The sequence below is a fragment of the Diadema antillarum genome, unplaced genomic scaffold (genome assembly GCF_040938485.1).
Source record: "Diadema antillarum isolate AM-2024a unplaced genomic scaffold, OU_Dant_1.0 seq00000131_RagTag, whole genome shotgun sequence".
Classification (NCBI taxonomy): Eukaryota; Metazoa; Echinodermata; class Echinoidea; order Diadematoida; family Diadematidae; genus Diadema; species Diadema antillarum.
The window spans coordinates 1182113-1326291 of record NW_027271209.1 but is presented as its reverse complement, the minus strand read 5'-3'; the positions used below and the strand labels follow the sequence as shown (position 1 = coordinate 1326291).

At 39.1% G+C, this 144179-nt stretch overlaps 6 protein-coding genes across 6 annotated transcripts in view; 2 read left to right on the top strand and 4 right to left on the bottom strand.

Annotated features, from left to right (window-relative positions):
- LOC139727468 (glutamine-dependent NAD(+) synthetase-like) overlaps positions 1-19392 on the top strand; it is a 22234-nt gene extending 2842 nt beyond the window's left edge. The window contains exons 2-19 of the mRNA XM_071638441.1: positions 2585-2645; positions 3183-3299; positions 6451-6504; positions 8882-9023; positions 9450-9538; positions 10275-10392; positions 11057-11188; positions 11574-11648; positions 12058-12231; positions 12787-12889; positions 13717-13885; positions 14203-14338; positions 14826-14932; positions 15846-15977; positions 16697-16766; positions 17430-17558; positions 18122-18298; positions 18946-19392. Of these exons, the coding sequence (XP_071494542.1) occupies positions 2585-2645; positions 3183-3299; positions 6451-6504; positions 8882-9023; positions 9450-9538; positions 10275-10392; positions 11057-11188; positions 11574-11648; positions 12058-12231; positions 12787-12889; positions 13717-13885; positions 14203-14338; positions 14826-14932; positions 15846-15977; positions 16697-16766; positions 17430-17558; positions 18122-18298; positions 18946-19392 (2432 nt within the window). The remainder of the gene's footprint in view (positions 1-2584; positions 2646-3182; positions 3300-6450; positions 6505-8881; positions 9024-9449; positions 9539-10274; positions 10393-11056; positions 11189-11573; positions 11649-12057; positions 12232-12786; positions 12890-13716; positions 13886-14202; positions 14339-14825; positions 14933-15845; positions 15978-16696; positions 16767-17429; positions 17559-18121; positions 18299-18945) is intronic.
- Positions 19393-25333: 5941 nt separating this feature from the next.
- On the bottom strand, positions 25334-47445 carry LOC139727467 (periodic tryptophan protein 1 homolog). The gene is made up of 12 exons (XM_071638439.1): positions 47377-47445; positions 46162-46429; positions 45553-45641; positions 43544-43643; positions 41999-42106; positions 41369-41487; positions 40259-40420; positions 34533-34594; positions 29095-29203; positions 27442-27612; positions 26253-26400; positions 25334-25578 (listed from the first exon to the last, which is right to left on the bottom strand). The coding sequence occupies exons 1-12, from the start codon at positions 47443-47445 to the stop codon at positions 25334-25336; spliced, it is 1650 nt and encodes a 549-aa protein (XP_071494540.1).
- Positions 47446-56294: 8849 nt separating this feature from the next.
- LOC139727466 (uncharacterized) lies at positions 56295-64588 on the top strand. Its single transcript, XM_071638438.1, has 3 exons — positions 56295-56548; positions 61984-62395; positions 63008-64588. Exons 1-3 carry the CDS (start codon positions 56295-56297, stop codon positions 64481-64483), a joined length of 2142 nt encoding a protein of 713 aa, XP_071494539.1. The 3' UTR covers positions 64484-64588.
- Positions 64589-69178: 4590 nt separating this feature from the next.
- LOC139727465 (uncharacterized) lies at positions 69179-86084 on the bottom strand. The gene is made up of 7 exons (XM_071638437.1): positions 85942-86084; positions 79611-79745; positions 74258-74674; positions 73828-73986; positions 72245-72388; positions 70448-70597; positions 69179-69306 (listed from the first exon to the last, which is right to left on the bottom strand). Exons 2-7 carry the CDS (start codon positions 79729-79731, stop codon positions 69179-69181), a joined length of 1119 nt encoding a protein of 372 aa, XP_071494538.1. The 5' UTR covers positions 79732-79745; positions 85942-86084.
- A 6947-nt stretch (positions 86085-93031) lies between these two features.
- LOC139727447 (galactosylceramide sulfotransferase-like) lies at positions 93032-115814 on the bottom strand. Its single transcript, XM_071638402.1, has 4 exons — positions 115570-115814; positions 100739-100951; positions 99959-100332; positions 93032-95641 (listed from the first exon to the last, which is right to left on the bottom strand). Exons 2-4 carry the CDS (start codon positions 100906-100908, stop codon positions 94854-94856), a joined length of 1332 nt encoding a protein of 443 aa, XP_071494503.1. The 5' UTR covers positions 100909-100951; positions 115570-115814; the 3' UTR covers positions 93032-94853.
- Positions 115815-130223: 14409 nt separating this feature from the next.
- Positions 130224-131282, bottom strand: LOC139727446 (uncharacterized). Its single transcript, XM_071638401.1, has one exon. The coding sequence runs from the start codon at positions 131280-131282 to the stop codon at positions 130224-130226; it is 1059 nt and encodes a 352-aa protein (XP_071494502.1).
- Positions 131283-144179: the final 12897 nt, after the last annotated feature.

Genomic DNA, 144179 nt, shown 5'->3' with positions numbered 1-144179 from the left:
CAGTGAATGTTGAGCAAGGACCTGGCAAGCAAATGTTTTGTGAATGTATGCATAGAATATAAAGTTGATGAAATAGCCTACATGTATATGTCAACATAACAGTTGTGGCACAATTACAATGTGCATTGTTAGATGCATGGTGACATGCATGGTGTTGTGTAGATTTTGAGTGAAAAGGTACTGTAAATCAAGAAATATAATATGCAGCATTCGTATGAGGTTTTGCGAATTGCAACTGGCATCCGGTGCATTGTAGTTTAGACACGAACTTTCACGAGCATTTCAATATCACAAATCTTGGCTCTTGCGAAATTCGCAAAATCAAAATGCACACAAAAACTTCTGGTTTTACAGTATTACCTGGGCTCCCCTCTAATGGTGCGCAACTGACTCACCACATGTACAGTAAGAGTTACCTGATTACCTGCATGGCAAGTACTGTACAAGTGGATATTTTCGCGCGAGTAATTTTTCGCGCTTGGTTGGGTAAGATGAATTGCACATGTTTTTAATCCCGCGAATGGCATGCAAAAATATCCGCATGCTTTTATTTTCGCACTAGCTTCTTTGCGTGGACGTCCACTTTTGCAGGACAGCCTTTTTCGGGGCAAGTAAATGGAGGAAATGGCAATTACAACTGGACCTGGCCTGGATTGAGCTAGTAAATTGTTGTGGAATCAGCTGTTAAAGGAGGGCCTCTCTTCATTTAAATGAAGAGATTCAATGAAGAGATTTAAAAGCCTTCATGAATTAGCTGCCTGATCATTGCCATTGCCATCCATTGTAAAAATCATTGGTAAGAGCATTCACTATGTACATAGAAATTTAAAAAATGACTGTGGAGGAATGTGTCCATGTCAGATACTGTACTTACATTTTGGTAGATTTTGGTGCACCCTGTATGCTCAGTAATACGTTCTATTGTGATTCTAGGCAGTCTTTCAAGAGGTGTGCATTGTCTTTGTAGAGGCAGTGAACAGCTGCATTCCTAATAATAATATTATTTAAGTGAGTCTGTATCAAAGCCATACACAAAACTTTTAAGTGAAATGTATTCAGATGGTAAATATTAGACAATTAAACCACTACAGACTACACAAGATTTCGGAAATGGTGCTTGGCTTGACGACCTTGTGCACATCACCCAGGGGCCTGGGTAGGACAGCCATACAAGCAAGCCATACAAATCACTTACTATTTAATACATAACTCCATGTGTGCCGATTGGCCAATGGTCAAATCGCCAGGGTTTCACATTATATCTCTTCTTTGTTGAACATTGCATGCATGTCATTTAATACATTGTAGTTTTTCACATATGCACATGTACAATGTAGATTACTGCCAACTAGCAATTTTTTCCTCTCAATTTTTTTCTTCTTCAAACAATGCAGTATGTGTGCAGTTACATGTTCGAGTGTATGCAATGCATCGAAACAAACAAGTGAAGGCAGGTGGGGTAAGAAAAAAAAAGACAAAAGAAAGGGTGAAGGGCTAATTTTCACTTCCTTATGACACAATGCATTCTCCCATGCACACCGACATTCGGTAATTAGTCTTTTGAGCCTTCAAGGAAGTAGTGACCCACGAGGAAAACAAAGAACACCAAAATCACTCATTCTCAGCAACTTTGCCATGTATAAACAGTTTGCACAGTTGTACACCATTTTTTACCCCACATGAGTAGGTGCTCATGGAAATAGTGATGTGTGTGCCGTACCTGTACACGATATGCATTGAGCAAAGTTCTGCTGGACATGTAGTGTGCATTGTTTCTGTCTTATCCCTGATGGAGGGCATAACGTCAAAATTTATATTGTCATCAAGCAGAAAGCTCAATCCTGCTGAAAACAGCAAAGATTAAATATCATAGTGCAGTTACATGCCACAATGTATTTTCTGATACTGTAGTGTTCCAATTCCATTAATTTTTTTTTTTTACATTAAGCATAAAAAGTGATGCTCCATTCTGTAGCACGATTATACAACCTGTAAACATAAAAAAGTTAGAATCACTCTCTGAGATGTCGACGAATTATGAAATGTGTCAATTGAGCATTAAAAAACAACAACAGTAGTCCTGTTTGGTGATCATGTGACTCTGGTCTCATTTGAAGCAATCCATTTAATCCTTAACAATAAGATTCATCCCATTGACCTTTTTTTTTTTTTTTTTTTGATTTGTAGAAGTAACTCAATTACTTGTGGACAACTTTCTCTTGTAGAGACCCCAGCTCAAGTAGAATTTCCAGTGCAACATGTCAGTGAACAAGGAAAAAGTGATTGTTGGAGTATAATCTGAACCCATTCATATTGTAGCCTCTAACATCCCTTTTTATAAATTTTGTATAGGGCTGACCAGCATTCCTTTAGGCACTTACATGTACATGTAGTATAGAAACAGTGACAGCTATTTATTTGTTACACCTTGATGTCTGCAGCAAACCCAACAAATGGCGTATTAACAACAGGTCATAGGTACAGAGTTTACTGCACTATATCAATGTCTACACAGCAAGTATTTCTCGTTGCCGGGGTCATACATAAAAGCTCTAACACTCAACTTGTTTTGAAACTCTTTCAGGCATTGAGGTCGCCAAGCAGAAAGGTGCAAGATACAGGCTGGGGCCAGAACTGGAAATTCCGTAAGTCAATCTCGTCAATCTTCCTTTTCGGAATGGAGGGTAAAACTGTTTAATGTTGTTGATGAAGAATCATGTAGGTACACCTTCTCTTGATGCAACATGTTTCTATGATTGATTGATTGATTGATTGATTAAAAGGTCTTTATTCAAATAAAATCTGAGTCGGCGACTAAAAGTCGAATTACACAGATATACAGAGATTATACAGCAAAACAGATGAAATAATAATGATTTTCAGCACTTTTAGGCTGCCGGAGTTTTGTGGAGACAGTTCTGACAGCATTTCTTTTTGGATATAGTGATTTTGAAAGGGCATACCAATCTTTGAGTAACCTGTTCCTTTGTAATTATAGTATCACATCATCCACTTATACATGTAAATGTTAAAGTACTACTATGTAAAAAATGAGTTTGTTGAATGTACAAGTAAGAAATGCAAATACTTTTGTACACGTGTATGATGATGATAATTATCTATAATCAATTTGTTTATGGTATGATACATCAAACTGTAATGATTCTGTTTCACACCTGTAGGGGCTATGGCTGCAATGACCATTTCTTTGAGTCGGATACTTGTCTCCACTCCTGGCAAGTGTTGGCCCAGCTCCTAGAGGCCCCTGAGACCAAAGATATTATGTGTGATGTTGGAATGTAAGTTTGCAGACAACCACTCTGAGGATTAAACATGCATGGGACATGTTTTTATTGTGTTTGTTGCATTATTTCCTTATATCTTTAAAACAATCCTGGCTTAGTGAGTACCCTAGATACTTTGTATTCTTTTTTATTGAGAAATCCATACCAGATGTCTTTCATATGATTGATTGATAGCTTGTCTTGATTTTATATTTGTGATGTCAAATATACAGGGTTGGCAAGACATGCTGAAGAACTCACTGTGTCTGATATTAAAATGCAGCAATCTTTTATTGTACAGTATAGTAGGGCAGATTTGTAGCAAAAAATGGTCGAGATGCTCACATCCGGTGGAAAGTATGAAATTTTGCAGAAAGGGGTATTTTGGGGTGCTGATTTCAAAAATTACCGGATCCAAGAGATCTGACCACAGGGTCGGCTGCCATTTGGAATTCAAATATGGCTGCCATCACAAAACAAATTTAAAGATCCCTATCTTCAGTTCTGAATGACCTGCGGCATCAAAATTCGATACACAAGAGCGTTTTGACATATTGAATTTGATGACAGATTAATTTGAAGTGTCTGACAAACATCAAATGGCCACCATTTTGATTTCCAATATGGCCGCCTTGACGAAATGTTTAAAATCCCTATCTCGAGTTCTAAGTGATGAGTGATGCTGAAATTAGGTGCAAACAAGTATTTTAACATACTGAGTTAAAAAATGGACTAATGTGATGTGTCTGACAAACGCAATGCCCGCTATTTTGAATTCCAATATGGCTGCGAAGACAAACATCACAACAAACATTCACGGGCGTGCCGAAAAGTGCAGCAAAAAGGAAGCATAATGCACCTTTCACTGATGTCACAATGTAAATACAGCAACCGCACTCAATCAGTGACAAACGCACGCTCAATCAGGTACCCTAATTTACAAACCTGAGATAGATATCTTTAACACTCCAACATGGCAACTTTGTAGGAAAATTCAAATTGGCTGCCATGCAGTTTGTCAGACATATCAAATAAGTCTGTTATTGAAGTCATCATATCACCATGCTTTTATGTATCAAATTTTAATGGCTTATGTCATTCAGAACTGAAGATAGGGATCTTTGACGGCAGCCATATTGGAATTCAAAATAGCGGCCGACCCCGTGGCCAGATTTCTTGGATCCGGCAATTTTTGAAATCAGCGCCCCAAAATACCCCTACATGCAAAATTTCATGCTTTCTGCCGGATGTGAGCATCTTTTTCACATATCTGCCCCACTAGTAGTTCAGTTTATCAATTGCTCACAATGTGCTGAAATCCCAGACCGACCGATAAATGTTGTTAATGATGCTAAATGTGACAGTGCAAAGAAGCAGAGTCACCAGGATGTACCACCAGCCCACTTGCCAACTTGCTTTTGGCAACAAAAACTCACAATTGGGCTAGTAATATGAATGGTTACCTGCCTACAGTGTAAAATGTGGGGGCCTTGCCAGAATGCCAACTTCGGGCAAAGAGGTGAGATATCTGCTGTAATGCCTGGGAATTAGTTTTCAGTAGCGTTAACATTTTTGTCTTTGTGCAGAAAATACTGTGTGGCAGTCCGTGCCTGGCCTGTTAAGTCTGTGTGATCTTCTTACTCATTCTCAAAAGAAAAGAAAAGAAAAGAAAGAAAAAAAAAAGACCAGGAAGCTGGGATTAGTTGTCATATGTTTGTCACAGTTTGTGTGTGTGTGTGTGTGTGTGTGTGTGTGTTTGTGCACAATACAATGGAGGAAAACATGATCTTTGTTTGATGTTATTGTTCCAAAAGCTGTGCTTAATCAGGAAGGCTTTAATAAAGGTGTGTGTGTGTGGTTTAAAGAAAGGAGAGAGAGAGAGGGAAAAAAAATGGGGCCTTATACAACAAATAATTTGCCCCAGACAGTACTAACATATAAAAACAAACATAACTAGAAAAGCACTCTGAGTGCGCAGACCTCTGCCAAGCTTGCAGCTCATTTCCACTACTGATCTTGTTCTTCCATAGAGATATCAGTGATTTCCACCCATACGTACTTGTAGCATTGTGTGCTGAAAGTCGCCCCATTTCCCAATATAGAAGCCTTTGATACGTCATAAACCCTCAGCTGCACGGCGCGCCTCGCCCTAGCAGAAACTAGAGCGCACACGCACTTTATTGCGTGCATGCAAACCTCATATATGCGCAGCCTGAACTCCCAAGTTCATTGACCCTACCTGCCAAAATATCAAAAATCCTTCATGAATTCCCCCAAAATTATTGGATCACTACCAAAAGTTTATCGTTTTTTACTTGTGGCATTCTCAACCTTTCCTGCAAGTTTCATCCCAATCCGTTAATTACTTTTGGAGTTATTTTGCACACAGACAAACTAACTAACTAACTAACGAACAAACACACGAACCAACGGTAACGAAAACATAACCTCCTCCCTTGGCGGAGGTAATAAATCTTAAAGGTATTGAACAAGAATATTAGATATATATACCATATGATGTCTCCATGAGGGAGCTCCAAAATGGTTGACTCCAAGGGTTAGCTCCAAAATGCTACCAAACGTACAAAGTTCTTTTGAATTCACAATGTCGACATGAAGGGAAAATTGACTTGCTGTGATCTTTCAGTCAGTTCATGTACTTCATACGGCGTATGTTCTGTAGAGAGAAGAGGTTGTATTCATACAATTTTGGAGCTGAGTTGTCAGAAGGGGGGGGGAGGAGGGGAGGGAGAGCTGTAGGGATTGCAGTTGATGCAGTGTGTCCATATGTAGATAGTCGATAGTCAACTTGACACTTGCTAATTTCACATTCGTGAAAGTGCTATTCATGTTTGTGAAAACTTGCCTTCAGTGCCTTTAAAAAAAAATGGAGATACTGTAAAGGATATTTAAAATCAAAGATGTGCTTGTAAACCCACCTACCTTGTATTCCTGTACCTCTCCTATGTGTTGTTTCATTAAAATGCTTGTATGATTGTAAAAAATGGAGCATCCAAATGTTGTTAGACTTTTCCACCATTATTGCTGCCATCACTGAGTCTTGTGTTATTATTGTAAAAAGGCAGCTGCTGAATAGTTCTGCCATACTATTGCGCTTCTATTACGCTTCTTGTTTCCTTCCTTTCCCTTTGTTTTTTATTCTCAGGCCTGTAATGCACAAGAATGTACGGTATAACTGCAGAGTCATATTCCTGAACAAGTAAGCACTCCAGGATTGTATTCATTTCTGACTTTTTATGCCTCCGCCACGAAGTGGTGCCGGAGGCATTATGTTTTCGGGTTGTCCGTCCGCTTTCGTTTACGCGATAACTTGAGTAATATTTACTGGAAATTTACCAAACTTGGTCAAAGTATGAAGTATGATGGGGCAATGAGTTGATTAGATTTTGGGTGAAATCGGCTAAAGGTCAAAGGTCAAGGTCAAATCATGAAATTGTATCCGTTTACGCGATAACTCAAGACTGGATGGAGCAAATTTCACCAAACTTTCTTGGAGGATGATGTATGATGTGGCAATTACTTCATTAGTTTTTCAGTGAAATCGGACAGAGGTCAAAGGTCAAAGATCAAGGTCAAATCCTGAAATTTATCTGTTTACGTGATAACTCAAAACTGGATGAATCAGCTTTCACCAAACTTGGTCCAAGGATGATGTATGATGGGGCAATTAGTTGAGTAGATTTTAGTGACATTGGCAAGAGGTCAAAGGTCAAAAGGTCAAGGTCAAATGCTAAAAGTGTTGCTATTTCCCCCATATCTATGCAATGCCCGCAGTTATTTTCTTGAAACTTAGTGTAGACATGTACTACTGCGTAAAGATTATTCAGAGAGAGTTTCATGTCATAAGGTCAAAGGTTAGGTGAAAATATTGCGATATCACTTTTCTCGCAAATAGTTCAATGTATCTTCATGGAACTTGGTACATACACAATGTATGCATGTACTGACTGGCAGGAATTATTTAGGGAATTTAGGGGTCATGGGTCAATAGTCAGGGGTTCAAAGGTCAAGGTCAACTCCTCAAAATGTTACTATTTCCCTCATATACTAGTATACTGTATACGCTATAATTTTCGCGTACATAAATTTTCGCGAATTGCCGATGTCACACATTTTCGCGAGTGGTTAAATTCGCGATTGGGTGACCAGAGAAAATATGAAGCGGCAAAGAAAGTGTGAATTTTCAACTTACTAGCATATAAGAATGATACTAGTTATACACTGCATGAAAAAGACTTGCCAAACTCTGCGAACTAGTAAGTTAGAATTCAACATTTTTGAAGTGGTTAAGTCCATCGCGCTAGATTTCTGACGAGTGGTCCCCTTGCGATAGTGGATTGGCTCTCTACAGTACTAGTACAGTGTATTCGTAAGTAGACGTGGACGTGCGTAGACAAGCTTAGCCAGTATGGTCTGTTCGGTAAGCCGTGACATGGTATTCTAGTACTGAAATGTTCGTAAGGCAAGGGATTCATTTTGGAAGGTAATATTTTCGCGTGTTGTTGATTTCGCGAATAGCTCCCGACTCGCGAAATTTGCGAAAATAAAACCCCCGCGAAATATATAGCGTATACAGTACAGTGTATGCAATGATTGCATTATTAGTTTTAAAAGTTAATATATGTACATGTATTTATACTTAATGGAGATTCTCTTGGAAATTTCCAGCCAGAAGGTCAAAGGTTAAGGGTCAAAGGTCAGGTTTAAATGAAAAAAAAAAGACATATTTTGTACTGTAATTACACTCTTTCTTCATACCTTGAAAATTATACTCAATGCATAAACTTATAATAAGGTCGGTCAGAAGTCAAGTAAAAATTTTCAATTCCCCAAATATGTACCTGCACTCTTTAATAGACAATTATAGCAAACCCAGTTCGTGGAAAGTGAACATTCAAGATATTTCTGACAAACCTGGTAATTAGATATTTTGCCAGTTATGTGAAACTGTCATCACACATTGTGAAGACATTGTACTGTACACCTATTGGGAGAATCATGCATTATAGCGGAGGCATCAGTCGCCATCGCGACATTTCTAGTCTTAAACTGTTTTCAAAGAGCACTCTTGTCAAAGCCATTTTGAAAACAAGTCCTTGGGAAAATTTGCTGCAGAAATTACCATCTTGTCTTCAGTAAAATAGCATCTCTGGATTTCACTGTATTATTTTCACTGGAGAAAGATCAGGTTAGCCATAGGTTAATCATCGTAATCATATGTATGCAACCTGCATAACAAAGCATTTATGCTCTAAATCTTTTGAAGTTAATAGAACATTGTAGAGTTATGTGAAGTTTCAGTGGTTTATTTGTATACAAGCTACTTTGTATGTGATAACCTGTTTTAGAATACACACCAAGCATTATTCAAAGGAGATTTTGCTGTCCACGCCAATCATAATATATGTGATCATCTGCTTTCATATCTACCCTATAAAACATGTACTTCTGATTTCAGAACTTCCAGTAGTTTCCAAATTCAAACTACTGAGAAATACAAAGACAAAGTAGTTTCCAAATTCATTTGACCTACCTATTAACGAGTTTTCTGTTTGCGAATTGCACACCGTGTGCAGAAAGATCATCCTCATCAAACCCAAGACGGACATGGCTAACAGCGGCAACTACAGGGAGCTGCGTTGGTTCCAAGGCTGGGCCAAGCTCAGGACACTGGAGCAACACTTCCTTCCTCGAATGATTGCTGATATTACAGGACAGGTGGATATCCGGCGGTTTTGATTGATTTTGATTGATTTTGATTTATTCATCAGGGCTATGTTGGGTGGGAAAAATTTGAGGGTGGGAAAAATTTGAGAGTGGAAAAGAGTAGGAAAAAAAGTGTAAATTAAAATTGAGGAAGTGGTAAGTATTGTGGTATACAATATGTTACATACGGAATTTAGTTCGGAGAGAATCCTTTGAAGGCTTTTTTTTTTTCTGGATTTTTCTTCTACCCCTTTTTTTCTTGCCATTTGCAGTGAATACCATTTCACTGCAATGTGAACCAACATTCCAGACAGAATTAATGTCTGTTGAGAACAAAACCTATTGTGCAGTAACTCCTTGGTGATATTTGTTAAAATCTTCAGAGAGTGAACGTCATTCTTTTGCTTTTTCTTATCTTTGTTGTAATTGTTGTTGCAGACAACTGTGCCAATCGGTGATGCTGTCATAGCAACCAGGGACACATGTATAGGAGCTGAAGTGTGTGAAGGACTATGGACTGCTAACAGGTAATGATTAATGTCTTCCTTTTAAAAGGTAGAACTTGTTTGAATTTAAAGTTAGTCATGGTAGTTTTGACTCCCTCATATATTGATTAGGATCAGATTTCATTTGCCACTCAATCTTGTGTTTTACAATTTCAATTAAGGTCTAATGCCACAACTTTAACAGGTATCAGTGGAGTGTCTGAGAATGATCATGTTACTTCCATAATTCCATGTTTTAATACTGATATGAAGGACATTGTAGGAAAACATGCAAGTTATGCTTGGTCTAGGGAAGGTGCATTTCAGTGTCTTTTGTTAATTATATTAGTTCTTCAGCAATGATTGACAGATGATCCTGGGGCCTGTTTCATAAAACTTGTCATCAGTGACAACTGCCACATTTCTATGACAAATTTGCTCCCAGCCAATCAGATGCAAGGATTTCAGTAGCTTGTCACATCTATAACAACTTATCACTGATGACAAGTATTATGAAACGGGCCCCTGATGTCACTGGCAGAATCAGGGTTTGGAAGAATTTGTGGGTATATCCAAATAACCTGAAGAAAAATAGTCGAAAAAATATTGCAATATGTGGCATGTAGGGCCTCATAAAGTGATGCTGAGGGTATCATGAATCAACACACGTCAACATAAATTTGCGTTGTATAGTTCCTTGAAATGAGGATTCATGGTGTGATCTCTTGGCAAACAATGTCTGTGGACTGCATTTCTTTGAAACATTCCCTTCTCTCAGCCCTCATATTGCCATGAGTTTAGACGGCGTAGAGATTGTCACCAATGGGAGCGGTAGTCATCACCAGCTGAGAAAAGGTCACCACCTCGCGGATCTCATCAGAAATGCAACCTTAAAGGTGAGCTGCAAAAGAGAATCACTGGACATTTTGTTTTATCATACAATGTTAGGGACTATAGTGATGATTATGTGATGATTTCTACATATGACTATGCTTGATGGGCAGTAGTCATCACCAGGTGACAAAAGGCCAGCACCTAGCAGATCTCGTCAGAAATGCAAACTTAAAGGTAAACTACAAAAGTGAAACGACATACATTTTGTTCAGTCGTTCACCACTGAGCTACGATGTCTTGGAGTTTGGCGGTGATTTTTGTACATGGCAATCCTGATTGAATCATTTTACACTGCCAAGAGGGACATTGTGAGCAAAACATACAGATTGTATGTCCAAGGATGACCACAACAGACAGGACTTGAACCCAAGACATGGCGATTACAACTCCAAAACCTTTGTCTCCTGTTTGAGTGTTTATATGACCATGAACAAACAAACAGATATTTTTTTGGGGTAAAAATCACTTTTTGCTGGGCTTTGTCAGTGCTTCAAAGAGATGCCTGTAAAGTAGTAGACCACCAGTGTGGTGTAGCGCCCCCTGTTCGCCGGATTATTTCACGTTGTTGAGTCATCCAAACAGGTAGTCTATGGGTCTGTTAACTCTCAACACGGACTACACGAACTGTACAATGCTTTTTTCTTTTTTTTTTGTGTGTGTTGACAGTGTGGAGGGATCTACGTGTATTCCAACCTGCGAGGCTGTGATGGGGAGAGGGTCTACTACTATGGCAGCTCCATGATTGCTGTCAACGGGGACGTCATAGTGCGGGGAGAAGAGTTTGCTCTGTCAGAAGTGGTGAGTGTTAACAATAATCCTCTTCATGATTCTTTCTCACACTGCGTACAAGTTTGAGTGAATGAAAAAGAAAAAGGCATGGAAAGAGGAATGCCTTTTTTTTTCGCTCAGTGATAAGGAACAACATCCAAAAACTGTGAATCATCTCTGGTTATTATATTCTATGAGACTGCTTACATGTAGACTATTAAAGACACTCTTCTATCATACAATTGTAGATAAGACAGGAAAATGAGGCATGATGAATTCTTTCCCTGTGCATGCCTGTCAATTTCCACGTAATTTCTCCATTTTGGACCCACCCACACCAGAACATAGGCTCTGATCTTCATAAGAGTACACGTTGTAACACATGTTGATGACACAGTTTGTCTGTACTTGACAGGAAGTGACTACAGCAACCCTTGACCTGGAAGATGTGAGGTCATACAGGGCACAGGCTTCCAGTTCGTCAATGGCTGTAAGTATTAGTATCACCTTCTACATGACATTGCTTTCCTTTACTTGAGATGGTCCCAACCCACTGTGTGACTGAGGATGTGACCATTTTTTGATACTCTTTTTCTTCTTCTTTTTAGTGACAGCCTCATCAGAGGGCTATGATTTATAGTTTTGAAGAAAATAGCCTCATATTTGTATCTTGAAACTAAAGGTGAGATTTGCATTCATGCTTTGCATGTTTTTTGCTCCTTGGGATGGTCCAGAACATAAAAATTTTTCCATTATTCTTTCTATTCAAAAGTGTGGTCTTCTTGGCTCTGGTAATATTTAGTTATGTTTTCAGTCATTGCTAAAAATTAAAAATGAAAATATAAAATGAAATATGACTGTCTTTGACGGAGAATAGCTGTGCTATTGTGTCACTACAGGCCACCCGCTCAGAGGCATTCCCGCGAGTTCCAGTCGACTTTTCCATCTCCAATGACCATGACGCTGTTGTCAACGAGTCGGCACAGCAGCAGTACAGAAAGTACACTCCCGAGGAAGAGATAGCCTTCGCTCCAGCCTGCTGGCTCTGGGACTACCTTCGCAAGAGTGCTCAGGTGAGTTCAAGTGACAACCACTTGGTGCATACAATGATATGAATATCTGTTGAGGGTTTATGCACAACAGCATATTATAGAGGGTCAGTTCTTTTCTAAAAGACAACAACATGTGAATATGTCCTTTGTTCAAATGTCTTTTTGAGATGATTTCACAGACAAGGCGGCCTTGACATAGGCCATGAAGAAAATAAATTATCCAGCCAGCCTGTTGGGAAAGATGGATGATCATTGACAATGGTAGCAAGCGCATGAAGAACACTGTGCAGTAGCTGTCATTGCTTTGAAGTATCAAGAGTGTTGTACTTATGAGCCAAAAAAGTGTTGTGTGAGTTGATTTACCAACATTTAAATGCTGGCAACATTCTTTTCATGTTTTGATGCTGTCACATTTCCTCCCAAGAGCTCATGGAAGATTGGGTGGTGGAGATGCTTTGAGAAATGTTGGTGATGTTGCAGTGATAAGTCCGAGCCTGTTAACCCTTTCTGTGCCAGTGACTTTTATCTGTACCAGTCAACACTCAAAGCACTCAAAGGATTAATGTCTCTTTACAGGGAGGATTCTTTCTACCACTGAGTGGAGGTATAGACAGCTCATCCACAGCCTGTATTGTCCACTCCATGTGTAGACTTGTCTGCCAGGCAGTTGGCGAAGGAGGTAAATTTCTCTACATTATCGTTTTATTGTTTTATTAGATAATGTCCCCCTACACCAGCAATAGTGAAACTTTCCACTTACCAGGAAAGCATCGCACATCCAAGCTTTATCCTGAAATATAAAGATACTGTGAAATGCAAAATCATCTGAGATATCTGAGAATGAAATAGGTGATAATCAACATAAGGTGCTAGTATCAAAACTTTGAATATTGTGGGGGTTTTTTCTCTTTCTTCTGTGTTTTTCCTCACTGCCCGTCAAAAAAGTCAACCACAGATAGGATGCTGTTTGTTTTTTTTTGCTGAACAAACAAGAACATGACAAATGTAACGTTGTAGAAGAAATCCTAGTTTTCTATTCTGTTTTCTTCTACGTGTATGCGTACACTGAGTGTCAATGTATCAAGTCTGCAATGTATTTTCCCTCTTTTTTCCAGCATAGAAATCAGGAAGTTTTCTTTCCCAAAACATTGTAAGTAATTCATCCAATTTTTGTCGGCAATAGTGGCACCCATAGGCATTTCCAATGGGATGATCGTTTCTACATTGTATCTTTTCCCCGATAGCTGAATAATGGGATGAGATTTTTACAGGGGTGCAATTTATGCATTATCCATTACGTTATATTTTTCAGAATCAAAATAATCATTTGTGATATTCCAATTAGTATCAGAAGTGAAGAAATGTGTAGTCCCATATTGAAGAACTATTGGTGCAAAGTTGTCTAGGATACACTGCAGTGGGTCAGCCAATGGCCTGTCCGATACCTGTAGGGCCTGATGACTATCATGCTCATCTTTCTTTCTCTCTGTCTGGAATGTAATATAGAGGAGACAGTGTTAGCTGATGTGAGGAAACTTGTGCGTGATACCGAGTACATTCCAACTGAACCTCGCGAGCTGTGTAGCCGCCTGCTGGTGACATGTTACATGGGTACAGTCAACTCATCGGAGGACACGCTGAAAAGAGCTGAGGACCTCGCTGATCAGATTGGAAGGTGAGATGAGCAGCTTGTGTAGGCTTTTCTATCAATGTTTTGTAGGCCTGCATAGGCTTGTGTAGATCAACAATCTTTTGCCAACTAGTTTTCTGGCTGTGTGGCCCAGATAAGATGGTGAATTGAGTCCTGTAGAGGGAAATCAGAAACACTTGATCCTTGTTCAACTCTCAGATTGCCTGATCAGTCTTTACATAGTATTATGGTCATTTTGGAAAGGAATGCTTCCAAAAAGAACCAGTGATGAGATGGCAAAATACGCTTGACCTTTATATTCAATTGTATTAATCTTTGTCCTTGTTTTCACTCTTGTCCAGTCACCATCTGTCGGTCAAAGTGGACGAAGCAGTGAAGGCAGCGGTCAACATCTTTGAAGAGGCGACAGGCAAGCACCCACAGTTCAAGGTGAACGGTGGCTCGCAGAGAGAGAATCTCGCACTCCAGAATATCCAGGTGAGTCCAGCGGCATCCTGTCCTGTGGAATAGTTAATGAGGCAGAAACCAGACAAGTGAGATCATGGTGGACCAAGTCAACCATGTTTGAACTGAGTACTCCCATTATTGACTTTTGTTTTCAAATAAATGCCACATGTCTGTTGTTCATATAAGAGCATGCTCACTTTTGATATTTTGTCGTATGGTAGTATCCTCGAGGTGTTTAGGTGCTTCCTTTGTGGCCACATGAAGGTTAGTCGACACAAATATTCACATGTATTCAACTCAATCCAATTCAATCCAATCCAATCCAATCCAATCCAATCCAATCCAATCCTGTCCAATCCAATCCAATCCAATCCAATCCAATCCAATCCAATCCAATCCAATCCAATCCAATCCAATCCAACCCAACCCAGTCCAATCCAATCCAATCCAATCCAATCCAATCCAATCCAACAATCATATTGATATACATGGCACATTCATTTCCCTCTACATTCAGGCAAGAACAAGAATGGTGCTGTCGTACCTCTTTGCACAGCTTGGTCTGTGGAGCCAGGACAGGCCAGGAGGGCTGCTTGTTCTTGGAACAGCCAATGTGGATGAGAGGTGAATAAAGCTGCTATGAAGTCTTCCTGATTATGCCTGAGGCTCCTTGAAAACTTATGATATCTCTCTGTATGTTCTGACAGAAGAATGTAATAGCCTCCATAACTTGGGGATTGTTTTAGTCTACTAAGTATTGTGATGCATGAAACACACAAATGTCTCCATGATTGCTCTTTGGAATCTCTGTGATTTTGATGTGGGAATGTTTGCATCCCTTGATAAATACTAAAATAGTATAGCCATGTAATTCAGCAATGTAGTTTCATGGGTTGTATTGCTTCGGACAAAGGAATTTTGCTCTTTATTGTTAGATAAAGGCAATGAAACAAAGGGGGAAAAAATGATAAAATTTTTTTAGGAAAAGTGGATGAAGGTTCACAAAGTTATTGAATGTTGGTGAGTCATCAAACATAGTATGCTATTGGGCATGTTGAATTTCCTCTCTTGTCATGTGACTGTTTCACTACATGTGCCAAATTTCTTTTATGACAATGCATGGTGTCTAAACAAAAACTTCAAAAATTCATAGATTCTAAACAGATCACCAGGGCCCTGTTTCATAAAGCTGTTCGTAAAGTTACAAACAACTGCGACTGGTGATCAGTTCTGATGTGCTATACTTATCAGAATTTCCATAATTCAGCACAAGAACTGATCACCAGTCGCTCATAAGTCGTTCGTAACTTTACGAACAGCTTTGTGAAACACCCCCTCTGATTTTCCCCAATTGTCACTGGTGTGTGCTGCTGATGCATTGTGTTGTTCTGCAGTCACTTGACCCACATATAAATGCGGGGTAAATTCCCCTTTAACATGACGGAGTGGAATTACATGCAAGGTCACTTTCTTAGAGACACCCCTGCTCTATCTTCTTGCTATTTATCTATCTTGGACTTTTCTATGTGCACATCAGCCTCCGAGGATACTTCACCAAATACGACTGCTCCAGTGCTGACATCAACCCCATTGGAGGCATCTCAAAGACCGATCTGAGACGCTTCATAAACTACGCCATGGTGGAATTCAATTTGCCCGCCTTGCGAGGGTGAGAATGGTTATGTTCTTATTTTTGTTTTTCAACCATTCTTTTTATTTATTACCTCTGCCAAAGAAGGAGGTTAGGTACTGGGTTTGATTCCTGAGTCTCACAGAGCAATGTAAAGCATTCTGTCCCCTCTAGTGAGAGGCAAAAAAATTTTGTCCCTCGGATTAGACATTAAATGGAGGTCTCATGTGTGAGTTAGCCACGACTCACGCACATAAAAGATCCCACTTCATTCATGGCAAAGAGCAGGGTGCCAACTCGGTGAAGTGGTCCCCCCCCCCCCCCCCCCACCTACACAAGAAAACAGGTGAATGATGATCCTACCAGGAACTTACAGCAATCTTTGAAGGTCTGTTCTCTGTATTAAAAGAGATGCAATGTATTCAACCCTTAAGATCCTAGAGTTTTTGTTGTTTTCAGTATCAACCTATTAACTAACTTTAAGAAACTGTAAATATTACAAAATTTTGTATTAGTTTAGACAAATTGGTAGTGCATTTGTTGTGATTAATATGCAGAGCAGAGTGACACTGAGATAATAATTATTATGGAATGGGCAAAGAAATACACATTTTCACACACTGCACCAGACACATGTACACACACAAATACAGTACAACAGAAACACATACAAGCAACTCAAAACATGAAACTCACCCTTGAGCAGCTGTTGGTAGTCCAGGAATATAATAGTAAATAGATATCATTGTTCTGTTTAGAATCATGGATGCTCCTCCCACTGCTGAGTTGGAACCGCTGGAGTCTGGCAAGATCGCTCAGACTGACGAGGTGAGATTGGTCAAATCCTTGATGTACAATGTACCGTGATGAGCCTTCAATGCCCCTACTGGCTGTAGGTGATAACATTGATTTTCACCTGTCTTGATATATGTGAACCTTGCTTTCTTTTATGAAAAGGCCTGCAAATGTATTTGCATCTGAACAAAATTTGGACTTTAAGTTTCTAAACCCAATATTTGACTACTTTGAACATAGGAGTATTCAGATAACTATTTTTGTGAGATAGTTTTTATTCTTCTTCAGATACATCACATTACTGATGAAGTTCATTTTAGGAGATTTTGAAAGTTCTCCTGATTGATTTTGAATGAAGAACAATTCTTTAAAGTTGCAGTTTGCTTTTTTTTTTTTTTTTTGGATTGTGGAATTAGGCTGTTCAGAGTTGTCTATGTTTGTAGTGTATCATTGGTATTGTGGTGTAACCTTTTCTTTTCTGTGCAAAAGTGGATATTTCACCAAATTACACACTCAGATTCATCCACAATTGAATGTTTCTTCACTGTAATACCATCTGTTTCCTTGTGAGTTTCATTCTGTCATCTTTTCACACTGTATTGAGCTTGCCGCACATGCAAACTATCCAGAGCCAATGTCTGTATGCCTAGACTCTTGTATACGTATAATTATGATTTGTTATTCTGTTGAATGCAGGTTGACATGGGTATGAGTTATTCAGAGTTATCGACGTTTGGACGCCTGCGTAAGGTCAGCCTATGCGGGCCATACAGCATGTACATGAAGCTTGTGAATGAGTGGAAGGACAAGTGTTCCCCATTAGAGGTAAATCCATCCCCCCCCCCCCTAAAAAAAAAAGAAAAAAAATGATAGATAGATAGATAGATAGATATTGAACAGTTTCTATTTGATACAATATATTGCCAAAACTGACTTCTCCAGCATTGCTACAGCTGGTTTTCAGAACTTGGAAAAAAAAGCATAAAGGACAATGTTATATATGTTTCTTATATAAAAATGTAGCATTGCATGATAGAAATGTTTAAATTATTTAATCATTATCCTCCCTGATGTGTTCAGTCGTTAGACAACTTCATGTTTGCTGTGTATACAAACTGTTTTTGAAATGGAATTCTATTCTTCTCATGTAAGCTAGATACTCACAAGTTTTTTCAACTGTAATTTCTGAAAAAGTGCTGAGTTTGATCATACAATAGTCTTTAGTATGTAATTGAGAAAATTTTTATCTCAACCTTGTGGAAGTTAGCAGTTTAAACTGCTGAAAATGAACTGTGAAGTAAAAAAAAAAAAAATCCTCTTTCTATAGGCTACCTTCTTCTGATGTTCTGTGGCTGTCAGTGACGACTTTTCTTAATGAAATGTTGCAGGTTGCTGCCAAAGTAAAGCACTTTTTCCGATCGTACTCCATCAACCGACACAAGATGACGACTCTGACCCCGTCCTACCACGCGGAGTCATACAGCCCCGACGACAACCGATTCGACCTGAGACAATTCCTCTACAACCCCTCGTGGCCATGGCAGTTTCGCTGTATCGACCAAGAGGTAAGAAAGTGGACAATGAGACAAACTGCCTGCCCCATGTTTTGCATAATTTAAATATATCAAGACTTAATAAGCAAAAATCAAACAAGTATTTCATTTAATATACAGTATGTTCCCCCCCCCCCACCCAAAAAAAAAAATGCAATCAGATTTTTGCCTTGATAACACCCAATATGATTAAACTGTCTAAATGCTACTTCAAAATCTTAAAATATAATATCTTAGCTCTATTTTGCAGAAAACCCCATTCAATTTGGTTAAGCGGTCGCAGAGAAATGTGGATTGTTGTAAAGTATGTCATGAGTCTAATTCTTCTGAGTGTAGCACTCCGATGCTCTTGTGTGTGAATACAATAGACAGAACTTGGAGTGAAGAGATTTCTGACATCCTCTACAAAACTCCTCATTTCTCTTTTACCACTGAAGCAAATCGAATGGGGTTTTCTGTAAAATGTGGGCAATGAGTTATAGTTTCATACCCTGAATTTGTATTTAGATAGATTCACTATTTTAAAGATATCATTGCGGAGGGTCCTGTTGTAATTTTTTTTTTTTGGTGACATACGGTACAGCTACATGTGACAACATTTACTACACTGTAATGTCCTTGCTGTATTGAAACTGTTTTTCCCTTATCCACTCACACAGGCTGAGCGACTCCAGCAAAAGGTTGATGCCCAAAACAAGACCAAGGATGATGCGGTCAGCTCGTCCAGCCATGATCGACGACCTGCTCACCATGTGACCACCATCACGAGCATCGGCAGCCAGCGCACGGTGCAGGACACTACCAAAACTATCGATGTCGATGACCAGCACCTCGATGCCACTAATCTGAAGTCAGCAGGCGATGGTGGACCAGTCAACCTGATCGACGACGACGTGAGTGGGTCAGAAGCCGGCGAAGGGTCGGCGGTGGAACGCGGCACTCGGAAGAGGTCAAGCGGAGTCACATCGGATCCAGACGATACGGGACTGGACACGAGCAGCAGCAAAAGGGCACGGTCTCTCAACTCGAGTTCCAACAACAGCAACGACTTGGAGACGAGTGTCTTACAGAGCATAGGGTGCCTGGTTCAGGAGAGTGTGAAGTAACAGGTTGTGGAAGAAGCCTAACTTATGTATCATTTCTGTCCTACTAATGTTGTATGCATGTCTGCCAATTGCATGTTGCCTTCAGTGTTTGTGAAGTCTTCTATGATGTATGCATGCTGCGAAGTTTTTGATAGATGATGAATGGGACTTTTTTCCCTACTTCATTTGTGATGATCTAGATCATAATTTTGCTGAATCATTGCCATGAGCTGAGTGAGAAGATATTTCCCTTCTTAAAGTACTTAAAGAATCCTACAGTCAACCCTAAAGTCATTCTTGACAAAACTAAGAGAGATGCATGGACATTATTATCATATTTGCCTTCTGCAGAATTATAACACACGTAAGGCAATGAATGTTAATTTGAACTTATTTAATCTGCTTAGCCAAATATTTGACTTATGCGCTGTAGACTGAAGCAGAGTTGACTGTATGAGATATGCATAGTATTATTGTATTGTGCTGCAAGCATTTCAAATTTCTGATCCAAACATATGAAGCGTCACTGTAATTGCAGTCTCTGCTGAATGTACAAGTGTGCAATGTTTCTTCATAAAGTAGTGGGATGATGGGACTGGCACATTTGGAGAGAATATTGAGAGTTTCTCAGACTATGTGTTACAGTTGTGCCATGGTCATAACAAGTTACCTGTATTTCTAATATGAAAAGTGGGATACATACATCCATTATGTAGGAAACATTGCAGGTAACTTCTCACATTGATATTGAATATCATATTACAAGATACAGAACTTTTACATTAAGCTATTCTAATGTAAAACAATAGGTTGTTTTGTCAAAACAAAATAGCAAGCAATTCTTCGCATTTAGAGGGGAAACAAGGGAGTATTTTCTTAGAAACAGACCAGTACAAGCACACCAAGGACAGCAAAGCAAAATTTGGGTGAGAATTTTGTGTTGTGTGTCAGGCTTTCTGCAAGCTCTTGAATAATATTCACATTCACCTGTGCAATATTAGACTACCGGGTCACCTAACTTTTTACTAAGTTTCATAAATGTTGAATGATGTCTTGAATTAATTCATCTAACTCTCTTTCTAAATGAAACATTCAGTATTCACTTCTATATGGCAGTTGAAGATATTATTTTCTTTTAAACTTAAACAAACAATAAAGTAGATTTCTATGAGTTGGAAATGTTTATGTAAATATTTGCAATCATTTGGGATTTTAGATATGATACATTTAAAAGAAGAATACAATTTGCTCTGCGATTGTTGAATTTTCATACTTGCTGTACATACTGTACTAACATTTGTAGCCGTGTACTTACATTTTGTAGTAGAGTATTTGAAACCCATGCTTGTGGAGTGTTTCAAGTGGGAAGGATTTAAATTGAACGATATTCGAGGTTACCATGGAGACGCAATTTACACTGCCTCGCCCAGGGAGAGAAGTCGAGTAAGTACTCGTAAGAGGGATGACATCGCAAAGGGGGTGATTGGAGGCCGATCATCGTGACAATGAACTATAGCTCTGCCATTGATTTCTTCAGACTGCCATGTTTAACACTCCACCCTTACACCCTACACCTTGGTGTAGTGTGTAAAGGTGCTGGACTGGGGGACATGCCAAGTTTTGAATCCTTCCCATTGTGAAACATCGTGGCTTGGGCAAGATGGTTTAATATAAACCAAAGGCTCTTTTTGCCCATGTGTACAAGTGGATATTTAGCAATCATGCTGGGTTAATGATAATGGCAACACCCCCTGAAAGAACAGTGCAGACACTTAAAAAGGCTAATACAGTAAGATCATCACACTGTTTTTCTCTGTTGTTCCAAGGTCAGACTTGATGAAGAAATACCCAAATGCGCACACGTGACTACTTTGAAGAAGTACCAAGTTTGCATGCTGTGACTCCTGCATCTATGCTGAAATGTTCATGTTGTATGAGGTTATAGTGTAGCATAAAGAGTAAATGTGTGTGATAACCTGCTTGTAGGTTAACCAAAGACTTTGTGTTTGCAAAATGTGGTGCTATAGAAACTGTACAAGGTCATTAAGTAATGTAGTAGCAGTAGTTCAGGCAAAAAGTTGTCCCAAATGAAGTGAAAGTTTATATGGTATGAGCAGAAGACAAATTACCAGGTAGCAGAAAATGGACTTGATAAAGACCAAGGCCAGTACATTCCACACTTTTCAAATGAGAACTACCATCATGTTTGTGTCAGTTCATGCAGAACAACCCATCTCACAACTGTTGTGATGCAAGATGGCATATTCTTTGTATTCATCAGTGGAACCTCATTAAAAGAGCTTGGATTAACAATACCCTTTTATCACAAGGTGATTTTATAGGTTTCAACTCTTTCTATTTCTTTGTTTTTGTACATGTACCCTTATACATGTATAGTGAGAAATGAAGTAATTGGGATTGTTAAAAGGTCCTCATTATAAGTTTCCTGTTTCCACATTTTTGTTTTCAGCAACTCTTGCTGAAAAACAAAAATAAAACAAAAATTGTTAAGTATTCCCACTCAAAGTTCTTGTGCAGATTGCGCATGTGACTAGAAATAGAATTACAAACATGTTTTAGTAATCTCTTGATGTCATGTTAAATGTTATTCATTGTGATTGGCCCATTATGGACAAATGTGTTGTTGACAGAAATAGGTTCACAAAGCCCTACCTAAGGTTTTGTTTAAACTTGTGAACAATTTCCAACAAATATGTTTTTTATTTTTTCTTTGGCTTCCTCTTTTAATGTATGTGGAAATATCAGGATGTAAGCATTGTTAGAATTAAGATAAGAAAAAAATTGTAGCTTTATTATAAAAGCCTCTGCCAACAACTGTAAACACAAGTTGTTTGTTAGTTTGTTTGTTTGTTTGTTCAAATAATGGCCTTTTCTTTAAGAGGCTTGGCACAGCTTGGCTGGGAATGTTTTGTTTGTGAATTACTTATCAAATTTTGATCATGCGGAGCTGCTATACATGTGTTGCTATTTGTCTGTATCATACCAGCTATAGAAATCGTGTCTCGTCATCAAGTTGTCACACTGGGTTTGAAGAAAACAATTGATAAGCAATACTTACATTTTTAACCTGTGAGCCGTTATATGCTGTGTGTGCCTTTAAAATGGAATTTGTTTATGTATATATTGCAGTATGCAGCTTTAGAACTATAATAAATGTGTGAAAATATTTCTGCTGTTATTTTCTTGTGCATGAATGATAGATGCAAATAAATGTTGACTGCCTAACAGACAAATCATGTGTTTCATCCTTCATTAGATGCTTTCACATTACCATGGTAAAAATTGTACAGTGCACTCCTGTTATAACGAACACGGTTATAACGAAATATCGGTTACAACGAAATAGAAATTCAGGCCGCAACATTATTGGCTCTATGTTTTTTATCGTTTACTTGTTCGGTCATGACGAAATTTCGATATAACGAGAGGAAAACTGCCTCCCGAGGACTTTGTTAGAACGGGAGTCCACTGTATTAAATATCTGTTACAGTGGTAATTATTGGCACCATTCTCAAAGGCAAAATACCATGGTGATAGATACTGTGGTAACTCACTTGGTACTGTTCTCTTTCATTTAATACCATAGTTCTTCTGGTAAGCACTGCTCATGCACATATCTCCAATAAGGAAAAGACAGGAATTGTGTCAGGTCACGTGAAATATACACTGCTGCACAAGAGATTGATGGTACACATATATTATTTTGTGCCGAGATTCACACACGTGGCGTGTGTACTTTATTCAAAGTTTGAATTACAGCACTTACCTAAATACCAAGGTATTTCACTATGTATTTCGTGGTGTATTACACAGTGTATTTTTTAATTCATATCACAAATTACTGTGCTTTGTCATGACTTTGAATGATGAACAGGGCACATCACATGACGTTAATGGAATCAACCGTTCTCTCCTCCCCCATGGCCTCATCACACCTTCCCCAAAACAGAGACACAAGTTGACAGAATGAAATTTCTTTGAAATTCGCTAATATTTTGACCCCCTCATCTCTCAGAGAGAGATGGAGAGGAAAAAAAGAGGAAATTTACCTTGGCACATGCACAGTGCACTGTGTCAGATAAACCATATTTGTCTAAAGACATACAGGTACAATGTAATACAACTCGATTACATGTACATGTGTACATCTTTTTGCAACTTCACATTCAGAGTGAGAAAGCAATCATCATGCACCTAATTTAACAGCTTGTGGCAATGACATATTGCAGTCAGTCCAAAGGAGGTCGAGTCTGTAAAATTAAACGCACCACAAGAGTTCATCCCCCCCCCCCCCAACAAATGTCAAATTGACTCACAAAGAAGTAAACTTTGCACAAATTCTTATATTTTCCTCCGTCCGACAGTATTTATTACAAACAATGTTGATCAGACATTTTCAGAGGCAGTTCGAAAAGGTCATAATACACAGAGAAGACAAAAATCAAGTGTATGCAATCTGCACTCCTGGCATACATATGATGATGATGACGACGACCTCGACGACGACGATGACATATTTACCCAGGGTAGCCTCTTCAGTGTTGTCACTGCTCTACCAGGGGGCCCTGCCATTATTATAACCCTAGTGTTGCCAGAAACCCATTTATACACCTGGGTCGAGAGGGACATGGTGGATAAAAACGTCTTGTCCAAGGACATAAGCATTGGGCGGGATTCAAACTCTGGTCCTCCGATTGGGAATCAGGAGTCTTATCCACTATGCCACAGCGCTCCCACGAATTGAATTGAATTTATCACAATTGGTGGCTATGTTTCCCTAAGATAACAAATCATTACATAAGATATTGTAATAGCTGTATACTGTAACAAAATACTGCTCCTTAGTAAACCAGGGACTTTCCACAGACAAAAGATATAACTTGGCAACAGTCCGATTATGAGCATTTTTGTTTGCTTGATTGGTTTAAACCAACCACGTTTATATTTACTTCCCTATGAAAAGTTGAAATATATATGATCCAGTCAATAAAATCTAGATATCTTCATGACTGAATCAATCAATGAATCAATGAGTTCGCATATTTTCCTCAAACGTATGACTGCGCTCAAACCCATCAATAAATTGCAAATGCCACAGTACACATAACCATAACTTTTGTATAAAACTTTTAATTGCAGCAAAGCTGGCAAATCTTCTCTACAACTTAGCTGTACAGCATTTCTAGCGTAAAAACTTCTATAAAAAAGTTAGCGGTACATGGCCATGAAAGACAATGTTTTCCAAATGCGCTCGTATGTTGGGTCTCAGAATAATGTGGTACACGGGAGGTTTACACGGTGGCACAAAAAGAGCTAAAATACATATGCTGCATTTTTGTTGTGTATACAAGATTTTTTTAGACCCTGGTGGAGAAAATCTTGCTGAGTTTGCCTTTGACACACAATCATTTGATGCAAAATACAGTACAGATTGCCCTGGACTAGTTTGCAATTGTATATGACTAAGCACATGAGTTACTGGTAACCTCATACTACATTGAATAGTTGGGTCAGATGGATATTCCCCCGCAACAAAAAACCTGATCAAGTATTTACTATGGAAATGAAATGTTTGAGGAGGAAGAACCTGTTTCAAGAGGTAAAATGTTAATTTGAGAAGCTGATACATGTGTTTACCTGTTTCATTGACCAAGATGGGCAACTTCCGGTTACACAAAATATATGCTGGCCTGCAACCTGTGTGACACGGTCCAAACAGCCAAAACCTTGTTGATATTTGCAGCACTAAATGTGATGAACACAACTTGGCCAGTTTGATGAAATACTGCTGGCATCATTGCAGTACGTTACCAGCCTAGACCGGTGGACCACTGGGATGGCATCATTGTATTCTGACATCCTTTGACCATCCACAAAAATGACCTCATGTCCCTAGGACCAATTCACACCTCCTCAAGAGGTCTGTCCATTCAGCGTCCATTCACTCCAAACTGGACGGCTGCTGAGACGATTTCTTCTTCTTCTTCCTCTTCTTGTGTTTGGACTTCCTCGCTGCCGACGACGAAGACGCCGACGACGTCCCCGATGCCACTGATGGTGTGACGCTCTCCTCCACATCATCCTCTTCGTCTCCACCCTGTGAGCACGCCGCTGGCTGCGCATATGTGACTTCCGATGGGTGAGGAATGACAGGTTCTTTCCGGCGGTCCTCAAAACGTTTGGTGACTGCATTGAGGCAAAACAAATGCATACTGTTCAGCACCCTTGACATATGGACATACCAGTGGTAACGTGATCACATTTTAGGAACAAAATAGTTTGACACCATGGAAACTGGTTATACAATGGTCCTTGGTAGTGGGAAAGTGGGTCATTATATAGCGGTTTTCTCTCAGTATCCCCAAACTGGAAGATCTGTTCAGTTATATCATTTGGAAAAAAAAAAAGTGTCATATGGCATGAGATGTGTTTTGTCACATTAGATCTCTTTTAAAGGGATGGTAAAGTTTTGGTTACGATGGGGCTGCAGGTTTCCAACTTTTTTTGTAAGATAATGAGAAACCTCGAATGAAATATGAATGAGCATGCAATTCTCAAAGGGGTTCAAAATTTATTTGATGAAAATTGGTTTTGAAATGGCCGAGATATCCAAAACAAAAGGGGTCTAATAAAAGATGGGACTCACCTTTTATTAGGATTGCTTTGTTTTGACTTGTTTTTGGACATCTCAGCCATCTCAAAATTCCTCTTAGCATTGTATGATCTGTAACATCCATATTAAAGGAGTTTCTTAGTATCTCCCAAAAGTTAAACGCTCAGTCCTAATCTCACCCAATACTATACCATCCCTTTAATAAGCTTTTGCTGTACATGGATAAAGTTTCAATTGGTCCATTTACCTGGTGCATGCTGGGCGAGATCCATAAGCCTCAGGCTGTCTCTCTCACCCCCCATGGCAACCAGGAAGGGAGAGTCTGGACAGAAGACAGCATTGTTGATCACTCCCATCTTGGGATCTTTTGACACAATTAGTGCTGGCTTGTTGTCCTAGAAGGAAAGAACAGAAGACGTATTAACTGTATTAAAGCTTTAAAAAAAGAAGACAACTGGATTATACTTGTGTAACTCAATACTGTGAAACCATAAATTTTTGCATGCATGAAACTTTTGCAAATTTCTTGAGGAGCCAAGATTTGCGAAAGTAAATGCATTTGAAAGTAATTTTTTTTTTTTCATTTTATTTTTGCCTGATATCACAACCCACCTGCTAGAGTTTCACTGGTTGAAAAGCGCTGGTGTATATAAGGCATTGAATGCCCATGCGGTGCTGTACAACGTACAAGTGGTGTACTAGTACGCATACTACTACACGTGTAGTAGTACTACTACACGTTCAGTTTTGTTGTGTGTTTCATATCGACCAGCAGCGTGTGTTCTACAAATCCCTGAATCACTCGTGCATGTAGTGTACTCGTAATCTTTTTGTGGTTGACAATTCACGAAAGCTTCATGCTGCGAAAAAGGCAGTGAGCTGCAATTCACATAAATTTAATGGGACTGCACAGTACTGGTTGAGGTGAGGATTCAGGTTTATAACATTCCTAAGTAAGATAATGAGAAACCTCTTATGAATTGTGAAAGATCTTGTAATTTTAAGAAGGATTCAACATTTATTTGATGAAAATTGGTTTTCAAATGGCTGAGATATCCAATAAAGTGAAAATAATAAAAGGCGACAGGCCACGCTTTTCATTAGGATCTCTTTGTTTCACCTTGTTTTGGAATATCTCAGCCACTTCAAAACCGATTTTCATCAAATAAACTTTTGATTCCCCTAAGAATTGCATGCTCTTTGACATCTCATAGAGTGGTTTCTGAATATCTCGCAAAACGTTAAAAGCTAAATCCTCACCCCAACCAGAACTGTACAGTCCCTTTAAAGAAAGTTTCATATTGTGAATGTTGCTGGTTATACATATTCAGTGTTTCCCTGTTATTTTTTCTCCTACCTCCCTATCCATCGAGCTATCTATGGATGTTTACATAAAATACAAACAGAACACACAAGTTTGTGAATCACATACATACCTGGATGTCCCAGACTTTGTAAGAGGCATCGGCTGAGCAGGTCACCAAGAGGTCGGGGATGGTGGGTGAGAGGGAGACACCGGTGACTGCCTTCTCGTGGGCGTGGAGGCGGAAGAGAGGCTTGTCTGCTCTGATGTCAAAGTTGTACACGAAACCTTTCTCAGTGCTCGCCTGTAACAAAAAAGCAAAAGGGGAGAAAGATAATCAGCCAAGTGAAAAAGATAATTGACCATTTGCAGATGTAACAAAAACCCAGCATTAGTGCTTTAAAATAGTGCTGAAATATGAGTTAGGTATAGAAAACACCACTGTAAAAATTTGAATCAGTATGATCGATGTTAAGTTTTGTTAAATATACAAAAAGGGGAACAATATTTATGATAAAAATGTTTCCAGACTTAACCGTCTACATTTACTGTTTATTGAGAAAAATACAGATATCTCCTTATATTTTAGGCTTTATTGCAAAAATTTTATATGGTAGGCTGTTTTGTGGTACAACAGACCTACACATATGCATTAAATGTCATATCTTGAAAGTTTTTTTAAATCACTGTTCCCAAAGGTAAACAGGACCTTTAATTGAGAAATCCTTCCGTCTACTGTTCTAATACATGTCTTCAGGGGTTATAGCCAATGAACAATTTGCACCGTCAATTTCCATATAATTGACATTAACTTTGCTGTCTTTTAAAACTGCATGTTTAAGTCCCACCAAAAAACAAGAGACCCGGGGGTCTGAGGCTCACCTGAGTATCGCAAGTTCACCTTTCATGCATTCTTGCAGACTCTTACCTGAGAACATTGGAAACGTAATGGTGGAGGGTAGCTCTGAGAGCTAGCTTTGAGAGCTGGCATTACTACCTGTCAAGTTTGGTGTATACATATTCATCAAGGGGTTTCCAATGATTATGAACATGCACAATTTACATCACCATTTGGACCCGTCCCATCCCACTTCCTTGGGTCCTGGGGGTGGGGGGAGGACACCCCTGATTCTGCCATGAACAAACTTGGAATTGAGATTCTATCCCCCTAGGGATGCTACCTGCCAAGTTTGGTGAAATTCATCATGTAGTTCTCAAGAAAAAGATGAAAATTCACAATTTAGGTCCCAATTTAGGCCCCCTGGGGCCCCCAAGTGGGGCATGGTGCCCATTTGATGGGAATGAAATTCTTTCCCCTGAGGGATGCTACCTGCCAAGTTTGGTGAAAGTTCATCATGCCATTTTCAAGAAAAAGATGAAAATGTACAATTTGGGCCCCATTAGGACCCCTCCAAACTCCCCTCCCCTGGATCCCAAGGGGGGCACCCCCTGATTCTTCCATGAACAAACTTGAAACTACAGTCATCAATGTACTAATTCATAGTATTAACTTAGCTCTATCACTTCTGGTTCTAGAGAAGGAGATTTTTTAAGATTCCTTCATTTTGGAGAGTTTGGGCCCCTCTGGGGCCCCCAGATGGGGTTTGGTGCATGAGCCTTTGGCTCAGGTGAGCTAAAAAAAACCAAACCAACAACAAACATATAACACTAGCTGTGTGTGATCCTGGAGTATCATATGCTTCTCATCCATAAAATGAAAATGACTATGAAAATTCACATACTCTATATGACTTTGGGTGACAACCCCCCAGTCTGCAAAACTCACCAGGAAATTGAAGGGTTGATAGTGGTGCCACATGACCCTCTCAACCTCACCATCCACAGACCAGGTCCGGAAGCTGTCATCGGTCCTACAGTCACACACAGTCACTCTCCTGGGGGGAGATACCAATTTCACAGGCATGAATCAAGAAAATGTACAGACAGGCTTACACTCGTATCTAGTGTAATGAGGAAGGGAAACGCTGGGTTGTCTCTTTTCTATAGAATGTGAGTTTGCACTTAATGTGTTTTCATCTTTTGCATGGACCAACATGGTCTTAGAACGAAAATGTGACAGGTATGCATCTAGAAAATGTACAGACAGGCTTACACTGGTATCTAGTATAAGGAGGAATGGAAACACTGAGTTGCCTCGTTTCTATAAGTGTGAGTTTGCAGTTAATGTGTTTTCATCTTTGTTATATATGAAGAACAGTACAGGTCACGTGTCACGCACTGACACGTCTTCAGTGTATGCTGCGCCTGCGCAGTGCGAAATAAAGTCAGCTTCGGAAAGGTACTTCTTGGCGTGCACACTTGTTATTGAGTTCTCCAACTTTCCTCCTATTTCATACATAAGTATTAACGCGTACATAACAAAATTGGCGACGAGGATAAACTTCATCAGTTTGATTAGTTTGGTTATACTCTTGTCTACCAAAGATGGCAACTTTTGGTAGTATCGGCGAGTTTAACGACAAGGATGGCAGTTGGACTCAGTACGTGGAGCGCATGAGCCATTACTTTGCTGCGAACGACATCTCCGACGGGGGTAAGCAACGTTCGATACTTTTGAGTGTGTGCGGTGCGTCCATGTACAACCTCATATCAAGTCTCTGTGCACCATCAAAGCCAGGAGAATTATCGTACTCTGAGTTGGTTACCCTGGTAACTAATCATCGAGAACCGAAGCCCTCGGTGATAGTCCAGAGATTCAAATTCAACACCAGGGTGCAGAAAGAGAGGGAGTCTCTCGCAGAGTACTTGGCTGAACTGAAACGATTGGCCGATTATTGTGAGTTTGGCTCGATGCTAAAGGAGATGCTGCGAGATAGGATGGTGTGTGGTGTGCGAGATGAGCGGGTTCAAAGAAGGCTGTTGGCAGAGCCCGACCTGAATTACGACAAGGCAAAGAAACTCGCCCTCGCCATCGAAATCGCGGACAAAAACACGGCAGATTTACGTGGTTCTACCCAGTCTGGTGAGGGAACCGTAAACAAACTTGCAAACTCCCGTGGCCGATCGCAGAAACCCTTGGGTCAACGGACACCCCACCCTCTTACGCAACGCCCGAAATCCACACCTCGCTGTGGGTGGTGCGGTCAAGCCGCCCATAAACAACGCAGTGACTGCCCAGCGAAGGACGCAGAATGCTTCCAGTGTGGTAAGCGGGGACACTACTCGTCTGTGTGCCGAGCGCAGCCCAAATCGCACCAACCAGGGGGGACGCGAAACCGAAAGCCAAAAGCAAGGGGCTCTCGAAATTATCAGCTCGAGGACAGAGGAGAGGAAGCGTATGGAATTTTCAACAAATCTTCCAGTCCAACGAAGTCTCCTCCGATAACAACCGCAGTACTGGTCAACGGACAACAAGTCGGGATGCAAGTTGACACTGGTTCCTCTGTCAGCCTAATTAGCGAGGGAACTTGGAAAAAAACGTGGAACGCAAGTCAGAGACCAACCTTGCGCCCCACCCCCACGGTTCTCCGTACGTATACAGGGGAAGCTCTCCAGATAGCGGGGGAGTGCGACGTTCGAGTGGCTACATCACAAGACGCAGATGCTAAGTCAGCGAAGTTGCTTGTTGTCAGGGGCAACGGCCCAAGTCTGCTCGGTAGAGACTGGCTGAGCATAGTCAAACTTGATTGGCACACGGTCAACGCAGTTACGGCCGAGGGGAAGCTTGACCGCCTGCTTACGCAACACAAGCAGTTGTTCGCCCCAGAGTTAGGCAAACTGAAAGGTGTTCAAGTGGAGCTGAGTGTGGACACGAATGTACCCCCAAAGTTCGTCAAAGCACGCTCAGTCCCCTTCGCGCTGAGAGACCGGGTTGATGACGAAATCAACCGCCTCGTAGGAGAAGGAATACTGGAGCCGGTCAAGTACTCGAAGTGGGCGGCGCCCATAGTGCCTATCGTCAAAGGTGATGGATCTATCAGAATATGCGGTGACTACAAAACAACCATCAACACTGCTTTGCGATCAGATACCTACCCGATACCGCGAATCGAAGAGCTTTTCGCAAAGTTAGTCAAGGGACAGCACTTCACGAAATTAGACCTGTCGCATGCGTACCAGCAGCTAGTCTTGGATCCAGACTCTCGCGAATTTGTGACGATAAACACGCATCTGGGACTGTTTCATTACAACAGAATGCCGTTCGGTATTTCTACGGCACCGTCAGTCTTCCAGAGAGCAATGGAAAATTTGCTAGCGGACATTCCAGGGGTAGCTGTTTATCTGGATGACTTGCTGATCACAGGTGAATCAATCAGTGATCACCTCGCCAACCTCGAACGCGTTCTTCACACTCTCGAGGAAGCAGGACTCCGACTCAAGCACGAGAAATGTGTCTTCCTCGCAGATGAAGTCCAATATTTGGGACACACGATTACGTCCAAAGGACTCAGCCCGACCGCCAACAAGGTCAAAGCCATCACCGATGCACCCCCACCCAGCAACATCAAAGAGCTGAGAGCGTTTCTGGGAATGCTGAATTACTACGGCAAATTCCTGCCTCACCTTCCGACCACGCTAGAGCCTCTGCACCGTCTCCTTCGTAAGGACGAAAAATGGAACTGGGAACGCGAACATGTGGACGCGTTCACACGGGCAAAAGAATTGCTCAAATCGGCAAGTGTTCTCACTCATTTCGATCCGAGCTTAGAGTTGATTTTGTGCTGTGATGCAAGTCCATACGGCGTTGGGGCTGTACTAGCGCACAAAATGTCTGACGGATCGGAAAGGCCCATTGGATTCACATCACGTACCCTGAGCAAAGCGGAACGCGGTTATTCGCAGCTAGACAAGGAAGGACTGGCGATCGTGTTTGGCGTCAAAAGATTCCACCAATATCTCTACGGAAGGAAATTCGAAATTGTCACTGACCACAAGCCTCTCTTAGGTTTGTTTGGAGAAAACAAAGCGATACCCCACATGGTATCACCGCGAGTTGTACGTTGGGCAATCACTCTTTCAGCGTACGATTACCAGCTAACGCACAAAGCGGGGGCAGCGAATGCGAATGCTGACGCATTGAGCCGCCTTCCGCTGGCACCTACGATCGCAGCCGTACCCGTACCTGGTGACATTGCCCTCCTCATGGACGCGATGGAGAAGACGCCACTCACACCAGCGCGAATACGCGCCCTCACATCGAAAGATCGAGCATTGTCGCGAGTTCGGCATTTTGTGACACATGGATGGCCAGATACGCGGATGCTGACGAAAGATGATGAGCTGAAGCCATACGTCAACAGACGCGATGAATTGAGCGTACAAGATGGTGTGATATTGTGTGGATCTCGTGTTGTGATACCACAACAGGGTCGTGCACAAATCCTAGATGAAATCCATGCTGCGCACCCAGGAATTGTGGCTATGAAAGGGAGAGCTCGCAGTTACGTATGGTGGCCACAAATTGACAAGGAGTTGGAGGAGAGAGTGAAATCGTGTGCTCAGTGCCAGGTACACCAACGCGATCCAGCAAAAGCGCCACGGTGTCCCTGGGAACGACCATCACAACCTTGGTCACGCGTTCACGTCGACTACGCCGGTCCCATCGACGGCAAAATGCTCCTTGTCGTCATTGATTCCCACACAAAGTGGATGGAAGTCGCGATCACAAAGAAGTCTACCAGTGAAGCGACTATAGACAAGCTGAGAGAAGTCTTCGCCACTCACGGTCTGCCACACACGCTCGTCAGCGACAACGGACCGTGTTTTGCGAGCGAGGAGTTTGCGACATTCATGAGCAAGAATGCCGTAAAGCACATCCGAGGAGCGCCATATCATCCCGCCACAAACGGGCTAGCGGAGCACGCGGTCCAAACTGTGAAGGCGGCATTGAAAAAAATGAGCGGACCTCTTCACGTGAAATTGTCACGGTTCCTTCTCAGCTACAGAACAACTCCGCACTCAACGACGATGCAGACGCCAGCGGAGCTGCTCATGAAGCGACAACTGCGAACACGACTCTCGGCAGCGGTGCCTGATGTCGATTCCGTTGTCGAGGGAAAGCGAAATTCGCAAATGCAAGGTCGCCGTTCTCCACCACTTCGCGAATTCGAAGTTCATGCGCCGGTGTACGCGCGAAACTACGGGCAGGGAGACAAATACGTGCCTGGAGTTGTCATCGAGCGTGCAGGGCCTATGCTATACACGGTGGAGGTCGTCTTCAAGGGTCAGAATTTTCGCTGGAAACGACATATCGATCAGTTGAAAGCGAGAATGACGCACTCCGTGAAGGAAGACAACGACAAAGAAGTCGAGATGGACGCGAGTGTCGCGTCTCGCGATGACAAAGCAGAGAGCGACAATGCAGTCAACAATCGTGGTGAAAATGCAGTCGACGACCATGATGAAAACGCGGTAAACGATCATCCAGTTGACGGCGAGCACGATCACAACGACGATGTTGCTGTCGAGACGCGTAAAGGAACCGACAACGAAGTAGTAGTCGAAGCGACGCGCAAGACGTATCCCAAACGCGAAAGACGGAAGCCAGATTACTACGGATTTTAATGAACGGACTCGAACTGACCATGATTAAGGACTTTGATTTTCGGACTTGGTGCTTAGTGATTATCTTAAGTCATTTGGGTTATTAAAAAAAATATTAATGTATGAAAACAAAGATGAAGAAAATAAAAGAGTTACAATTATGCAAATATTTGGCGACATTACTTCAAATGAAAAAATAATAGTTTTGTGGTTTGAGAAGAAATATTTTGTTTTTTGGTTTATTTGGAAGTTTATCATAAATGAGTTTTCAGCTAAGGGGGGAGAGATGTTATATATGAAGAACAGTACAGGTCACGTGTCACGCACTGACACGTCTTCAGTGTATGCTGCGCCTGCGCAGTGCGAAATAAAGTCAGCTTCGGAAAGGTACTTCTTGGCGTGCACACTTGTTATTGAGTTCTCCAACTTTCCTCCTATTTCATACATAAGTATTAACGCGTACATAACAATCTTCTACATGGATAAAGATATTCCAAGAAACTAAAATGTGACAGGCAGTATTTAGCAAATGATAACAAGGCATTTTCAATGTACTGTCCATTCTATTTCATAAGCAGGTTATATAGAAAATAAACTGAACATGTGCTAACTTTTGTCAATTGAAAAAAAAAAATGAAATAACCAAGTCTGTCCTGACTGTCTAAATCCAAGGCAGACAATTTACTGAAAGCCTTAATTCAGCCATTACACCATACTTACTCATCAAAGCCACCACTCAGTAAAGACTGAAGTTCAAATGGATGCCACTCTATTGTTTGAACCTGTTTGACAAAAAAAAAGAGAGAAGAAAACACCTCCTACTACTATAGAATCACACTTGCACATGAGATCACCTTTTTTCAATTCATACATGTACTCACATTACAATTTGTTCCCTTACATTATACATTCCTAGACTAGACATACATTGCACATCTTGAAATCAACTCATTTGCTAAACTGTATCTAAACACTAAACAAAAAGTAAGTTCCCCCTAAAACAAACCTCTGTAATTTATGAATCAGGAACCTTTGAGGAAATCAGAATACAGGATCATGTAGCTGTATTTCTCGGCTACCTTTCATGTGAAATTCAGTGGAAATCATTTTGTCACACTCGAGTGAGCATGACTTAAAGTAAAAATGGTCACTTTTTGAAGTTCACCAGCCCAATTTTGCAACTTTGATTTGGTGATATCAGAACAAATTTAAATTTTCCAGGATAAAAAGGCATTCAACATATAATTATGTACTTTTTATTGTACCATGTGACTTGTGCACAAAATTTAACGGTTGAGTGACCACGAGGTGAAAATTGCCAAAATGGCCGATTTGACATGTTTCTCGTGATAATTTCTATCAGTTGACATTGAATCCATGTGTTGAACAGTTTTTACACACAATTCACATAATTTCACGGTTGAATGAGCACATTAAAACAAAGAAAAATAACAATTTAAATTGTGCAGTAAGAATTGCGATAATTTTGCGCACTGAAATCAACTGTATGATGCTCATTTATATTGTGCTAATACCCACACGCATATCAGCGACCACGTGACATTTCAGTCATGCTTCAATGAGCATGTGAGGCTGGAAAACCCTTTTTTTTTAACCCTACATATTAAAAAATTGGCAGTTTGGCCTTCATCCCCATGGTAAGTTCATGTGAAGAGGGGGAATTTACGTTCTCGAAAGCTGATAATGGCATTTGCATGCAATGTGGTTTATTTTGCCGTTGAATGAAAACATTATGAAACAATGATTTATCTTATTGAAATCATCCAGCTGGTGTTGCATTGATATTCTGCATTTAAAATCAACTGAAAAACGTTTGTTGCGTTTATTGCATGGGACCGAAAACCCCCCTTATAATCCATGGCTACCTTTGATCAAATATTGAAGTATTCATGGGAAATTGGTCTGCCTTTACTTTGATGAAATCCCCTTGTTGGGACAAACATGAGAAATTGTGCAAATTAAATCTCTGGGCCTTTTTTCTCGCTACTGGATACTAATTTTGGCATTAAGTTCTTGATGTCTTTGCGATGTCATGAAGCCATGCAGTAACTCAAGGGAAAATAAATGCAATTAATCATTGACATGGTACCAAATTTCACTTTTGTTAAACATCAATATCCTCCCGTGCTGAAAATATAAACTGAGAGTCTGGAGACAAAAGTTTAAACACCTGCCCTCTCATGAATGAGTGATCAAAGAATGCATGTCCAGAACTTGGACAATAAGATTACATACCACAGTCAACACACATGAAATGAACATGATCAGATCTGTGAAGAAAAAAATGTCTGATTTTTTTTTGTACACAAACATAAGAGAGTCAAGAACATAGGGAATAATGCACCTTTATGCCTAGGCTGTCTATACAGCACAGGGGAATCGCCAAAGGGCTTCTTCAAGCAGGAACTCCTGTGAAGGAGGTTGCTCGGAGGGTAAGGGTGTCACCCAATGTGATTAGGAAGCTGAGAGCCAAATATGAGCAAACTGGAGAAGTTGGCGATATGGCACAAACAGGAAGACCGAAAGTTACCACTCCAAGAGAAGACCGGGCCATTACAATGCATTGCGATGGAGGTCACTTACAGGTATAATCAAGATCTTTATTGATTTTAATGTTACAGATGCTTTCCAATATGGTTGTCGACATAATTGTGACCATTTTGATGACCATTTTGTTCGATTACTTCGAAGTCTCGCTAGGCTAGCTGACCTTGAATTTAAATGCATTCCATAAGTTATCGTTATTATCCCCATTTCAGCGCCACAGATTCAAAGGGAACTTCGTCCGCGTCATCAGCAGAGAGTAAGTGCTGGAACGATAAGGAACCAGCTACATCATGGCGGCCTTCGATCCCGCCGCAAAGTTAAGAAGACCGAACTCAAGGCACTCCACAGGCAAGCCAGACTAAGATGGGCCCGGGAACATGCCCGCTGGACACAGAGAGAATGGGGATCTGTCCTCTTCTCAGATGAGACTTGTCTGTGTCTGAGACACATTGATGGTAGGAACGTGTTTGGCGCCGGAGAGGTGAGAAGCACACAGAGTGCTGCATCCAGCCTGTTACAGCGTGTGGTGGTGGCAGCGCCATGGTGTGGGCTGGCATCAGTCTGGGAAACACAACACCTCTGATTCAGGTTAACGGGAACCTGAATGGACACAGGTACATGGAGGAGATCCTGCGTCCCCACGTCCTCCCTTATGCAGCAGCCCATGGCCATGGATTCGTCTTCATGGACGACAATGCCCGTCCACATCGTTGCCGAGAGGCGAACACTGTCTTGCGCAAAGAGGGGATCCGGAGGATGACATGGCCTGCCAATTCACCTGACCTGAACCCCATTGAACACTTATGGGACCAGCTGAAACGGGCTGTGTATAGGCGAGTGAACGAGGTTACCACTGTCGAGGACCTGACACAGATCTTGCAGGAGGAGTGGTTGGCCATCCCCCAGGAGAGAGTGGAAAAGCTCATCCGCAACATGAGGATGAGATGCAATGCTGTCATCAAGCAAAATGGTGGCTACACTCGCTATTGAAAGAGACTAGTAGAACTCTAACTTATTTACGCCGAACCGAAATTAGACATGTCGGGATAAAATTTCACTTAGATGTTTGTGCTGCTAATAATTGGTTTCCTTGATTATGAGGGAAGTGCTATGTTTCCCTGCACTTAAGTCCATATTTTTGTTTGTACATCTTGTATTATTCTCCTTTGAAAGTGTTTTCTAGTGTCAAGAATTTTAGTGCTTTATCCATCTTTATTCATTTTCTATTAAGCTTTTTGTTTTCATATTGTTTTTCATTATTTCCATGTGAAAAAATCATTGACAGACACAATCTGGAAAAACTATACTAAGAATAAAAGTTTGAATTTATCAGCGAACACAGATGAGTGAAAGTTGTGTTCATTTATTTGTCCATTCATATAATTATCTTCTTTATTTTCCTCATTGTCTCCTCCCTCTTCATTTATCTGACTTCCTACTCCATCTGCTCCTTGTCTTCTTTTTCTTCTTCTTCCTTTTTTTTTTCTCTCTCTTCCTCTTCTTTGTTCGTTGTCTCTACTTTTTATCTTTCACAAGGTTCCGCATTCAAAGTGAATCGTGTAGTCTAACAAACAAAAGGAGAGTTATTGCTACTTACTGTTGGTATTGAGCGTGATGAGATAGTGGCCTTGTTGTTCATGTGGTGTTAATAATTTTTATGGTGATGATAGTTGCTTAAAATGTTGGTTGACTATTATGTGATTGTTATGGCAACATAACACAGATTGGGTAGCATCTGCACTCACTTTTTAGGCTCTATCCGCTAACACCGCTGAACACGTCTTCATTAACAAAACAAATATAATCTTATGGGAATTTCAGCCAAGAAAAATGGTTTTGACCTGTATACTATGCTCATCTTATGTGCTCACTGAAGCATGTCGCAATGGCATTTTTATTGAAATGTTATTTGTTTTCATTGAAATCAGAGTAAATTCCAAACATTTCAACTAAAACATAAAAAACAATGACTATTGTTTATTATATAGGATAAAAAGGATTTTCCAGCCCCACATGCTCATTGAAGCATGACTGAAATGTCAGGTGATCACTGTACGCACATGGGTATTAAACACAATACAAAAAAATTAAACAGTTGATTTCAGTGCACAAAATCATCGCAATTCTTACTGCACAATCTAAATTGTTATTTTTCTTTGTTTTTAATGTGCTCATTCAACTGTAAAATTATGTGAATTGTGTGTAAGAGCTGTTCAACACACGCATTCAATCTCAACAGATAGAAATTACCACGAGAAACATGTCAAATCGGCCATTTTGGCGATTTTTACCTCGTGGTCACTCCACCGTGAAATTTTGTGCACAAGTCACATGGTACAATAAAAAGTACATAATTATATGTTGAATGCCTTTTTATCCTGGAAAATTTAAATTTGTTCTGATATCACCAAATCAAAGTTGCAAAATTGGGCTGGTGAACTTCTAAGAGTGACCATTTTGACTTTAAGTCATGCTCATTCAAGCGTGGCCAAATGATTTCCACTGAATTTCACATGAAAGGTAGCCAAGAAATACAGCTACATGATCCTGTATTCTGATTTCCTCAAAGGTCCCCGATTCATAAATTACAGAGGTTTGTTTTAGGGGGAACTTAACTTTTTGTTTAGTGTTTAGATTCTGTCAGAGCCTTTGTTATTGACATTCTGCAAAACTTGATATTTAAGGTACGGTAGTGAACTCAAACTCTATTAAATGATACCTGAACCTAGATACCGAGTACCCTGTCAAAATTTGTATTTTGGTATGTTTTATTCATTCCATACATGCATTAAAACTGATGCACTGTCAAAGAGATGGGGAAAGAGGAAGAATGAGAGAGGAAACTTGATTAAACTAGATATATCGCTACGGCTACTGATATGCCTCCGCCATAATGCATGGTTCTCCTAATAGGTCTATAGTACAATGTCTTGACAATGTGTGATGACAGTTTCACACAATTGGCAAAATATTAAAATGACAGGTTTGCCACAAATGTGCTGAATGTTCACTTTCCTAGAACTAGGTTCAATTGGATGAATGATTAAAATGTCAGAGTGCAGGTATTTGGGGAACTGATAATTTTTACTTGACTTTTGACCCTTTTATAAGTTTATGCATTGAGTAATTTTCAAGGTATTGAGAAAAAGTATAATTTCAGTATCAAATGGGAAAATAGCATTATCTAAACCTGGCCTTTGACCTTTGACCTCACAGTTCCAAAGAAAATCACTGTTAGGTTGAACATGCATAAATATGTAAGTTTCATGATGATACCTTGAGTTACTTTCGAGATATGGAGGAAAAAGTGCAATTTAGCACTTTCACTTGACCTTTTACCTTTTGACCTTTGACCTTTTGGCAAGAAACTTCCCCAAAAATATATATTGGGTAATACATGCCATACATCAAGTTAAAAAAAAAAAACCTTCAGGCATATTGCATTTTAAGGAAAGTAGTGCTATTTTGAGGAGTTGACCTTGACCTTTGACCCCCCTGACCTTTGACCCATGACCCCCAACTTCCCTAGATAATCACTGCCCATCGGTACAAGTATATATACTAAGTTCCATGAAGATACCTTGAACCATTTGCGAGATATGGAGAAAAACATGAAATTTCAATTTTTTTTTCTTCACAAAATAACCTGTGACCTTTGACCTTTGACCCTGTGACCCTAAAATCCACATAAAGTATTATCCCCCAAGGATATACCCTCATACCAAGTTTGATGTAAAACCACCACATGGTTCTTGAGATTTCGACAAAAACAAAACGGGACGGACGGACGTACGGACGGACGGACGGACGGACGGACGACCCGAAAACATAATGCCTCCGGCCACTTCGTTGCGGAGGCATAAAAAAAAAAGACTCACCTTGTCTGAGTGTCTGCGCAAGGCTGAAACTGCCTTGCCCTGTCCAAGATCCCACAGTAAGACTGTATGGTCAGCCGATGCACTTGCTAGGCCGTGCCCAAGCTGGTAATTCCAGGACAAATCCAGCACAGCGTCACTGTGGCCCAGCGATGCTACAGGGGTCTGATTACGTTTAAATTCAAAACAGGATGCTTCAGGCCTCTTCCCACTTCAAACTAGGGTATTCCACTCATTCTTATGCAACAACCTCAAACAGACACTTGCAATTATCATTTCATTTCATTTTTCATTTTATTGTTTCTGTATGGTACAATATAATCAATCATTTTCAGAGATAAACACATGATTCATAATAATTCATGCCTGATTTTGCACATGACAGGTAATCAAATCATTGTGACAAAGAACGAAGACATAATGATAATAAACAAAAAGTCAAGGTACCATACAGGAGGATCCCCAGTAAGCCGAGCTTGATATTGGGGCCTCGTACACAAATAAATATTTAAATAAACAGTTTCAACCAACTGTCGGTTTACTTAACTACAACAAGACAAACTAGTTTTACACAACAAAATTAGTTACACAACAAAACATACACGGACATGTACGCAGGTGATGCTAAGAAAGAAAAACAAAGAAGAAGGGGACAGCGATAATGAAAAAATGGTGAGAAAGAACAGAAGAGAGAGAAATAGAAAGACGCCTCGTTATCAGCATCAGACATTAACCATAATGGAAATTATCTCAGCCCTCACGGAAGTGATTGTGTAATTTTCCTCTGTATCAGGTGACTTGTTTCAATTTAACCTGCTGGAGTAAAAAAAAAAAAAAAAAAAAAGGGGGGAAAAAAATCCCCCAAATTCGTGTTGAAATTCCATAGGCTGCCAAAAAAAAAAAAGGATTGACACTTTGGACATTTATCAACAGGAATTTAAATATACTCATGTCAAGATAAAGTGAGAGTAAGATGTATTAAAGCTTTTAACAGAAAATTTTAAATCTTATCAGTGGTTGGAATATGAGTATCTCATTTCCTGTTCACAAGACCTCCTTCAAAAGTACACACATTCTCTCAGATTGTTCTCTGCTGTGAGGAGGCAGACATACCTTTCTAGATTTCTTTTTGACTTTCTTTCCCAGGGTATATGCTGGCTCCACTGAGTTGATAATGTCTAGATCCCAAACTTCGATCACCGGTGTCATGTTACCGATAGCAACCAGATTTCCTGCAAATCAGTGAGTGAGGATAACATATCAAGTACAAATATCAAGTCCTGAAATCTGTCAGACTGTTCAGCAGATGGAAACTTTAATTTGCAAATCAGGAATGGGTTAGGGAGGAGGGGAGGGAGAGGTGTAGCAATCCATAAAACGACACAAAGTCATTGAAATTGAAGCGATGAACAGTATGTTGACCACATTTGACAAGGTTCTTACCTGCTCATGTCAAGGCCATCAAATAATGTCTTTGAAAACAACAGAAATGAAATAAATTCAATGAACATTTTCCTTCTCACTGGACACATCCTCTGGCAGTATGCACTAATTGTGCTTTGGGCTACAAAATGCCATCTTTCAACAAACATGGGGCATTGCTGGGAGGGTGAATGATGCTGTTGCTGAAATTTGTGAAATTCTTGTGGAAGCATTGACTGTTTTGCACAGAGATTCTGAGCTAATAATCAATGTTGCTATGCTAACATCTTGATTGTTACCTAAAATCAAGAGGGTCAGTACCTGGTTGTGCTTCCATGGGGTCAAAGTTCAGCCATTCCAGAGCAAGGGGGAAGGACGACAGGAGAATATCATGGTGAACGTAAAGCACTCCTTCTGTCTCGTTGAACACTATGTGAATAAAGTAACAACATAAATCATTCAACACAAATAAAACTACTGACTTGTCATTCATGTTTACTTGAACAAAAGACTCAATGCACAAGGACATTCATGAGCAAAAAAAAAAAAAAAAAAAATCCTGGTTTCTGACCTGGACACAATGAACAAAGGTTTCTGTCATGATACCAACACACAATATTACAATCAGTAAATTTAACATCTAGGCATAAACATATCAAGAACATATTTTTCCTAACATGTCACCCAGGAGGAGAAGGAGAGAGGAACAGTTGAAGAGTTTGTTTGCAAAAAACAATAAGTCCATATTTGTCAAATGGAGATATTTGCCATTAAAGGTCAAGAAAAATAAAGAGAATAATTAGATTTTTTTTGCTTCTTTTGACCATAACTTCAAAAATGTACCTTTATATGTAGTGACCAATATATCATTTAAAAGGTATTATTTTGTACCTTATAACAGAGACCGTACTTCAAAATCTTTAAAAATGGACTTATCGGTTTTTGCAAACAAACTCTTCAGTTGGAGAGACAGACAAGCAACAGTTTTGCAATATCATTTCCTATATGACGGTTGATTAATGCACTTCAGCAGATACACAAATCACAACAAATTTGTGCACCATTTCATATGTAAGCAATCAACAAAACAACACACACAATAGTTGCAGCTGTAGATGTTTACAGGCAAGCAACAGCCAACCAACTTTCAGCATTTCAGAGATTATCACCAATGGTGACTGCAGTCAAGGCAACCCTGGGTTGCGAGGTGTTTTCATGATGTGGCATGATGTTAGAATTTCCCATCTTCGAGAAATCTTGGACTGTTAATTTACACGGTTACGCACGCTGCCTAATTATCTATAATCTGAATAGCAGCAATGAACTTTTAGTACACATTATAGAATGGGTAGCGAGAATCCTGTGATCTGATTGGTCGAGAGCTATGTGTTCATTTTTACTGGCTACACGCTGAGTCACAGTGGTAAACATGTTATCGCGCACTTAGCAAGAGTACGCGTACTTGTAACAAAGGTTCGCGCACTAAAGCAAGCGTTCGCGCACTCACTTGGCCATGCATCCAGTAAAAACGCCATGCATCCAGTAAAAACGGTAAGTACGGGTATGCATGCCCATTTACGGCAAGCCAAAAGGAAATGCATCCAGTAATTTTGTCATCGGGTAACACGATAGAAAAATGGGTTTTTGACAAGAAAATTACCCATTCTATAAATCAGATGACGCACATGTCTTTCGTGCGTCAGTCGGAATATAGTGTGCATGCGGTAACTATGGAATTTAGCCTAAACCCACTCGGCTTCGCCTCGTGGGTTAAGCATTCCATAGTTACCTTATGCACACAATTCCGACTGACGCACTCAGACCCGTGCGTCATTTGTATATTACTTCTAGCGACTGTTTTCTCACCATATACTTCTAAATTGCAGAAGTCCTCTTCGGCTTTCCCGATCACTATCATGTTGTCAGATGGCTTGATATTGATATCTTCTCTGTCGATATCATCTTCCTGCACAACAAAGGCATGAAATACTCCAGATCTGAAGGTGCTTTACATCAAATGCTTTCTACTACAGTGGACTCCCGTTACAACATAAGTCCTCAGGAGTCCATTTTCATCTGGCCTTTGACCCTAAAATTCATATGATAATCACTGTCAGGCAGAAGATGCATGAATATGTAGTACGTTTCAAGATAACTTGAGCCACTTCCGAGATATGGAGGAAAAACTTAGTTCAGCACTTCACTTGATCTTTGACCTTTTGACCTTTGAGGCATAAACAAAAGGAAAAAAAAAAACTATCCAGAGAATCTCTATTAGGTTAAACATGCATACACCTAGTGTAAAAAAAAAAAATAATAATCCTGCTGGCATTGCATAAACATGAGGGAAATATTTAGTAAAATTTTGAAGTGTTGCCCTTGACCTTTGACCCCTGACCTTTGACCCCATGAACCCTAAATTCTCTAGATAATCACTGCCAGTCAGTACATGTATATATGTGACCCGCTACAACAAAAAGGTCCTAAAGTCGCGCACGATCGAAGCCGTGAAAATCGAGTTTGAAGTCAGAGCATTAAAATTGGTCAAAACTTACGATTTTCTGATTTTGATATATTATTGAAGTCTAACATGTCTTCTATCATCTGTCGAAATTTTGAAGCAAAATGATCAAAGGAAAGACCAAAAAAAAAAACGTTTTTCTGAGCCATGTTTTTTGGCATTTCAACGAAGCAGAAACTGGTTCGAAAATGTGGATTGAGCGCCACAGATAGGTTCCGCCCCTAACAACGACCAGAGTGATCTCATTGGTCAGTTTGCTGCTTGCTGCTAACCGAAGCGTGAAGCTCGCACATTGCCCAGTCGACTGGTGCGTGCGGGCAAGGTGCGCTATGCTCAGCCGCTTCTCACATCCTGGTCACTGATTGGTTGGTGAGGAGACCACCGACGCTGATGTGCTTGAATGAACTCTTCGGGGGTTGCTAGGGCTTACCTTCTATTGTCCAGAGGTGAAAACTGACTTGCGTGTCCCTTGATCGCGATTGCGTCGAAAGGAAGACTTTTAGGGCGCTTTTCTGGAAACAGTGATTTTCCAGACGTCTCGACATGCTCTCTGTTAAACATCGATATCTCCGCAGCCGATTATTTTTTATGAAATGTGTTATATATCAATTTAAAGCAGAAAGATTAGGGGATTATATCATGCAGTTTTCAAATAATCGACCTCGCCTGACTTTAGGATCATTTTGTTGTAGCGGGTCACATATACTATGTTCCATGAAGAGACCTTGAACAATTTCCAAGGTACAGAGAAAAAAGGTCAAGTTTTAATATTTTTACTAGACCTTTTGACCTTTGACCTTTTGACCCAAACTTTCACCAGAGAATCTTAATTGAGTAATACATGTATACACTAAGTTTCAAGAAAATATCTTCAGGCATTGCATAGATATGATGGAAATAGTGAAATTTTATGTATTTGACCTTGACCTTTTGACCTTTGACCTTGAGCATGTGCCCCCAAGAGTTGATAGGCACAACTTCACCCCCTAATACACATACATGCCAAGTTTTATTAGGATACCTCAAAAGGTTTTGATAGTTACCTTGTCCACAAAATTCATTACGGACGGAAGGACGGATTGACGGACGGACAACCCGAAAACATAATGCCTCCGGCACCACTTCGTTGCGGAGGCATAAAAAATAATAAATGGAGGGGAGAAAGATAAACTAAAAGTGTTGTGTGGATGCTAACTTTATGGTATAGTGATCAATGGTTTAATGAAGAAGAAAACAGAACAGAAGAATTTCTGCCAGGGATCCATCAAGCAAATTGTCACTCACTGTCCAGGAAGATGTAATTTAAACATGACAACAACAGAAGGAATTGATTTGATTCCTACAAAGGACTTACCTCATCATCTTTTATACTTATGTAGGGATCATCATCATTGTCTGTGAAGGTGGCAAAGTTCCGAAACCCTGATCCAAGCACATCAGAAACTGGGGGAAAAAAACACCCACACAAACATAATAGAAAGTTTTTATGTCTAAAGTTTGATATATTATGCATTCAGTTTATGTAATGTCATAGCAGCAATGCAATTTTGGCCAAACCAGATGTCCATCCAAAAATATTCAATCCATGTGAAGGAGAGTGTATGTCACCGAGAGTTACTTTAGGCTACTGGCTCAGAACACAGGGCAAAGCTTTAAGAAGCAAAAAAAAAAAAGCAAACTATTATTACTCACTTATATGATGCCAGAGAGTCAGACAGGCAACTACATCACATGGGGCCAAAAGACAACTAAAGAACGAACAGTCCTAGGACTCTGCTCTTATTTAACACTACTCATAATTTCAGCATTGTGCATGAATGTCACAGATGTAACAAATCTCTAGACCACTCTCTTTTACCTGGAGGGCTAAAGATTTGAATCTGTCTTTCCACAGCTAATCCACATACATCTTTTTTTTTTCAAAGTGTTTCAGGTCATGAACGAGCTTTCACCACATTCTTACCTTCTGGCTCCTGGTCGTACTTGTCCAGGCCATATTCTGCCAGGTCCGCATCCCCATCGGCTCCAGCCTCTTCCATATCCTCCTGACTTTCTCCATCTGCTGAGCCAGCCGTCCTGGTGGCAGCATCCATTTCTCCATCGGGTTCCTGATCCCCCACCTCCTCCTCATCATCATTATCATCATCATCATCATCTCCCAGCATCAGGTTACTAAGGGACCTTTGGCTGTCCTCTACCAGAGCTTTCAGTTCATCCTTGGACAATTCCAGCTGCGGAAGATTGGATACTTACCACATTACTTCCAACAATATGAACTAGCTAGTAAATCTTTTCTTTCTTTTTTTTTCTTGACAAACTTCATATTGTGTTTGATGGATGCAGTGATTCTGTCATCGGTCAAATTATGGACGTACAATAAAACTTAATTAATGCAAATCACACATAATTTATATGAACATAATACATGATTACAACTAAGGAGAGCATTGTGAGTCTGTAATAAAATAGTACTATCAACTATCAATACATAGCAGAGTTTACAGTAACATATACTTTTGTAATTCAAAGTTTCTGTTATCAAATATTGCATTATAATCCTGTGACTTTAAAGGTACTGTTTATCATTGGGAGCAGTCATTTAAAAAAAAATGTTTGAGTTATCACATTTGATGGATATGTGTAGGTCAGGTGTATGGCAAAACATCCTACCATATAAAAATTTTGCAATAAAGCCTGAAATATAAGGAGATGTCTCTATTTTTCTCAATAAACCATAACTGTAGACGATTTAGTCTATAAAAAAAATTTTTAAACTATTGTTCACATTTTGTATATTTTACAATACTTCACATTGATTATACCGATTCATTTTTTTTTTTTACATTGGTTGTTTCTATCCCTAACTCACATTTTAGAACTATTTTGAAGCACTAAAGCTGGGTTTTTGTTTCATCTACAAATGATAAATACTGCCTTTAAAGCTTGGCACTTTCTGAAAGCATGGGATCCTCAAAGAATATAAAATCCTACACACCTGATGACCATTGATGGAGAAACTCTAGAAATCTATAACAATTTGTCTATCATTTCTTAAATAGTACTTCTCATTTCAAAATTGCAGATTGCAATCACACATAGTTGCCTTGCCTTTGGATGTGATAAGGTTAATGGAATCAATGTTCAGTGGTATTACCACCTTGCTGCGCCACACAATTACCTTGTCTGGAATATGCTTTGCAACGTTTCTCCTAACCCACGTCAGACTTGTTACAATAGCACTGGCCATGGTTTCTCAGTGTCTCAGCAGATTCATGGAATGAGCCTGTGACAAAAACATACAAGAAATACAATTGATGCAAGTATGCAAGTGAAGGGGAAAAGACAGAACGAAACAGTGCATGAGGCTACTTAAAGGACTTTAAGCCCCAAATTGTCAAAATCTGACTTAACTTCAGCTAACAAATCCTCCTAACTTTCCTAGGACCTTGTGCACTACTGCTAATGCCAATGGCCCCTAGTCTCTAGAGTTTGCAGTTGCACTTAAGTCAAAAGCTGCTGTATTTCATGAACTACATGTAGGCCTAAATCCAGTGACTTAAAGGGATGGTACAGTATTGGTAGAGATGAAAATTGGGCTCTAACTTTTTTTTTTTGCGAGATACCAAGAAAACACTTATGAAATAGTACAGAGCATACCATTTTAAGAGGAATTCAAAGTTCATTTTATAAAAATCAGATTTGGAATAGCTGAAACATCCAAAAACAAAGTACGTAAATCAAAACAATCGTAATACAATGTGGGTCCCCCACTTTAACAGGATTGATCTGTTTTGGATATCTTGGCCATTTCAAAAGCAATTTTCATCAAATAAACATTGAATCCCTCTTGGAATTAAATGCTCTTTCATATTTAATAAGAGATTTCTCACTATCTCACCAAAAAAATGATAAAAACTTGAAGTTACACAATTGCAAGTCTCAACCAAAACTATACAATCACGATCCCTTTAACTGTGTGTATCTTAATCCACAAAACATAACAGGTTAAAAGACTAATAAGCCCACACACATCACATCTGCTTTCTTCAGAACAAAACATAAATGCAAACTGCATAAGGATCCTATGTAAACAAACTTAGTCAAACAGATAGTCATGTGTAAAACTTACAGATGATTGCTAGTAATTGCATGTCTATTAGACTTGTATGACAGGCCTAACCGTTACATGATATTAAGGAGTCATGCTTTTCTCAAAAACAATCAGATTTTGCAGGCCAGTGCAGTAGCAGTTAATACAAGCATCTTTAAAAAAAAAAAAAAAAAAAATCCCATATCAAATACTTATTAAATCTAACCAGAATAATTTTACAAGCTATCAACTGATTAGATAGACTCGTCTACCAAATGGGCAATGACGCGACTATTTTTATTAGTAAAAGTGACACTGTAGAGGTGTGAAACTGCATCATCCATGGTACAACATCTACCGACCGGTTTAACAGAATACTCTAACTTGTGAGTTTCATGTTTTTGTTGGTACAATGGTAATAGCTAACCAGGTTCTACTTTTTTTTTTCTTTTTGCCACACGTATGCTATTGAGCATGTTGAGTACACAAGTGACACAACTACAGTTCATCTTTTGTTACACTGAAGAAAATTTTAGTAGGACATAGAGGGGAAGGGGAAAACAGGGCGAGCTAAACAGAAGAAGAGGGAGGGAGCAAAGCATGACTATTAAAATGTGATAGAACCAGGCCAGGGTCTACGCAAATTGCGCAAATGTGACTAGCCAGTTTTCTTAGACTGTGCTAACACCCATATACATGCATGGGACTAAACACACCACACCAGCATATCGAGGTTCGTGATTACCAACAAATCTTATTTGAGCAAGCATCAAATGAATGACGTACATAAACTATTAATCAGTAAATACGACTACTTTTTAAATGACTCCTCCAACGAAACTTGTTTTCTTATAATATTACCTCTGAAGCAGTATCACTCCTTGTTCGTGTACATGTGTTCCCACTCTAGATCACTGATTGCAACACATCGACACACACGTTACAGACGTACAAGTACACTACATACACAGTACATACATCGACAGTACAGGCGAGGCACACACGTGGACTCTTTGATTGGCTGTGTGTGTAATCGAGAGGGTGGTGACGAACACTGAGGGCAGCAAACAAGTTACTAGTACATGTACTACTGTATGTTTCGCTTCATGACCAAGGAGTATTACAATCATGTAGTTCTATTACTGAAATAGCAGTTATCTTTTTATGTACATAAAAGAAGAATAAAACTGACCATCTTCCAGTGTTTGAACTTGGCAACTCTATACTCTTTGCTTATGACTAGATGAAGACTAAAAGTGTTCTTTTTCTTCTTTTCTACTTTTTTTGGCTTCCTTCATCACTTCTTGGCATCCTTCTTCTTCTTCTTCTTCTTCTTCTTCTTCTTCTTTTTCTATTTTCATCCTTTAAATTTCTTCTTCATTTAACTTCTTGTTAATTTGACATGGTCAATTGCATTTCATTTAATTATTTACCATGCCTTGCTTTGCATGTCTCAAGAGACTGTCTCCCCGACTTATGGAAGCAGTGGGATAATACAATTAGGGCTGTGATCCCTGGAGTGTAAATATTCAACAAAATGATACCATGTTATTTGATAACATCTCTTCACTTTATGAACGAGCACTAGATAAAAAAAAACAACAACAACTCGTGGTAAAGATCCCTTTTCACAGTTACTTGTCTAATTTGCTACGGTACATTACTTATAATTCAGAATGTATGACTATGTGCTCATGTAATGTGTGTGCAATCTATCATAAATTAGGTCCATCTATCATCACTATTCATTGTTGTTAGGCAAAACATAATGAACGCATTTAGTCTCTCTGTACAGTTGGCAAAGATATCATTAATTTATTCCAATAGTTCACTACACGCCATTGTCTGTTGCAACTGTTTTAGTAGTAGCTATAATAAAAGAAATCATGGCTACTTCTATTTAAAAAAAGGAACCCACTGATCAATTCAGTGCTAATTTGCGTCGATGTGGGGCAATATTTGTCCATCAGTTGCAATGAAAACACCTCGACCGAAGAATTTCATGAATTTAATTAATTACGGCGCTGTATACCCGATGCATGCTACAAGGATTAGAACCAATTCACTTGCTGTCGGGCGGAAGCTCGGTGGTCTAGTGGAGATGACACCTGTCCGGAGATTCAGGAGGTCGTAGGTTCGAATCCTGTTCGAGTATGTGAGCCCAGGCATGATTTCTTTTATCATGGCTACTATAAAAAACTACTCAATTCAGTGCTTATTTGCGTCGATGTAGGACAAGGTTTTGTCAATCAGTTGCATTGAAAACATCTCGACGGAAGAATTTCATGAATTTGAACGCCATTGTCTACTTTATGAAAGGCATTAATTACGAAAGGAAGCATGCTACAAAACATCCCTTGCTTTCTATTGTCATATAAAGTGAGCTATTTTCATGTATATTTCTAAAAGAGTCAGTTGTATGCGATTCGCACCCCCAGCGGCTCATCATGTGTTTGTAGGCCAAATTGCTGCAGTACTACTGAAGGCGATTCAATAAAAAGACCTTCGTACATCGAACAGTTCGTGTTTGTTGCAAATGACCTTTGTTCTTGAGTGTTTGCTATTTCCTACCTGAGCTAAGTTTTTATCCCCTTTTTCTTTCTTTCTTTCCTTCTTTCTCTCTCTTCTTTCTTCCACACACGCACTCTTCACTTGCCCGTTACAGTCGACGATGTCCCATGGAGGGTAAACACGGCTTGGTTGTTATGTGAACTACTCTTGGGGGTAACATGTGTTTAGGGTGGTGAATTAGTGAATGGTGACACCCGAGTGCATCGAGTCAATAGCCAGATTGGGACCAGTCACAATCTGGGCTTTGCCGGTATTCACGTTTTCTCTGCCTCGCTGCTGGTGAGATACGGATTGAATGGACTGTAAATAGGAGATCAGTTGCCCCCCTGCAAGCTTTAAAAGTGATGGCACAATGTGAGCTAGTATTGTCACGTTGCTTTTGTATAATGCATGCATGCCGAGATTGGGTATCAACAGGAAAACAAGTGCTTGAAGAAACGCAATTTGATATGAGAGGGATAACGCCTTGTGTGTGACGTCAGAGATATCATTACTGCTTCAGCATGAATCAGGATTGATTTAATAAAACAAACATGCGAGGACATCTAATTCGTGGAATATCTACTACTAACTGCCGTCCACTGTGATCGAGTACCTTCGATTCAAGGCTGTGCCAAGAATGAACTTGCCAACGTATGCTCCAAACGGACATGTTTGGTGAGTACACCTGTAATTCGCTATCATCAGCTTCCCTACTTAACTCCTTGCTTTATCGTTGCCCATGTGTAGTCGAAGGGTGAGACACTCTTCCACGTTAAAATTAACTCAAACAGATGAAAAAGCACAGTTTCAACCAAGTTATGATAAGGCAAAAACAGTTTTGCAGTCATACCGAAGTTTCAGGTGTTTCGAAGACAGTCTTTTACCTACTTTAATTGCGATGCATAGTTACAATCAAAATATCATAAGATGAGTTGCAGTTGTCAAGGTCTGAAACGTCAATTTGACTTGCACAAAAAAATTTCGCCACATTCGATTCATTTTTTTAAATGGAAATGGCATGACAGCAAACAATGGAGTAATACTATTACAATGTATCAAAATAGATTGTATTCGCACTCAAACATAAGATAATGCAAACTGAACATGGAGTGATCATACCGTACTCTTTTAGATTTCAAACATTCCAAAAGGCATTAGGTTTTTGAAGTATAGTGACAACTATGTCATCGTTACACGCTCAGAATTAATACGGATGCATAAGAAATTTCTGCACGAAGACATTGAATTATTTTATCACATTCAATATGTATGTATATATATATATATATATATATATATATATATATATATATACATATTCCTACAATGTATAATGTTTTGGATGTGAGTTCACCAATAAAATTCTTGTAAATACAGAGGTACAAGAGTAGTAACGTGTCATCAATTCAGTAGTTTAAAAGGGCATGTTTAAAAGCATCTTACTTACATTTCATATGCACATTGCATATAGCAATGATAGCTATATAGCGCATTTCAGACTTGTTAAGACCTTCACTGGGCTTTACAGACTATTATTACCCCAGACACTGGATAAAGTATTTTCAGCCAGCACTGGCAGTGATCACTTTCGACTCCCTGATCAAGGAGTATTTTGTGAAATTTAGCGAAACTTGACATTTTCATAACTTATTGGGGGTTTTTTAACAGATTTTGAGAAAAATTTTACTGTGGTGTTTATGCATTTTGCTCTTTTTTATCAGACTGATTTTATTTTCTGATCTGGAACTCCCCTTTGATAACATTGATTTGCCGATAATTTAATCAACTCAACATGATATAAAGATCTTGATTCAAAAAGTGTCAAGTCCATGATACAATCGCATGAAAATGAAGTAACAAAAATGAAGTTATGAATGTTTACTTGTCAGTCTCAAGAAACAAACACTAGGAAATTTGAATTTTAGGAATGAAACACTTGATGCGATTTGACCATGCATTATAGGCTTACCTAAACACAAAAATAAAAAGGGTATGTGCAATGAATTTCATACATTACGATAGTAACTAACACAATCAAGTCCCCATCACATCATTCTAAATGAATCTTCTTCTTCGTCCTACAACGACGCAGTGCGAAAACATTTTTTTTTTCTTTTCACCTGCCATGCCAATACAGAATCAGTTTGTTTTATGTTAAACAGATGAGCCTTCATGTAAGTCTCTCAGGGCCATCATCTTGATATGTTTTTGACAATGTAAATACACGTGTTGTCGATGGGACCTGTAAGGATTTGAAAGGACTATGCAATGCAAAATAATGGATGTTGACTTGGAATGGTTGATGGTAACCTGATCATCACGTATGTAATGAAAAGGTATTGATATGTCCCACATATCTTATTTTTTATTCTGGTATTTTTCTTTAGATTGTATACCTGGATACGTCCACAAAACATCATTCAAAACAAAGATTCAGTCGATAAACGTCATCTGTCAATCACTGCATACTAATTTGATTAATAAAAACATTAGCATTCACCTTCCTCTGACCTGACTATACTTGCATGTTTCCATACAGTATCTTCTGTTGATCTTAGTAGTAGAGATACGGAAACATACTCAGTTCAGGGGAATGTGAAATCCAAATTTGAATATAATGCAGCAGTGATTGACAGATGATGTCATCTAAGGAATCTTGGCTTGGAAGATTTTTCTTTTTAATTCATTTTTGTCTTTTTTTTGTTTTGTTTTGTTTTGGGTGTCTACAATGTAAGTAATCTAAATAATAATAGCACATAATGTATCATAAAGTTTACATGGACATATTCATATCTTCTATTTGCCACGTATAAGTGATGATCATCGTATCATTATATCAACGCAAGTCAACATACATTTGTGATATATGCATAAGTCATTTATCACAAAATACAACGATGAGACTAATACTATCATGACCGCATACAGTCAATGAGAACAACGATTGCTGTCTTATATGACAGGGAAACTCTGTGGGATATTTTATTTCTGACATTATGGAACTTGAATATTCTCATTATTTTGATGTTGCAAGAGAATATCAAGTAGAGGGGTGAAGGCTGAGGTTTGAATTTTCTTCAGTTTGTCTCCCTCTAACAACTGAAATTTGTAAGATCGCAACTGCTGATCTGTAATTCATAAACAAAAATGTCGGAAAAAAGGAACCACGGGGCTCGAACCTCTCATCTACTGGTTTCAGAGCAGCGACACTACCACCAGGCTATCACAGGTTGCCGTCAGTGACACGATGAACTTGTAACAAATACTAGTACCCAAGCTCCGAAATTCCGACAATTTTATGTTAAGTATCCAAGGCGGACAAGGCATTTATAAATACATGTACAGAGAAAAGTGATGTCTTTGTGCCATACAACGATCACTTATTATTTGTAAAACAGTCAGTGATTGTTATCAATTTGTCGGCCTTGTGTCGGAAATAATTAGTGCAATACGCAAAAATGATTCATACGTAACCCCTTTTTACCGACACAAATTTTGATGCGACTCCGCGCGCCGTTCTTTCCTCAATAAACGACATTATAATAATTATGTCATGATTGCTTTGGTGTTGAAACGGCATTGTTATTATCGTCGCATTTGGCTCTCCAGTATCAAGCTACAGTGTATCCCGATGAGGATGACAAACTCATGTCATTCTTGGACAATGTTGTAGCGCAGTCGACAAGGGTCATTAATCCGGAGAGTCTTTGTGAACCAAACGGGAGATAATTACTATCGATTCATGCAATGGTGCCTCTTGCATTGACTGAGCTGTGAAATAACCTGTGAACGAGTTAGCAATATCCGTTTGCAATTTAATCATAACGATAGCTTGCCAGTTAATGAGAAAATTAATGGACTGGTCTAAAGCGAACAACACACCAATTCTATAGTCAAGTGTTTCAGTTCCGTGAAAACACACAATGTACTCTTTTTTTGTTACAATGTATGCATTATTTCTCTGCATTGAATCACTGAAATGACATATATTATCTCAAGTAAATATAATGTTAGAATGCCGACATTTTTCCCCCCAGGGCAGTCAACGCCGATGGCTAAACATTAAGTCTGCCATTCAAGCAAATGCACGAGACTTGTAATGCTCTTAGATGGTATAGGTGTCTTTACCAACTGATGGCGTCTATACACTCTTCTTATAATAAGAGTGGTTATAACTGACAAAGGGAATGTGCATCTCTTCTTCAATTCTTTATGAGAAGTCATCTTAGCTTGCAATGAAAGCAAGGCAGAACTTGTATACCTACCGGAAACAAAACTAGGAGGACAACATCTTGTCTATCGATTTCTTACTGCCTTATACTTGCAGATATTTTCTATCCACTTAAAACGATACACACCTGACTAACATGGAATCACAGAATTAAAGATACGAATGTGCAAGGGGTGACATGATACAGTGTATTATGCAAAATATTCAGAGATTCGGCAACCATGAATTTAATTTGAGCAGGTTGAGACATTCGAGCTTACCTTAAAGTATAGCGATTTCTGAGATTCTAGCTCAGAAGCATACATCGCTCACAAAATGACAATCTGTGAAGAAATTGGATGGTAACGGTGACGTTAACAAATGTAGATTATGAGCACGAAGGTGATTTGTTTTGCAGAGAGAGTGCAAGCTATAATCAATACAGTATAGTTCCTTCTTCCTCACTTAGTGCTCGTGATAACACAATTCGAGAGTACGATATAATTCATGGAGATTAATAGAAAAGAGGAAAGAAAAGAAAACCTCTGTAAGATTTGAATTCTGAGAAAATAAATTTGCATTAAGTTTTTTTTTTTCTAATCTATCTGTTTACGTAAGTTTTAATCATGTAACCTTTTGGAGGTAACTCCTTTATCATTCATTCATTTTATTTATTTCTACAACTTGCACAACTAGTAAAAAGAATGAACAATACAGGACAACATGTCAATCATTTATGCAATACAGAGTGTGGAAGAAAAAGCAAAGGCCATTGACCTGTCAAGGCTTCTCCCTTCCCTTCAATTGTACTGAGACACTGATTACCATGGACTTAGAAATTAAAACAACAAAGAATTGATGAACAAATTCAGGGAAAATGAAACGAAAGAAAGAAATGGTATCGCTTGTACCAGCTTAGTGCTCTGGGGGAGGGGGAGTGGGGGTATCAAAAGATGCATTTGATGGACAGAATTTGTGATGAAGAAAATTGTTACTAGAACAATGAAGCGACATCAGTGAATGATTTTGCAAAGGTTTACTTTTGCCAGTATACATGTATATTTACAGAGAAAAAAGACAGACAGGAAGACGCAAACTTTTAGTATTGCGCACACGCATAATACACATAAAAATGCATAATATATGGTCCTCTGTGTGGTGCATGATGCATACAATGTACTTCTTTCATTTCTCTTCTTTTAGGTACATTGAATAGTTTATAGTCCATGTGAACTGAGAGAAAATGTACGTGGCATCTCCGGGCAGAGGAGTAGTGAGCGTGGGTCCCTGTGGCCAGAAGCAGACGGGTACCAAACGGTCGAGCCCCATCAGGTCTTCGGGGCCTCGACCTCTGGGCACCCCAGCCAACGACATCTCCGTCCACCTGGACAGGCGGATGGTGTTTCTCGGGAGGCGAGGCGGTGGAGCGAGCACCCGTCATGGCAAGTCAAAGTCGGCAGACATGGAGCGAAGGCAACGCGTCACACACCACGCAAGGTACCCAAAGTCACCCTGTCTCATTTTCAGAGATTTTAAAATAAAATGGGTCACGTCGTTCATTACACGCGTGTTTAGATCTTGATGAAGCAAGAATATTGTACCTTCGCATTCACGGCGCATACTTTTGGGACCATCCAAGAAATATTTTATGTTCACGATTAACGTTATGTGACTTTAAAGAAAGGCAAATGAGTAATTGCGCCTATTCTTGGGAGCGTTTTTCTGGGAAGATTAAAGTGAAAAGATTTAAGTGGGGGCGCTGTGGTACAGTGGATTATGGACCTGACTTCAGAGGTCCCGAGTTCGAATCCGGCCAAGTGTTTGCGTCCTTCATTGTCCTTTACAAGATATTGTTACACACGAGTTCCCTCGCAACCAAGACGTAAAAAATGGGACTTTGCAAAAACGGGGTAAAAAATAATGGCAGGGCCCTTGAGGCGCAGTGCTAACACTGAAGAGACCATACCCTATGACGATCTGGAAGACCAGTATAAAGGATAACATAATTACGTACATTTCCATCATTGCAAACTACAAGTAACACATGTGAAATGTCATAGTAAGAAGCATAAAACTGAGGCAACTTCCCAGTCTTCAATGCACACCTTGCAATCTACATACTTCGTGACACAGCTGGTCTGCCAACGAGTATGATCATTGATGCTATATTTGGGTCCTAACGCTAGTATCACTGATTCCTTCCTATAGTTGCCTTGTGTTCCTTGTGAGCACATAATGCTAAGCAGACACCCAAGGCAGGAGCCTATAATTCTCGAGAACTACATTATGTACCATGCACTTTCTGCGTCATCTCTCAACTTTGCCTTAGGCAACTTGAGGGCGTTCTACCTGATTCTCCGAATAATCGACCTTGCAAGAAGACCGTCACGAAGGAAAGATTTTTTTTTTTAATGAAAAAAGCTTGGGTTAAGTCGATGAACATGAAACCAGCAACAGCTTCAAATGCTTTTGCTGAATGACATATCGGTTCTGTGGTTGCATGACATGTAGAAGTGCTAGTTCACTTGAGTGGTTTCCATTGAGCCTAAACCTCTGTGGTGAAAAGGAAGGCCATTGGCTTAGTAGCTGCCCGAGAAATGCTATAGGTTCCTTAACATCGGACAATGTCCTGGCATGTTTGGATATGGTTAGCTCTTTACCGCTGCGGTATAAGGAAGGTCATCGGCTTCATGGGACTCTGGTGTTCTATTGCATAGGTTCTTTAACTTCAGACAAAGTGGAAGGAAGATTGAGACTTGTATTGTTTACGGGATTTCGATCGCTGGTTTGATAAAGGATGTCTTGACTGACCGCTGCCGTCCGGTGGATTTAGGTCAAAACATGACACAACTTCTGCGGCGGTATAGCAAATATTGTATTGTAAAAATAAATGCAGATGTTATGAGCATATGATCAGGAACATTGGGCCTAAGTTAACCTAATTAAGAACATACATCATTTGCTTTAAGGCATTGTTTGCTTCATGCTTTTTGAAATATGTGTACTCTTTGGAGGGAAAAGAGAAATAGATAGAAAACTTTTTCCAGAAGACTATTTTTGAAAGTATTTTGAAAACTCCTATGTTAATATCAAAGAGGACAGATTATTAAAGTGAACAGAGAAGTATAAAATAGCCTGAACAACCTTAACTGTCATGCAGCAATGAGATCTAGCAACTTTTATAGAACAAATTATTCACTAAACATGCTAAACAATAGTTTAAGCATTCCATAAGTTAACACAATGAAGCTTTTAACAATTTCATAACCCAAAAATTTTAAGGAATGGGTAACTAAAATAGTTAATAGATCCGGAGATAATCATGAATTCATTTGAGTATCACAAACAATCAATTGGGTCTGAAATATTTAAATACTAATAGCGGGGACACAGTATATGTCTTCCCTCACGTAATAGAAGTTCCTGTATGTTATCATGTACTCACATATTAGCGAAATACAGTATGAGGTTGACTCACTGGAACGAAATGACCGTTAATATCACTCTCAGGCTTTTGTGCACAGAATACTGTTTACACGCAAAGTTAGAGTAATTCCATAGTGATACAGAAATGACCTTGACACTAGCATGACCTGGTCAACTAGTTTGATGCTCTTGCAAAGGAGATTGTGCTGTACTGCAACTCCTAATTGAATACAGACACCCGGTGTCCCCGACTCGTTTCACTTACAAAATAAGACCCCATCCATAGCTATCAGAGCGTATAGGGTGCAGATTTATTAGCATATTGCACGGACTAAGTGACAATAAAAATATTTGTTACAATTTAGGATCTTCTCCCAAAGTCTCGCTGATGGGAACGGAGGGGGTAAAAACAAAGGGTAAAGTTCTAATCTACGAGTGTGCTTCTTTACCCTTTCCGTTTTCTCAGAGGATCCCTATCATATACCCCAATGTCAGAGATCAATTGCTCTATGGATATCCGAACACGTTAATCGATCCAGGACCAAGGGGTCGGTCCTTTCAGCTGTATCATCCAACATCTTGGTCTTTTGTGTTCGCTGATGCGTCCTGCTTTTATCCCAGGTGACAACTCGTATAAATCAATACTAACATTTCTTCTCTCGATCTCGCTCTCTTTTTTCACTGAGTACAAAGGGAATGATGTTTGAATCCCTTTCAAGGCTGTATCTGTCACTTATCTGGCAATCTGAAGATTTTTTTCTTTTTTAAAGAGAGAAATGAAATTTAAACTCATGTCGAAGACAATTCCTTAATTTTGCATTTGACAAGCTAGTGCTGGTGTGCTCAAAAATTAATGCTGTCTGCTCCATCAATTTCGTTTTGTAAAAGTCAAAACCAACCAAAGATGAAAAGTTGCAGTTAATTAGCTTTTCTTCATGTTCATACACCTATATTTGCCAATGTCTCATCAAAACGAATCCCAAGCCATTGACTACTCCTTCCCCTCCTAGAAACAACATATTTCTGAAGATATTACAACATGGAAATTAAGCGCCTCTTGGATGATGCCACGCATGGTCTCTACTCCTTTATAATTAGATTCATCCACTTACTATTGCATTGTACATCCCAGGTAAACCTCTAGGGAAGAGGAAAAATCCTAACAAAAAGAAAAGAGAACAAGAAAAGTTGAATCAGTACAAGTCGGGCTGCCGAATCGCCCGTGGCTAGTCTTTTGTTTGTCCGTCGAAATGAGAGACTCACAAAGAAACTTCACAAGACGGCGGCCAGTCGATAAACATCGATTGTGACGACTTGCTTGCAGACATCAGTCAACGATTTTAAGATTGTTTACGCGTACATCCATGTCGGTACCTGTCGTGGTGGGAGAACGTGTTCCTGGTTGTCTACCGGTGTCATTACACCTGTTGTTCATCGCTACCAACACACACATACACACAACAGGACTTGGATGTTATCTGGAGTCATTACATGGACAAGAAACGAGAAGTGGCGGTTTCCCTTCTGACGTCATGGGATCAGGAAATTGAGGAGTTGGTATGAACTTGTTGTCATGGCATTTGGAAGCGGGTGCATTGACAATTGTCTCGTGAGGACTCACTTGCAGTAAATGGTGAGCGGTTGGCAACCACTTTCTCCCAGGCTCCAAGTGTCATGAGAAAGAAGAATTGCGCCAAAGGAGAGGGAATAAAGACACACTTCCAGTCATCCAAAGCTTATCATCTGATTCGTAATCAGAGCGGTATCATTACGTTTAGTTTTGATGTTGTAGTTGTATAGGTGTACATTGTCGGACCATTCATGAAGTTTTCCCACGTGAATATTCTGGGAACTTGCTCAAACTTTCTCGACGGTCAGGTCATATTTCTTCTGCTGTTGGTACTGTCTCAGGTGTGGCGAATGCAACATCATTGTGTCATACGACCAAAATGATATAACTCGATACACTAAACTAGCAGTCTACCATAAACGGATAACATGGAGACGGTATCCTGGTCAGTTCCCCATACGTCTTTTCATGGTAGAAAAGTTGTGGACGGCATTTGACATCACAGCGACACATGACGTTGAAAGATCCTTCCAACCGGCTGTGCATAGCCACATAAACTTCCATGGAAAAGAATTAAAAATCACGCTATCCTAAATGGATTGCGTTTGCATCGCTGGCTGAGGCAAAGACGCCATATTTCACCATGACTACGCAGTAAGTTCTGAGTTTCTTACGAGAACGAGAGAATAATAACTGTCTGCTACGCCGGGATATAGCCTCCTCGCAGTATTAGCACTGTTTTCTTGCCCTACCAGTTTTATTATCCAAACTTTGCTAGGTAGGCATTAATGCTCTGCCAAAAGTTAATGAGCATAAATTTCTCACACTACCTATGGACAAGAAATTGATGTGGTACGCACAATTTTGAGTTAGAAAAAGTGAGCAATGTATAATATCAACGGATGAGCGCGCAGAGCAGCAATCGAACCTCGTATCTCCAGTTGATAGTCCAAAACCTTGTTCACACGGCTATGGTAGGCCCTACCCACATACATATATTTATGACGGTGTGAATGTTACACAGATTTGCAGTAATTCGTGGAAATCTCTGTCCAAGGTGATACCTATCCACATGGATATACATATTCAGGAATGCCAGTGACTTTGTCAAACATCATGAATGTAAGATATGATTTTATGGGAAAATGAGAATTGAAGCGCATTTCCAGATAGATGATTGCAGTTCCATAAACCTCTATAGCTAATTTTTCATTCACTGTGCATCTGGCGTTCTTGCATTCCGTTCTGTGATAAATACACTCGATATTGATTTATTACATGCGATTTCAGAGGGTAAAAGTTCCCTAACCTATTGCAGGTATAGAGGTAGCCCGGGAATAAAGTTTCATATCTATATTGTTCGTTTTTCCCACAATATTTTCACATGATTGTGTTAGAACGTATTATCACTTGTAACTTTATGTTGCATCGAGTCTGACCAAAAAAGTTGGACAAAAACGTTTACTACTTTACGACAATATAAAACCCTGACCAAACACACACAAACACACACAAATCAATTTCGAATTTACATTGTTATAATTGATAGACAATGGCATGTTTGCAAAACGGATCACCCAAAACGTAATACCCGCGTCTACCCATCAAGATGGAGAATGAAAAATATAAGATTTGAAGTGTATGATACTGTTCTAAGAAATAACTGCAGATTGCTTCCATAAGTGGCTATATTATGATACTTGACATCACCCTTTAGATAATGGGTTAAAGGGTCCCCCACTCACCTCGAGATAAAAATGTGTAATAAATAGTTTGTGAGGTACAATCTATATGTTCACCAGGAAAGGTATCGGAATTCATGCTATTATTTTCTATACCTTAGAGACCCTACGACAAATTGCAAATATAATATCAAGAAAACTGCATGTTTTTTTTTTTCAACGAACACCACATATTTTCCCTTTGTTTCCGCCAGAAACTGGTCGCAGATTGGTGCTAACGCAGAGGACCAGGCCTTTGTTGCTCTGGTCTCTCCACAGCTACACCGCCGCCAGGACCGCTGCAGCTTGCCTTCGGCAGTCAACGATCGGACGAAGAACGGACGGACGTCCCGCGGGCTGGGCCTGCTGAGATCGCACACCGTAGCCGAATTCCGAACGCCTAAGATCAATCTTACCGGTGTCGTGGGCGAGCGGCCGCGTCCGAACTTGCCGCGATCGTCAACGTGGTGCGCGTCCTCCAAACTGTCTTCGATCTCGACGTCGAGTCTGCCGGTAATCTCGACCACCGCCAGTGGACGGGCCGACGCTCTTCTCAGCGCGTCGTGTGATGGCCTCGTTGATCGAGTTTCGGCTCTTCGTAGTCTGGCCAACAACCCCAAGTTTGAGGTGAGAATCACCGTCTGAAACTACAAGTACTTTTGAACGCGACATTTTTGTTTTTGGCGATGACAGCGTTAACTCCACTTGCAAACTTTCTGTTTCTCTTGCGTTCTCCCACTAATGAATGATTTATGCTTCTGTTTTATTATATATTTATGTAGTAGTTGTTTGTGTAATTCCTCAATGCGAAATGCCTATTGCTTTATTGTCAGATCATAAGGGTCTAACGAAAGTTATTATAAACCTGTTTGTTTTGTTTAGTTTTGTTTGTTGTTAGATGAGAGAATGAACATGAGATGGAAAAAAAGAAAAACAGGAAGAAAATGTAGATGATTTTCTTTTTCTCAATCCTTAAATCAAATACATTTTCATTTCAAATTACTAGTAATTACATCATATTTCCATTATCATTCTATACTCGCCTGGTTTCGTAAATTATTCTATCTAAATAAGCTAATGCTAAAGGGGTGCCGGGTATAAGAAGAAGGATATGGCACCTATAATGGATTTTTTTTTTCATATTCCACTTTTCACCTGAAGGATGACTTTTATGTGACTTTATATTGTTGGTTTCATCATCAATTCCTTTTAACTTTCCGGCTTTGTCATGATCTTCAGATAAGCATCGTGAACGGTTCACCGCAGGTAACTCGTCGACGCAACTCGCGGCAGACTGATGCCACAGTTAAGGCGGGTCAGAAGAAGGGAGACGTCATCATAAAGTGCTCGAAATATGGTTACCACGCTCGAAGCAATTCGCCGACCTACCGGCGGCTGATTCACGCCAAGGAGCAAATGGACGTGGCGCTGTGCAAGCGGCTCCTTTCCGTCAGACGTGACCTGGATGGGCAGAAAGCGCGCGAAAATTCCGCCATCGACGACGGCCTCAGGATGAACATGGATGACAACGAATCCGAAGAGTGGTATATGAAGATGATGAAGAAGGAGATGGAACAGGAGGACCAGGACTCGGGTATTATTGACAACATGACCACGTTGAACGAGGAGCCGGTTTGCGGCTTCGAGGCCCTCGATATATCTACCCCGCGGCCACATGTCCACCTAAAATTCGATCCGAAGTTTCTGCAGTCGCACATAAATGATTGGAACATACTGAATCTGAACGTTGAGGAGGAGGAGGAGAAAATCAGAGCCCGGCGAGAGAGGGCTAGCCTGAAGGATTCCAGACGCAAACGCTCGCAGTCCCCGACGTATTTCCAGCGACCGTGTGAGGCGTGCTTTGCAGAGAAGCCGCAGATCGAGAAACCTCGCGTGGAGTTCCTGCGGACGAACAAATCGCGCCGAGTGAAGTTCTACCGGCGGGAAAAGAAAGAAGAGGACGATGACGACAATGGAAGTGAAGCGGAATGCTTATCAAATTCGGACCAGTCTAGCCAGAAGGTATCTGAATCTTCACAACAGCTGCCCAACGTGGTCAAACCTGCTCGTAAGAGGCGACACTCACACGCGAAAAATAAATTGGTTAAGCCTTCGAAGCCAGTACCATTACACCACCTTACACATGGCAACTCGGATAGGACAAAAGTCATTGACACGGAAATCGAGGAAAATGGTCTCACAATATCAGAAAATTCCGAAGAAGGAAATGAAGAAGTTGTAGCAGAAGAAGAAGAACAAGAACAAGAGGTAGAAAGCAAACATTTCTCGCTGCCTACTTTGGAGACGCATGAAAATGCCCGTAGTCCCCTACCGGACATAAAATCCCCGCCACCGGTGAAGGAGCAACAGCCTGAGGAAAAGAAGGACTCTAGTCCAGATGCCCCTAAACTGACCGACAAGGAGAAATTTTTACTGATGAGAAAACGCATGGAGGAGCGACAGAAAGAGCGATTGCAAAAGCGGGAATCGTTTATCGATTACTCCATGATCGCCTTTGCTGGCTCGCGCAAAGATCGAGCGGGGCGAGGAGAGAAAGGACTTGGCAGTACGCTGTCCAGTCGGCTGGACAGTATGGCGTCATTCCAGTCCAATCAGGATGCTGGCGAGAGAAAGGGACTTCTGGCCTTGGTGAGCTCTGATGATGACGACGACGATGATGACGATGACGAGGAATCAGATGATAGCGATTACTAAGTTGTTTGTTCTCATTTCAGTGGATTAACGCGAATGTCTCCGGCTCCCATTTGCGCTGCTCATCATGTGGTTGAAATTAAGACGGCAAGCTGATTGGAGACATTTTTTATGGATACACTTTAAGCATAGATTTATTTGTTATTTTATGTTTTGATTTCTCATACGATAATGTACAGCTTTCTTACGGCTTTCGGGCCGTCGATATAGTGCAATCGATTGTAAATAATATTGTTTTTATCTGTCCTGCTGTATACATCGTTCCGAGTAAATTTATTGTGATTTAATTTCACAAAAGAATGTGATCTGCATGAGCGAAGTTGAGGAAAAATTACTTCAGGAAGCGCATTATAATTCGGCAAAATGAAATTGAACTGTACGCACAATAAGCCTAATGAAGCTTCTTTTTTTTAATTCATCCGCAAAAACAAAGATTAGTGTTCTCTGATGTTCTCTCTCTATGGCTGGACATTATCTCTAAGGCGCATTTTAGTCGATAACATTCAAGAAAATTGTGTCATGTGTCTTAAGTTCAGCTTATATGGCCATGGCATTACTCTTTTTTTTTTTTCTCGAAAAGTTCTTGCATTTTAGTGTGTCCTCTCTATTTGATTACGCTACGTTACATAGGAGATCTTGATCAGCTGTCAGAAATGATGCCCCATGTTAAGAAACGATTCAGATTCATAGAAACGTATAAAGACAACAACCCAAAACTCCCAGATGAAGGCTACTTTATTGGCAAAAACATCTGAATAACAATGTATCATTTCAGAGGACAGAAATTACAATCATAATATTCAGGGGGCATTTCATCAAGCGTTTTGTCAGATATATTTTTTATGAAAAACTGTTTTAAGGTACTAAAATTCTTGCATCTGATTGACCGAGAGCAAACATTTTTCAGGAAAAAAAACCCACATCTGACAAACTGCTTGATGAAATGCCCCCAGTAAGTTTATTGACAGCTTTGTGGAATCAACTGAAAATGCACAATTGGCATAGGAGTACCAAAAGCGTACTCTGGTACGGACAGACTGGCTACAGATCGCTTGTCATACACTATTTTCTATGCTGATGTCATGGTAGATGTCTCAAATTCTAAACAATAGGGAGCTTTCGCAAGCACGACGCGGCCGCTATAACTAGTTGAGCGTGCTGTGTACAAAATTGGCTTCAGAGCATACTCAAATCCGAAAAACCTCCAGTCCTGGAGAAAACGAGAAGGGTTCTCGGCCAAAAATAGCGTCCGGTCCCGATGTTTGGCTCGATTGAGCAGCCAGCCTGTCGCCGCGGCTCCGTCGGTTCACACAGAAAAGCAGAATTTAGAAATAGGGACGTTAGTCCGACTGCGGGGACCGTCGCAGCTGCTTGCTTCCGCGTCCTCTCGGTCTTCCTGTCGTGTAGCGAAAGTTCCCTAGACGCTGATGAAAAGTTGGTACATCGTAATATTTTACACCCGTATGAATAACTCTGCTTTCCCGGTTCTCTAATGCATTGAAGTGTATGCATATCTCTATCTGAGATTCAGTTAACGAGGCATTTCTTTCATCTGTACCTGTTATTCTTAGGGCTTTACAGTAAATCAAATAGAGCTTTTTGGTTGTCGGGAACACCCCTTCACATAAAAGTAATCATGGATGTGAAATATTCAGTAAGCGCCTCTATTAATTTGTAATTTAGTCAGTTTGATACAGTTTGGCTCGTACGCTCTTTGCGCGACAGAAAACTTTTAGTTTGATTTGCAGTTGATTATGATTAACATGCTCACTACATCAGATGTGATATCAAACGCTCATCGCAGATCAAACGAAGAGTTGCAATAACATTCTCTTCAAGCGTGACAATCACTGAATAATTATGATATGAGTAAATAAAAAGAATCTCCCAAGTCATGTGGCAATAAAATATCACTTCGTGAACAAATTAAAGTTGATGACTGAGTGCGTCTGTCGTTCATGAAGATTAAAACTTTCCTTGATCTGGTCTAGGGCAATTACCCCCAGGGCAATTACCCCAGGCCCTTCCCCTGTCCCTAACCCTAATCCTAACCAACCCTCTCTATCCTAATCCTAAACCTAATCCTGCGTAACCAAACCCACACTCTAACCCTAAACCTAACCCTAATCTTAACTCTAACCTTATCACTAACCAGTATTTAGTGTATGTGTGTGGTGTGCGTGGGGGGGGGGGGGGTAATTGTCGGGGGGGGGGGGGGTAATTGCCCTGCCACGCCTTGAGCATCTTCAATAGCTTGAAGATGATTTGCAAGCAACAGCTAAGTATTAATAGACGTGGTGACAAAGATCAAGATGACTGTGCGCTGTGTCGAAGTGATAGCGTGAACATGTGTGAAATCCGCGTTTTTTTATTGTGCACTGCGTGTCTACTGAACATGACAATGTTCAGTTTTGGGCTTGTGTGAGATGAATATATTAATCGTGTAGAGAAAACTTTTTCGTATAGTGAACATGATTTGTGTATGTGCAGTAATAACCATGTGAATAATGGCGTGCGTAAGTTAACGTATATCCCTCGAGGTAAACAGTACTGAAAACTGGGTGAAGTGACTACTGCGAGGATTCCTTTTCTGTTCGATAGTGCGCCAGTAATTGAGAGATTCGATTCAAGTCGCTCTCGTGACGTCATTCACCACGTAGAGATTCTAAGGATGTGTTTTCAAGGACGCTTGGCTCTGGAGGACACTCTGAGTTTTCTTTAACTTTATTCTAGTGATACGTTGATATGTACTTTGCAAAATACTAGTACAGTATTGTGACAGATTATATCATCACTCATTTGTATGGAGAATGATATGAGAAGATATCACAACAGGAGAGAGAATTATAATTGGACATGTTATTATGACAAGTATGCCTAGATGGATAGAGCAAACTGCATTATTCATCTGTGCGGAATAGACTTATGGGGTATAGATAAAGTTTGAGATATAATTATGCACACACACGCACACACTCACGCACACACACACAAACACACACACACACTCACACACACACGCACACACACACAATGAGAGAGACGGAGAGGAAAAAAATGAGAGTTGACAGTAACTTCAGTTGCATGATTAATTTTCTATCACTACGTGCGAATTCAATAGACTGATGTGTTGAGAATGTGTTTGTCGTATACTGTGTACAGATAATGCGGCACTGCATGCATAATCGTGTGTACAATAAATTGTATATTATTGCCCGGGTTCGCCTCTGCTGGGTCTATTTGTGCACGAGAAAATAGCTGGGGTGGAGGAAATTTCGCATGAAACTTTGGGATCTACGAATAGGTATCTGACAATACTTTTGTATCAATATTCCACTGACATTCCTTCTCACCCCCGCATTCGACACAGTTCCAACAGAAAAAAAAAAGCCAACAACTCACATACAGGCAATACCGAAGCATACATAGTCCAATCAATGGAGATTTCGCCAGAGTTTATTCCATTTATTGTGAAACTTAGAAATAAAAGTATAAAATGCAACGTATCGAACGGAAAATTCAAAGGATCTCACAAACTGAGTTTTCCCCTGCAGGACTATAATGATAGATATAATTATACGCTAAACAACATTCAGTTAATTTTACCCTTTGTTGACAAATACCACAGAGGTAGCACTCATTAAGAATACAAATTTGACTTTGTTTTTGGAAATCGGCTAATTATAGTAAATTCACACACCATGACGATATAGGGAATCCTGCATGTAGTCATATCTAATACATCGATAATTTCTTTTTTAAATAGGTATACAAGGGGATTTTAATAAGGCTTAAATAGCACCTTGAGCCAAAAGAAAGACAAAATTTCAAAAGGAAGATGATAACGGAAAATACTTATCTCCTCTGCAAACAGAAAGAAATAATGTCCATGGAGCTCGATCGCAAATTTTAACATCGACCCTGTGAAAATTGTTGACACTCCATCGATAGCACAATGCACTTTGTGAAAGCGGACACCGATAACATTTTAAAGAAGTCTCACAGGACTTACTACTGCACTTACCTGCGATGTCGTATCATTTTTCACTAAGGATGAAAGATTAATAATTTCCAAGACAACACAATATTGCAAATTCTACCTCAATACCTGCTCATACTGAAACGAAACTTCTCGCAAAGAAATTTTACGACTCTACATGAAAAGACAAACATTGACTATAGTCGGAATGTGCGAAATATATATAAAGTACTGCATCCACAGATATGAAACTGTTTTATCTTTATCAGATAGGCCGGAGCTGGATATAAATTACTGGGCAGGTTGCTGGTTTATTGATGATATCATATGTAAAATTACTTTAAAAAAAAATAATTATAGGGTCCGGCCATCCTGCGTTACAAAATAGCATAACCTAACTAACGTGCAAAAATCGCCGAAAATACTAAAAACACCCAATAATGATTATTTTCATCCAATATCATACAGATTTTTATGCCTCAGATTACAGTAATAACATCAATTTTTAATAGAAACACTACAAAGTTTGTGCAACGGATATAATTATAGTACTTGATGTAATATTCCTAAGCATGAAAGCTTATTGAGTGTGCATATTCTCAAGACTAATTCTTGTTAAGAAAGTGAACGAGCAGGAAATTCCTCGGCCGTCCGCGCGTCTTCTGGGATTCAGCATTTCCTAGAATATTTCTTGAGCACCTAATGTGGCAGCCTGCCTTCTAGCACTCTGAGACCTCCTTGGCAAGCAGACGACAGAGTTTTCCGCCTTTGCGCACTTCACGGGTGCGCGTTCTCATGCCGTTGACGCACTCTGTATAGCGCCCCCACTCTCCAAACTTGCATTTCTCTGGAAAATAAACAATGAAGAAAGGGGGGGGGGGGGTAAATTCTGATACATTTGTGTTGCAAACTATTTCTACATATTCTCCGATTAATAAGATGCAATGAATAGGTACAATTGGCTACAAGGAACATCACAAACCCTTCGTTCGCCAAGTCTACATACAGAATTAAAAGTCTCCAGTGCCGTTTTTTTAAGCTACCAAAAGATACGGTGATGTTTCACTTTTTGTCATAGAGGTACAATTAAATTACTTCACCTGGACCTATTGCTTTAATTACGAAAACGGTTTCACGTCCGATCCTGGACGCTTCCTCAGCTCGTCTGATTTGATGGCGAGAAGGCGTCGCGACGCGTCGTGGCAACGACGCCTTCGCTTTGGCAGTCTTCTCCCACCTGAAGACATTATTTTAAACACAACTTCAAAGACAAAAATTTGCGCATCTTAGACAATGAGCCTTGGTGGTTTGAGAGGGGGGGGGGGGGGGGCGCTACGCAAAATTACTCCGAAAAACCCACACTTAAATAAGGGTGGGGTTTGGGGTGTACAGCTCTGTTATCCGGGGAATTCCTCGACGACTGACCCCGAACAATAACGTCGGCAACGACGCCATTCCGCCATCACTTCAGACGAGCTAATGAAGCGTCAAGGATCGCAGCATAAAACCGTTCCCGGAATTAAAACAGTAAGTCCAAATGAACTGATTTGATTTTGTACATTTATTGAATGTTACCTAGAGGAATCAGAACTTACACTTTTCGTCACAGGCATGCCACCTAAAATTCCCCCTTTCACTCCATACTAATGTTACATTTGGCAATTTTATTTCGGCGACTAAGCATGGATTTTCTTGTGCGTTCTTCCGTAGATCATTTAATAAAAATTTCTCATCAGTCATCAGAGCGTCATAAACAAGATTATGAAAAACATACAACGACGATCTCTTTAGGAGATAGGACTTACTCTTTCTACAACTCTTCTAAGGACTGTTTTCGTTATGTGTGGGTGCGTTTTGGCATCACAATGTAAGTCTATGTATAATTAACTTTCAGTCTAATGCTATTTGATTCTATGTTGCTATTTGCCTTGTAAGTTACGATCATTGAACCTTATAGTATTGATTGTCCATTCACTGCTACGACTTACCTTTTCCATTCTTTTTCGTGCATGGGACAGTTTTGGTTTTGCTTGACTCGCACTGTAGGCCGCCCTCTGTGTTCATCAACGTCCCAGTCAGCGTTAGGGTGTTGGTGTTCGAGTCGCATTCGGAACTGACCCAGTTGTACTCACAAGTTGCTGCAGAGACATAAAAAGTATAATAAAGGACGTTAAAGGTATTAGCCCACATTTGTAAACCTGCAGCAATTGGTCTCATAGTTAGCATGGAGTTTGGGTATGATTGCAGTAACACCTGTGCAAAATTTCGTTCCAATTAGTCCATTACTTTCATAAAAATAAATGAAAATGCACCGTATGCATGCGTATAACGCTCGCTAGCTCCGGTCCACGTACGTACTACATGCATGCGATACAATTTGTGTAAGTTACATGTACGTACACATAGCTAGCCCGCGCTCGTAATTCGATTTTGGGTCGGGTTGACCCGGTTTGAAAATTGATTTTAAAACGATGATTTTCTCTCTTTTATCGAATGATATAGACAAAGAGCAAAAGGTGAGGTATGTTACTGTTATAACTTGTACTTGAAGTCATATTGGACCTGTTTTATGCAGTTTTGATTTTCGTGGGTTTGCAAATGTGGGCTAATACCTTTAAGATGTAGACTAGAGCCCGCCGCACACGATAATGACTCACGAATATATACGACTGACAGTCTTTGGACCCGAAATAAATCACAATAGCCTCAGAATAAACACGCTTGTTTATTTCAGATCCAAAGTCTGTCAGTCGTATATAGTCGTGAGTTATTTAGTGTGCGACGGGCTTTAGATGGGGTAGATAGGACGGGCCGACTCTGGAGTACGTTTGCTTTGCAGGGAATATCCACATATTATTATCAGGGAGGTTCCATATCCTAAACCAGGCAGGCACAGTACATGTGTGTTGGAAGTATTTCAAAGACTAAAAGTAGCTGCTACATTGGCTGGAGTTTGTATGTTCTCTCGTCAGGACATGAAGAGATAGATTGCTCACATGCCCGTGATATGATTTAGGCGAGATTACCCCTACAAGCGCAATATAAGAAGGCCTATGAGGCTTATCCTTCGGGTGGGTACCGAGTTTTCAAATAGAGCATTGTGACTCATCGAGTTCAATGATCGGTGTATACATGACGATGAGTCATTGGTTTTACAGTCTGGGTTTCATGGACGGACACAGAATTAGACATTTTGTATTGGTAATTGAGAGGTGGAACGAACGAAGGATGAAATAACTGTGGAAACTAAAGCAGATGGTACTGACATAACGGTTGGACACCCACAAGAGAAAAATGATATGGGATTTAAAGTTAAACACATTTTTTCTATGACACGTAGATTATATTAATTGTCATTACATTGAAACGACGTGAGCTATTAATGGGGGTGACATCGTTTCAAATCTCTCCCCCTGGTTGTGCCTCTGGAAGTAACACAAGAAAGGAATCTACAGAATATCCGGCCAAAGTATCATACCCAAGAATCGTTAAAAAAAGAACAAAAAATGGGGTTGCACAATGTATTCAACTTTTCGACTGATGGTTTCTTATCAAAAAGGACTTTTAACAATTTGGCAGTCCGGAGATAGAGGGTGCTTTCTAATGAGGGAACGAGCATAAACATTATACGTAATATACCGTAAATGATTCGGGGGGGGGGGGGGGGGGGAGGACATCGTCCTTCCTATTATCATTGAATCGTCCACTGTTCTATGTCCTTAATCTTTCTCTCCTAATCACAAGAAACCAACTTGAACACGGAAGGTGGAAGAGATTGCCCCTACCCCTTTCTGGACACGGCTTCTCCAGGGTTCTCGACGGCCGGCAGTCTTCCGAGGCTTGCGTGGGGTCACTCAGTGTATCCACTCGATAGCGGCGGTTTGTGGTCTCGTTACATTCACCCCAATTTCCCATCGTGTAATTGCAGCCTAAAAATGTCGTGAAACAAACAAACAAACAAAAAATGAACAACACATACAATCACAACGAAATTTATGCCACGTGTTGCAAAATTTATATGCTAATAATGTGTATAATAATATGTGTATAATAAATGGTATCGCCCTGATAATGACGATAATGATAACAACAATAATATAAATTTTATGATTATCAACCGAGGATAGCCTTTCCACTGCTTTCGAGGGGGCCGAGTACCTTTTTATCAGTACCCCAGCATTGTCGGGCACCCATTTTGTATACGCCTTGGACAAGAGGAATACATGTGGGCAAAGCATCTCCTCAAAGGGTGCACGTGCCGAGCACGATTCGAACCTACAATTGTTTTGCTTAACTGACCAAGAGCACCATCCACTGGGCCAAATCGCTCAAAATTTTCATAGTGACAGCATGGAGTTTCGAAAACCTTGCTGCCGATTTTTGTTTTGTTTTGTTTCCTTGACAGCACAAACGTTGAGTGCATGATGCTACGGTTTCCTGCTTTTAGTAAAGTGTGATATAGATGTTTCATTTTTATCATGATTATTTCCAGAAGAGTGCATTAGATTATGACCTCGATTTTGGACCTTCCCTGATTTTGTTTTATCTTGCAACAGAATGGAAAAGAAACACACCGACGAACACTGAAGAACTTTTGTTCTCTTTCTCTCGTGTTTCATCCTCTCGCAGTCTGTATGTGTGTGTGTGTAGATGTGTTTTTGGAATTGTGGGTGTAATTTGAATTTCCATGCCATTCAATCATGATTTTGGCTATTGCAAATTACATGATAATTCCATGATAACACCTAGGCGTTTGTAACAGCTTAAACCATTTATACATGCCTTGCCATTGCTCTCTTCACATTATCTTTTTCCATAGCGAGTTTCTGCAAGTCCTAATTTTGCTGAAAGCATGTGATAATCTGACGGTACTAACAGCTCCTGAATGAGCCCAAACTCTGGTTATCATGAATATTCAAGAGCAATATGCAAATATTCGTGACCAAGGTCATTGTTTGGCGGTGAGTTAGCTCAGTTGGTAGCGCGTCTGTCTCACGATCCTAGGACCCCGGTTCGATTCCCGGATCCCACTGAGCAATGTTGTGTGTAATCATACCGTCCCCTCTATATTCAGAGGCAAAACACTCTATCCCTCGGATATAGGACACCTAAATGTAGGTCCCGTGTGTGAGAGAGTCACAACTCATGTACGCAAAAGATCCCGCTTCATTATTCATCGTAAAGAGCAGGCTGTTAAACCCGGTGAAGTGGTCCCGCCTTACATCCAACGGTACCACATGGAAGACAATCTATTGCAGCTGAATATGGGGTTTCCAGCCATCTTCTCAGATGGAAATGAAAAAGAAAGAAAGAAAGAAAGAAAGAAAGAAAGAAAGAAAGAAAGAAAGAAAGAAAGAAACAAACTCACGCTTGTTTTCCTTCCGTATGGTCTTCCTGCCACACAGGACCTCACTGACGATGGTCTGGTTACAGGTATCTTGGTCGCCTGACTTCAGCACGCGTGTCTTGTTCTGTCGACCCGTGGTGGGGTCACAATCCGAAAAGGTAGCCGGATGGTACTTGCAGTCTACAGGTTGTAGAAAGATAGCGGGTGCGCTGCGTTATGACTTGGGTTGTGGATTGGTGACATAAAGCTTTATCATCATCGCGGTCTCATAAGGTAGAGGGAATGCCATGAAAGGATACTTCTAATTAAAATGCATATCTGCATCAACATTATTAACATCTATTCCTCCATATCCATCTCGATCAAAATTATACCATTGAACTCGTAATATCTTACTCTTTCTTATCAGACTATAACTGGATTTCCCCTTAAATAACACCCTTTGTCTTACCTCGTGGCTTCTTGTTGGGCTTGCCTGGCTTCCCTTTCTTCCCCGTTTTCCGGCCTCCGTCCCGACCGCCGTTGCCCTTGTCTCGGACATTTTCCGCACCTTTTTTGCCCCCTCTCCTTCCCGCCTTGTGGGCCTTGCCACCCCTGCTCCCCCTTCTCGAGGGCGCGGGTGAACTTTCTCCTTCCACGGTCGCCTCAGCATCTTCCCCCTCCTGCACGGGCTGTGCTGGATCGCAGTTCACGCGACACTTGGCCGTGGTGGACCATGACATGCAGCCGCCACCGTGGCGTGAACCCGTCTTCTTGCCTTTCCCGCAGACTCCTGTCTTGGGCACGCACTCGCTCCATTCCCACTCACTGCAATCGCCCTTGATGGGTGGGTACTCTGGATCTTGAGTGGTGGTCCGTGTCTCGCCTCCTGCGATGAAAAAAAAGCAAAAAAACAAAACAAAACAAAACAGAAGATGATTTGTGCTTGTTTGTTTGCTTTCGTTATGTTTTGTTCGTATGTATAGTAACTATCTGTCCAATAACTTATTCGTACTATAGTCAACTAGTCAGCGGTACATTTTCGTCTCACACAGGGCCATTTCCATAATTATTGCAATCATTATGTCAAAGAAAAGTCACTCTGAATACTGATATCCTCTCGAGTGTTTCCGATGTCTTCTCATAATTGTATTCACTATTATTAGTGTCCTACTTTAAGGACCACATTTCGTTATTCCGAAGATTCGTCAATCCAAAAATGAAATAAAGTTCGTTATTCAGAATAGGTTCGATATCCCTAAAGTTCGTTAATTCGAAAATGAAATACCGGTAAGAATCGTTGTTTCGAAGGTTCGCTTATCCGAAGGTACGTACTTATACCTTCTTTTCATTTGCGGATCAACGGACCTTATTTTATTTTCGGACTAACCTTCGGAATGACGAACATCACCCTTAAAAAACAAAAACAACAACAAGAAGAGACCGGGGGGGGGGGGGTCACGCGCTCACCTGAGTATCGCAAGTTCACCTTCCATGCATTCTTGCAGACTCTTACCTGCGAATATTGGAAACTTATGGTGGAGGTAGCTTTGAGAATGGGGGCATGGTGTCCATTTACATATTCCATCACACTGGTAAAAATACCTACCAAGTACACTGTACTTTATAGAACGTTGGGTTATGCAGCTTGGGAAAAAAAGACTTAAAGCCCTATCACTGTTGATTAGAACTAGAGAAAAATATTATTTAATATTCATTAATTTAGGAGGTTTGGACCCCCTGGGGCCCCCAAGGAAAGCATGGTGCCCATTCAAACACTTTGAGATCTTATCCCTATGGGAATGCTACTTGACAAGTTTGGTGAAAATCCATTATGTTGTTTTCAGCAAGAAGATGAAAATTTAGGCCCGCATTTGGGCCCCCCATCCCATCCCCCTTCCTTGGGTCCCAAGGGGGTGGGGGGGGGGGGGGGAGGGCACCCCGGACTCTCCCATGAACAAACTTGAAACAACAGTCATCAATATACTGACTCATTGTATTAACTTAGCTCAATCACTTCCAGTTCTAGAGAAAATCTGTAAAGATTCCTTACAGGGGGGGGGGGGGGTGGGTCCCCTGGGGCCCCCCAGGTGGGGCATGGTGCCCATTTGATGGAATTGAGATTCTATCCCCCTAGGGATGCTACCTGCCAAGTTTGGTGAAAATTAGTGATAGGGTTTTCAAGAAAAAGATGAAAATTTACAATTTCGGTCTAAATTTAGGCCCCCTGGGACCCCCAGGTGGGGCTTGGTGCCCATAGATGGGAATGAGATTCTTTCCCCCTAGGGATGCTACCTGCCAACTTTGGTGAAAATTCATTCTGGCATTTTCAAGAAAAAGATGAAAATGTACAATTTGGGCCCCATTAGGACCCCTCCCCACTCCCCTCCCCTGGGTCCCAAGGGGGACACCCCTGATTCCGCCATGAACAAACTTGAAACTACAGTCATCAATGTACTAACTCATAGTATTAACTTAGCTCTATCACTTCTGGATCTAGAGAAGAAGATTTTTTAAGATTCCTTAATTTTGGGGGGTTTGGGCCCCTCTGGGGGCCCCCCAGGTTGGGTATGGTGCTCACTTGAGTAAATTGAAATCCTATCCCCCTAGGGATGCTACCTGCCAAGTTTGGTGAAAATCGGTCAAGGGGTTCTCAAGAAGAAGATGAAAATGTAAAAGTTTACGCACGACGGACGACGGACGACGCACGACGCACGACGCACGACGGACGACGCACGACGGACGCCGGACGAAGAGCGATCGCAATAGCTCACTTGAGCCTTCGGCTCAGGTGAGCTAAAAACCCGACACGAAACACGCCCTGTATCCACTCGAGTCTGTTCTTGAGAACAGTTTCGTGGAAAACAAATAAACAAATAAACAAACAAACAAATAAACAAACAAACAAACAAACAAACATTATTTACTTCGCTTGTGTGGGTGACTCATCGGGTAAATAGCGATGGGCATGTGGCTTCTTTGTTGCAGGAAAAAAAAACCCAACATAACCCACACAACTTGGAGTAAAAAGGTACAAAACTGGTCGATTTTATGTATCAGCGAGAATTAAGAATTTTTCATGGACGAATTTTAAGTGGTGTACCTCCAAGCAATGGTATGCAGTGGCGTATCTAGGGGGGGGCAAGGGGGGCACGTGCCCCGGGCGCCACTCCTTGGGGGCGCAAAAAACGAAAAAAAAACGAAGAAGAAGAAGAAAAAAAAGAAGAAAAAAATGAAGAAGAAGAAAAAAAAAGAAAAAAGAAAAGAAAAGAAGAAGAAGAAAAAAAAAATCGCCCGGAAAGGGAGGGAGAATGGTGGGGGGGGGGGGGGGGGGGGGCAGAAAACCAAATCAAACAAGATAAAAACAAAACATGATGATGACGCGGACAAAATGACAATGTTTATTGTGTTATTGTGTTTACACAAGAATTCCATGTTCTGTAAGCTGAAATACAAACATTTTCGGCTCCCTCGCTGCGTTCGCTCGCCAAAATTTATATAAAAAAAGAAGGTAAGAACAAAACGTGATGATAACGTGGACAAAATGACAATGTCTATTGTGTTCATTCATGTCAGTTTATATTTAGCAGGCAAAATGTTTCACGGAGCAGCGGCTGCAATTTCTTTCGTTCTGAAGCGATAGCCAATTGGATCAAAAGAAGGCGCCAACAGTTTCGAACATACGGGGGGGGGGGCAAAAAAACAACAACAAATCAAACAAGATGATAACAAAACTTAATGATGACGTGGAAATATACAAACTTCGGCTCACTCGCTCGTACTAATTTAGAGTATTTTTTCTAGTCTTCAGTTTGTTGGTATAAATTGTCATCTATAAGGTCGTCACTATATCTTGATTAGAATTGTAAGATTTAATACGCAAAAAAATGACAAGAGTTCCATGTTTTGTAAGCTGAAATACAAAAATTTTCAGCTCGCTCGCTACGCTCGCTCGCCAAAATGTATCCAAAAAAAAAAAAGGAAGAGAAAGATAAGAACAAAACGTGACGATGACGCGGACAAAATGACAATGTCTATCGTGTTCACGCGTGTCATTTTATATTTAGCAGGAAAAATGTTACACGGAGCAGCGGCTGCAATTTCATTCGTTCTGAAGCGATCGCCGATTGGATCAAAAGAGGACGCCAACGGTTTCGAACATACGTGGGGGGGGGGGGCGGAAAAAAAACAAATAAAAAAAGATAAGAACATAACGTAATGATGACGCGGAAATATACAAATTTCGGCTCACTCGCTCGTACTAATGTAGAGTATTTTTTCAAGTCCTCAGTTTGTTGGTATAAATCGTTATCTATAAGGTCGTCACTATAGCTTGATTAGAATTGTAAGATTTGATAAGCAAAAAATGACAAGAATTCCAAGTTTTGTAAGCTGAAACACAAAATTTTCCGGCTCGCTCGCTGCGCTCGCTCGCCAAAATTTACCCAAAAAAAAAAGAGATAATAACAAAACGTGATGATGACGCGGAAATATTGTAAGATATGATTAGCAAAAAATGACAAGAATTCCATGTTTTGTAAGCTGAAATGCAAAAATTTTTGGCTCGCTCGCTGCGCTCGCTCGCCACAATTTATCAAAATTCATTACATTTGAATCACCCTCAAAAGACCCCTTTTAAGTGCTTGAAAAAGCATATCATATGGACTTTGTTTAAAGCGTATTATATCGGGACCATGTGGAAGAACAGACATATTTTGAAAATATGACTGAACAGGCAATCCCCCGTTTCTTCTGTACGTATATGCAATGTATATGTAACTTGTAATGTGTGTATTTTTATATGAAGACGGAAATAAAAACAAACAAACAAATAAAGTCCCTACCGGGATGTGTATAGGGTTGAACACTTTTTCAGAAATTAGGGGCGCAATTTTCGACAGGATGAACGGGAATGAGAAAGGTCATTGAGTAAACGGGCATTAATTCATACTTACACCAATTAACTGTGTTTTTATGATATCAATAACATTCAGTGTGATCAACACTGCACACTTCGCCCTAGCATTCTGAATGACAGCTGATGCGATTTTCTATATTATTATAGAAGGAAATCATGGTATGGCTAAATTTCAAATTAGACGTACACTTTGTCTTGACCTATAACATACACCACTGCACTAAAACAAACTCTTCCTCAATATTACACGCACACACACGCACACACACGCAAACTGGTATACACAGATACTTAAGAATAAATGCACATTACTTGCACATGGGTACGCACTAAAAACAACATTCAAGCCTTAGTCTACCTTTGTATCATAACCGAAGAGAAAAAATATAAACCCAGCAGTGTCGAAGCAAAAAATAACGAAAGACAAGTTCTGTGAGTGACCATCAAGATGATTATTAGAGTATTATATGTAATAGATATTTTTTTTTACAGATACAATGTCCCACTTGTCTTCCAAACAACTCTAAAGGAATTCGTTGAAAGTGTATGCAAAAGTACAAGGAGAAAAAAAAAACCAACGCTCACTTATATAAGAGGCCAATTATTTTAGTGACTGCAACTTTCGTTTTCACACGTTTTTGGTCACTATCATTACACGTATCATCACTTTCGCCTTATCAGTGGTTAAAAAAAATACAAGGCGTGCACAAACATTGCATGTATCCATGTTATGCTTGTATATGTACGGCCACAATTGGGACAGTGTCTTTCATTTAACCCATTCCTTGCAGGAACCTGACAGCCTGCATGTGCATCATGTCTATTATGGGGATTTCAGAATACAGTATGGAACGGGTTAATGAGAACTCATCTGACTCATTCGTGTATCTCCGGTTATCGAGGTTACCTTTCTCTCTCCGGTTTCCTTTGTCTGCTTTTCTTCGTCGGTTTTGTCGGTTGCTTCCTTTGGCGTCCGCCAAACACAGGAATACGACGACCAAAACCGCCAAGACCAGAATGCCTTTCATTTTAAAATCGCTCCCTTCGTTTTCGAGAGGAAAAAACAAAACAAAACAGAAACAAACAAAACAGGTTATGAGACTAAACCGCCTCAGAAATGATGCTCGACATCTTCTGCACCATCAATTAGCCAATGAGAAGACTGGTGATTGGTAATGGGGGGTGGTGGTGATGGGGAGGAGGAGGGGGGGGGGGGGACTTGAGAACAGAGAAAATTCATGAAGTCTGTATTTATAGTCTGATAAATTGCGAACGTTGATGTGTGTCATTAGCATTTTTTTTTTTGATGAGGAATTATGTCTGAAAATTGGGAGTTCTATCTTTCCCTACATTTCTTTTCCTGCTATCAACGTTTACCATTCATAAAGTTATGTATTCAGACACCACTGAAAGCTCAGCAGCACGTGACATATAGGCAAGAAACCTTGTGCAAAGAAGTGAAATGAAGGACCAACATCGAGCGCTCGATGAGGTATAAGAATAGCGCTGTACATCAGTCGCTGTCATGTGATTTTAGTGTTTTGGTGGATGGAGGTCGTTCAGCAACAAATAACTCCTGCGTGGGTATATAGGAAAAAAAATATTTCATATTATTCCAGGACGTGACTTCATCAACGTTGGAATACAATAATTTCGAAATGAGTTGGTTATTTATAGAGGAAATGATGCAATGAAAGAGGGTTACTCATCTTTCACAAGTCCATGTTTCATTTAACATGTTTAAAGCCCTGCATGGCTGTCAGCACCCATGGTCCACCAAAATGTTCACTTATTTTTTTTTTATCATGAAATCAATTGTAGAAGGGATGGAAACTAATTCACATCATAATATGTGTGTGTTTTATCATTGTTATAACGGAGCTATAACTTAGCTCCATGGTGGTATGTAACCGCGTGTTGTTTTTTTTTTAATCTTTCTCCGAGCTTTGATGTAAACCTCGCCTTGTATTGTTGCTATATCATTTATGTTTTCTTCAGCAATTCGTTCATTTCTTGGGAGTTTTTTTTTTTTAATATAAATTTCGTCAAGCACACATTCCTGCTACTATAGGGTTTGGTTTTCATGGCTCTATTGTGTCTCCTCCTCTATTTTTTTTTTTTTTACAAATGTAAAAAATAAAGGAGGCACCAAAATCGATAATTAATAAACGTTAATTAGATTCGATTTTTGTGGTTCCTGCATTACCATTGTATATTTCATGGTCTAAATTTGAAAGAGATGCTCTCTGCTCGTTTCATCAAAGTAGGAAGAGATGCCAGTATGTAATTAATGATTAACACAAATTAGATTAGTAATTATATACAGAGAAAGTCATGTCTTTGGAACAACAAAAAATGAATTCAGTGAACAGCACATCTACGAGAGCACAGACATATTATAAAAAAAAAACAACCAAATAAATCGTATTCATTTTACAAAAGAGCAACGAGGTCATGATATTGTAATTGAGGTTGCCGACCTTGTGACTATAGTGTTTATGGAATTTTCGATTGCATATAATGGTTTCTCAATGACTAACATATCAATGCTCCATTATCCTTTCGGTTGACTTGAGAGAGAGAGAGAGAGAGAGAGAGAGAGAGAGAGAGAGAGAGAGAGAAAAATAAAAAAACAAGAGCAGAATGCAGCCCTTGTGATTTCAATTAATAATTCTTGATGTTTGTTTTAAAAAAAATGGCTTAATGTAGGTCATGCATTGTTCCCTTGTTGACTTTTGGATATTCGTAGGAAGTGAAGTCATTAATATGCATCTTTTAAAGCAAACTAAGTGTTTAATACTCAATTAATGAAAAAACTGACAAATGCGCAGATATGCATCGAATTAACAGCTACTCAATAATCGTTCAGCAACACTTACCACGATTTTTTTTTCTTCGGTTACTTTGGTTACAGGGTTTTGGCGATACAGGGCTTTGATTACAGTGTTTTTGGTTACAGTGTTTTTGGTTATAGGGTTTAGAACTGTTACCTGTGCTATGTACGTAATAGCCCCGCAAATCCCTTCTCTTTATCATTGTGGTTATTATTAATCCCTCATCCTTATCATTATGATCATTAAGTATGACACAGTATAGTAAATGCGTATTATAGCAGAAGATTTACAAGTATTTTTAAAGAAGTTTAAAGATCTAAAATGGATCGTGCTAACATAGAAAAATAAGCACATGGAATTGTTGGGGTCGCATGTGAGGAAGGTGAATATTCCTAATCATACTTTTCAAAATACACCCTTACAAAGTTGCTCTTCTTCTGAGAATGGGCAATCATGAGAATTCGGGTCGCATATTGATATCACGTCTGCCATCTCCATCACGAGGATTTGAGTCGCAAATCATATCGCGTCTACCATCTCAATTTTCAACACATGGCTATACTACCCTGTCAATGACCCTTCATTCCTCTGTTTGTGAATTTATTTGGTGACAACCTTTCAATAAAAATCAGACTTTGATCCGGGGCCTCCCTGCAATGACGGTGCGGCAAACCGCAAGGACCTAAATTACTGCGACTATACAAAAGGGGACTTGTCTTGTGGCGCGTCTAGCGACGCGCGCTTGGTGTCATACTCAATTTCGTGTCGTCTGCGATCACGACTGTGTTGATGGAGGCGTGTTTGCGCGAGCTTGTTTATAAGGAGATAAATATGATGCAGAATATATGACGTAGTGAAAGAGATGGGGGAGAGATAGCGAGCGAGAGAATGAAGAAGAGAGACGGAGACAGACAGAGGTTGAATAGGAAGCAGACAAATGAATTAAAAGAGGAGTTGGATAAAAGGGGGAAGTTTGATTTCTTGGAATTCTGTGGTTAGGCATTGTGTCCACCACTGGTTTGAACGAATTTCTACTTTCATCATAATTAGAGTCTTCAACTACGCTCACGAATGAGAATTGGCATACATGTATGACACGTGATATGTTCTATACAAATTACAATCCATGTCCCCCCCCCCCCCCAGGATTTGACAAGCTGAAAAGACCTTTCTCAAAGGGACAGGACAACTAGTCATGCCTAGAGAATTGATATTGGCAAGGACTTCAGAAGTGTTTTCTGTTTTTTCTGTTTTCCCACCGCGACATTTCAGGGTTTCGTGAAGCTAATGGAACAATGATTCAGCAGCCGATCCCATTTATGATTCACTTATTATAGGCACATACATAGTAATCAAAAACTCACTCAAAAATGCAAAAAGCACATTACACATTACACGTTGTGTTAATTCAACCTTCTTGTTGAAATGGTCAAAGAAACGATGATTGGGCAATAACTAAGTAGGTCATAAACCTTTGCAACCTTGTAATTAAGGCAAAGTAATTCAGTGAACAATATCTTTATAAAGGAAACCAAACCCCAAAGAGCAATGTGGATCGAGTGAAAGCAGCGACATTTGTAGGACGCTTCAGTGAGAGTTTGAGGAAAATCGGACAATCCTTTCAAAAGTTATGAAATTTTAAAGTTTTGGTGTTATAACCACTGCATCAGGAGACTACTAGAGAGTATGACGTCATTTGTGGACAACAATATAAGCAAAACTTACAGAGAATTCCACATAAATTCATTTTCATGAAAATTACACATTCCATCAATTTGACACTGACATGGGTAGCAATAATTCCCCGTGCTTTCTGAAAGCGGTTAGTCAAGTGTTCTTTCTTACGCTATAGAAAAGTGAAAGCATGTTGTTGTTGTTTTTATATTTTCTTCATAATCATAGTCCACACATATGATTTTGTTTCTTTTTTTTTCACAAGGAGAAGCTCCTTGCTTTTTCTAAATCAAGGCTGTACGCAAGTAGAATTAAACTCGTATTCTAGCAAACAACTACACGTTCATCTCGTTCATGAACCACTGCGGTAGTTTGGCAACCCTATAATACAAATGAGTAGAATCCTCACGCTGTGTACATGAACTTCAGAAGACTAGCAAACAAGATCGTCTGTATGGACACAGCTCCCCCCCCCCCCTCTCTCTCTCTCTCTGCACATAGTCCACGTATCAGTAAAATATCGCAATGCAAAATTTATATTATTTTATGGAGTAAACCCGTATCCAAACAAACAGCATGCAGGTGTGAGGTAGTAAAGATTCATAAACAGATAGGACTACTTTGAGTTCACTTTGATATTCAAAGTACATGACTCTACTGATTAGAAATGCATTTGGCTTGCAGAAGAATTAATACAGGCGATATGATATATCAAGTTATCCCGTTTTAGAGGTTTCCAATTCTCTTTTCAGGCAAGGTGTCAGGTATCATAGACCCCCTATATACCTATAGAAGGCGGCAAATATAATAACATGAAAAACGACGACTGTTCGGTTACCAGGGAAGGACAGAGCAACATGGGATGTCAACCTTCATCATAAGCCACCAACAATCTTCTTAAGACTTAGGCATATGTCATGTATTTGCAATTAGACGTGAGTCGTGAATAAGTAGGCCTATAGGTTAGTAATTGAGTCGTGAGAAGTAAAGGCAGCCCGTAAGTATAGGGAATACTGCATGGGATATGTTTTCTTTCATGCAACAGGGCCATGTTAATTACCATCTTATTTGTCATCATTGACCATTGGTGACTGTGGTGAGCTCTCGATACAATGTGTACATCTTTGTTACGTCATAGTAAAAGTATAATAACAGAGGCTATGCGCAAAATGTTATTCTATTATTGACATCAACATTGCGGAGAGTTATAGGATAACAGATTTCGCTGTCTGTGATGACTTGTTTACAACTTTTGGTATCTTTCTTTATCATTTATTTTTCACAACAAAGTTTATGGTTTTATGTGTGTTTCAGCTGTGACAATTTGGGCACAAAGAACGTTTTATAATGTGTTTCCCATTTGTATTGTCATTTTCCCTGTCTCTGTCCTCTTTCTCTTCTGTTTTGGTCCCTAGTAGGTCTCTAAAAACAAACAAACAAAACAAACAAAACAAAATAAAAAAGGTAGCTCAGCCGTCGTCGACTGTAGTCAAAGGTGTAGGTATATACCGGCCCTATAAGCAAAATGATTGCAAATGATATTGCTATGATGGCATAAATTTATTACTTGCCCAACATCATTGAGATAATTGAATTGAATTGAACTGAAAAGGTCTTTATCAGAATCTGACTGATGACCAAAAGTCGAATTGCGCGGATTCACATAATTATACAAAAGCATAATCAATGACATATAAGAGGAATAATAATTCATGTACATAAACGACAATCAACACGTGTGAATTACATGTAGCACTAAATAATACAAATATATGACTTCAAAAATGATTATTCAAAATATGAGATACTTCAAATCCGACCAGACTTAATAAAAATTGAAAGAATCAGCAACTGAGAAGTAGCCAACAAAGTCTTACGGAAAACAAAATACAATGTATCGTAAATCCCTCAAACCTTTTCACAATCAGACGCACGTCGGTAAGAAAAAAGAAAATCCTCTGTACATTGATTGTTGGCATGGTTTGTATTATGTCTGTACATGTATTTATATGATTGTGGGATATGTCAGGCTGCAGTAATCATTTAACATCAATATGATTCCTGTGCAGTGGTGATGTCCCTCCTCGAACACGTGTCGAAGAACCGCTTTTGATATTTTTTCCATTTTCTTTTTTTTCCTTCAAATTGACGTGAAAAGTCGAAAAGGAGCCGTGCATGGTGTGTTGCCATGAATAGGTCCGTAGATAGGTTTATTTATTTTGAAACATATTAAAATGCAGATGAATTCCACTACATGATGACTGTGAATGCATGATATCCCGCAAAAAAAAAAACCCAACAACAACAAAAAGTGCTCTCCTCGAGGTCAGCTGTGATAAGGTCACTTATACGCATGCGCGCGAAACAAGGTGCTGTAATAAGCTAACAAACTCCTTGATCGTCATTCCTGTTTGAACTCGCGCAAACCGGTTCGATACGAATTGTCTGTTAAATTTCTCACTGAACGTTATTAGTGGAGAGATAGATAATATGAAATACATATCTTTTTGTGAATCTTTTCCTGAGGTAAATATAATTAAGGCAGTCGAAGACAAGGAAGGGAGGGAGAAAGAAGGAGGAGGGTGGGGGAGAGGGAGAGAGAGAGAAAGAGAAGAACAGATGATACGTTGTATACGGATATATCGTCCATCATAATCGTGATTTCGGGCAAATTTCAGATATGCTGGTTGCTGAACGAGCAAAGCTGAAGATAACTGAAACGGAGCTTACCTGAACCCCTGATGTGACGTGAAAAAGTGGCTTGATGAGAGAAGAAACCTGTAAGGTGCTCAAGAGGCGCAGCTATGCCCCGACATCAAAGAGATGAGGCACCTACTGTCTACGTGCCCGACGCATAACCCCCTGCTCGCAGACTACAGGCACACTCGCCAGAAAGCGTGCATATCACGCTTTGCACAAAGCCCCCGACAATATGGACGCTCCGTGCCAACCTCGGCCAATCAGAAGGCAGCAAATTAACCTCTCTTGCGAACAGACCATGCGCAGCACGATTTCGTGGACAATGGGCTTCATTATTAGCTCACGGGGGTGTGATTTGCCCTTCTGCAAACTATAACGTTTCGGACCCCCCTGTTAATGTCTCTTCATGTAAACACTTGATTGAATTCCTCCATAATTCTGCAAAAAACGAGCGGGTTGAATTGAACCAAAACCAGAGCAAGAAAAACATCTCTTGTGCTAATGTCAATGCTTTGAATCGGTCTGTCTTACCAAACGACGACAGAAGAAAATTTTAATGGTCTAGAAAGAAAGGTCAAAGGTCACAATGAGCGAGAACAAGTAATCAGCTACATAAGCAAACGAAATTGCGACTGTCCCTACTACTTTCAACCAATTGTTATAACAATTTTTCGTAGTAATACTTGTTGTCAGCATGTATATTAACTATTCATTATTATATATTTAATATATGCAAATACACGTATATGCGTGTCTTCTTTCGTAAGAATTTATGGTATATCACATGATTCCCCCTCATCCCGTCACAGACAGCCTCAACAAAACCCAAGCAATATACACGTTTGCCAGTCAGGTAACTATACGCTATGGATTTTGCACACTGTAGCCATTATTTTGAACATAATTCAACTCACATGGTGTTTCATTGGCATCTAGAATATGCTCATCGTGTTAACCTTCGAACCTTTGCACCCTAGAAAAAGCGGCTTCGGCCCAGGTACTTCCATTGGCATTACCGTGCTTTAAATATAGGTTACTTATGAATATTTGACTCATTTCTCACTCTTCATACATACCTTCGAAAACCCATTACATATCTCTGCACACGCTGTTGGCTATCAGACACATTTGTTATAAGGTTTCTCTCATATACTCCAGAATATCGAAGCCAGTCCAAAACAATTATACTGGAATAGTTTTACCAAAGGAAAGGACTCTCCGAATTTGAATTTGATGGACTAGTATGTAGACGGGCTTTCACTGGCAGTCGGCTTAAAGAAGCTGAGCGATTCAGATGAATATCAACTGAGTCAATTTAAATTGCAGGACTTTGGTGAAAGTAATCACTGACAAATATAATGTAAGTTATGTATCAGAACATAACTTACATTATATTTGTATCATGGAGATATAATTATAGCACGATGAATATTAATTTATATATGTTATGAATGTTGGTAGTCGTAGATTTGCACGTGCGCTGAATGCAATGGGAAATTACACGCATCAACATCCTGAATACTTGCGTCATTAATCAAATAATGTACAACAAAACCCTCTGTAAACATGGCTGAACACCAATGAGAAATATGACATTTCCGTCATGACAGTGGCTTCAGGGACATTTCTTGACGTTCACTTTTTCTTCGTCAATATAATTGTGACGTAGACTGAAAATTTTACTTTCGTTATTTTTATCATTTTTGGGGGGGGACTTAGGTAATTCCTTGACTAAATGGACTGGATGGAAAGTCTTGGGTCACAAGATAAATGGAAGTACGTGGCGGTTGATTAGGCACTGATGATTGTTGGGATTTCGACGCGACTTTTTGATTGGTCCCACGTGTTTAATTTGCAGCTGTGAAGTATGACTTGTGTGTCTGTCGTGAGAAGGACGTGCACCCTCCTCGGCGGACATCTTGACAGGAGAAGTGTTGGAAATGTCGTACGTCGGAGTCTGCGTGGGGAGTTGGGTGATTACACGGGTGCACACGGGTGATTGAAGAGGTTGAGAAACGTGTTCTATTTCCAAATTTCGACAAATGTGGAGTACGTTATAAGAATATAATACATCATGTGTAATATGTTATTTTAGTGTTATTTCTTTTAATTAAATTTAATATGTACAGTGGTTGCAGTAGAATTCAAGTGTGCCCTGATAAAAAATAAAGATGATAAACACAATCAAGCGCTATAGAAGATGCCCTATTTCGTCAAAATTTCCTTAACTGTCATTCGTTTTTAAACATTCTACAAAATTAGGTTTGCCATCCAACTGTATTTCGATATTTGGATTAATGACCATCATAATTGATAACGAACTATACCATATTGTCATCTTCTGTTACTTTTTTTTTCAATTTATTTCATCGGTTTGAATTCAAGCATATCCGTTGTGTCAAGTTCCAGTTAGGAAGCAAACGAGTTTACGTACTGTAATTGTACGCAGTTACATGTATAGGCAGTACAAAAACAAAAACAACAACAACAACAACAACAACAACAACAGCAACAACAATTCCAATTCATTCAATTGCATCAGCGTATTGTTTCAATCTTTATTTTTGTGTCAGAATTTTTTACATCCGTGCTAGTCATTTTTTAATGGTCTGGCTACACTGCTATACAGTAGGAACTCGATTATCCGGCCACGTCGGAACCGACAGGCGTCCTGGGCCCCATTTCATAAAAGATGTTAGGATGGCAACTCTCGCTGGAATGACAACTTCCAATAGCAACAGCCAATCAGGAAGCTGGATTCTTGTTGTTACCATGACAATTGCCATTCCAGCAAGAGTTGCTATCATATCAAGTTTTTATGAAATGGGGCCCAGATAATCGCCGGATAAGAGAGATACAATCATACCAATGTATGCTCAAATGCAACACTTTCTACCATGTCATGCTATTGGGGGTATACAAATGTTTTATACTTCAGGAATTGATAAAGAAATAAAACGAAATACAAGCAAAATATCCCTTCGCATATCATTGGTTTGATAGATAGTAACCAACAATGAGATCGATATTGCGACTCGTCAAATACTGCCGTTGCATGATGTACTGTAAACACTGCTGTGCACTCAGTGCCAGTGACAAGCGCGGCTCCAGTCTCTGAAATCGTTATACGAACTGAATTGAAAGTTACAGTCCGCTGCAAAGATTGGGATATGTTCCGTGGTTTAATCACACGACAATGGTTGAACGTGTGTTTGTTTTGAGTGAGATTTGGCACTCAAAATGCATGAAAACATTAAGAAAAAAAAAATGTCAGCAAGTCGACGTCCGGATAACAGAGATCCGGATAATCGATGGCCGGACAATCGAGGTCCTACTGTACCTTCTTCCAGAGGGAATGAGGCTTTATCCACATTGCCAGCCCCCCAGAGGGGAGCTGTAATTACAAAAGCACGCATCGCTTCCTTAGCAAATACGTCAAAAAATAATAACACATAGATACAACAGAATACTTAAAGATAACATAATTACAGAACCTTATCATGTTTATTACGTCAGTGATAACCTTGAAAGAATAAAGCTAATTTGCTGTTTCACGAAGCGAGGAAAACACGTGTTTACCTTGCCTCGTCAGACAACAGATTAGCTTTATTCTTTCAGTCACTACAACGATGATGAACATCTTCCGTACTAGTAATTACCTTGTACGGTGAAGGTTTGAAAGCCATTCATTTCAAATGCATTTTTGTGATATCGTCACATCACTTTACATTCGTTTCTCTTTCGAACAAATATGTTTACAAATACAGCTGTACTTTTATTTCCAAGTGTTATCAAATTGAATGAATGACAATGAACAGACCGAAGACGGCATTGGATGATTAGCAACCTGGTTCCAACAATATGAGCGCTCATCAGAGACTCCAACTCTCCCGTTTTCGACGGGAGATCTCCCGCCGAAAGCCCATTTTTGCACAATCTCCCGTTCTCCCGTTTGAGATTTGATTTCTCCCGCCCTGGCTCTGTGTCTCCCGGTGGAAAGGATTTCTTACTTATTTCTATCGTATGTTGAAAAAACAAGCCTTTGATAGCACCAGAGAACATCTAGAATCCTAGGAACTTCGCGCTTCTCACACATCAACTTGGAGTCTCCCGTTTGCTAGGGGTTTCAGGCGGGAGAATCTCCAGATCAGAAGGCGCTTGGGTTGGAGTCTCTGGCTCATTGTTTTGAATTCTTACATCTTATTATCCTATCATTATGGAGCTGTTTGTGCGAGTGCTCATTGAATTTCGAACACTTAAAGGAAATCTTTCATTTAATATTTTACTGGGCCGAAAGTAGCTTCTGTAATCTGGATTGCTCTTAACATCAGCTTGAATGACCAATAACAAAACTAAATGGGGGAGTGCTTCTTCGTTTCATGCATTAGAGTAGAATACGGACAGACGTACTAAAGTAGGAAATTGTACGTTTATCAAGAGCTTAACACTTCATAATTATATCCTTAAAACCCGAGTGTAAAAAGAGAAAGCGTCATTTTCATCAACTTTAGCAATGACATAGCAATCATAGAGAACGATCATTGTACAAAGCCTTTGCTTTTATGCACTTATGCTTATCAAACCGTATTCAATTGAGAAAAAAACAACATTCGATAACATCTTGGAAACTTTTCTTACATTTTGAGATATATCTTTATAGATACATTTCTTTACTTCTTGTAGAGAAGTGATACAAAGATACAATGAAACATCAGAACAAATAATGATAACATAATTACAGAGCCTTTATTACGTCAGTTATAACCTTGTCACGTCAATATACATACCTTTCTCGTCGATACATAATGACCTGTTTACAAAGTATAGTTTCCGTTTTCTTTGACTGGATGACAATAAACCTACCAGAGATGGTATCGGGTGATTAGCAAGCTGGTTTCAACAACAATCGAGGGCTCATTGTTTTGCATTTGTACATCTCGTTTATGGAGTTGAATTTGCAAGCGCTCAGTGAATTATGAATATTTAAAGGGACATTCCAGACGATTTTCATAATTTCACATCATGTAGTACAATCGACAACTCCATGTATAGATTTGTGGAATTCATTTTTGTTCTTAAGCAGAGAAATAATACTCTGAAAAACCTTAAACAAATTACACTGAACAAGGATGATGACATAGGAGGTTCACATATTTCAGAAATGTAGCAGTGTAATTCCATTGCAATACCGCTTGCTTGCGAGTTCACCTGTGTATAATCTATGAAAGCCTTCTTCTTTTGTTCTACTTCCTTGAGCCCCAACTCCGTTCTTATAGTGACTCTGCCATGTCATCATCCTTGTTCATTGCAATTTGTTCTAAATTTTGAAAATATCCTTCTTCTTCATCCCAATTATCACAAATTCTGAACTCTGTCCTCGGTATATTTATAGTTGTATATTTATAGATGTAAAAATCTGAAAATCATCCGGAGGTCTTCTTTAAAGGTAAATTCTAATTGAATATTTTACTGGAGCAAAAGCAACGCATGTATTGTTAAATCTGGAATGCTCTCACCTTTAGATTAAACGAAAAACAACGAAGGTGAGTGGCCGGAGTAGTTTTTGGTTCCATTCATTAGACTGGAATTAAAACGGACGAATGTACTGGAGTGGGAAAATCAAAGGTCAGCGCTTGAAACACAAACACAAAACGTTCCCTTTAAATCGTAAAAACGTGCGAGTGAAGACGGACAATGTAATTTTCATCAACTTCAGCAATGACCTAGCAGACCTAGAGAACGGAGATCGAACACAGCCTTTTGGTTTTTGTGTCTACTCGTATTCAAGAGAGAAAAATGTTATAACTCAATAACTTTTATCGATGTCTCCCTCTATCCATGTCATGGGACTTTCCTGAACGATTACAAATCCTTCCTCTGAATTTCAATAATACAATGTATTATTAATATTTTACTTGTAAAATGCTCCGAAAAGCTAAAAGGAATGACTTTATCAGGAATAACGCGGAGGTTTCGATACGATTGCATCTTTCCAGGTCCATTGCGACACTATATATGGGAGCCATTTTTTCTGCCGTTTATCACACAATATTATTTAGCATTTAATGAATAACTCTATTCTTTTTCCAATTCTTCTTATATACACCAGAGATTTAGCTTTAAAAAAGACCCTTTTCAGGTCGATAGGCGCAGTCCAGTAAAACCTGTCTGCTACTTCAGTTGAGTATTACTCAGTACGTTTACTATACACACATGAAACTTTGAAGGGAACATGCCGATTAAGATGTGACATCATAAATAGGAAACAAGGAGCAAAACCACATCGTTCAGAAATGACAGGAGTGCTGGAAATATATATATTTTAAAATCCGCACATTGGTCAGGCTGTGTGATCGAAACCCAGGAAGCTCCTGACTATGATGATGATGATGATGATAATAATAATAATAATAATAATAATAATAATAATAATAATAATGATAATAATAATAATAATAATGATAATAATAATAATAATAATAATAATAATAATAATAATGAAATAATAACTCCATGCAGGAAGCATAATTCCCGTACATTGTGCATGTGCAGGCTCACATCAGCACATTAGTAGTATTGATCTGAATGCGTAAACCTGTAGTTGTAGCTGACTCAGGTACGTCTCAATTCTGTTATTAATCTGCTACAGAAAAATATGTTCAAAATCGAAAATAAAAACAAAACATCTATACAAACGTTTTACCAACAATCCTGGTCGTTCTCCAAGTAAATCCCACTTCTACCCACGGTCATTAGACTAACAACAGATTTCTTTTTTCCCTGCTCATATCTGCACAGGGGCCTTTTAAGCAAGACTGTGAGCTGCTTCACATCTTTTTCTTTTTCATGAATTTCCTTTTCGTAGATGTCTTTAAAACTTCACGTACATATTCCCCGAGAAGCAATTAGAAGCTTAACAACAGCCTTCTAGCTTCGATGTTCTCAGGTTTTCCTTGTCATTTTATTGGTATCACGCATATATAGACGCATAGATATCCCTACAAACAACATCAACATCTCTGACACATCGGCGCAGCAAAGGGGGGGGGGGGGGGGGGGCGAAGAAGATTTGGATCGGGGATTTGGAAGGCGAAAGAAAAAGACAAATTGCGTGTGTATAAAGCTGTATGCATGTGAAGCCGCTATCTTTCAACACTTTTTTTTTCCAAGTAAGATTATTGTTCCAATATTCGCTCAAAATTTGCACCAGATTGTTGAATTTTAATTCTGAAATTGCAAAATCTCTCTTGGTTGGGAGGGGGATACCCCCTCCTACACCCCTCCTGTGCCCCTTTTCCTATCCTTAGTACACTTTTCATATTGAAAAGTGCACAAGACTAATCACTACAATTTAAAAAAAAATGCAGGAGAATATACCCTTTTAATCAACCCTTTCCTCGCTCAGTTTTCCCGTATCAGATTTAGCACATCTTTTTTGGACAATGTCCCAAATATTCCATCAAACATTATATGCGTATATACATGTACGTGATATCTCACTTTCAACTTTAAAAAGGCAAAAGCTCCCTCGTTTGGGAAGGACGGGGATTACTCTCCCACGCATACTAGTAGACTAAAACTACACTTATTGAACATAGATTTTTTTTTTCAAAATATGCCACAAACTGTGTGCACCAAATCGTGCAATCATTAAAATACAAATCTCCCTCGTGTAGGAGGGGGAATAGGACTTATCCCCTCCCGCATCCTTCTGCTTTGTCTCCTTTCACAAAGTTTCTACATGCAATTCTCTGATTGACAAATTTCCAAATATTACAACAACATTGTTGAAAAAGAAAAAAGAAGAAGAATGAAAATAAATGAATTGAATTGAATTGAATTGAACAAAAGTGTGCGCCATTCGTTGAAACTCAGTTCTAAAAATGAAAAAGCTCCAACGAATATGGGAGGGGTATCTTGTCACCCTCCTATTGCTTGGTCCCCTCTACAGACTCAGTACACTTTGGGGAATGACAATTTCCGAATTTTCCACAGAAAGTGTGCTTCAGATTGCTTTGTTTGAATTCTAAAAACACAAAAGCTCCGTCGAATGGGAGGGAGTATCCTATCCTCCCACACCCCCCTACCTCATTAGACCTTGTGTACAGTGATGATGCAAACGCGGAATCAGAGCTCAGATTTCGTGATGTAACTATTAACACATCCCTGGAAAAAAATAACCAACTATTTGTTTCCTTTATTTTATCATTATTATATATTTTTTTTTTTTTTTGCTGGAAAAAGACATTCGAAGTATTTCACCAAAAGTTTCCACCAGATCGCTGAATTTCAGGTCTGAAAATGCAAAATCACCCTCGTGCGGGAGGAGAAATACCCCTCTCCTACACCCTCGTTTTCATGCTTTCTCTGTTTGATTGCTTAACAGACAGTTTTTCATGATATCAATTTTAAGAATTAAGACAAAAATGATTACAATTTTATAGACAAATTGTTCAACAATAATCTGAATCAAACTACTGCTACCTTACTTAAACCAGTGGGACTTTTCAAGTCGATAAAAAATGCAAAAACTTGCATCAAAATTGCACTATTGACAACATCAAAATGCACAAAGTTTTCACGGGGGAGCATGATCAAATTCTGGCTACGCCGGTACTCTAACATTAGTTTTTCCATTATGGTAATGACAAGATCAACAAAATATTCGATGAATCATACAACTAATCGATTAATGAAATAGAAAAGCCTACTGAGGAGGCGTTGCAATAAAATCGAGTTGCAATCAATAGCAAATATCGACTGTCTATCTTGCGATTGATTGATCAAAAGCAATTTGCAATCAATTGCCACTTTTCGTTGAAAAAAAAAAAGCAAGGGCACAATCAATAACTGCAAGTTGCAGTCGACTAGGGGGATTTGCAGTATTGATTGCACTTTTTTTGTTATTTTTTTTTACCAACGCCCTCTATTGAAGACAACTGCTATGATTTTCTGTGGTACATTGCTGTATGTTTTTGCCGAAGGTTTGCGAGGTACTCCCGAGAATTCGGCCCCAACCTTTGACACGTTTTGTTGGTCCTCTTATCGGCCTTCACTACGTACTCGGCCAAACCAGTGTGCTTCATCGATCCTCTGGATATGTTACGCGGCTTTGTTCCCTTCATACACTCCTTCTCGAATTGTTCGCACAGATCCTTCAGCTCGGCCACTTCTTGATCCATCTTCCTCCTTCCGTACGCTTCGATCTTCCTCCAAAGCGTCGCGTTAAAGTAATTGTACAGCATTACGTCTCCGGCATTCCATTCAGTGAGACGCTTCTCCAAACCTGCAGACATTTCGGAATCAACCATAGGTTGGAGTGAATCTGTTGGATCTATTGATATTCTGATTTTATTACTGAGGTGCACGAGCGAGCGTAAATCCCAGCACAGCTCCTCCTTCAACAAAATGAGGGACTCGAAGAAGTATTCCCGAATGAGGACCAGGGATAACTTGGAGTCCAAGAACTTAATGTACTGCTCAGTTTTGTGGAGGTCTCCAATGCTGCTTTGGTCCATGCCGAGGTCGAATAACATCGGATCCCGCCCGTTGTGCCTCGACTTCCGGCGATGTCGTTCGTAAAAGAACTTTGGATTCCGAGAAAATTCCTCTAGCGAGACCTTGTAAATAGATTGCATGACGAAGTAGTTATACATGCTCCTGAACTGAGTCGGGGATTTCCGAATGATGGTGACGAACTTTGAGTTTGTTGGCATCAACTTTTTGATATCTGTAAAAACAAGAAGATTGTTAGGAGAGGTACAGATGACCTGTGTAGATAATAGATAACATATTTGGTTATCAAGCTTAAAGTTATCACAAGTTGTATGTGACTAAAGGACACCAGTAATAACTGAATAATATCAATAATAATCATCATCATCATCATCATCATCGTCATCATCATAATAATAAGGGCAATCATAATATCAGTTTATGAAGCACATAGAATACATATTCATATTCTTCAGGTCTTCGAAAGCTTCTGGTATACCTGACAAAAATACAGTTAGATGAAAAAAAAAAAAAAAAAAAGGTGTCATGAGTCTTGACTATTACAGTTGGTGTTTTCCTGACTTCCTTCAGTCATACCACAGTTTGGGAGCTGCACATTCTTGAGTTCAGTGACAGTTGGTGTTCATAATCATTAGCATCAGGAAAAAAAAAACCCACTTAAAGATCATTTGAATTCTAGGCATTTTGAAAAGTCACTGTCTAAGTTTGGTTGCAAAATACTTGCATCGTCCGCATTAGCACATTTTGGTAGGTATACTAACGCAACATAAAATCCTCTGACTAAAGCCCCATTTTATCAGAGCTTTTTAAGCTTGAGTCACGACGCCCGGGTAGCGTCCGGCCAATCTATTTCACCAGACGCGTAACAAGGGGGTGGGGGCGTTCAGAAGGTTCCGCAGGAACTCGCCCCCGTTTGCTAGCAGCAAAAAATAAATACATGTAAATGAATAAATAAATCATAAAAACAATGATGATAAACTAAAGAAATAAAAGAAAACAATGAGCCGCGGACCCCCCCTAAAAAAAAAAAAATGAAAGGGTGCGTGTATTAGTGACAAAAAAAAAATGTGCTGAAGCCGATCATATGCATGGTTTGTCACCACTGATCTATATGTACTAGTAGCTGAGATTAGTGATTGGAACCACAGAACTCGAATCAAGTTCGGTGATTGCAACAGTCGTTGTCTTGAATGTGTACAATCTAGAACGATAGGCGGCGCTTGTCAGTGGGCGGGGTAATCGCATCAGTGGACACACTCCCTTCGGAGAATCCTACCCTGAGAAGGTTTTTGGAGTGTCTTTGTTAAACGGTACCTCGCGCTGTTTCTTACGGTTGCCCGCGGAATATCATCTTCTGCGCATGCAATTTGTAGATTTCTCAAAGTGCTGTTTTGGCTTTATCCATGCATCCTGACAGTCGGCGGTAGTGGTGAGATCAAAGCAGGAAAGCATGTTTAAAATGTTATTGTGACGCTTGTGATAGAAACATGTGTTTGAATTAATTTACAATTGATATATGTCCATGTGTAGTAGGTCCGTGATCCAACCATATACAGGTTTCGAAATGAAGTCTAAAATATACGGAGATATCACTATTTTTATGCCTCCGCCACGAAGTGGTGCCGGAGGCATTATGTTTTCGGGTTGTCCGTCCGTCCGTCCGTACGTCCGTACGTACGTCCGTCCGCTTTCGTTTACGCGATAACTTGAGTAATATTTACTAGAATTTCACCAAACTTGGTCCAAATATGAAGTATGATGGGGCAATTATTTAATTAGATTTTGGGTGCAATCGACTAAAGGTCAAAGGTCAAGGTCAAATCATGAAATTGCATCCGTTTATGCGATAACTCAAGACTGGATGGAGCAAATTTCACCAAACTTTATTGGAGGATGATGTATGATGGGACAATTACTTGATTAGTTTTTCAGTGAAATTGGACAGAGGTCAAAGGTCAAAGATCAAGGTCAAATCCTAAAATTTATCTGTTTACGTGATAACTCAAAACTGGATGAAGCAGCTTTCACCAAACTTAATCCAAGGATGATGTATGATGGGACAACTAGTTGAGTAGATTTTAGTGATATTGGGAAGAGGTCAAAGGTCAAGGTCAAATGCTACAAATGTTGCAATTTCTCCCATATCTAGCAATGCCCAAAGGTATTTTCTTGAAACTTGGTGTGGACATGTACTACTGCGTAAAGATTCTCCAGAGAGAATTTCATGTCATAAGGTCAAAGGTCAAAAGGTCAAAGGATAGGTGAAAATGTGGCAATATCACTTTTCTCACAAATTGTTCAATGTATCTTCGTGGAACTTGGTACATACGCATGTACTGACTGGCAGGGATTATCTAGGGAATTTAGGGGTCATGGGTCAATAGTCAATAGTCAGGGGTCAAAGCTCAAGGTCAACTTCTCAAAATTTTACTATTTCCATCATATACTAGTATATCAATGCTTGCATTATTAGTTTCAAAACTTAATACATGCATTACCTAATGGAGATTCGCCAGGAAATTTCCAGCCAGAAGGTCAAAGGTCAAAGGTTAAGGGTCAAAGGCCAGGTTTCAATGCCCCCCCCCCCCCCCCAAAAAAAAAAAGAAGAAAAGATCTATTTTGTACTATCATTACACTCTTTCTTCATACCTTGGAAATTACTCAATGCATAAACTTATAAAAAGGTCCGTCAGAATTCAAGTAAAAATTCTCATTTCCCCAAATATGTGTACCTGCACTCATAGAAAATTATAGCAAACCCAGTTCATTTCTGACAAACCTGTCATTTCAATATTTTGCCAGTTATGTGAAACTGTCATGGATCACACATTGTGAAAACATTGTACTATACGCCTATTGGGAAAATCATGCATTATGGCGGAGACATCAGTCGCCATAGCGACATTTCTAGTTCATAATAAACCATAACTGTAGACGGTTGATTCTAGAAGAAAGAAGTATTATAACTACTGTTCTCATTTTGTATATTTAGCAATACTTAACATTGATTATACTGATTAACATTTTTGCTTTAGTCGTTTCTATCCCTAATTCACATTTTTTATCTGCAAATGGTAAATAATATCTTTAACCCTAAAAAGGCCGGGGGCGGAATCCGCCCCCCCCCCTCGACGTTTTGCGCTATAAATCTGTAACGCGAGAAGGCCTCGTCGCGAGGCTTCTTGACTTTCTTCGTTCAAGTCTCGCGCAACTTTTGAGACCAAATTTGCAACGTCCGCGCATACTTTTGCGAAGCCACGCCCATTTTTGTAACGGAATGTCGCCCCAAAACAGGCACAATTTTGTGATTTTGTGTACATTTCCTATGGAAAACATTGTTCTGTCATGAAAGTTATAAAAACCTGATTATTTTTACAATTAATCACTTTCATTGATTAATTTTGTGCTTATAATGGTAGAAAAGTGGTCAGTGACAATTTCCAATGAAAAACAAAGAAAAAACAAAAGTTGAAAAACAAGGAAATACATAAGAAATTCTGAAAACAATAAAATACATAAGAATTGAAATGAGTTTTGGAAGTTTTTGTGATGTACAATTGTTGAATATGCTAAAACAGATTTACAGATCAAAAATCAGATTCTCAATGCTTTTAATTAGGCTAAAATATCATCTTGAGCTTAATTTGCATAATTAATTAATTAAAATTAGAAATTGATTGTTTCAAAAAATCTTATGACATGATCTTGTAGATTATGACCTGGGTCTCACGCATGCAAAATTTCATCGCGATCGCACCACCGATGGCCGAGATCTCAGGGGGGCGGAATCCATTCCCCACCCCCGGTCTGAGCATAGCCGAAAAAGCCCGGCCCCTTTAGGGTTAAAGTGTGCGCCCTCGCTATAGCTAAACTGGTCGGGTGCTGTTGACTTGTCCCTTTATTTCACACTGTCTCATTTTTCTTTCCACATTGCGTACTAGCGCACAAGGGGATGGGAGAGGAGGGTGCGTTAGGCTCACACCTGGTAAAAATTTTCCCCAGGAACTTGTAGATGCAATGTGTGTCACGTGTAACTGAAAAAAAAACCTGACCTCATTTACCAGCTGGGTTTTCCTTTCCCACATTTGCACGCATATTGTAAATCTGCTCCGAAATAAGTAGTCCCTCATGCGAAGAAGAACTTGGGATTGAGGTTGCAAAGGACCTGTATTTAGACATAGCCAACTAAGTGGTCTCTAACTTGCATTCTATTTTGATTTTCTGTGGTTTAATAAATCTAAATCCCTACGTCTGGTGACAACACGGAAAGTGCATGTATATTACTATGTCTTACATACATGCCAATTACATGATATATTTGAAGAAATAAAAATTAGTTTACAACCTTCTCAAGCTCAGCTCTTGTTTTATGTATCAAATTTCGTCCTCTAACATTCTAAATTACACCCGTAATTAACTCACTGTACAAAATATTACAGGATATTACTGCTCATGTTACTGGTGTTCATATATGAATACAATAAATGACAACAACAAGTACTACGTATATGAAAGTACGTTGTGTTCTTACCATCATACAAAAACCTGGCGTGATTGGCCAAAATGTTGTAGGCCACCCCCGGGGGTGCTGGCAGTACACTAGACGGCGGCACCTTGGAGATGGATCCGATATACACGTCTCTCACAGGGAGGGCAAACGTTAGATCTCTCTCGTCACCGAATCGGTATAAGATATTCTGTAGAGTCGAGCTGGCAGTCTTGTGCGTTTTGATGTAAACGATGTTTTGCCACGGAATGCATGGTGTATGACTCGAGTTCTGCGTGTATCGTTTCTCCTCAGAAACAGCATCCGTTTCTTCCGGACGGAGAGGTGGACGCATCGATGGACGACGCTCGATGGACGATGGACCATCAGTTTGATTTTGTAACACGTTCCGATAAAGACTGAATTCAGATAGAAAAAAATACAGAAAAATCCGAGTGTCGCCAGCAGAATTTTATTCACTACATGCTTACTGATCTAAACAGTAATGAAATTTCAATACGAAACGAACAATGAAAATGATCACTAGCGCAAATCAACCACTTTTCATCATTGTTAAACGATTCAGAAAAACTGAATTTTACCGTATAATCAAATATTCCATAATACATCGTATTTGCACATGTAAGATCACTTTCATGTGTAAAGCAATTTACCCCTCAAAGGTCAACCGGATAAGATAACTACCAATTCTGTCTATCATTTAGTATGCAACGTATTTTCCCCCTATACCACTATCTACAAAAGTATACAAAATTATTGTAATATTTTATAATCGTTGTTACGAAAAATGTTGCCTTGCCGTACTCATTCCGATGCGGTCTTTGCGCCATCCACATGGAAGAGTCAGGTGTGATTTTTCCCAAAAGCATGCTGGCTGTGATGTCGTTTGAGGACAGCATCCACCCGAGGACACAGGCCACAAAGACGCCCAAGAGTAGTAAGAACTGGAACTTTACCAGGGAACCAGGCTTCATGTTGTTTGTTCGTTTGCCTCCGTCTGCGTGTCTACAATTATATCTGTAAGACGAAGACGAGAAACAAGGTAATTCCGGCTGATTGTCAAGACTTGTACGTTTGAACAACTAGAAATATGTCGTACTGGGTACAGAGTTTCAGAAATTATAGTGATTGGGATTATAGTAATACGAATGTTTTCAAAACTTACAATAAATTCCTACAATGAAAATGATGATGACACAGCTACTTCACCATCCACTAAAGGAATGCATGAAAGGGGGTTCAAGAAAACAGAACCTATGAGGTACTCTGAGGCAAGCCTAGTATACATTGTACCTCCTTGGAAGAACAAAATGAAGAAAGAAAACATGCATAAATTCTACACAGGTGACCTCGTTGAGCAAGCGGTATTGTGATGGAATCGCATTGCTATGTGAGCCTTCTGTTCACACATTCTTATACCATGGTAAGCCTCCACTCATGCATTCCAATGAGGAGGCTGCTGCCTTGTACAGTGTAACTTTTTTCCCTTCAGAGTATTGTTTTCTCTGCTCAAGAATCAAGAGTGATTCCACAAATCTATACATGGAGCTGTCGACTTATGTACTTCATGATGTGAAATTACGAAAATCGCCCGGACTTCCCTTTAATTACAATCGATGGATGGCTTTACGAATACGCCTAATATCTCTTGAGAGACAGTCAGAAAATTATGACGTAACACTTTTACTTATGCAAGACAATGCACCTGCGTATAGTTACTTGTCAAGCCAGCCTTACGTAAATTACAAGGATTCGGGCATTATGATAATAATATACATTCTCTGAAATTGTCGCTCGCAAAGTTTTATCATACTTAACAATGAAGGACACTCAAGAAACAGATGGAAATATTTAAATCACCTCCTCTGTAAGAGATAGACAATGAATTCGTGCAAATGAAAGTCTCATTATCATTTCAATTATGCGTAAGAAATGTCTAGCCTCTCTCGAACTATATGGGCAATTCCATGGGAATGTGGACATGGCACTAAAATTTCAAGTTTATCATATTGCAAACTAGAATTACTCATTATGTATTTCCCATATTTTGAAGTTAAAGAAACTCAAAGAATTATATCAATCGGTCAAATATTTCCTGAGAAACAGCTACAAATGTTGAAGACAATTTTTCAGTCATCCAAATTGCTAAAATGCATGCTTAACTTAATATAATTTTTTTTTTAATAGAAAAATTCTGCTAGCACTTCAATTAATTTATTTTAAAGAAGCAAATTGGTTCTACTTCAGTCTCCCATGAGGAAATTTTTATGCCACCTTCAAAAAATTTTAATCACCACATGAAAGTTCCAGCCCTTGAGTCATGTAACGCGAGTTACCGAAAAAAGGAAATATTTTTCATTTTGAAGGAAGCAGTGGAGGTAATTTGTTGGGAATCATAATTTTCTAAATTCATCACACCCTGATACTGTACACAGGATGTTGACTTGAATACTCAACACTGTCAGCCTATTAAAAAATGTCAATGAAAAGTGTAACGCGAGTTACCGACTATAAACACAAGTTTTCACCAATATAAGCAAATTTTAACCCGTAACTGAGCTAGATTGTGGTGAAAACAATCAAAAGCAGTGTTATACACATCGTTATATGCTGGACTGAAACAAAGGAGGGCAGCCTAATAAACTGTGATTGTATAATACTAGCATCAAGGCCACTGATCACATGCCACATTGAAGAGTCTAGCCAGGCTTTCACTGCATGTGTACATGTACATCTAGCAGTGAATGAGAACACAAAATTTATCTTCTGAATTCCCTGCATCAGTATTACCAAGGAGGTATGGGAGAACTCTCATACCTCCTTGGTATTACAAAATTTTTATTACAGAATGCTATAAAGCAGCAAGTGTTGGTTCTAATCCTTATTCGGCCCGGTGGTCTAGTGAAGATGACGCCTGTCCGGAGATCAGGAGGTTGTGGGTTCGAATCCTGCTCGAGTATGTATGCCCATGATTTTTTATCATGGGTACTACTAAAACATTGATCAATTCAGTGCTTATCTATGTTGATGTAGGGCAATTTGTCAATCAGTTGCAATGAAAACATCTCAATGGAAGAATTTCATGAATTTTACGCATTCCCTGCTGCATGATATAAGGATTATAACCAGCACTTCCTGTCGGGCGGAAGTTCGGTGGTCTAGTGGAGATGACGCCTGTCCAGAGATTAGGAGGTTAGTTCGAATTCTGCTCGAGTATGTACGCCCATGACTTTTTATCATGGCTACTACTAAAACACCGATCAATTCAGTGCTTATTTACATCGATGTAGGGTAATAAACCAGTTCGTAATTATACTGTAGCTCATGTACACATTGGTACAAACATCCTTTCTTTTTTTCTCAGTTGGTTCGGCACTTTACTCGTTTTCAAAGCGGCGTAATGCATAAGCTTGACCGACATAACAATTTATGGAATTCATGTTCAAAGTATCTTTTTTAATGTTAAGTATCTTTCTGCAATTTCATGTGAACTACATGTATGTGCATGAGCGTTTTTGTGACACGTGTTTGTGTGATTGAATGTGTGTGTGTGTGTGTGTGTGTGTGTGTGTGTGTGTGTTTGTGTTGCATCTGTCCTATGTAAATATGTTACTATTATACTTCTTGTTAATGTTTTTAAAACTTTAGTATGTTTTGTTTTATATGTTTATCCGGGACCCCTTTTTTACAAGCTCTGCTTCTTTTGGGGTCCCAAATCATTCATTATTCTTAATGCTGTATCCTTTTGTAAAATGTCAAATGTTTAATGAATTGGTTAAATAAACTTGAACTTGAACTTGAACTTAAACAGAATTAACTTGCATTTAGATCAGGGGATCAGAATAAGCCAGTTCGTAATTAGCTCATGTGCGCCTTGGTGCAAATGACCTTTCTTTTTTCTCAGTTGGTTAGGCACTTCACTCATTTTAAAGCGGTATAATTCATAAGCTTGCCCGACATACCAATTTATGGAATTCGTGTTCAAACAAAGCATGAACTTGTGTTTAAAACAGGTGACCAGAAGAGTCCGTCATACCAGTTTACACTTTAGCAGGCATCTAATTCATTATTTCGTATGGAATGCAATAACAACCTTTTTCTTTTGACATTGCCAAATACCAGGCTTGCTATCAGGTGGATGTGCTGGCAAGCACTATTTAAACAAGGATCACATGAATAATCATCACATCACAGATACTTATGTCAGTGAATTAATAAACCAAAATGCCTGTTGGTACAAATGACCTTTTTCTGCTCGTGCGCAAAGTGGAATTACGAACTGGTCTATACTCCCATCAGTTTATAATTCAGCAGGCATCCATTTCATTGTTTTGTACTGAACGCAGTAACAGCTTATTTCCTTTTATATAGCGAAATACCATTCTTGCTGTCAGGTGGATGTGCTGGCAAGCATCATTTATGTAAGGATCACATGAATAATCATCCATGACATCACAGATGCTTACTTGTATCTCAGTGAATTTACAAACCAAAATGCCTGTTGGTACAAATGACCTTTTTCTGCTCATGCGCAAAGTGGAGTTACGAACTGGTGTATTTGTCAATCAGTTGTAAAGAAATGTACTAGTTTTCACTCCTCACAAAGATAGGATTTTAATTTTTGAAAGATTGTAAGCTTTTTTTGTAAACTTGTAGATAGGGTTTGATACTTTAATGTTTTGTTTAAAAAAGACTTTCAACATTTTTCATCTTTACACTCTGAAAATTACAATGTACTTATACACCTAAATCATCTGGGTATATATTCAAACATATTCAAGGTCTCTATTTGGAGTGAAGCTCTTATTAGACCCCGTTTACAGTGCGGGGCTGGGCCAAGCCGCGGCCGAACCCAGCCTCAATTGCGGGGCCGAGCCCCGCAATTTTGACCGTTTACACTGCAGGGCTCGGCCCATGGCTCGGCCGCGCTTTCAATTCAAACCTTTCAATATTTTGTCGTAGTGGCGCTCTGCTTGTAAACAAACGCAATTTGGTATAGTCTGGTTTTCAGATCCTTTGCCAACTGGATTCCGTGGCGACGAAGTCATAGTACTGTATTAACTTAGCTCTATCACTTCTGATTCTAGAGAAGAAGATTTTTTAAGATGCCTTAATTTGGGGGGGGGGGGGTTGGGCCCCTCTGGGGGCCCCCAGGTGAGGTATGGTGCCCACCTGAACAAATTGAGATCCTATCCCCCTAGGGATGCTACCTGCCAAGTTTGGTGAAAATTAGTCAAGGGGTTCTCAAGAAGAAGATGAAAATGTAAAAAGTTTACGCACGACGGACGACGGACGACGGACGCCTGACGAAGAGCGATCGCAATAGCTCACTTGAGCCTTCGGCTCAGGTGAGCTAAAAAGTAACTTGTAGATCCTACTAATTACGAAGATATTGGCACATTATCCCATAAATGTACCCATTATTTGTAACGCGAGTTACCGTGGAATTGCCTATATATGACACATATACCATTATGTAATACATCAACCTGGCGAAGTTGATGGTTTTACTTCGAACAGCTTAAGATTTGTGAAATAAAAATATATATTCCCAGAAGCTGTTACCCGCAAATTTTTATCATGATTCTCACAAACAAGATATCACGTCTATCTCCGCATCTCGAAGAGCTAAATAATGAATTCGCGCAAATGAAAGTCTCATTAATATTACAAAATGGAAGAAATGTCCATGCACCTCTCGAACTGCATGACTAATACTATTCTGTACATGTATTATCAATCTGGCGCAGATGATGGTTTCAATTCACATGGCTTAAAAATTTTAGAATGAAAATTAACATTCCCAGAAGCTGTCATCACCTGCAAAATTTTATCATCATATGCCTATTATATCTCACCAACAAGGACGCTCAAGAACCAGAAAAAGATATCATGTCAATCTCCCCCTCTCGAAGAGATAGGTAATGCATTTGCGCAAATGAAAGTCTTGTTACGTAAGAGATGTCTACAGATTCTCTTGAACTGCATGACCAATACTGTTCATTATGTAATATCAATTTGGCGGAGTTGATGGTTTTACTTCGAACAGCTTAAGATTTGTGAAATAAAAATATATATTCCCAGAAGCTGTCACCCGCAAAATTTTATCATTGGATATCTCACAAACAAGGACGCTAAAAAAAAAAAACAACAGAAGATATCATGTTAATCTCCTCGTCTCCATGAGCTAAATGATGAATTCGCGCAAATGAAAGTCTCGTTATTATTACAAATATGTAAGAAATGTCTACATCCTCTCTTGTTATATGACCCATACCATTTATGTAATATAAATCTGGCGGAGATGAGGATTTCACTTCAAACAACTTAAGAATTTTGGAATAAAGATATACATTCCCAGAAGCTGTTAGTCGCAATTTTTTCTATAATCATAGGCCTATTATGCCTCACCAACAAGGACGCTCAAGAAATAGAGGAAGATATCATGTCTATCTCCTCATCTCCAAGAACTGAAATTTGCGCAAATGAATATATTATTACAAATACGTGTATGTACGAACTGTCTACAGCCTCTCTTTGTTATTTTCATTGAGTCTCTAGTACATCCAATGAACAGATCCACTTATCAAAATGTTCATTAACTTCACACAGTTTGGTCAGTAAACAAAGTGCATAAAATCCCATGTCCATTTTGCGTCACGGTGTTACAGTGGTAATTAATTATGCATAACTCATTTACCAAAGCAATTCTTTTTCGTTCTTTTCTTTTCAGAGTTGCTTATGATGATATGCATGGATACACAATAAAAATTGCTCTCAAGTGTTACATTTTGTTTGCGATTTACATTTGATGAGTGAAATTATACTCAAAAGTGTCACGGTGTTATCGTGGAATTGCCCCATTACAAGTATGCAAGAAATGTCTACAGCCTCTCTTGAACTGTATATTTTACCAATATGGTTATGTAATATCAATACGGCGGGGTCGATGATTTCAATTCCAACAATTTCAGAATTTTAGAATAAAGATGATGAATACGTGATATGTACATGTCACCCTTTAATGTAGACATACAGGTGTACTTGGTGCAGTATAATCATAATATACAAAATTCCTCGAAACGTTGGCGTAGTCTGTAGATTACAACATATATGCCATGAAAGTTCCTATTCTTGATAATCCTCATTTTCTTTTGGCACATATTCTACTGAGTGTAGTTAGGACTACTGCTGTCACTTGCTTTTACGAAAGAAAGAGCTTGCCATCTTCTTTGTCACCGTAGGTTCTAACACATTGTATTCTTTAATATAGTTGCACAAACGATAAATTATAGTGACGCAAGTTGCATTTAATATGGCCGCCTTTATTTCATGAGCTTGCTGTCTCTTGCCCTCAGACTTTACTTTCTCCATAAGCTGTGTTTCTATTTTATTCACATTTAAATACACAATTGATATCATAATTATATAACGAAACTAAAAATTGTGATGAAAATGATTAAACCGTAGAGGACACAGAAAAGTAAACATTAAAACCACGATTATTTAGTCTATATGATATAAATTATGGTACATGATTAAGAGATGTCAATTATCTGGTGAGGAAACCTAGACCTAGCTGTTCGGTTTGGACACTGTATATAATGTTTATGGCATTATCGTGAAATTTGTCACCAGTGACAAATTTCCACAGCCGGACAACTTCTCCTTTGACAGCTCGCGTATTGCGCTCTGCAAGAAAGTGACTCGCACAATCGCAGTCGATCGGTACGGTGGGGGTCGCGTTAACACGCGTCGCGTGCGATCAACGATTGGCAACCTTTCAAATCGCTCGTTCGTTGCGCGATCTCAAGCACGCGATTACGTGTGTATTCAAGTTGTCGACCGTTGCGCGATCTCATTTCAAGTCAACTGTTGCGTGATGTCTGTCTCCACCACTTTTCGTAGTGAATAAATCGTACCAGTTACTGAGTCCATCAAACCCCACTTTTCCCTTCTCTTCAAGATCACTGGGCCACTTTTAGAATATTGCTATCCCATGTGCACATAATAGGCGAATCACAATTAATATACAACACGATTTGATATAGATCACCAGCCCATGCTCCTTGCATCAAAATATCCCATACACGGTGACAAATTCCACTACAAATTGTATCAGTACTATAGAAAAATTCCTTGACCTTCTAAGACTAAATAAGTCGTGGATTGTTTCGCGATTTATCCATGGTGGATAGGAAGCATCTTAATATAGGGACTTTATCACCACCACTTTCCTACTGAACCTATTGTAATTAACACGTTTATTCCTATCAACCCCACTTTCCCCTCCTCTTCAAGACCACTCTGCCACTTTCAGAATGTCTCCTATCCAACATAAACGAATCAGAGAAGGAAACTCCCTATATACTGATCGTGGAATTTGTCACCACCACTTTCCTACGAAACCTATCGTAATTAACCTGTTTATTCCATCAACCCCACTTTTCCCTTCTCTTCAAGACCACTCTGCCACTTTCAGAATGTTATCCTATCCAACATATATACGAATCACAGTAGGAAACTCTCTATATACTGATCGTGGAATTTGTCACCAGCCCGTGTTAACTGGCGTCCAAATCCCATAGGCGGTGACAAATTCCACGATTAGTATAACTAATCGTGGAATTTGTCACCAGCCCGTGCTCACTGTGTTGCGTTCCTATAGGCGGTGACAGATTCCGCGATAGGCCCTTAACTCTCGACCAAACTCTAGTGTCGTTGAGTTTGTCACCATGTTCGGCCACTCCTGAACTAAATAAATCGTAATTAACCTGTTTATTCCATCAACCCCACTTTTCCCTTCTCTTCAAGACCACTCTGCCACTTTCAGAATGTCTCCTATCCAACATAAATGAATCAGAGAAGGAAACTCTCTATATACTGATCGTGGAATTTGTCACCACCACTTTCCTACTAAATAAATCGTAATTAACCTGTTTCTTCCATCAACCCCACTTTTCCCTTCTCTTCAAGACCACTCTGCCACTTTCAGAATGTTATCCTATCCAACATATATACGAATCACAATAGGAAACTCTCTATATACTGATCGTGGAATTTGTCACCAGCCCGTGTTAACTGGCGTCCAAATCCCATAGGCGGTGACAAATTCCACGATTAGTATAACTAATCGTGGAATTTGTCACCAGCCCGTGCTCACTGTGTTGCGTTCCTATAGGCGGTGACAGATTCCGCGATAGGCCTTAACTCTCGACCAAACTCTAGTGTCGTTGAGCTTGTCACCATATTCGGCCACTCCTGAACTAAATAAATCGTAATTAACCTGTTTATTCCATCAACCCCACTTTTCCCTTCTCTTCAAGACCACTCTGCCACTTTCAGAATGTCTCCTATCCAACATAAATGAATCAGAGAAGGAAACTCTCTATATACTGATCGTGAAATTTGTCACCACCACTTTCCTACTAAATAAAGCGTAATTAACCTGTTTCTTCCATCAACCCCACTTTTCCCTTCTCTTCAAGACCACTCTGCCACTTTCAGAATGTTATCCTATCCAACATATACGAATCACAGTAGGAAACTCTCTCTATATACTGATCGTGGAATTTGTCACCAGCCCGTGTTAACTGGTCCCCAAATCCCATAGGCGGTGACAAATTCCACGATTAGTATAACTAATCGTGGAATTTGTCACCAGCCCGTGCTCACTGTGTTGCGTTCCTATAGGCGGTGACAGATTCCGCGATAGGCCCTCCAAAACATAAATGAATCAGAGTAGGAAACTCTCTATATACTAATCGTGGAATTTGTCACCATCACTTTCCTACTAAATAAAGCGTAATTAACCTGTTTCTTCCATCAACCCCACTTTTCCCTTCTCTTCAAGACCACTCTGCCACTTTCAGAATGTCTCCTATCCAACATAAATGAATCAGAGAAGGAAACTCTCTATATGGGCAAGTCCATGAAAAAAGTTACCTCAGGGTGAAAAAATAAATTTCACAGACTTTAACTGAATTTATGTTCAAAGTATTCAGAAAAGCCTATATTTAGATAAATATAAAGAAAATTTGGGGAAAATCTAGCGAAATTGATTTTTTCACCATGTCAAACTAAATTTAGCTTCATTTTGAATGTAGTGCTCAAAAGCACTGTTTTGCACACAATTTATTAATGAGAGAAAGATTAGAATGTTTAAGCCCATCTTGGCTGCATTTTATTTTTTTCTACTGTCCATGGAATGCACTAAATGAAACAAAAAGAATTTTTCAAAAATATATTATATTAAGAAAATCACAGCGTATTGAAATTTGGTGATTTCTACCTTTTTGAAAGTGTAATGTCCGTGACGTTTTAGGTATAAAAGTTTTTGTACAGAGATTAAGATTGATCCAAGTAAGTTAAAATTTGGTTTGCAAAGCTAGAATATGGTGTCATACAAGATTACAAATTAAATTTTGAAACACACAATTACTTTTCCAGTAAAATGCGTTACGGACATTACAATGTTATAAATCCCATAGACGTCACGGACATTACTAAGTATCAAAAATTTAGAAATACTTTTTTTTAAATGCTGAATTTTTGTAATTAAACAATGTTTTTCTGATTATTAATCAATCTGTTACACAAGACTATCAATTAAATTTTGAAACACATGAATACTTTTCCAGTAAAATGCGTCACGGATATTACAATGTTATAAATCCCATAGACGTCACGGACATTACGAAGTATGAAAAATTTAGAAATACCTGTAAATAATGATTAAGTTTTCTAATATTGCCTGTAATCTTTCTTTGTTAGTGTGAATGTGTGTGTGGGTGTGTGTGTGTGGGGGGGCATGTATATGGGGGGGGGCAGGTATGTGTGTGTGTGTGTGTGGGGGGGGGGGGTAATACCTTGTTCATCAAATCTTTACCCTTGCCTTTAATCTGTTTCTACTTTCATTATCTCACCAACCTGCAGTTGGGTCGTTCGTTTGAGTCAAGTTCTTAACCAAAAAGTCAGTGAAATATTTTGTAGCTCAAATCACTGCAGTTCATGGAGATGGATGTACTGTTACATTCATGAAAAGACAGGGTAAATCTAATCCGTTCGTCTATAGCAATGAAGAAGAGTCTTTCATCGAGAAGACACAGATAATTGAGTGTCTGTCTTCTCTAACAATGGACAATCGAAATAGATGTTCCTTTAAACAAAACTTTGAAGCTGAATAACTAAACTTTTTTTTTTTACAAAATAGCAGTAGCAGTAGCTCACAATCTACCCTGTAGAAGAATTGCATCTAGGCATTTTTTGCTTTGGTTATGTGTTCTCTTAACTGTACTTAATTTTGTGGTATAATGAACCACTTAAATTAGTCTGTACAGTACCATGATTGTACATTCATGTTTATTATTGCCACTTATTAAAGAAAATCATGTATCAAAGAAATGCTATATGTTGTAAAGCTAGCTCATACAAAAAATATGTCAACAGAAAGAACTAAACAAAAAGTTAATCACTTATTATGTTCAATGTTCATCAAAGGTGTAATATCTGTAACATCCATAGGCTTGTTCCTATGCATATACTAGGTGTTTCAAAAAACATTTCCCACTTTTGATTCTTAATAATCCATAAACTATATATCAGATAACACTGTCATTGATATGAGTAATAGCTGAATAGTGTACAATTTGGTTGAAGGTGGTTTGAATATGAAAACATAAATCAATTTCATGAAATCCATGATTAATTTCACAGTTAGGTTCCAGATTTTGCTCTATTTTCAACCCTCTGTACAAAATTTTACTTTGCACAGGGGTCAATGGGTGTGTATGGGAGTGTGTGGTTAACACCCTGACAATGGTCCTAAACAATGGTTAGGGTTTGAATGCTTCATTATTTATTCATGAGAAATTCCACTATCACAACTAGTCTTTATTCAGCCTGTGGCAGTATCTGTGTAAAGTCAAACGCCTGCCGATACTGTCGTTGGGTCTCGACAGTGCTCTCCCTACTTCTGAAAAACGAAATTACAATGAAAATCAATTAGATTATACACTTGTGTAAATGGGGCCTTAAGTAAATCTACTGTGAAACATATCACCCCAATGATAAATGCTGCTGAACTCTTAACCAAAAATGATTTCTTTTTATCAAAAAGCGAAAAATTTGTCAGACTATTTAATTAGTAGACAATTGTATTAAAATGAGGAACTGTTATGCTTATTTATATCCCAAATTTAGTGATATGTGAAGCAAAAATTGAAAATGATTGCCAGCTGGAATGGAATGTGGTGTTTGCAAGCACATGGAAACGTGTGCTTCCTTTTTTCATGTGCATGCAGTTTACCCCTTACCGTGCATGAATTCAGACTAGCAGTGCCTAGGGCAATCCACATGAATTATTGATCAAGCATTCATGTGCCTAGGAGCATGAGACTGACGCCTAGTCAACAGGTGGTTCAGGCATGTCCATTGTTAAGGGCCATTGTCAGCACACACTCACATACACATCATTGGTTCCTGTGCAAGGTTCAATTTTTGTACAGAGGGTGAAAAATTGACCAAAATCTGAAACCTTACTTCAAAATCAATCTTAGATTTAATGAAACTGATTTATGCTTTCACATTCAAATCACCTTCAACCAAATTGTACACTATTCAGCTATTATTTATATCAATGACAGTTTTATCAGATGAATAGTTTTTGAGCTATTAATGATCAAAAGTGGGAAATGTTTTTTGAAACACCTAGTATTAAAAAAGTTGTACATGTATCATCAATATCATTCGAATATCAGTGATAAATATCAATATTACTGATTATGTATTCTTCATGTTATGATTTACTTATGAAGATTGTTTCATTTGTCAGTATTGAGCCATTGTTTGATATCATTTCATTTTTGTATTATTACATTGCATCATTCATATAACATGTTTATTTTTACCTTGGAAGGTGAAAAGAGAAGACATAAATATTTCAGAGAAATTGTTTAAAGTTGACATGATTTATTTCATGGCATTGTATGTTTTAAAAAATGAGAAAAAATGAAAACAAAAGAAAAAGAAAGTAAGTAACTGACTGATATTTCATATATTTTCAAAGCGCATAAGATTGTATAATGTCCGTGACGTTTTAAGACTTTTCTCTTTGAGTTTTCTTTTCAGTTTAAGTTTTAGGGATTGCTTCAATGACAGTGTTTATGTATTAGATGATTGTAGAAGACATACTATGTAGAATAGTCTAAATTGTGAAAGTACTTTCATTTTACCATATCTATATACTTTTATTAAATAATTTTGAGTTGTTTATTGTTGCCATGGAAACTAAAAAACATTGTTTATTTCACAGAATGGACTAAAAAGTATCTTTATGTACCCTACAGTCCTTTTGCTTCAGAAAAAGTAGAAAAAATAGTTTTTCCCTAACCTTAATTTCAGTTTTTAATAAGTGGACAAAAGTGTAATGTCCGTGACGCTCAAAATGTAATGTCCGTGACACCAGATTTCTTTCCATCATTGTCATTTGAAACACTTTTTAATTTAAATTTGTTTAAAATATGTTACAGCAATATCAAAACATTCATTGTAAAGGAAAAATGTCTTATTAAGATGATTAAACTCACAGAGTTTGTAAACTATTTGTTGGCATGTAAAGAGTTGTGTCCAAAAAATGTAATGTCCGTGACGCACAACATTTTCTGGCATAATTAAACAACGATTGTATATTTTTTTCTTATATTCACAGTGTTGTTTTATCTAGACGAGTGGTGTGTGATCACCAAGTATTAGCTTCAAATAAATGTTTTCTCTTTTAAAACTAACCTCATAAAGTGTCAAAAAATGTCTGAAATGTAATGTCCGTGACGCTGGACTTGCCCATATACTGATCGTGGAATTTGTCACCAGCCCGTGTTAACAGCAGCTAAAATCCCATAGATGGTGACAAATTCCACGATCAATATATAGAGAGTTTGCCGAGAGTTTCCTATATACTGATCGTGGAATTTGTCACCACCACTTTCCTACCAAACCTATCGTAATTAACCTGTTTCTTCCATCAACCCCACTTTTCCCTTCTCTTCAAGACCACTCTGCCACTTTCAGAATGTTATCCTATCCAACATATATACGAATCACAGTAGAAAACTCTCTATATACTGATCGTGGAATTTTTCACCAGCCCGTGTTAACTGGCACCCAAATCCCGTAGGCGGTGACAAATTCCACGATTAGTATAACTAATCGTGGAATTTGTCACTAGCCCGTGTTTACTGTATGGCGTTCCTATAGGCGGTGACAGATTCCGCGACTCTCGGTAAACTTGCTGCTCGTGGAATTTGTCATCAAACCATTACCGAACTAAATAAATCGTAACTAACCTGTGTATTTTCCATCAACCCCACTTTTCCTTTCAAGACCACTCTGCCACTTTCAGAATGTTATCTTATCCAACATGAATAAATATAGGTCACAATTCACGATTTATTTAGTGTAAGGAGACTTGGTAAACTCTCTATATACTGTTCGTGGAATTTGTCACCAGCCCGTGTTAACAGCAGCTAAAATCCCATAGGTGGTGACAAATTCCACGATCAGTATATAGAGAGTTTGCAGAGGGTTTCCTATATACTGATCGTGGAATTTGTCACCACCTATGGGATTTTGGCTACAATTAACACGGGCTGGTGACAAACTCCACGATCAGTATATAGAGAGTTTCTTATGAAAATTATCATTTATGTTACAAGTTAAAGTGTCTGAGCATTCATCGTCCCGCCAGGAGATAGTGTATCAATAGGGAGATGCGTGGTGGAAATCTGTCACCGCTTGCCTCTTGTGTGAGGAGAGCAAGCTGCATGCTTCGCACGCACCGAACAATAGCTTTCATTCAAAATCACGGAAGCGTGCAAGCGGTCTGATATTCGGGTACGTGTTAGAAGATGTCACCAGTGACAGAAAACACGATATGGCCATGTTTATTTCTATTTCAGCCATAACTGGGGGCTTTACAGTAGGCTTTTTAGATATCAATTTATGCACTGATATAGCAACGCACCTTAGTCTACTGCGTTATAGGCCGTAACCCGTTGAATCATCTTTTCTTCTTACGCTGAAAGCCCCCCCCCCCCCCCCCGTTACGGCCGACATATTGGTTACAGTGTTTTAAAACTATACTTTGTAGTTCCATCCTGTAAAATGCACAGCAAAGACAGCAAGGATGAAAAGAAAGGGACGCAAAGACTATATTTTGAAGCCAAAACACCATATGGCAAAATTATACAATAGAACCCGGAGCTATGTAACGTTTATTATGACTGGTAGTGCCTAAATTTACAGGAATTGCTACTAAATTTACTACTAGCCCGACAAGAGAAAATTCCAGACTTTCGATCGAAGTAACGCTCGATCGATCATATCCAAGTGGATAAGATATTCAAAAGGAAAACATAAATTAGCATGATAGTTTGTAACATATCTAAGTCTAAAACATACTGGAACTAATATTAGATATAAGTAACAAATGTACATGTATTAGTTATCATTAGTAATAACAGACTAGAACCCATCCGTCATTAACACTGACAGACGTATCGAAACAATGATGCTTTGCGCAACGATGTTGTTTACATACGTAAAATCTATATTATCAACCGGTGTATGGATTCACTTACCTTCCTCTTTTGCTTCCGGCACCTGCAAACGAAACTCTACAGCTGCAGGATTTTGACAGCACCTACCACGACATGATGAAGACTTGTAGTTGTAGTGGGGGTAGTGACATGGTCCATAGTCAACGACAGCTCCCCTGAGCAGTGAAGAGCCTCGTTCTTTATAGTGATATTTCAAAAAGAAAATCAATATGCCTGCCAAAGCATGACCAAGAAATGCATGCTACGAAGTGACTTCTACACATCTGCCACGTTCTTCGCGCGGAGTATATGCCGCGCGGAGCTGTGCGTACGAATAGACCGATCGAAGTCAATGCACGGCTTCTCCAACACAAGGTCGGAAGAGAGGAAAAGTTATTGCACACACACATGTATAATAGGGTCAGGTCATCTTTGCATTGGTCTTTCAGCACCAACCCCCCCAGTGGCGTATCTAGGGAAAACGGCGCCCGGGGCAAGCGCGAAAATTGCGCCCCTAATTTCTGAAAAAGTGTTCAACCCTATACACATCCCGGTAGGGACTTTATTTGTTTGTTTGTTTTTATTTCCGTCTTCATATAAAAATACACACATTACAAGTTACATATACATTGCATATACGTACAGAAGAAACGGGGGATTGCCTGTTCAGTCATATTTTCAAAATATGTCTGTTCTTCCACATGGTCCCGATATAATACGCTTTAAACAAAGTCCATATGATATGCTTTTTCAAGCACTTAAAAGGGGTCTTTTGAGGGTGATTCAAATGTAATGAATTTTGATAAATTGTGGCGAGCGAGCGCAGCGAGCGAGCCAAAAATTTTTGCATTTCAGCTTACAAAACATGGAATTCTTGTCATTTTTTGCTAATCATATCTTACAATATTTCCGCGTCATCATCACGTTTTGTTATTATCTCTTTTTTTTTTGGGTAAATTTTGGCGAGCGAGCGCAGCGAGCGAGCCGGAAAATTTTGTGTTTCAGCTTACAAAACTTGGAATTCTTGTCATTTTTTGCTTATCAAATCTTACAATTCTAATCAAGCTATAGTGACGACCTTATAGATAACGATTTATACCAACAAACTGAGGACTTGAAAAAATACTCTACATTAGTACGAGCGAGTGAGCCGAAATTTGTATATTTCCGCGTCATCATTACGTTATGTTCTTATCTTTTTTTATTTGTTTTTTTTCCGCCCCCCCCCCCACGTATGTTCGAAACCGTTGGCGTCCTCTTTTGATCCAATCGGCGATCGCTTCAGAACGAATGAAATTGCAGCCGCTGCTCCGTGTAACATTTTTCCTGCTAAATATAAAATGACACGCGTGAACACGATAGACATTGTCATTTTGTCCGCGTCATCGTCACGTTTTGTTCTTATCTTTCTCTTCCTTTTTTTTTTTTGGATACATTTTGGCGAGCGAGCGTAGCGAGCGAGCTGAAAATTTTTGTATTTCAGCTTACAAAACATGGAACTCTTGTCATTTTTTTGCGTATTAAATCTTACAATTCTAATCAAGATATAGTGACGACCTTATAGATGACAATTTATACCAACAAACTGAAGACTAGAAAAAATACTCTAAATTAGTACGAGCGAGTGAGCCGAAGTTTGTATATTTCCACGTCATCATTAAGTTTTGTTATCATCTTGTTTGATTTGTTGTTGTTTTTTTGCCCCCCCCCCGTATGTTCGAAACTGTTGGCGCCTTCTTTTGATCCAATTGGCTATCGCTTCAGAACGAAAGAAATTGCAGCCGCTGCTCCGTGAAACATTTTGCCTGCTAAATATAAACTGACATGAATGAACACAATAGACATTGTCATTTTGTCCACGTTATCATCACGTTTTGTTCTTACCTTCTTTTTTTATATAAATTTTGGCGAGCGAACGCAGCGAGGGAGCCGAAAATGTTTGTATTTCAGCTTACAGAACATGGAATTCTTGTGTAAACACAATAACACAATAAACATTGTCATTTTGTCCGCGTCATCATCATGTTTTGTTTTTATCTTGTTTGATTTGGTTTTCTGCCCCCCCCCCCCCACCATTCTCCCTCCCTTTCCGGGCGATTTTTTTTTTCTTCTTCTTCTTTTCTTTTCTTTTTTCTTTTTTTTTCTTCTTCTTCATTTTTTTCTTCTTTTTTTTCTTCTTCTTCTTCGTTTTTTTTTCGTTTTTTGCGCCCCCAAGGAGTGGCGCCCGGGGCACGTGCCCCCCTTGCCCCCCCCTAGATACGCCACTGAACCCCCCCCCCCAACACCCAGCTCAAGCTGTCAACCATCTACCTGATGCTTGTTCCAAGATACCCCCTTTAAGAAGGATGAGAACTTGGGAATGGACTAATGTTGTTGGTGGTGTTTATTGGCGCTTTTCAATAAATCTGATTATTACCTATACGAGGTAGTTTTGCGAGGCAATTACAGTTGGTATTTTGCAGGGTCGGGAGTTCAGCGGGCGACATTAGAGCATATCACGAGCATCCGGGGGTTTTACATATACAGTGGACTCCTGTTATAACGAAATCCTCGGGACCGGCAGTTTTCTTTTGTTAGATCGGAATGTTGTTATAACTGAACAAATAAACAACAGAAATACATATAGTGGATGACATTGCAGCTCAAATTTTTACTTCGTTATAACCAGAATTTTGTTATAACCGTGGTCGTTATAATAGGAGTGCACTGTAAAACAGGGAGGTGGGAAGAGAAAGAGTGGAATCTCTCTCCCCACCTCCCTGCTTTAAACGTAAACATTCCGATCGACCACAAAAAGAAAACATTCCAGGACGTCCAGGGTGTCAGTTACACGCACCGCAGAAGAACGATAAATCAACTCATACAAGGTCGACCACTTACAGCAGCACTAGGCGTCAAACAATGACTAGTCCATTTGTGCTCAGTAATTGCACAGTGACCATTAGTTTTACAACTCTCCAACTTTAAACAGGGAAGTAAAAATAAAGTGTAAGAGCGTTCAGATGTTTGAAGTTTGCCTGTTACAACTACTTATGTATCTTTGAAGTTGGAGTTGAATGATATACATTGATGAACAATTTTGCAATTATTCAACATGTTGATGGTCTACAGGTAGTCAAATGTGGCTTGATCTGTATCATAGTGTATAGCCGTATTCACATATTTTCTTAATTTACCTAGGGGATAGGTAATAATTATGATATTGACTGGCCTTTCTTTCGGGAGGTAGCAGATAAATATCGCCCGCACTGAAAACATATTGCCCTCGTCTTCGACTCGGGCAATATGCTTTCAGTTTGGGCAATATTTTCTGGTACCTCCCTCAGGGCCAGTCAATATTATATAATTATCTGCGCCACGTCTTCTCCATGCTATAGCAGGAGTCCATGAAAGAGTCTATGAGCTCAGTTCGGTTTTGATCACGTCACACTCACTCTGTTCTAGGTTTCGGCTTACCTGTCAAGTGGCAGTGTGTGAGATCAATTTCCCGCCACCGTTAATAGTGCAGTATGTGCAGTGCATCTATATACAAATACATATGAATATACTCTTTTGTGTGTGTGTATTTTTTAACAAAACGTACGAGCACACAAAGTGTGCGTATTGCTAGTAAATACTAACAATATCAATAATCAATCTTTATAAACGCTTTGTATTTTTTAAATACACACACAAAGCCCTAAAATTATCTTCTATACTAACCTTCATTATATTTCTAATATTCAATACAAAGATTTAATCCCCTTTTTGGTTGGGAAGCATGCATTACGGGTACATAGACACGTTAAACGTATTTCAGTCGATTAGATTGTTCCTATACTCGCGTTGCCACGTCTTGTTTCTGTCAGTTCACCTGCTCATATATACAATACATGATACGCATAGTCTAATATTCATGACTTTGTGCATGGAGCCGAAATTGTACAAACCAGGGGGGTGAGAGCTCACCTCCCTGATCTTAACGAGTATAATGTACAAATCATATACTTCAGCGGTACGTACCGATCGGTACAATGTCCTTAGAGCTAAGACGAGCTGGTTGCGGTGCAGAAAATGGACCATTTTAGACCTTGATTTCGGTCTTATATCCCACCCCTGATTCAGTCATTATTGGGATATGGATGCACTAATATCTCGCTGACATTGAAACATCGTTTGGTGTTATGAGCTGGATTATAGATGACCTGGAGTGCATTTTTATCAGGTCTTCGTCACAAGCAAATGCTAACTGAATGCAGAATTATAGCATTAATACCAGCCTCAGGAAACAAGACGATCAAACGTGTTATCACGTGCGAAAACGACCTAAACTTGATATGACAATACTGTCAGTTTCTTAGTTATATGAGTGCATCATTATACCACAGTCTTAAATTTGATGCAGCTAAATATTGCTGTATTTTTTGTCGCATTTCACTGTTTATGACTTTTTGGTAACCCCTGTTCAGTATTGTACAACATAGTTATACCATACTTGCTGAGTGTGTGTGTGTGTGTGTGTTTGTTTTGGGGTTTTTTTTTTCTTATAATTTGTAGCTAATGGGCAAGAAATATCCATGTACTTTGTGCTCTAAATGTGTCAAGAGTAATCAAAAGGGTCTTTTATGTACACACTGAAAAATGGGTGCATATTTCATGTGCAAGCATCCCTTTAAATGTCTACAATGATTTATCAGAACAGTTTTTCGATTGGAAGTGTCCAAAATGCTTGATGAAGCAATTACCTTTCTATGATGAGAAATGCATTAATGATTCAAATAGTAATACAAAACGTAAACCTCCAAGAGTAACAGGTGGAAACGGTTTATATGGATGTGAATTTAAATTCAAGTCATTGTGTGAGAAAGGTTTGAAATGTATACAACTGAATGTTGTTAGTATAATGAAAAATTTTGATGATTTGAAATCTATCATCCTGCAAAATGATGTTTATGTTTGCGCTCTCAATGAAACCAGGTTGGAGGAAGGGATTCGAGACAGTGAAATAGAAATCCCTGGTTACTCGATCATTAGAAAAGATCGAAACCGAAATGGTGGAGGTGTAGCCATTTATATTCGGAATAGTATTTGTTACAAAGTCTTGGAACACCGGTCTTTATTTGAGTTGGAAGCTATCTTAATTTAGATCGAATTGAGAAGCTCTCAACCCATTCTTTTTTTTGAATTGGTACAGGCCGCCTAATTCTGGACGTGCAGTCTTAGATACGTACGACGACTTACTAACATTCATGGGAAATTTCAACTGTCATTCAATTATCATGGGTGATACAAATTTTGATATTTATAAAGGACCCTTTTCTCCACATATAAGCAAATATAGTCAGATAAATAGTATTTATGGATTTTATCAATTAAATAGTACGAAATGCACCAGAGTTACTGAAGAGACAGCCACTCTAATTGATCATATGTTGACAAATAATACTGACTGTATAAAGACCTCAGGTGTTCTCGAGGTAAGCATGGGCGATAATTTTCATGAATTATCTGATCTGGAAAACAAATAGTTTAACCACCCATGACCACAATTACGTAACCTTTAGAAAGTCAAAAATATTGACTGGAATATATTTCGTAAAGATCTCATGAAGCAAGACTGGAATGAAATTGAAACTTGTTATAATTTGGAGGATGCTGTTAAGAAATGGGAAGAAAAGGTATTACTGGTCACCAACAAGCACATGCCTCTAAAGACAAAGCGTATGCGTAACAAATACTCTCCTTGGTTGAATGAATCGATTTTTTAATTGATGAGAGAAAGAGACAAGATTAAGAAGAAAGCATTTACACAAAATAATGAAAAGTTGTGGAAGGAGTATCGACGGCTGAGAAATAAAGTTACTAATGTTATAAGGAAAATGAAAAAAAAAAACAGTATTACATCAATAAATTGTCTGAATGTTCCGGAAGAAATGAATCCTGGAATGTTTTAAAATCTTTTCTGCCAAATAACGGCACATCGTCTCATCATCTCTCTTGTGACGATGCATACAGTAAAGCTTTGCCAGTGCTGCTATGAATTTGTTAAATGAACATCAGATGGAGAAAACGGACGTGACCGAAGTAGATATTATTAAAGAATCCGTATGTTATGATAATATGGACACATTTGCAGTTGTATCTGAAGCTCAGGTTATGAACGAAATCAACAAACTGAAAAATAAAAAATCGACTGGAATTGATGGTATATCGGTTGAGATTTTGAAAGTATGTGCTGATATATTGAATAAGTCTATAACGTATTTGATAAATAAATCCATTATTGAAGGAGTTGTCCCAGAGTCATGGAAAATAGCCAAGGTAATTCCGATATACAAAAAAGGAGATAAGTCGAACCCTGATAATTACAGGCCAATTTCCCTGCTGCCTTGTATCTCGAAATTACTCGAGCGCATAGTCTCGTTGCAATTATCACACCATCTTAATGCGAACAATGTCTTAACACCGGTTCAGTCTGGATTCAGGGCAAATCATTCCACTGTAACTGCCCTTGTAAAGGTTACTGATAAATGGCTTTTGGCCATGGATGAAGATGAATATACTGGGGCTATATTCGTCGATCTACGGAAAGCGTTCGACACTGTCGACCATAATGTAATGTTAGACAAGTTGTCGAGAATTGGTATAAATGGAGGTACACTTCAGTGGTTTAAGAGTTATCTGACGGGCAGGAGGATAGTGACTAAGGTCAACAACGCGTTGTCTGATGAATTGTACTTAACTCACGGTGTGCCCCAGGGCTCTCTTCTTGGCCCTCTACTGTTTTGTGTTTTCATTAATGACCTGCCTCGCATTTTTCAGTCATGTCGTGTTCATCTTTATGCGGATGATACAGTCATTTACTACTCAAACAAAGATGTTAAAGTCCTGGAGTCCATTTTAAACAAAGATATGCAAGTTTTGGATCAGTGGATGTCACAGAACAAACTATTGGTGAATGCTTTTTGGTACGAGATGTATGCTCTCAAGGTGTAATTCACTAGATGTAAAAATAAAAAATACCCCGATTCGAAATGTTGAAACGGTAAAATATCTTAGAATTCATATCGACGCTGAGTTGAAATGGAATATTCATGTAGATAAAATGTGCCAAAAAATCAGTAGATTGATTGGTTTTCTTGGAAGATTGAGACAAGTTGTAAATGAATCAAATTTGAATTTGATATATAAATCTGTGATTCTTCCACATTTTGATTATGCAAACGTTATCTGGTATTCCGCTCCACAAGGTTCTCTGTCAGTCCTTCAGAAGCTACAGAATAGAGCGGGTCGTATGATTATGAGAGTAAATCCATATTCTTTTGTATCTACTCAACACATTCATGATATTCTGGGCTGGGAATCTCTTGAATACCGATATAAAAAGAATATAAGTATGATGATTTATAAGATGTTGCAGAACTTTCTCCCCAATTACATGTCTGATAATATTTCTAGAAGATTTCTTAATTATTCACTGTGTTCAAACCAGAATCTGAACTTCCAAAGCCAAATTCGAATAACTGTAAAAGGACTTTCTTTTACAGGGGAGTATCAACGTACAATCAATTGCCCAATGAAATTCGTAACGCATCAACTTTAAGATCTTTTCAAATGTTATTATCTGGTTATTTAGATAGAGTATTATGGTAAAAAACAGACTCAATGGAGTACCAAATGTGACAGCCATTTTTTGTGTTTTTTTTTAGGGGGGGAGGGGGGTATATGAGTCTTGCCTTTTCTTTTGTAAGTTTGTTCTCCTCCTCTTTTTCTTTTCCTTGCTCTGCTCTTCTCTACCTATCTCTGATTATTGTTGACTCTCACTGTACCAGTTCGGTAAGTGATTTTCATTGTTTTTTTCTTATGTTTTGTATATACAGTGTTTATTATTCTTGTATTGTACTGTAAATTAGGGACCCTGTGGAAGAACAGACATATTTTGATGATATGACTGAACAGGCAATCCCCCGTTTCTTCTGTACGTATATGCAATGTATATGCAACTTGTAATGTGTGTATTTTTGTATGAAGACGGATATAAAAACAAACAACAAACAACAACAACAACAACATGGTAGCCATCCCCTCTAAAGGGGATGGCTAGTAACTGATCAGTGGTAATCAGTGGGAATGCTGGGGGATGATTGTTCCAATCCTTGTGGGATTCATTTAAGAGTACATTATATATCTATTGTTGTGTGAAAATTATTTGCTTCAGAACAGTCTCATATTCGAGTAATGTGCAGTTTAATGCCCCGTCACTGTACAGGCATGCTAACCTGGAAACATTAAACTGCACATTGCTTGAATATGAGACCATTCTGAAGCAAATAGTTTTCACACTTTTCACACAATAATAGATATATAATGTACTCTCAAATGAATCCCACAAGGATTAGAACAATCATCCCCCAGCATTCCCACTGATTCCCACTGATCAGTTCCTAGCCATCCCCTTTAACTCGATCGTCAGGAAATGCCTCAAGAGACTGATGAAATGCAGTTCCTTTAATCATCAGCGTCTCATCTTCTTTAAAAGTACAATTTGCATATCAATAGAAAAGTTCCGTGAAATGATGCAGTACTCACACTCGTTTATGAGCTCGCTCAGCACACCGATAAACCAGTGAGGTGGAAGAGTCTTCCACCTCCCTGAATAAACCTAGACGTCATGTACATGCTTTATTATTTTCCTCGGCGTATAATACTTATTTTATGAGACCCTGCATCACGAAACCAACATGAAGTCTCTAGACATGGGTTTTTAGTTAGGGGCAGATCCCGAGAGACCAGACTCTAAGCTTTGATATTAACTCAATTCAAATAAACTCTCCTAACCTATCTAAACATAGAAAAGAAAACCCATATGATAATCTGCGAAAGTGTTTACTGAGAAAAGAGGCTCTGCCCCAGGATGCTTTCAACTGCGCCACTTAAGCTCAGGTTAAGCATGGACCTAGTGAACGGTAAATTGGCACCTCGTCTACAACCACCCTGTCCACTGTCCACCTAGTCTAATGCCATCTCGTCTAAACTCACTTCGTCTACTACCAAGAAGCGTTTACCGACCCTAATCTTAATTTCTAGCCGTTTTTTCGTCTTTATTTCTCTGAGTTGCAGCTTGCGTATTATGCAGAAGCCCGCTGTATATATTGCGCTAAGTGGAGTGAAAGCACACACCCAGTGATTGCGATTCGGTCGTCACAATCACCGGGTATGCGCTCTCACTCGGCTTGCTTGACTCTTGAAATAAAGACGAAATAAAAACGGCTAGAAACTACACTACACCGAACCCAGCTTGGCGTGAAAAGTTAGTTTGCAGGCAAAACCCTTGTTTATCGAAGAAAAATGTATATGCGCGCTAAGACTACTACACGCAGCACTGGCACTGGCGCCTGTAGCAGTGCTAGTGGTGCGTGTAATACTAGAGTAGTCTTGGCGTGCGCAGACTCTTTTACGTTTGTTCCAACAAATCATGATGAAAAATGGCCAGTAAAATTCTACTGACACCACAATTTGGAACCACATACTACCTGGGGATGTTCATAGAGGTCCCATCTACCACCTTGTCTGGTCAAACCTTTTCTGCGGGGTGGGTTGAACGAACTCCTTAATTAAGCCTCTTACAGGAATTAGCGCCTTGACTACAGTGACTGATACTAACTTTCAAAGCAGTTTTTATCAGGTTTTAGCAGGTTTTCTTAGTAAATTGTTTCATGTGTTTTTTTCTTTTTTTATATGCTCATCATAAAACTATGATAGTTTTGTGATTTAAAAAGATAATGTTCAGTTCCTGCTAACTTTTTTTCAGTATCCTTTCGACGATGTAATGTAATTTGTTTTTCTTTTCATGTTGTTAGGATGTGTTCCTCTCGTATAATGGGAGGGGTTGGGGACACTCCCTCTCACCCCTTCCCATCCAATGCATTGATTATGGTTGCAATTTGGGTATTTACAGTTTTGCATATAGTCCACCACAGTTTAGTGTCCCTCAGATAATTGAATTGCAATCATAAAAAAAAACATAAAAGCTCCATCATGTAGGACGGGGAGGGGGGGGGGGCGTGACACGAATATTGCTCGGGTCTTATACTTTCTAAAAGTATATATACTTAGGGTTAGGGTTGTGATACGGTTTTAGGTTTATTTGATGTGAGGATTCGAATTAGGGCTACATAGGGTTATGTGCGTGGGTAGAAGCTATGTTTGGTTTAGCCGGTAGATAACTATTTCTTATAGGAGCAGTGGTCACAGGAGCCAGGACGGGGATACCTCTTCCCAATTCCCCCTTCTATAGTCTCCCTCCACAGGTTAGAGCAGCTGCCAGACTTGCCACAGGCACATCCAAATTCTTCCACATGCAACCTGTCCTCCGTCAGCTGAACTGGCTTCCCATCGGGTCCAGGATCCACTACAAGATACTTCGGCTCACTTTCAAATGTATCCATGGTCTCACCCCCCCCCCCCCTTAGTTGTCCGATGTCATAACCATCCGTCATCCATTTTTCATAATTCTAACTTACTTCAGAAATGCTCCCGAATTATGGCTGACTGTATATACTCGCACAAGAAATATTGCCGGCATATTCAGATTATAGCTCATTATATTCCTTTCACACTTTATCAAACACAGACAGACGGACAGACAGACACACACACACACACACACACACACACACACACGCACGTACACAAACAGACACACATACATAAAAAATATGAGTGTGTCCACATCACACGCTAAACTTCTGATAATGTGAATAAAAAGGAAATGCAGGAAAGCGACAATAAAGACGATACTAAAGGTTAAAGGATGCCCACAATATAATTATATAAGTACTTCACGATTGCAACGGTTGAAAAAAAGAGAGAATCTGACAGCAAATCTGACAGCAAACATGAGTAAAAGAAGTGTATAGTTAAAACAGATGATATAAAGCATATTCACAAGACAGTGATGGATACCTATAAATTACTTTTGAACTAGTAATGTGTATTTTTTATGTCACAATTATAAAACGCTGATGAACATCAAGGAAATAATCATGACCTACATTGAAACATACCTATAAAACTTAATTCTCCTTAACTGAGACGTCACTCAAAACAAAACAATTACTTATTACCTTCTTCATAATTCAATTCAATTCAATTCAATTCAATTCAGTTCAGTTCAGTTAAAAAAAATCTGAAATTAAAACGACTTCGAAGATAAAAGACGATAAAGTGTTTCAATATGATTTTCGCATTTGATTTATCTTGCACTTCAGTCTAATCACCGCAGTTGTGAAGCATGAATGGTAATTACCATAATTTGTGAATATGAAAAATCTTACTTTGTTCAAATGACAGATAAACTGTTCGTGAGAAAATCATCGTAAGTTGTTATCTTATCGAGCTTTTTGTACATGAGTAAAAACACACACACATGAATAATCTGCGGAAAATATATACCTGTTGATCTTTATATTCAATGTGGAATTTGCATATCATAACATGATTGCATAAACAAGATAATGGATTTTCCTGCTTGTTAATGTTTACCCGTTTTAAAAGGCATTCATCTGACACATTAATGATTCATGTAATCATAAATATCATATGTATTATATGATTTCCAGTTGTAATAATGCAAAAAAATATATATATATAGACCACACTCTATAATGCAAAAACACATAAACCACATTAAGCTGTGCGGAGCAATGGGCATTCCTAGTCTTCCTATAGTCTTCCTTCCAATGAGCATTCCTAGTTTTCAAGAAATATTTAACAAAGCTGGCTAACAACAACAACCACAACAACAACAACAACAACGCACATGCCAAATATAATATTTCCTGACGAGATATCATCTCAAATTGAATTAAAGTAAATGGAAAAAGAAATCACATTTATTCAGAATTATATAGACTACGTAATCATGGTATTTATGATATTGATAGGATCGCGAAAATGGCAAAATGATGATGGAATTACTGTTGGTGTCATAAACTGCGGTAGCACGTTTATACGATTCATTATCACTTATCCCATTGTCAATACTGAGCTATAAAGTTTTTAAAAATGACCTCCTTTTTTTTGCTGATATTCAGGGACATGTTAATGTTCTTTCATGTTTGCATTTTTGTATCTGAAGGAATGAGAAAAAAAACAACTTTATGTCCAACCTGTAATCTGTTAACAGCTACTCAAAGATGTCATTATTTTCTTTATGACATTCATATGTTTGTTACTTATACTAGCCATTCATATTCAGCAGAGAAGTGAAGGCATTGCTGAAGACAGCTGAAGGCCCAAAAGGCATTTCAGCCGTCTACTGTATTAATGAATTGTAATGAATCTATATAGCGGAATAAGTCGCGCGTAACTTTCACCAAGGAAGTTTAAGAGTTGGAGTTCCAACTGGCTGTAATTATTCAAACAGGCTGTTGTTAGTTTTCTATCGATGTACAAAAGAATTCCACAGGTGCATAATGTGCCTTTGATAATCGATGTTCAATGCCGCCGTCTTGATGAGCAATATGAAGATTTGTTTCGAATGTCAACATAATGTTGGCTATATTTTGTTTGTTTACATAATATCAAATGCTATGAAATCTCGCTTAATGATAAAGTATATGAAACAAAAGTCAATCCCGTCTAGAAATTTGCGCAAAAGTGTAAATCAGAGCTGTATCATGTGAAAGTGTTTAAAACTGTACCATCCTTGAAAACCGGTTTTATCACTTTCCCCCTTAATTCCCACAACTAAAACTGATATGGAATAATCTTCAAGTATAATACTTTATTGATAGATATATCAGATTAGTGCCCGGGCATGCCCAGTCGAGTAATTCTCATTCATATTTCATTTTTTTTTCGCAATTTCTATTTGTGCATCCTCGTGTCTTTACCATTATAATATATCACCTATCTTTATTAAGTAGGGTTAGCGACAAGTAATTACCATCACAAAGACATATCTCCCCTAGATAGTTGCTGGTGATTATGCAATGTGACACGAGTCAATTGTCTTCCTGTCTGCGCGGGAGTCCAAGTTTGGTACATGCTTCAAATATTTTCGACTGGCGGCATCGAACATCTAGCGAAGGATATAAAACGGTTGAGACTCCATTCTCGTAAACCTATTTGTTTTCACAGAAGAAGCACCTTATGACAGATGGTGACTTTAGTGGAAAAAAGAACACAGAATGATCCCTTGAAAGGGCATTAAAAGACTATTCAGGCATTCGTAACCACCCCTCCTTTGGGAGCACTATATATAGCGTAAGGAAGCAAAACTACATACAAGCAAAGATTTTGCATAATTAGATAAACGAATGTGCAAAAACAATAAAAGATGTGAAATCATACAACACGCGCACTAATAAACATATATCTTACCCAACACCATATCATATTAGAACATATCTTTGAGTGCATGTAACAGACGAAACTTTCTTACGACCTAATTCACATTCACGCATTATCAATGCAGTACAAAGTACATGTAGCATGTGTAGGCTGTGCTTGAACTTTGTCACTGCTACGAAAATATGTACGACTCTCATTGAACAAAGTCGTTCTATAATTATCCTCTACATCGTAGAAAATTGTCATATACCCTACATAATTTGTCTGATGGAGTGGAGAGATTCCCGTTGCGGCAGGCAACAGTCTGAGGTCAAAGTTACTTTAAGACACATCCAGAACACCCCCTTCGGCCCTCTGAAAAGTAGTAGATGTTGCGCACACATGAGCATTTTTGATCATATTCCAGCATAACATGTTGACTTAACAACTTCTGATGGGTTCACGAAAATTATTCATAACAACTTCCTGAAATGGCATGTCGTTGACGTTATTAGGAGTCCTTGATGGAAACTTAGAATGCACGATGTCATTCCACTGTACGAAAGGATTTCAACGTAAGCAAACAGTATATCTACAACAACAAAAAAAATGAAGAGAGAAAATAATATATATATATACTGCTTGTTCCAGCCGCTGCAGCAAGTAGGCCTATATAAAAGTTCAAAAAACGAAAAAGGAATGTGCTGATTTAAATTATGTATAACAGTGATTTGAGCCGCAAAAGACCATGGGAACATTAAAATCCCGCAGCCATCCAACTTGGCTCTTCGTATGGCTTCAGGTTGTTTGTTTTTTCAGACCATATCAAAAGATCCTGCAAAATTTTATACACCTTACGGAATGATTTAGTTTCAAATCCTAAGAATACTTTGATCGCAACTCTTACTAGAACAATGGAATACACGGGATGGAGAACCTCTTACAATCTTCGTCGGCAAATGTTTGATCGAAAATGTTTCGAAATGGTAATTAGAATGTAATCATGGCAGCATGTATTGTAGCTGGGAGTGTGAGTGGTAAGACGTATCACGATTTGACCTAATGATCGTCAAAACTTCGCAGCTAAGGCTTCCTTGAACAGTGTATATAACATAAAACGAAAATGGTCGCTGTACAGTGTATCTAGTTTGGAACTGCGCGCCTTGCTGATATACCTTTACCAGCTTTCTTGCTATACAGTGCATGGGAGAGTATCTGCGCATGGCGCTGTTGCTCTATACCAGTATCCCTGCTAGCAGCACGCGCTATAAGAGGGATGTGCTTCCGTCAATATTCTAGTAAAATGGATGCAATTCATGCATGGTGTTGTTTAAGCAGCTGACAATACAATGTGTTTTGTAGATGCTTGTCACCAAGGCACATTATATCCAGGCCTGCTGAGTGTGAGCGTGAAGCTGTGCATCCCTCCGTCCCACACGATCGAAAACAACAGGTAGAGCCGCCTTCGGTCGCAGACGGTGCTCCAGCCGAATCAAAGCCATTTGAAAACCTTCTCGAAAAGTGACTTCCGGCTTGAGTTTGGTGATGAGCGCATGCGCCTGTTTGAGAGTCATCCCCATGATCTGTATCAAGTACTGGGTTACAATGGTGGGGGCCAGAATAAGTCCGGTAACGCAGTAGATGAGGACTCTGCGATTGGACTTGCGGGCGCCATGAATAAACCGATTTATCTCGTCAAAGTAATGACTGATTTCATCACCAACACTTTCATCGAGGTGTAGGTTGAGTCTGATTCGTTTATGTTTCATGGTAGAGGCACACAGGCATGGGCAGTCCTTCAGGCGAACCGTGCGTGTCACCTGCTCGCCGGACAGGTTGCTTAAATCGACAATGTACTCGATGTTGAGGCGGCACAACAATGGTTCGCGGTTGGCAGCTTCCACATCCCCCATGTACAAGAAGTCAAGGATCTCCGTTACGTTTTTGTCTTTGTACGGGGTCTTGTCGATCTTTATCTCGGGAATCACTTTGCTGGGGTCAAGCTCCTCGCCGTCGCAGGATACGTTGTCATTTTCGGACAGCGAACGACAGCTGGACGTCGACGAGGTCTTCCTCATCCTTCTGGTCGTGAAGTGAATCATCACCGGACTGATGACGCCCTTCTCGGAGAAGGTTGGCGAGGCTCTCTGGGACTGGCCGTAGCGGCTGTAAAAATCGGCCTGCGTCGACTGTTGTTCATCACTAAGAGAGACCGACAAATGAAGACGATTGTGCATGGCTGTCTGATTCGAGCGTTCCTCCTGCACGAGAAAGAGATTTGGGCAAGAGGCGGAACCGAGAGCGGGGGAGGTGTTCGCGGCGTTTCCGATCTCTGAATCGACCACGCTGAGGGAGCTGGAATCACCTACGCGAGATCGAAACGGTCCATAGCCTGCTGATCGACTGCGGAAGTTCTGGCTGTCATGGGGTTTGCTGTTCATTGTTCATCGTAATCTGTTTTGGCGAAGAGAAAGCAAAAATAAGTGTCCCAAAAGGGACATCATGACAATGATACAATTCTTTTACAGTACGTATGTTTTTGCATAAACAGATAAACAGCAACCTATATCTGTTTATCACAATCTGTCTTTTTTTTAATATACTTCACGGAGGTCAGGAATATAATCCGCTTGCAAAACGGGATGAAACCCATCAAGAGCGATCGACTTTGTAGCGTATATATGGTAGTTATAAATAGCAAGCCATAAATATAAAGAAGGTCAGGAGCAGCATGGATGAGGTCGTGGAGATTGGCTGCACGTTTCGCCTCATGTGCCATGGCATACTGCATGTGTCGTAACATATACAGCCTATACTAAACTTTGATTGATCACGATGATTCCCGGATATCCCGATTAATATAAGAATATGTATACATAAATGAAAAAAGAACAGTTTTGGAGGAAACTAAACACTCCTTGTTTGTTTTGTTCTCTTTAGATGAGCTAAGCTAATATCTCTTTTCAGTTTCAGTGTCATTTTGATTTTATTCATACCCTTTTTGTCAAGGAAATGCATGAAAATGACAACACGTGTATACAATATCTGACAACAAATGTAATACGAAAAAAAAAGAATAGTAGTACATTCACAGTATGATAATTACAATAATCTTTAGAATTTAGACATAACAACTATGAGATCAAAGGAATCAACGATACACTTGTTTCCAGGTAAAGAGGAAGAAGAAAAATGCCAGAGCCTGCCATCTCAAGTGGTTGATGGTGACGGCAGCCTCAAAGGGAAAATAAGAAACGTAATAAACATATTGCTTTTCGAGCAGCGTAAACGTGGTTCATGATAAGAAACCGTGTTATATATGAATAATCAGTGATACATCATGATCATCATGTGCATTCCCTTTGTCAAAGACTTGATAAATGCGCATGCGCAGATAAAAAAAGATCAACTCTAGTCACCATTTTAACCAACTAATTATATCAGTTATTAGATATCCCACACCCTTTTCATGTCCTCTGTGAATTGTACTCTTATATAGTCGTAAATGATATAGGAACCTCAGGACAAATATCAATCAACACACATGCAATGTCTCACTACAAGACAAAACACAAGATCAAAATAGGATGTCAACTATACTTAAGCTGGTTAGTCGTGCATGGCGGGTAACTGTTGCTTGCTTTAGCTCTGTTCTTTTTAAAAACGTCATGTTGGACAATTAATTAAATCTTCAAGCAATACATGTGTCCTTCTAAAGTTCTAAGTGGGTATCTCACGAGAGCAAATCTTTCATATTCATCAAATCTAAATATTTGTAAATTTAGGAAACATTTCAATTTTTCTCGATACATACATGTAGTATTTGATGATCAAATAGATTATGAAATAGCGTTTTTCACCTGTTTTGATAAAGAATGGTGTGTTGTAATAGACCGTTTTATAGTATTCTGCTCTTTCTTCTGTCTTCTGTCCTCTCTCTTATTGTTCTTCGTTGTTTTGCATTGGATGCTCTTTTCTTTGTATGGTGTCATGTCTTATGTGTACATGTATGCATTTTTTAGTAGTGTGTATGTGCATGTATGTACTTTTGTGTTTGTATTTTCGGGTACACACGGCTCAATTCCAAGTGTCTGTATATGTTGTAACACTATTTGCATTGTCTTGATTTCTGTTTAGTTACTGCTTAAAATGATATCTCTGTTGCCTGCTATAAAGGAGTTCTGGATATTTAGTTACATATCACGCGTTAAGTTATCCACATTTTACATGCCTTCCTTTTCAATGGAAAACCTATTTTTTCGTTGCTAATTTTATTTTTTTCTTGTAAGCCTTGCACAGTGTGCAGTGCTATACGTATTCTCGGTCATTCTACAAAACTGCATAATATAGTTTGTTAATGCTAAATGTTCCTTATGTTATGTATTTCTTACAAAATGATAAAGCAATAATTGTGAAATGTATGATTTGTATTTTGTCTCCATTTTTGTTGGATGGAAGTAAATGACAAATTGAATTGTAAAGTGAAATGTGTATGTATATATAGATATATGTATATATGTTTATATATAGATATTGATATACATATACATAATTATAGAGATATGTATGTATGTATGTATGCTTGTATGTTTCAAGCGCCTGCATTCCATAACACCCTTCGTTTTTTGTTTGTTTGTTTTTTCTATGGTAAAGGGGCACTCTGGCGGGAGGGGGGGGGGAGGACATTTAAAAGCAATGCGTTTTCTTCTATTTTTTTCGAATTTCCGATTTTGTTAGACAAGTGCTAAAAAAGAAAAATCAAAAGAGAAATTCAAACAACTGACGAAACATACCTTTAACGAGTAATGAAGTCACAATGATAGAAAACTAGTAATACGACTTATATAATGTTATGACATTAAGTACGTACTCAAAAATTACACTCAGTAACTGCGGAAGAAGATACAGACACCCAAAATCGGATCAAAAGGACACAAGTTTGAAATATACGTACAGGTATTGCATGAGGCCACAAATTGAGACCGAGGAGTGTAATTGTTTATACACTGTAGTGAGATGATGGGGACATTCATAGCGCTTAAAAAGATATGTATAGTATGAAAATGATGATAGGATTAATATTAAAACATCAGTTTCGTCTATCACGGAATGTGCATTCCTTGGCTAATATATGGACGGAATCTAAAATTTTATACAATATACAAAATGCTGTTTGCATTAAATATGGATCACACAATGCATCAGCGTATGAAACTGATTTATGCGCATAGAACTGACACGGCGGCATGATTGTCAATGTCTATCAAATTTGCCATTGTGCCCTCCGTGTATATAATGCGTATATGCATGTCATGGTTACAATAGAAACGTGACGCCATAACTATCACAGCAGTAGTCGATACATACTATTACGTACCCCGTTATGGAGAGAAATAAGGCGACGTCTGTCTCCTGGCAACCGATATAACGCTGCATGAAAACAAGATATCGTCACAGTCGAAAATCAATAGATGGAAATGTCGCAAACAACGGCGTAAAATCTCGACATCAGATCTTGGTGCGCGGTTATCCAATCATGCGTCCAGCCGTCTGTTCCACAAATCAGTAAATGCACACTGATTGGGCCTCAGCTATGTGTATGTGTGTGTGCGGTACGACGGGCGTTTTCCGTGAAGTGCATGGGAGTTCCGCGAGTCCGCCTACCATGTTGATTCACTGCTTACCTGGCCAATGTAGAAGCATCGATGGGGACAAATCTAAATACGATGTGAACGTCGTGGCAGGGTCGTGCTTTGGCACAGAAGCTAGCCACGCTCTCAATCACCGCAACTGTGGTTGACGCAAAGAATGACCTCTCTTAAATTACGTCGCCAACGGATTTGCCTAAATTATGCGTTGAGGGCCGGAGACTGATAAAGTCTGGGCGCCAAAGTCAGATTTTGAAACTAACCTTGTTTTACCGTCTAACCGATTTTTTTTTTCAGTGGTTTTTCTCTATTTCACGGGTGCCGAATCCGAATTCGAATCGTACAACTCTTGCATCCTTGAGGGGTTTGAGTTACCGTTATTCAAAATAGCGGCCAAAATGGCCGCCAAATTCTAAAATTCCTACATATTCTCTCATAAATGGTTAAAAATGAACTAAAAAATCAAGTTTGTTCGTATTTCTGTGGTGCTGAATCCAAATTTGGATGATGTCATTTTTGCATCCGTAAGGATTCTGAGACAGACATTCAAGAATACCACCAAAATCTAAATTCCTGCATTTTTCTTTTAAGATAATAAAAAGTTAAAAAGACTTGATGGTGTTAACCTATTTCGAGGGTGCTGAGCCGAATATGGATATAAAAAGTTCTGTATCCCTGAAGGTTTTGAAATATCCAATATGCCGCCAATAATTGAATTTTGATATTGAGTTTTTCCCTATGCATTGTAAAATTGAAAATAAATTGATGGGTTTAACCTATTTGTAAAGTGTTGAATCCAAATCTTGTTGATGTAACACTTGTATCAATGAAACTTTCGTATTATCCAAAAATAAAAACTCTAATCTAAGCATTTCCTTTTGAATGGTGATTAAACCAATGATAAAGAGATAGTGTTACCCTTGTCGAGGGTGCTAAAGTCGAACATGGTTGATGCAACTCTTGAATCCTTGAGGATTTGAGATTTTCAGAATGTGTATGTGCATTTTAGCGACCATGTTGAATATCTAAAAAACCTCAATGATGCAAAACATCAAACAGATTCGGATTTAACACCCTTGAATTGGAGTAACACCAACAGTTCATTTCCAGTTTATTCGCATTTTATAAGGGAATACTTATATCGAAATCTCGATTTTTGGCGGCCATGATATCTAACAAATCCCCCTCCCCCCCCCCCCCAAAAAAAAAAAAAAAATAGGATGCAAGTGTTGCTTCATCCAGATTCGGATTCAGCACCCCCGAAATAGGTTAAAAACCATAGATTTTTTTATTAGTATTTTATTATCTATAGGGAAATATATAGGAATTTTAATTTTTGGCGGCCATTTTGAATATCTCAAAAACCCTCAAGGACTTTAGAAACAGTGAATCAAACCAAATTTCAGGGTAAGAAACTATAACTTATTACCAACGTCTTGCAGGATACCCCATCCGATTTACTTCAGTGGTCAAAGAGAAACGAGGATTTTTGTATATAGAGCATGTCGGGAATCCCTTCCCTCCAAGTTCTGTCAATTGTGCTCACACATTAATATGCAGTTCCAAGAGCATCCAAGTGCTAAACTTGGAAGAATCACATCCACGACATGCTTCACAACGATTCACATTTCTTTGTGACCACTTAACTAAATTGAATGGGTTTTCTGTAAAAAAAAAATTGGTCAGATGTAATATATAATGTATATGTTAGTATTTAATTCAAATGTTCATTACCTTTATTCCTATGGGGTTATGCTTTAGTCAGTGTCGGTGGGCCTAACTAGAAGCTTGGACGTAATAACCTATATCATAATTTGTCATAAATTCCGCTGGCAGTTAAGCTTATATACGACGTCGATTGATCAGCCTAACTCAAGTAAATCAAATGGCTGTAGACAGTTACCGTTATGACCATGCAGTGCTATCAAGATAGGGAACAAACATGATGTTAGTGAAAACTGGGTCAGGGAACGTTAACGGGTCACGCGGATTCACACACGATATAATTCCGGCAGCAAACGCGCTGTGGTCCTGTATAGTCACTATAGTAAAATCAAATTGTTCCAATGTCTGCAAAAACTAGAGACAAGTTGCTGTCTCAAAGAAAATCAAAACAGACAATATTTAAAGATTTGCTCAGTTTTTCGATTGACGCAGCAAAGGGGGTTATTTTTGTGATGATATACTCAAATGATGTTTTGTTATCTATCACATACATGATATATTTTTTTTAAAAATCAAGTTTAATCATCGCCAATTTACGAAAGAAAAAAAAAACAACAGTACGAGCACGCAATATTGTCGAAGGTGCCTACCCCAATAAAAAAATTCTATAATATTTCATAGCACTCTGCCAATGAGTGAAAAGACAAAAAAGATAATCAAGATGAAATCGGGTGAAACATTAAACATAATACCAAAATTTTCATAACTATTACATTGTGTAAATTCTTCGACTCTTTCTGAATCGTGAATCACATGCGAGTGTTAGAGTTTCGTTTGCTGTTACTTACTCTTTACACTCACCAACATGACTTAAATGTCTAATATATGTTCGAGGTAATACTCCACTCTTTCGAGATATTCCGAATGTCCTTTAATAATGTCATTTGAAAAAGACATAATAACGCATGACATTTTGTATCAGATGAAATTGAAGGGCTCTATGGGAGGACCGCTAATTCAACCCTTATTGAAAATTTTGTTTTTATTACAGCCTGGAGGCGTCTCACAGTCTCATTATGCATTTAATCGACTTGAAATTTTCCGTTCTTCTTCCTACTTTGTGATGACAGATCGTCTCAACATCCCCCATAGTACTTAGTGAATAGCGGATACCGACCCCGCCACAGATAATGAACAAATACCCCTGGCAAATACCCTTTCTTTTCCTTTTTCTTTTTTTTTTGGAAAAGTCTTATTACATCGGTCTTTAAAAAGAAAAAGAAAAAAATATATCTGCGAATATCAGTCATTAACAAGATACGACATGCCAGCGTCTGTATATCTCCGAACTGACTTTAACCTTAATGTCGGAAGAAACAAAAAACGAAAACAAAAACAAAAACAAAAACAGAAAAGGGGAGTGCGTACGAAACCATGCACAGTCACAGGGAATACGTCATTCCATGCAGCTTACATTATTCCATCCACGCTCCGCAGCTTCATCAGATCACGTTTGTCAATCAGCCGGAAACCATATAATGACGAATATAACACGTATCCTGCCTACACATTTGCTTCTATCCGTCTTCCTCTCCCTCTCTCTCGTATATGTATATATATATATATATATATATATATATATATATATATACACATACATATAGGAAAACTCCGTGAAAGACGTAGTTTTGACCAATTTTCGCCCATATAGCTTTGTCAAGTCAAAACTATACGTCTTTCACGGAGTTTTCTTATGAACTACTGTTGTGAACCGATATTTTCTTGGTCTCCGAGCAGAAACTACATATATATATATATATATATATATATATATATATATATATACATTGTATATACATAACATTTTTTCATGTGTGTGTGTGTGTATTGTCATAATATGCCATATTAATCAAGGGTTTTCTCGCAATCGGATTTACTTGTGTTATATTGCTCTCATTTGCTCTCTCTCTCTCTCACACACATATATCATATATTATATATGTATATATATATATATATATATATCCTACAAATGAGAGATGGAGAGATAAAGTAAGAGGGAGGTCGAGACACCTTTTGAGACCTCCGGAGCTTCATCAACTGCAGACCTTTCCACTTCACGATATTTGCATTTTCATTTCAAATCCGCATCTTTGGACAGTTTCCTTCAGCAAATCCTGATGTCGATTACGATATACTAATAGATGATAGCCCGCTGGTGATGTACAGTATTTTATGTGATCTTCAGTCGTACTTTCTTCTAATTCGGTTTAATGGTAATCTATCTCTTAAATGGCACCCGCAATTTTGATCTCTCCCCGTCTTTGACGTTTTCAAAATTTGTGCATTCACTGATGGAGCAACCGGGACTTGAAACCCAGATGTATATTAATTATTTTCACTCTTCTACCATTGTGAAAAATCACTTGACTTACCTCTTTCAGAATGCAGAGGGAATAATATTACTCTTCACATAATAAATAATGCCAGTAATGACTAGTAGAGGGACTGTGTACTTTTCACTAAAAAGAGGGGGGGGGGGCATCGACAGTAAACTGATTTTCAAGCCTGTGTCAGTGCATTCGTATTCCTTAACATTTCTTTCTCTATTTTACAGCACTTGATTACTCTGTGCCAAGGCTTACTCACCTTCTTTCATCAAGAGACTATATTCATTCTTTTTCATATTTAGATTATTTTCAGTAACCATAGAAACAAATAATCCTAGCAAATCCGATTGGTTACCGACTGGCGATAATCGATGTGATACTGAGTAGCCGCACCGCTCACTGAGGTTGGGGTGACTTATAATATCGTGCAATATGGACAGAAATGACGCCTATAAACGAGGTTGGGTTTAATAGGCGTATCATAAAAGTCAATGTGCATCTCCAATAAGATGACATCGTTCAAAGTCTGCAGAGATGAGATTCACCGGATGTAGGGCAATTTCCCAAGAGATCATTCGCATAAAAATATACACGACCCTGTCTAGATTCGTGGTATTAACCTAGGCCCCATTCACATCAATTCAAATAAGGATCATCTGTGTGGGGCTAGTTTCCGTAGATCATTCCGAGGGGTAGGTTGCTTTTCAACATGTTTCAAGCATTACTATACTGCCCGACGTGTTTCGTCCTCACACAAGCGAGATAGTCATGATAGTGACTGTGTACAGTGGAAAGTATGTCTATTGCGGCCACCCAGGGGAGACGAAAAGTGTGGCCGTTATATACAGGTGACCGCTCCAGGCAGGTTTGACTGTACTGCTTTGTGAGGAATGTCATTGGCAGCTTCACCACGAGTGCTTCAGTACACTCGTCGTATAGAAAGGGACGTCTATGGTATGACTCGTCAAGTTGCGAGAACAATAATTTGCCACAACTGCGGAAGCCTGCATCAATACACTAGTATTGTATTACAGCAACAACCAAAAAACAAAAAAACAAAAAAACAAAAACAAAAAACAGACAAACAAACAGAACAAAAAACAAAAAAGAACAAAGCAAAAACAACAACAAAACAACAACAAAACAACAAAACAACAGCAAAAAAAAATCTATGTACTTCTTACATCGCCGTCAGTTTTCGAGTGTGAAATGGACCCAAGCTAGATGTTGGTTAGCCCTAGAGCAGTAGAGTGCCTTACTGACGCACATTATGACGTCGTAAGACAAACGATAAAATTTCATCTGCACTTAATGGTCGTTACTATACTGGACGTATATAATAGGAATAAGTTATTATGGGATATGATCGGATCGACTATGACCACTTCGACCTCTTTCGGGTCGTAATCGTGCCAGCTTGTGTCTTCCTTTCTTATGTTGTACCACATTCTTGATTGTATCATGAATTATAAAGGCAAGGCTTCATTATACTTCCAGTTCTGCTGATGAGGATCTGATTTTGCAAGTTACCGCCATGTTTAGCTTCGATTCAGCGTGACAATATATTCAGATCACGTCAGATTATCAAAAGAATCACTTATGGTTTTAAATATCATAATCGTCTTTTATTCTATATGAAAGGGCGATAAGCTAAAAGGATGATGTCCCACAAGGATAATGATACGTTGTATTGATGTGATTGCCGAGATAAAAAAAAAACTTATGACATTATGTCTTTGCATGTACCTTTTTAGCTTGACTTACAGAGCTGGTAGAAAAAAAAAGTTGAAGCACCTTCACCTCTTGAATTGTAAAGAGGTGATTTAAACTCTTCAGATATCTTGTCTATCCTCTGTTCTGCGAGATAAAATGCAATCATTTATGTATACTTCTTCTGACCTTTATCTATTACCTTTCTACTTTTCAGACTTCGTGTTGCAAATGCTGCCATCTGCTGTTTTCCTGGTCATAATCAAATGTTTTAATCACTGTAAGTGCGTAAAAGACAACTGAGATTGAAGACCATTTAACGGTGGATCCGTTGGGTATCTCTTTCGCAAACCGATAAAAATAAGATAACATTCGTGGAGAAACAGTTACTGATGTTTGTGATGGTGGTAATGATAATTATGATAGTAGGATACCAGCGCAAGTAACACCAGTAAAAATGACGCTGATAAACAAGGTAACCTTCGTATTTCCATTTTTTTTCTTCAAAATTTCATTCCAACTGTTGCCTCTGCTATTGTACCGTCAATCTGACATTGCATCATGCCTTTCCCCCTCTTTCTAGGTCCTACGTTTTCACTACGATTGTACCACATGAATGATTAAGCCGGCACGTTGTTATTTCTTTTTAATATTGTATCGAAAATGAAATGCAGAAATAAAGCTGAACTAAGCAATGACAACAGTTTGAGTCAGACAGGTATATAGACAGATGGATAGATTGATAAATAAACAAACTGATAAAACAAACAAACAATATATATACATATGTATATGTATATACATTTGTGTACTGTAGTATATAGATATATAATATAGGGAGAGAGAGAGAGATAAGATAAGCAAATATATGAATAAATAAAGAAAAAGTGTGATATAATCACTATGTAGCAGAATAAATTGCTATGATAATTATTCATAATAATCATGGATGATCGTTTATTTTCATATTTCCACAGGGCTGTCTCTTCAGTGTCAGGGTCATTGTCCTCTGTGGGAGTTCCTACCATCATCAGTTTTGACTTTCACAGACACCATACTATGATTCCAGGGAGACCGAAGAGCGGTTCTATGTAGTGTATTCAGACTTTATGCATGCTTTGTAAGGTTGTCCTTACAGCTACCAAGCTTGCCGGAGACTTGCCCTATAGCTAGCAACAGCTCAGTGAATTCCCCCTTAATCTGATAATTCCTTGGTGGCAGACACCGCGTATCCTTTCTTATGTATACCCACTCCCGGCGTTTCGGCAAGAGTGCTCTTTAGTTCTCAAGAGTGATTTTCAAAAATGATAATCTATTCATTCCTTGCATCCTTGCACAGAGCTCAGCACAGTTACAGTCTAGATTAAGCACTAAATAGACCATAAACTTCAAAGCCTCTTTTCTCAGTACACTGTCCACACTTTTCCAGAATGTGTAAGTCCTACTTTCTTTCCATTATTTTGATAGGTAACACCCTTTTTTGTGTTATACATTACTTTAAAGCTTAGAATCTGCCCTTTTAAAGGGCATATCCATGTCTAACGACTTTTTTATGGTTTTGTGATCCAGGTTCACAATTATTCTAAAGCGTCGAGGTTCTACTAACAGGAGACGTTTTTACAGAGCGGTAAGCGGTAAGATGTGATGGTACAGTTACGACGATAGAGGGCGTTACTCCATAGAAGCGCTCAACCAGCATTTTGACCAGGGAGGTGGAAGAGGGGTTACACATCTCCTAGGCTCAACTATGGGGTTGACGTTCTATAAATAATTCTCCATAGACGGTCACGCTATTGTTGAGATTTTTTAAAAAGAGTATCAAAATGCGGGAAAATCTCATTAGCCGCGGTCACCCTGGTAAAAGATCGAGATCTTGTATACCTTCGCGATCCTTTGCCAGTGTGACCACGACTATTGTCTTTCCTGTTTCATGTCTGAGCTTGCAAACTGATTTCACTCTAATTGTGAAATTTGAAAGGTGTGTGTGTGTGTTTTGCTCGTGTGTGTGTGTGTGTGTGTGTGTGTGTGTGTGTTTTGATTTTTTGTTTGTTTAAGCACTGCATGAACCACTAGTTATTCGGCCCATCTCTGGATGAGAGGAGAAAAACGAAACGAATGCGCACACCTAATCCAATCCAATCCAATTCTATTTAATTATATTCAGTTGTATGATATTATATTCAAATTAATCTACTTTGATTTAATTCATTTCATTTCAGTTCAATTCAGTTCAGTTCAATTCAATTCAATTCAGTTCAATTCAATTCATTTCGATTCGATTCATTTCATTTAATTTCATTTCAATTCAATTCAGTGAAATTCAATTCAATTCAATTTAATTTAATTCAGTTCAGCTCAATTCAGTTCAATTCAATTCAGTAACCATGTTTTATTCAAAAGCATGTATGGCAGCCAAAGACTGAATTGCAGATGTTTTCAATTATAATCATTCATACAAGTAGACATTACCGTAGTCTAAAATAGCAATTATTCAAAACTTTGATAAAAGAAGATAAATCTAACTTTCTAAGTAAAGATACAAGGTAAAAAGTTCAATTCAACTGAATTCGATTCCATTCCATTCGATTCATTTCATTTCATTTTATTTCATTTCAATTCAATTCAATTCAATTCAATTCAATTCAATTCAATTCAGTTCAGCTCAATTCAGCTCAATTCAGCTCAATTCAGTTCAATTCAACTCGGTTCAATTCAATTCAGTACCCATATATGACAGCCAAAGACTGAATTGCAGATGTTTTCAATTACTATCATTCATACAAGTAGACATTACAGTAGTGTAAAATAACAATAATTCAAAACTGTGATAAAGGCAAATAAATCTAACCTTCTTAGTAAAGATAGAAGGTAAATTGAAAAGGTGCATGTAAAAGATGAAATTAAGATGATATGATACAATACTAACAAATAGTAGAGTCAACATGAGTATGATAATAATCTCAAATTTATGTGAAATATAAATGTAATTGAATTTTTTGTTTAATTTGTATGGAGATGAAACAGACTGGATTTTCAAAAAAAAATTGTTCGTGCCATTCAAACTTAATTTACCTGGTAACTACAAATGTGGCTATGGCGACTGGTAGACCCCATGAATTTCGCCATATCATTTCATTCTTATCATCAAACTTGACCAGAAAAGCATTGGGAAACATTGGGAATTAATGTACCTACTCAATGACGTCCAAATGGTATAATCAGAGATGTAGTTCATTCAACTCTCTCTCGGTTTTGTGCCAGAGCGGGCGCCATTCTACAATTTTGTGGAGAGGCACAGAGAGACCCAAGATAGCAGGTGGTGACGACTTCACAATCAACACACATCTCTTCTGCAACACGATTTTTCTCTGTCGTATATTTTTTAACTTTCTCCTCAGCTTCTCCTTAATCCCGCCACTCACTCACCACACCGACACCGACAAATCTAATCAATCAGTCAGTCAATCAATCAATCAATCAATCAATCAATCAATCAATCAATCAATCAATCAATCAATCAATCAATCAATCAATCAATCAATCAATCAATCAATCAATCAATCAATCAATCAATCAATATTGCCTGGCCGGGGGATCTGTTTCCATTCCGAAAGACTCATGGCTCTGGTCTGGTGCAACGAGAGAGAAAAGGCCACCTGGGTCGAAATAGTGCCCTCTATCGGTCATAACGTGAAAATCTGTTTCGCAATGAACAAGGCTGCGTCCCTGCAATCCAAAGGAATATGTTGACCTCTATTGATGCCTTTTGGTCTGTACTTAGCCAAATCATTAAATACTTCATGAAGATATACCGTACAATTAAAAATCAAGTCTTAATTCCTTCTGCACCCTGTTAAAAACCACCTCCAAAATAAAATCCTCACATCATCTATGCTCTCATTCCAGCTGTGCAATTCATTCTCCT

Excerpts from the sequence above, each read along its gene's own strand:
- LOC139727467 (XM_071638439.1), bottom strand. The coding sequence starts at position 47,445 with ATGGCCAGTGCTATTGTAACAAGTCTGACGTGGGTTAGGAGAAACGTT. Across the intron at positions 41,488-41,998 it reads CCCCATGGAAGCACAACCAG|GAAATCTGGTTGCTATCGGT; the intron begins GTACTGACCCTC and ends ACTGATTTGCAG. Across the intron at positions 34,595-40,258 it reads TGCGCAGACACTCAGACAAG|GTTCAAACAATAGAGTGGCA; the intron begins GTGAGTCTTTTT and ends TTTGTCAAACAG.
- LOC139727466 (XM_071638438.1), top strand. The coding sequence starts at position 56,295 with ATGTACGTGGCATCTCCGGGCAGAGGAGTAGTGAGCGTGGGTCCCTGT. Across the intron at positions 56,549-61,983 it reads CGCGTCACACACCACGCAAG|AAACTGGTCGCAGATTGGTG; the intron begins GTACCCAAAGTC and ends TGTTTCCGCCAG. Across the intron at positions 62,396-63,007 it reads CCAACAACCCCAAGTTTGAG|ATAAGCATCGTGAACGGTTC; the intron begins GTGAGAATCACC and ends CATGATCTTCAG.
- LOC139727465 (XM_071638437.1), bottom strand. The coding sequence starts at position 79,731 with ATGAAAGGCATTCTGGTCTTGGCGGTTTTGGTCGTCGTATTCCTGTGT. Across the intron at positions 72,389-73,827 it reads CATACGGAAGGAAAACAAGC|GCTGCAATTACACGATGGGA; the intron begins GTGAGTTTGTTT and ends CGACATTTTTAG. Across the intron at positions 70,598-72,244 it reads GAAGCCGTGTCCAGAAAGGG|CAACTTGTGAGTACAACTGG; the intron begins GTAGGGGCAATC and ends ATGTCTCTGCAG.
- LOC139727447 (XM_071638402.1), bottom strand. The coding sequence starts at position 100,908 with ATGAAGCCTGGTTCCCTGGTAAAGTTCCAGTTCTTACTACTCTTGGGC. Across the intron at positions 100,333-100,738 it reads CAAAGACCGCATCGGAATGA|TCTTTATCGGAACGTGTTAC; the intron begins GTACGGCAAGGC and ends ATCTGAATTCAG. Across the intron at positions 95,642-99,958 it reads CGCCAGGTTTTTGTATGATG|ATATCAAAAAGTTGATGCCA; the intron begins GTAAGAACACAA and ends TTGTTTTTACAG.
- LOC139727446 (XM_071638401.1), bottom strand. The coding sequence starts at position 131,282 with ATGAACAGCAAACCCCATGACAGCCAGAACTTCCGCAGTCGATCAGCA.